This window comes from Megalobrama amblycephala, linkage group LG3 (assembly GCF_018812025.1).
Source record: "Megalobrama amblycephala isolate DHTTF-2021 linkage group LG3, ASM1881202v1, whole genome shotgun sequence".
NCBI classification, from domain to species: Eukaryota; Metazoa; Chordata; class Actinopteri; order Cypriniformes; family Xenocyprididae; genus Megalobrama; species Megalobrama amblycephala.
The window spans coordinates 25,556,523-25,700,701 of record NC_063046.1 but is presented as its reverse complement, the minus strand read 5'-3'; the positions used below and the strand labels follow the sequence as shown (position 1 = coordinate 25,700,701).

The 144,179-nt window shown below is 37.5% G+C and overlaps 1 protein-coding gene across 2 annotated transcripts; it reads right to left on the bottom strand.

Annotated features, from left to right (window-relative positions):
• Nucleotides 1-29,410: 29,410 nt before the first annotated feature.
• On the bottom strand, nucleotides 29,411-137,821 carry cdh8 (cadherin 8). Of its 2 annotated transcripts, XM_048184699.1 has the most exons (12): nucleotides 136,993-137,821; nucleotides 134,968-135,453; nucleotides 93,392-93,686; nucleotides 58,352-58,471; nucleotides 55,162-55,329; nucleotides 54,454-54,641; nucleotides 48,234-48,481; nucleotides 39,006-39,142; nucleotides 37,310-37,431; nucleotides 36,606-36,717; nucleotides 31,894-32,145; nucleotides 29,411-31,740 (listed from the first exon to the last, which is right to left on the bottom strand). In XM_048184699.1, the coding sequence occupies exons 2-12, from the start codon at nucleotides 135,223-135,225 to the stop codon at nucleotides 31,247-31,249; spliced, it is 2,394 nt and encodes a 797-aa protein (XP_048040656.1). In that variant the 5' UTR covers nucleotides 135,226-135,453; nucleotides 136,993-137,821; the 3' UTR covers nucleotides 29,411-31,246. The 2 variants fall into 2 exon arrangements, with proteins under 2 accessions (XP_048040656.1, XP_048040657.1); XM_048184700.1 differs by lacking the exons at nucleotides 58,352-58,471; nucleotides 93,392-93,686; nucleotides 134,968-135,453; nucleotides 136,993-137,821 and adding an exon at nucleotides 54,797-54,880 and having other exon boundaries at nucleotides 55,162-55,176.
• Nucleotides 137,822-144,179: the final 6,358 nt, after the last annotated feature.

Genomic DNA, 144,179 nt, shown 5'->3' with positions numbered 1-144,179 from the left:
CATTTAGTATTTTATTTGATTATTTTGTTTAGTTAAAAGTAGTCCATTTGTAAAACAGTGATGGCAAACAGTGATACAATATTTAATTTCAGTTCATAATTTTAATATTAACAGTTGAAAAGTTGAGTAACAGTAAAAAACATTGAACAATTGCAAACAGCAATAATAAAACAGATGAAATCTATTAATTTGTGATCTTACATCGTGCAGCTAAACTGCATGTGCTACAATAGGATTCTATAGTGCGGGTACATTTGATACACTTTGTCTCAACTGTACCCCGCTGACCACCTCGAACATTTCTCTAGATTGTACGATGACCTTGCATGACACAAAGTCATGCAATATGTCCATTTTTAGAGCACAGATTAAGGTTTACGAAAATGTAAGTTAACTTTAACAGTCATGTAAGGATGAGAAGCTATTCAATGTGGAAGTGAAGTGGTGAAGTGAAAAAATTACCTTAGAAAAGATATCTTCAGATTGCAGATATCTTCAGACTGGAGAAGCGCATGTACTTCAAATTTCCCACAATCGAAGAGGGTGATCAGAGATCAGACTTGTTGCGTACACAAGTTATTTAAGGTGTTGCAACTGTACCCCTGAACCAACTGTACCTGGTCTACCCTAGACGTATTGTGAGTGCTGCTTGGTCATAAATAGAATGAGGCATTTACTTCCTTTGCTTCCTGCATCAGGTGTAGACAGTAGACACAGTGTAAAGACTAGGAATATGTTCACCATATATATTCAGTAGATTCTATTTACATACATACCTACACGTATACATGTACATACATACCTACTGTACCTACACACACATATACTTATGTATGTGGATGTGGATAGATAGATTTTTATTTATTTGTGGTACATATATTTCATCCAATATCATAAAACTATAGCTAAAATTCCTGTTAAATTCTAAAAGCATTTTGTTCAGGAACAGACTCATGAACACTTTACACATACAAACATTTTAGGCCTTTACACATATAAACGGTTTTATTAGGGCCTTTACACATAAACTTTTTTTTTTTTAGGGCCTTTACACATAGAACTTTTTTTAGGCCTTTACACATATAAACGGTTTTATTAGGGCCTTTACACAGAACTTTTTTTAGGCCTTTACACATATAAACTTTTTTAGGGCCTTTTCACATATAAACTTTTTTTTAGGTAAAAAGATAAAAGAAAGACATTTTAAATCTTATGTGCAAAAAATAACCTAAACTAACCAACTAAAATCAACAACCAACTCAAATTATTACAGCACTATTATTGACATACATCAGAAAATTTTTTATGGGATGATTACACTGTATACTTGCTCAGTTTCCCTACGCCCTATGGCATCTTAGCCCCAAACTGTTGTTCAGTTGATGGCTGGATCAAACGCTTTTTTCAGGGCAGGCGGAGTTTCTCCCTCCCTATCCTCCTTTTGGAATTGCGATTAGGAAAAATAAAAACCCTTCAGGAGTTAATGAGGCTAGGCTACCTAAATCTGACTAACCACAATCATTAGTAATTTATTGAGCAGTTTGATTTACATTCCCCTGTCTTTTAAACCTTCAAATTTATCTGCTTATGTATCTGACGTAAAATAGTGCGTCAGATTAGTTAATTGCTACCTGATCCTCCTCTGTCACCTCCTTTTTGTGAACGGCCCTAAGTTGTTTTATCATTGGGGATGTTGTTTTATTATATGCTATTTTTTTATCGCAAATTTGGCATTTAACTTCATTTTTTGTCGAATCTAACGTAAAGTAGAGCCAGACTACTGATGTTGACCTTGGAGGCATTCTTCTTCGCGTGAGTGTGATTGATTGTTGTTGTTGATTGATTTATTCTTCTTGTCCTAAACTACAATAAATAAGATCAAACCCCGCCCAGCAACCGATTCTAAAGATTTCATTGGGTCAGTCATTGCGCTGATTGCCTACACAATACTGAAATAATCATCCTACCCTAAACCATACTCTGTGTCACGACTGGATCCATTTATTTAGTCGGAACTTTATTTCTTTACAAGTGATGTGATTGTGTTGACAAATGAAATCGGCTACAGGCCACGGTTTGTGTTTAAAAAAAAAAAAAAAATCTTAAAGAGAAGTCGATTCCCCTTAATAGAATTGATTCCAACCTTTGGAATCGATTCTCAATTCCCAATGCCTCGGAAAGAATCCAAAAAGAATCCCAGCCCTACTCATATCTCCCAAGACCATGGCAATGTCCGAAATTACCCCCTATAGAGAATGAGAATGTGACATCAGCAACACAATGCATTCTGGGACTTTAGGGCACAGGCACTACATTAGGGACTGAGTAGTAGTGGAGGTAGCATAGACATTAAAACGTATATTAAACAGATAAAAAACAAATTGGAATGCTGAACGCTTGCTGTGTTATGAACAGACATAGCTTCTCTCACCCCCAGCATGGAAAACATATCTCAAATGAAGTGCAAGGTTTCAGTTTACCAGCTATCAACACAATAGTGAAAGTCAAAGTAAAACTCAATGAAAACAAGCTATTTTACCTAATGTGGCTTTATAATTTATATTCATATTATAACAGATATTCATAATTTCTGAACTGAAATTGAATGTGTAAGTGCTCACACTATAAATAATGTATGAAAACACATCTGGAAACGTTACTTGTGGTTGCTAGTTGCGAGCACTCTCTGTGTTCGTACGATCCATTCATCCATTTTCCAAACCAGTGAACAAATGTGGCTACAGAGTAATATCATACAGGTAAATTCATTTTTAATTAATTATTAAATTGTTTAATTAAGATGTATCATATTCATACATTCATATCATACCTTTATCATACCATGGAGCTGCCAGTTTGGTAAGTTTCAAATAATTATTAAACAGCAAGCACAAACTATACAAAAGCGGCAGCCCTTCTGGCACATTCAGTGACCGAATTGACGTAATAATTTTCATGAGTAAAGTTTCATGAGTTTTAATTGATATATTTAGCATAAAAAACAATTCTTGTTCACAGTAACACTTGTCAATTATTAATCAGTTATAAAAAAAACTGATTAAAGTTTAAAGATAAAAAAAAAGATTAAAATAAATGATTGCACAACCACCCAATAGGTGATGATATGCATTAATAATGTAAATCCCCATTAAATAATTTTTTTGAAAAGACAGCTGATTGTGAGCCATTCATTTGCCACAGATAGAACTTGTCTGTCTGCCATTGTATCATAATTAGTTTTATCCATTTTCTGCACTTTGCTATCTTGTAGTTATTTACCTAGGCCTATAGCAGCTAATGAATATGAAGTCTTTCACATTAATAGAAAACAGCTTACTTCTGTTGCAAAATAAGGTGAATAGGCCTGCATAGGATGCTACCCAGATATGATTGAATAAAAATATTTAACAACATGAGAGGACCTGGATGTCACAACTGCATGCCACTCACTTCCATATTGTGTTATTTTCAAACAACAGTCATGTCCACAGACTATATTTTAGGTCAGTGTACTTCCATTGACCTGGGAAAGGTCAATAAAATCAAAAACTTATAACTCCATGTTTGTTTTATTTTATGAATTTACTGTACATTTTATTAGGTAAAATATCTTTATAAATTGTGAGTAAAAATATATATTCTTAAAATCCAGTAAATCACGAATAACTGAAAAAGTTATGGGGCCTTCAAATATTAATGTGGACAATGGTGGGCCTTGGAAAAAAAGTTGAGATCCACTGTTTAAGGTTATAGTATTAGGTTACAAATGACATTTTTAATAACCTCTACCAAGACATTTATATTAGTTAGTGTTTTGTATTATTGCTCATATATCTTTAACTTACATAATTGTTCTTCTAAGGCAGTCGATTACTGGAATGTACACCACTGCATGGCTGTTAATTAAATCAACATCAAAAAGTGAAGTAAGGGCACTGAGATCAGCAGCACTGTGTCATTAGTATTTAGAGCATTGGGTATGTTTCTGGGACACATTGCCAATACATCTAAGTGACTACTTTGCTACACTTTCTCAAGGACAGCATCTATCAACTTGAAATACACTATTGGAATCTTATAAGCTCAGTACAGAATGATTCACCCGATTTACTCTCCGGTCCACTTAGCCCCTTGAGGTATGGAATACATCAATGAAGCACCGCAGCTCTGTGGTGTAAAATATTCAATTTTGATGCATTCCCTTGAGTGGCAGCGTCAATATCTAACATGTGATGAAATCCAGAAGGGATATTTTAATTAAAATTTGTCCAACCATTGTAACCGCATCACAGTTATTTGTCTGAAATCCTTTATTGACGTACTCAAATTAAATTTTCTCACACACTGTTGTTTCTAAAGATTCAAATTGGAGATTAGATGTGGGGATATTCTTATCTTCAGTAATCTTCAATCTCATCTGTTTCGCTGATCACGTAGCATTCATGTCAGCACACCACAAAAAAAAAAAAAAAAAAAAAAAAAAAAAAAAATTGGCTGGGGTTCTGGTGCCACTATGCTGTTTGTAACAATGGAAATTAATTTGAAATATTCTTTTCTTTATATTGACATTTATTTTATTATCTCTTGGAAAATCTACTTGTTCTATGTATTCAAAGCTGCAACATTTACCATGGATTTCTGCATAAATTGCTAAAGTCCTATTCGGACAGGAGCTCAGGTATTTTTTTATTTCCCCCCCCCCCCACAGACATATAAAAAAAAAAAAAAATGGTGCTATATAGTACTAAAAGTGGTTCTTTGGCTCACAATCATAGAGGAACCACTTTAAGTGCTGTATAGCACCAGATCTTGGTGCTTCAGTGGTTCTTCAGTGGTTCTACACCGGTTCTTTGGGATGACTGAGGTGCTATGTAGCACTGCTACCATATACAGAACCTGTATGGTTCTTCAGCAGTTCTTCAGTGGTTCTTTGGGGTGGTTAAGGTGCTATATAGCATCACTGCCATACAAAGAACCTATTAAGCCCCTTTAAAGGTTCTTTACAAGCCAAAGAACCACTGTTGGTGCTGTTTGGCACCATTTTTTGTTGAAGAAATAAAATGCAATATGGCACCTCTTATAGGTGTAGCACCATTTGACCTTTAAAGATATGGTGCTACATAGCACCAAAACTGGTTCCGCTATATATGATTACAAGCCAAGAACCACTTTTAGTGCTATATAGCACTTTTTTTTGTGTGTGTGTGTGTGATACGGTACATTGTAATTTAATCTAATCTGAGTCATACATGCCCCAATAGTGCAGAAGTCACAAGAATAGACAAACGCAGTTCTACTTAAAACAACAAAGCATAACGCACTGATACTTTTTCATATGTACTGACCAGTTTGTGAACCACTGGATTTAATAACAGGTTGACCTTCCTTTGGCAGCAATAACTTTCCCCAAACATTTTCTGTGTTTGTGAATCCAACCAGCACAACAGTCAGGATGAAATTTGCACCATTACTTTAAACAAAACTCTTTCAGTTCAGCAATATTCTTGGGATATCTGGTGTAAATCATTCTCTGTCCACAAAGCATCTCAGTCAAGTCAGGGCCGGTCTGAGCCACTCCAGAAGGTGTATTTTCTTCTTTTGAAACAGTTCTGTTGAATTACTCAGGCGGTTTAGATTGTTTTCATGTTGCATCACCCAAATTGTTGAGCTTCAACTGGCTGCACATTCTCCTGCAAAGTGTCTTGGTAAACTTGAGAATTCAGTTTTCAATCACTGATAACAAGCTGTCTAGGTCCCGAAGCAACAAAACATCTCCAAACCATGATGGCCTGTCCACCATATTTCACAGCTGAGATGTGGTTTTGATGTTGGTATACTGTGCCTTTTTCCCATTGTGTGTGTATGTGTTTTTCCCCCAAAACAACACAACTTTGGTTCAATCTGTCCAAATAATATTTTGTCAGCAGCATCCAGGTGCTCTTTTCTGTTCTTCAGACATGCAATATCTTTGCAGTTGTCTATGCCCAGTCCTAGGAAGAATAACACCAGTGTTGAACTTTCTCCATTTATAGAAATTTTGTCTCACTGTGGACTGATGAACATGAAAACTTTCAGAGATGCTTCTGTGACCCTTTATAGCTTTTTATAGCATCTTGTGAATAGCAAATTTGTGTTTTCTACAGGGCAGAGCATCTTTGACTAACATTCACTGATTGGACTTCAAGCAGTATTTATCATCTGTCTTGGGATTCACATACTTGTCACCCTTCACTGTGAATGCTTACATTGGTTTAATAAAGACAATGTAGTGAAGAAAATGTATTATTATTTTTTGTATTGTTTAAGCAGACAATCAAATTTATGTAGAAATAATTCCTCATACTTTTTCTTGCAGCTGCATTTCGAATGCATTAATATAAATACAAGCTGAGTGACAGTGTAGTGACAAAATATATCACATCTGTCATGTTACACCAATGTTTTGTCCTCCAGTGGCAGATAATATCCAAGCCTCATCGACACACTAGAGGCGATTATTAGTTTGCGCTTCTCATCCACAGCATATGCCAACAACATGGAGTCAAATGATACTTGATAAGGTTTACTCCACTTTGAGGCAAAAACAAACTTATCTTCTGAAACAAGCTGTCAGATAGCAAAGATTGAGATAAATATAGATGGAGTGAAGGCACTGGTGTTACGGGACATTTCAGAGGTTAGAAGTACTTTATATTTCACCAGGATGAAATTATTTTGCCAATGGCAATTTTATGCTTCTGTGATTTTCTAATTCCCTCTGGCTCATGCGAAGTGTTTGAGCTGTAGCATCCATCTCTCTCCTCCTTCATTTTTTTTTTTTTTTTTTTTTTTTACCAACCCCCCATTCACTTAGATGACAATGAGTTGATTATTTCTCCACCTTTCAGTTCTTTCTCCCTCACACACACACACACACACACACACAATTAACAGTCAGCAATCCCTTTCTCAGTCGTCAACATGGATGGGATCCAGGCCGGAGGTGCACATATGTGAGGTACTTAGGAAAAATGCTGACTGTAGAGAAGAACAGAGCCCTGTGGAGCACATCTGTGCTTCCAACATCCAGCAATGTGGAAATGAAACTGTGTACACTGAACATAAAATGGAGCAATTGGACAGTGTGTTGTTGAGAGCAGTTTTGGTCAAAGCCACATCTTTTGTTACCTTGTAAATTGCCTGTTGAAATGTATAGCACAGGTGGAAAAACCTATCAGAGGACAATTACATACAATACTTGCAGAAAAATACCTGCAGGTTGCTGTATGCTATGGACAGTGCCTTTACTAGCTGTATTTAATAATGAAAACCAAATGCAAGGTACAATGATAAATGTCAGAAAATTAAGTAATACACTACAGCTCAAAGGTTTGAGGTTGGTGAAATGTTTTTATGTTTTTGAAAGAAGTCTCTCATGCTAAAAAAAGGCTGCATTTATTTGATCAATCAATCATACAGTAAAAAAAAAAAAAAAAAACAATAATAAACTGACTATTTTCTTTTTTATATATTGTATTCATGAAAGCTGAATATTCAGCTGCTCCATTCTTCGGTGTCACATGATCCTCACAAAACATTTTTATTATTATTATTATCAATATTCAAAACAGTTGTGCTGGCTAATATTTTTGCGAGAACCATGATACATTTTATTCAGGATTTTTTTCATGAATAGAAGATTCAAAATAACAGTATTTATTTGAAACAATTTTTTTTTGTAACATTTTTTAGTCTTTAACATCACTTTTTGAAAAGTTTAGTCCTTGCAGAATGAAGTATTCTTTCTTTCTTTCTTTCTTTCTTTCTTTCTTTCTTTCTTTCTTTCTTTCTTTCTTTCTTTCTTTCCGTAAGTCCTTGTACTGGAAAAATGTTCATTCCTCTGTACAGATACTGATCAATAAGACAAATAGGGACAATTTGATGATAAAGATTGGAAATACCAAAGAACTTCATGAACCTATTTATAACTGCTGCTGTGTCCATTGGAATAATGATTCTTTTGTATTCCTGTAGGGAAATCTAATAGAGAATATCTAATAAAATCTGTTGCCCAGTTTCACAGACAAGGAAGGCTTAAGGATTGTTTCAGACTAAAATGCATGTTGGAGTTGTCTTAACTGAAAATAACTTGTACTGAAGTATCTTAAAATATGTCAGTGCTATTTTTTTTTTTTTTTTTCTCAAGAAGGCCATCAGTTATGTATTTTTATAAGGAATTTTTATAAAAGCTACTTAAATATCCTAATTTAACTAAGGCCCAGTCCTTTCTTAAGCTAAGCCCTTTCTGACCATGTCTTTTAATGTAACATGAGCCAGATTCAGTGAAAAGATGCTGCATCATTTTAATGAGCAGTTTGTTGAATAATCCTTGAATTGATGTTTTTTTTTTTAAATTTCCCTTAAATATATTCATTTGCATCCACTGTACATGTTTTTATGTTATCAAGGATCAGAGCAGTGTACAGTAAATACCACAGTCATTTTAAGTAGTGCTGCAGTATATTATTGCACATTGATATTCCATTCAAAAACTATAACTACGAGAAAAACATTTTAGAGGATTGGTGTTATATAAATATTTGACTTATAGTCGACTTAATTGGTTTTTCAGTGAAGACTAAGCACATAGAAATTTCTAAATTAAATGCACTGTTCCTCTCTTTGTACTCCTATGAGGAACTAAATGCAGAAAATTAAATTATGTTTTGTTGGTTTTGTCTTTATTTCCATAATGTGGGATTTAATGTAATTGCTACAATAAGAGTGGGATTTATATTTACATTTATCATTTGAAATTCAGATGGGTGCCTTTGGAAACTTGCTGACATAAATGAAATCCATGAAACTGCTACACAGGGCTGTTTCACTTCATTTAATTAGAAAGAGAGGATCATGTGTGTAAAAAGAGACATAGTGGCTATTCAATGAGAAAAGTAAATGTCAAACCCAGCCAACCATGTTGCCTTTGCATTTTAAATGGCCAGCTATATGCTTACCTTAGTTACGGTGTTTCTTTTGGGTTAGAGTTAGAAGTGAATTAATGTCACATAATGGAAAATTAAAACTAACAACCCACTGTCACCACATAAAACAATAACAGACTAAATAATATAAATGCCATTTAATAGGACACTGTAAAGTCAATGAACAATTACAGTTCCATTTTAAGGCCTTTTGTAAGGCACTAATATGTTGAAAATAGGGAGTGAGAAACACACAATGTAAGTTTCTTTTGTGAAATAGCTTTTTGATCCCAAATTTTACAAGGGAAAAAAGCACACAGAAAAGCAACAGAAAACTGTTGTCAGAATTTTTTTTTCTTGTAGCTGTGATGACCAAAGATGGTTTTGACCAGAGTTTCAAAAATTCTTTTGGTTTTGAGTATCACTCAAAACTTCAAAGTAACTTTTGGCATATATCCTATACCACAAATCACAGTTATGCCAGTCTACAGTAAATAAAAAGAGAAGCACTACATGCAGTTCAAACAAACATTTCTGCACTGCATTCTTACACAAGTCTCTCATATGTTGAAACCAATTAATGGCACATTGGACGTTCACCAAGGATGCATTTAGATAGTAATGTCTTATTTGCACATATTTGGGGAAAAAATATGAGCATGGTTATTAAAAAAAGCGTCATAGAATAAATGTAAGAATACTGAGCATTTCGATTATTTTGGGGAAAAGTTACTAAATACTGTATTGTAAAAGCAAATGAAATTAGTTTGAAATAAACCTGTATTTACTTCTGAATAGTAAAGAAGCTAGTTGTTATTGCTCATACATCTGAGTCTCTTTCAATTCCCTCTGAAGTTAAATCAGTTGTATTTCTCATCATTTGTGAGCCATTTTCCCAAATGTTGTTTTTTTCCTTAGCAGCAGTGTCATTTAGCAGAATAGGGTTCTTCTTTTATTTACATAAACGCCTCTCAGTGTTGCATCTCAAAGCCATTTGTTGACATTGTTTTCCTCAGAGTTCCTATGCATTGTCACTTCTGTTGTCACATCTCATATTGCTCCAAATCCCAGAGCTAAAATGGGTGGCACATACATTAAAGTGATGCCAACTGCATTCTTAATTATGAACGAACACAGATGTATCAGAGTAACACCATTTCCTAAACAAACCACTATTAGATTAAACAAATTCCACTGAATTTTTTCTGTTTAATTCCTCTTATTTATTTATTTTTCTTGTATTCTTTTTCTTTCAGGTTTTCAGATACCTAGCAACATACTTTTTAATCAAAAGAAACACAAAGGCAGATGTTTTCTAAGAACCTTCACACAGAAGTATAATCTGTAGCAATAATAATCAAGTTATTTTCCCATGAATGCTCAATCATTTTAATGTTTAAACCATAGCTGGCATTTTGAAACCCCTGTGGAAGAAATTTTGAGTTTCTGTATGATTTCCATGATTTTCCTTATGCTTATGGTTACATGATTTTTGTTCTTCTCAGAAGTGTTTGGTTATGCATTCTTTAGGCGAGTTAGGATTTATTTCTGGCTCTCTTCCAGGGCCTGAACAAATAACATATGTGTTCTTCAACTGTATGGGTAATATACAGGAGAGATGTGAGTGTCACGTGACAGGTGGAAGAAGAAAGTGGTAAACATGTTCCTAATATGGTAAAAGGACAGAGGCTTCCGCCTTGGAGGTTAGAGATATAAAAGTGAGCGTTTGTCTCTTATGCAGTAAGAGTCAGTTTTGATTTCCAGTATCTGCCATCACATAGCAAATGGCTATGTGATGGCAGATACTGCACTGTAAGTTCAGTAAGGCCCCAATTTACTCACAGTGAAGTTCTTTTTCGTTCTTCGCTTAGGGGTAAAAAGAAGATCAAAATACTAGCGGTGCACTGTTAGCAAATATCTCACCACCCATGCTGCTGGGAGCTGTGTTTAGGTGAATATGTACTGCACACTTTCCACTTTTTCACAACAAAAATGACAGCGGTGAGAAAATAGCAGTTAAGAAAGCATCTAATCATAGTGACGTGGACATGTTTGCACAAGCTTTGGAATTCTGCACTCCAGTCATGTCACATTTATCTATAAAGCACTTTACAACAAATTGTTTAAAGGCAAGCAGCTTTACACCATGTCTACACGAACGGCGCGACACGACAAAAGCAAATAAAACATTATAATCAGTGATGCTGTCTACACTGGATGCTGCGTGGCGAGACGTGACAGAAAAATTCTGGACGTTAAACTGATGCCCCATTATATTTCTGATGCGCAACACAGTGGGTGAAAATTGGGCCCCATTTATTGATTTCTTTAAAGATTCCAGTGGGTTTCAAACCACCTCTAAATGTCCAAACAAAGAATTCCTAAAATCAGCTGATTTTTAATGCAGACAGTAGCAGGTCTGCAGGGAAAAAAGTTCCTGGGAGAAATTGTTCCAGTAATTTTGGTGAAAATGCAGCTATCTTGATTCATGGGGAAGGTGATACAAGTGCTTTCCTTTTGAGCACATTTTTTTGTAGCTACATATAAATAAAAAGAAAGGATCAAGTCAAGGATCATGGATTATTATTATATATTAAATTATTACACTATCATATAAAACAAATGAAAAAATAATCAATTGGTTGAAAATGTTTTTATACAAATATGACAGTTTTCCATACATAAACAAATAAATAAAAACAAATAAATAAACAAAAAAATACAATAATAAATAAATAAATAAATCAGCCAATCAAGCAATCCTAATATAGTTCAAACGTTGCCCATATTGGAACCTCAATTAAAAAATAATGGGCAACCTAACTGGGGCCCACAACTTGAACCAATCTTGGGCCCACATTCAGCCCATTAAAGTGCCCACTCTGACCCCATGCCCAGATGACACTCATAAAACCTTGATAAAACCCATGTGGGGCCCACATGGACAGATTGGCTAGGCTGTAGACACTCATTGTGTCTGAAATCACATTCTTTAGATGCTACATTTGATTTAAAACTTTGTGACCATTAAAAAAGTATGTTATATATAGTATGAATGTATGAATGAAATTTGCGCCAGAGCATGAGCAGAAATGAACTTCGCTTTGGCCTGATTTTGCTCAAAATTCCATTACACCAGTTAATTTCACTTGAAGTATATCAGGGCCTTTAGACTTGTATTGTAAGAAGAGGTCCTGCATGCATGCTGCAAAATTCCCTCATGACAATCACCATCCCGCATTGAAGCAGCCCAGTGAGGCATTGTACTGTCACATCTCCAAAGCAAAAAAAAAAAACAACAACAAAAAGAAGACGAATACAATTCTTCATGTATTGGCTCATTTATGCCATTTAATAAGTTTACTGTAGATGAGTTTAACCCTTTAAGCCCTGAAGGCACTTTTAGAGTTTTTTTTTTTTTTTTTTTCTCCGTTTTTCCTGACATAGACAAAAAGTAAAGACATATAACTCCAAAACTATAGCAAGGAGAGTCGTTTGATATAAAACTTTTTAAATTTTTAGAAAAAAATTGCAATATCTCGGGAAGGACACAAGGTAGGTGTCACGGAAAGAATGACAGATGCAAGTGCAAGTAAATCTCTTTATTAGAGCTTCACACCAGAGTAGTCATCAAAACGAGAAAAGACAGTAGCAGGAGAGTGGTGACGCAGGGACTTCGATGGGCAGCTGGAATCCTGTGGTGAGGTGAGATGGTGTCGTGAGCCCGTGAGTCCGTGCGTCCGAATCCGTGAGTGCAATCCAAAGTGAGAGTCCGACGGAGAACAGGAACAGGAAACAACGACGAGGTAATCCACTCCGGGGAACAAACAAACACGAGAGAGCACAGGACACAACACCAGGATTCCAAACAACGATCTGACAAACACGAGACGAAAGACAAGGCGTTAAATAGGCAGATATGATTGCACACAGCTGCCGCTGATCAACAATCAGCGGCGACGCCCACACAGAACAATCAACCAGACACACCCACACAAACACACAGACACCAGAATGAGACAGCGGATTGATCAACCGTGACAGTACCCTCCCTCCTAGGAACGCCTCACGGCGCTCCCAGAACCACCTACCTGTCGATTGTAATCATCGATAAGGGAGTGATCCAGGATGTCCCTAGCAGGAACCCAACTTCTCTCCTCCGGACCGTAACCTTCCCAGTCCACCAAGTACTGGAATCCACGTCCCCTCCGCCTTGAGTCCAGAATACGATTGACCGAATAAGTGGGTTCCCCGTCTACGAGTCGCGGCGGTGGGGGAACCGGAGTGGGCGGATTAAGATGTGAATGAAACACAGGTTTAATTTTGGAGACATGAAAGGCGGAATGAATTCTCCTGTACGCAGGAGGAAGTTTGAGTCGGACTGCCACCGGACTAATGATCTTGGTGACAGGGAACGGGCCGATAAATTTGGGAGCTAACTTGTTAGAAACGGAGCGGAGCGGAATATTCTTGGTAGAAAGCCACACTTTTTGACCCACGACGTATACGGGAGGCTTCGACCGGTGGCGATCAGTCTTAGCCTTGGTGCGCGCCCTCACCTGCAGAAGAGTCTCACGGGCTCTACTCCAAGTGCGGTGGCACCTCTGGACAAAGGCGTGAGCGGAGGGGACCGCGACTTCGGACTCCAGACTGGGAAAAACAGGTGGCTGGTAACCTACACTACCTTCAAACGGTGAGAGGCCCGTGGAAGACACTGGTAACGAATTATGTGCGTACTCAATCATAGAGAGTTGTTGGCTCCAGGAGGAAGGATTCTTGGAAGCCAAACATCGCAACATTCTCTCTAAATCTTGGTTGGCTCTCTCGGTTTGACCATTGGTCTGGGGATGGAACCCAGATGAAAGACTGACAGTCGCCCCCAGTAATCTACAAAACTCTCGCCAAAATTTGGACACAAATTGGGGACCCCTGTCGGACACCACATCTACCGGGAGGCCATGTAACCGAAAGATGTGGTCAACGACAGTTACCGCTGTCTCCTTAGCAGAGGGTAATTTGGTTAAGGGAATGAAATGAGTCGCCTTCGAGAACCGGTCCACTACGGTCAAAACGACCGTGTAACCCTGAGAGGGTGGGAGGGCGGTGACAAAATCTAGCGCGATGTGGGACCAGGGTCTCGAAGGGACAGACAGCGGTTGGAGTAACCCATCTGGGGGTCGGTTGGAAGTCTTACCAGTGGCGCAAACCGAGCAAGCCAAAACAAAACTGCGAATGTCACGAGCCATGGCAGGCCACCAGAATCGTTGCTTAACCAAAAACCTGGTACGATTAACCCCTGGATGACAAGCTACGTTGGAACAGTGACCCCATTTGATAACGCAGGACCTCAACTTCTCCGGCACAAATAAACGATTCGGTGGGCAACCGGGCGGAGGCGTTACCCCTTCTAAGGCCACCAAGACCTTCGATTCGACCTCCCATGTAAGAGTGGAGACCACTAATGTCTCAGGAAGAATACACTCGGGGTAGACGGGCGTTCGGAAGGGTCAAAAATGCGAGATAAAGAATCGGGCTTGATGTTCTTGGAGCCCGGGCGGTACGAGAGAGAAAAATCAAATCGTCCGAAAAAAAGTGCCCACCGAGCCTGCCTGGAGTTAAGTCTTTTAGCTGATCGGATATACTCTAAGTTCTTGTGATCCGTCCAAACGATAAAAGGTACCCCAGAACCTTCCAACCAATGTCGCCACTCCTCCAACGCTAATTTGACTGCCAACAACTCTCTGTTACCAATGTCGTAATTGCGTTCGGCGGGAGACAAACGATGAGAAAAATACGCGCAAGGGTGCATCTTATCGTCTGTGGGAGAGCGCTGAGATAACACTGTACCTACTCCCACCTCTGACGCGTCGACCTCCACCACGAACTGACGTGAGGAATCAGGGGCAATGAGAATGGGAGCCGAAACGAAGCGACTCTTCAGTTTGGTAAATGCAGCCTCCGCTGCATCGGACCACCTGAACGTCGTTCTGGGGGAGGTCAAGGCGGTCAGAGGCGTGGCTAGTTGGCTGAAATTGCGAATAAACCGCCGGTAAAAATTGGCGAACCCCAGAAACCTCTGTAGGGCCTTACGGGAATCTGGACTTGGCCAATCCACCACAGCCTTAACCTTGTCAGGATCCATGCGCACTCCCTCAGACGAGACGATGTACCCTAGGAAAGAAACAGACTGTGCATGAAAATCGCATTTCTCCGCCTTGACAAAAAGCCCATTCTCTAACAGACGTTGAAGCACTCGTCTGACGTGTTGCACATGTTCCTGGAGAGATGAAGAAAAAATCAATATGTCATCCAGGTAGACATAAATGAACTGGTCGACCATATCTCTCAACACGTCATTGACGAGTGCCTGGAAGACCGGCGGGGAGTTGGACAGCCCGAAGGGCATGACCAAGTATTCAAAGTGCCCCTAGGGGTGTTAAAAGCGGTCTTTCATTCATCCCCCTTCCTGATGCGAACCAAATGATAAGCGTTTCTTAAGTCCAATTTAGTGAAAACGGATGCTCCTTGCAACCTCTCAAAGGCTGAAGACATCAACGGCAAAGGATAAGTATTCTTTACCGTGATGTTATTCAGCCCTCGGTAATCAATACAAGGTCGCAAGGAACCATCCTTCTTCCCCACAAAAAAGAACCCCGCCCCCGCTGGAGAAGAGGAAGAACGGATGAACCCCGCTGCCAGAGAATCAGAAATATATTTCTCCATGGCCTCCCTCTCGGGAGCGGACAGAGAGTATAATTTGCCTTTAGGCGGAGACTTACCGGGCACTAAATCTATAGCACAGTCGTAGGGACGGTGCGGAGGAAGAGAAGCAGCACGGGACTTACTGAACACTTCCTTCAGATCCAAGTACTCCGTGGGCACGTTTGACAAATCCACCGCCTCTTCCTGTAACACAGAAGCAGACACAGTGGAACAAGCAGACAAAAGACAAGACCTGTGACAATGAGTGCTCCACTCCGTGATGGAGTGCTGCTGCCAGTCGACCTTGGGGTTGTGTTCAGTGAGCCAAGGGTGTCCGAGTACAATGGGTGCCAGTGGGGTGTCCATGAGAAGAAACTTGATGCTTTCGGTGTGGTTGCCAGACGTGACGAGAGTAATGGAATCGGTAGACTGAGAAATGTTGGGGAGCCGTTGTCCGTTGAGTGCGTTGACTGTGATCTGCTGGTTGAGTAGAATGGTGGGTAAGTTGTTGTTGCGTGCAAAGCCGGTGTCCATGAAGTTCCCCTCAGCCCCAGAGTCTAGGAGTGCCTGGCAGGTGAGGTTGTGTGTGGCCCATCTCAGTCTTACCGGAAGGAGAGTGGATGGTGAGGACTTCTCGGCGGAGATCCCACCCGATAGTAGCCTCTTCATTACTACCGGGCTTGGTCCTTTTACTGGACATGACCGTAGGAAGTGGCCCGTTCCGCCGCAGTACAAACATAATCCCTGGGATCTCCGCCTTTCTCTCTCCTCCCGGGAAAGCCGAGCTCTCCCTACCTGCATGGGTTCAGGATCGGATGAAGGGCCGACCGTGTCCGCTGAGCTGGCCGACCGTCCCTCCGCTCCACGGGAAACAGGACTGGGAAGAGCAAGACGCTCCAGCCGCTGGAGGCGAGCATCCACTCGTAAGGCGAGATCGATGAGTCCATTGAGGGTTTGAGGAAGGTCCAACACGTAGATCTCTCTGTGGACACGGTCGGCCAACCCATGCAGGAATACATCCCACTGCGCCTCCTCGTTCCATCGGCACTCCGCCGCCAGGGTGCGGAACTCAATAGAGTATTCGGCGACCGTGCGATTTCCTTGTCTGAGCTCAGTGAGTTGTCGAGCGGCGTCCTTGCCCGCCACCGCACGGTCAAACACCCTCTTCATCTCGGCGGCGAGTGCCTGGAACGAGGCGCAGCACGGGTCCTGGTTCTCCCACACCGCCGTTCCCCACAAAGCAGCCTGACCAGTCAAAAGCGTCAGTACGAACGCCACCTTGGATTCTTCTCTTTCAAATGTGCGTGGCTGCAATGAGAAATGCATGGAACATCTGGTCAAGAAGGCTCTGCAAAAGTTCGGCTCACCAGCGTAGGTCTGCGGAACCGGGAGGCGTGGCTCCGGCTGGTCCATTCGCTCCAGAGGTGTGGGGGGAATCGGCGGCGTGGGCGGCGCAGTGGGAGCGCGAAGTTCTTGAAGTTGCTGGGAGAGCTCGGACACCTGCGTCACCAGCGCTTGAACAGCGCGTCCGGTTGAAGAGATACTCTCCTGTTGTTGATCCATACGAGAAATGCTGTGATTGATGAACTCCGTCAACGCTGCTGAACTTGCTGCATCCATAGTTGGTCAGATCGTTCTGTCACGGAAAGAATGACAGATGCAAGTGCAAGTAAATCTCTTTATTAGAGCTTCACACCAGAGTAGTCATCAAAACGAGAAAAGACAGTAGCAGGAGAGTGGTGACGCAGGGACTTCGATGGGCAGCTGGAATCCTGTGGTGAGGTGAGATGGTGTCGTGAGCCCGTGAGTCCGTGCGTCCGAATCCGTGAGTGCAATCCAAAGTGAGAGTCCGACGGAGAACAGGAACAGGAAACAACGACGAGGTAATCCACTCCGGGGAACAAACAAACACGAGAGAGCACAGGACACAACACCAGGATTCCAAACAACGATCTGACAAACACGAGACGAAAGACAAGGCGTTAAATAGGCAGATATGATTGCACACAGCTGCCGCTGATCAACAATCAGCGGCGACGCCCACACAGAACAATCAACCAGACACACCCACACAAACACACAGACACCAGAATGAGACAGTTTGATTGATCAACCGTGACAGTAGGAGGACAATTCTTTTTTGGCGAAGTTTCCCTGCATTTGAGTTGCATCTGTTTTGTGGTGATCGCATAAAATAATCAAAAGTTACACCATTTGGAACCAAAGTAGCCTTTTTGTGAAGCCCTTGATGCCCCCTAATGAGCATTTTTAAAATTGTCCCTCCATGAGGATTATTCTCATGATCGACGCAAGGGGTAATGTTGATTTTGGACTCATTTCAGTCGGAAGCATCCACTGTGAGTAATGTGATGGAATTTTTTAACTAATTAATAATGAACTAACATTTCTTTTCTTCTACAGGCCTAATAATCTAACTTTGAAATGCTGGCTAGACAGCATTCTCCTAAGGATAAAAAATAGTCTATGAAAAATTGTTTTAACCTATTGAGTAATCAGTGAACTATTAACCCGGTGATATTTTTTGATGATCTTGTGATTCAGTTGTTCTAATCTAAATTTACTCCACCAGTAAGTGGGGCAGAGGAACTGAGATGTTCTTCTTAAATCTGAACCATTCATATTAAGACTGATGATAATGAGTAATAGATCATGCCATACTGACTGTGAGATGTACCTGAAATCCTATAAAATCTGCTGTATTCCTTTGTTCAGAGAGAGATTCTCTAGGATTGATGAGAACTCTTCCGGCAGTGATTTGAAAAGCATTGAAAGACAACAACTGGAGTCTCTGATTATTGAGCAGCGCTGCAGACTAGGCACTAGAGATCTTACTTCTATACTCAAGTGATATTGTTTAGTGGAGGAGCACTAAAGAGCTTAAAACCCGGTGATAGTCCCCCGAAACAGGCTGAGACGTCGGCCGACTCAAACAGGTATTGAAGTACGCTTAGTAGAGTACTTATAATTTATAGATTCATAGGTGTCTGGGACACCCAGTTTAACCTAAGTCAGGTGCGTAGGAAATCTACCACAGTAATGATGTGCTATTTTCTATGATCTATGCATGGTTCATGAAGTTATAAGCGAAAATCCAACGTGAAAGCTACATCTGATTTTGGATAGCGCCTGTGCACCTGTGGGGTTTTATGTGTCGTAACTATGTGATCAATATCTCGTGATCAACAAAGTTGATTTTGGACTCATTTTAATCGTGAGAAATAAGCTGCTGTAAATAATCCTGTGCCATTTTCTACAATCGGAGCATGTTTCCTGAAGTTATGAGCGGGAACTTGACATAAATGCAGCATCCATATTTGCATATGGGTCTTGCAGGACTTCATGTACAAAAACAAGCTCAAATTTAGTCAAAGCCCAAAAATATGCTTGCTGTATTCTACTCCGTGAGACCTTTCAAATGACATATAACACATGACTATCTGAGCTGTATGATGTTTTTGACACATTGCAGCACATAGTACAAAAAGTATTTCAAAAATTATGAAAACTTTTTTTTATTCATCAGCAACTAGTTAGTTAGGAGTTAATCAAATTGGCTACATTCATTGTAAAGTTCAGACTCTAAGCTTTCAAATGACACACTTTGTGTTGATCAAGGCAGTAGTTTTGAAAAATATGATTATTATTATTTTTTTTATTTTTTTTGTAGCTAGGTGGCGCCCGCGGGCGGTACACTCCGGTTTAGAGGGACTACTCAGCGCCCCATGAAGAGTTGATCAAAATGGTTGGATGGATGCATTAAAAAGCTGAGTTTCTAAGCTTTAAAATGATATATATTTCGTGTTTTTTCCTGTCAGTGATTGCTTAGTAATTTTATTATGAATTTTTTTTGCCGGGGGTGGTGTATCGCCGGCGGTACACTTCGGGTCTTGAATTCCAACACTTCATCTAAACCATTTATTTTGATCCATGTTGCTTGTGCTCGTTAAGTTAAAATGAGTCACTTTGAGGTGTCATTTAGATGAATTGTTAAATACTGATTTTAATCACAAATGGAGTCCTGTGGCATTGTGAGGTCTAATCAAGGTTCACCTCTGGAGTAATCATAGGGTGCTCCCTGACACTGAACAAAGGGAAAAATAACATTTGCAGTGGATGAATGAACATAGACTTCAATGCATGCTATTTCAGTCCTGCACATAGCATCATTTGCAGCAGTACACATGAGATGCCTGGGTGGTTAATTGTGCCTGCTTTGCCCTTTGACATGTTCTCCCATGTTTAATTAGTTTAGAGTATACTTTTCAATCAGTCCATGCCCTAAGCTGAGAGTCAGTTAGAAAATAGTTTTCTTTCTGTTTCTTTTACTTTTTCTTTTAAGCTTACAATTTCTGATTAAAGTATTAAAGTCTCTCTGCCTAATTAACAATGCGCTGGTGTGCAGATGTGTTTGGACAGATTTAGCACAGAACTGATCCACTTGTTCTGGTCTCTTCACTATCCTTGAGAGCACAAGCCCAATCAACCAGAGGTCTTTTGTTAACCTCTGCGAATAAACAAATGCAAAAATACCCATATTGTCCAGACATGCAGTTTAATGTGCCCTATTTACATCAAAATAGTGTAATCCACTAGGATTTGAGTTTGTCTTTGATGGCTGAGTTAAAAAGTGAGCCGACTTTCTCTGCAGTAAGCAAATCACTAATTCATCCCTATTTCAGCACAAGATTGTAAACATTTCAGCAGTTATTCGTTTGTTTATTAGCGTCATCATTTTGGTCCAGTGCATTTGTCCATGTCTATACAGTATTTTCTGAGTTAGTGTTTTTTTTTTTTTTTTTTTTTGATAATTAAATAATAAAAATAAATCATAACAAAGCCTAACATGGCAAAGTGCCACTTACAAAGGTTAGAGGTTTAGAGCAGAACCTGATTTCGCCAAGTAAAACATATTCCTGGATCAACATCTTTGTTGATCCTGGAATAACATTCCATTCATCCAATTATAGATTTGAGGGACAAGTTTATGTTTATGTCAAATTTAGGCTTACAATCAGGGTTAGGTGCGTCTACATCAGTGTTATTCATTTACCTCTGATTTTAGGGATAACTTATGGGTAGGGTTAGGTTTAGGGATGGGGATATGGTTAAGATTAAATTTTCAGACAGTAATGTTGTTCCAGGATCAACAGAATATGTTGACCCAGGAATGAGTCTAACTCGTCATCAGGAAATGCCACTTCAGAATAATGGTCCATCATAATGCAGTGCTCAGCATAAATGAGTACACCCCTCTGAAAACTTAGAGAACAAAATTTTCAGTTTTACTCAAATTAGGGTGATGCAAAAATGAGTGCACCCCACTGAAAGTCTTTAGCAAAGCTAAATTTTAGACTATTAATGTCTAATTTAACAAGAATTAACAAGTTATTCATTACACAGGTGTCCAGCAGACAGTTGACTATAAAAGGGTGTTAAAACCCCTTCCCATTTCATGCTGTCGGCAATGGCACCACATGGAAGAGAAATGTTACACCAGAAAGGTGAAGTCTACAAGAAGATCAGCAAAGCTTTACTTATCAGTCAGAATACTGTAACAAAAGTGATACAAAAATTTTTAAAAGATGGAACTGCAACCATCTCACTGAGACATCCAGGTCGTCCATGGAAGTTAACACCTCGAAAAGAGTTTCTTCTGATGAGAAGGGTTGAAGAAAATCGGCATGCAAGTTCACTGCAGTTATCTAAAGAAATAGAAAGCTGGGGTGACTATTTCCCGTAACACAATACGGAGACTCTAGACCAAGATAAATGTTTTTGGAACTGATGGCTTCAAAACTGTATGGTGTATACTAATCACAACATTAAAGGATTAGTTTACTTTTAAAATGAAAATTACTCCATGATTTACTCACCCTCAATCCATCCTTTGTGTATATGACTTTCTTCTTTCAGTCGAATACAATCAGATTTATATTATTAACTTTAATGATGGCAGTGCATGGAAACAACCTGTTTGAAGCTCAAAAAAGTCCATCCATCCATCCATCCATCCATCCATCCATCCATCCATCCAAAGCTTCAAACAGGTGGTTTCCATGCACTGCCATTATAAAAATTGGGAGCATCAGAGTGATTATTAATGTAACTCAGATTGTATTAATCTGAAGACGAAAGTCATATACAACTAGGATGGCTTGAGAGTGAGAAAATCATGAAGTAATTTTAATTTTAAACTGAATTACTCCTTTAAAATATCTGAGATGTCAAGTCAAGTCAAGTCAAGTCACCTTTATTTATATAGCGCTTTTAACAATGCAGGTTGTATCAAAGCGGCTTTACATTGATAACTGGTACATAATTTTTGCTGCACAGCAACTCTTCAAGAATAGTGTCAATGCAGGCAGATCAAAGCACTGTTGAATAAATGTCAAGAATACTGTTGAATATCAAATGTCAAGTCAAATGTCAAGTGTCCCCAACTAAGCAAGCCAAAGGCGACAGTAGCAAGTAACCCAAACTCCAACAGGTGACATCAGGTGGCAAACAGGTGGCAAATAGGTGTTAAAATGGAGAAAAAAAAAAAACCTTGGGAGAAACCAGGCTTAGTCGGGGGGCCAGTTCTCCTCTGGCAAACAGTGCTTTGTTACAAATCAGGTAACACCTAATGATGCATTTTATGACCACGTTCTGACCAAAAAAAAAGCAAAAAAAAAAAGCAAAAAAACAAACAACAATCAAGAACTACTAGATTCCCCATAGTGACCAACAATGGATCATTATTCTAAAGTGTTACCGGTCAGATTTTTAAAAATATTTTTAGGGCTAACCATATTCCAGTCATCTTTTGATTAAGCTGAACTTGATCATAGAGATTTCTTGTTCTACTTTCATGAAAGGTTTCAATCTGTCGTGTAATTTGCTACAATATTTATGCTCTTTTTCATTTCATCTTGTCTGCTCTTCGTGGTGTCCGTCCGCCCTCTCTCAGCTCTCAGGTAGATTAGTATTATACTCATTGGCATTACATTGATCATGAAAAATGGATGGTACTATCAAAGAGAGTGCAAAGAGAGAGAGAGAGAGAGAGAGAGAGAGAGAGAGGACATCTAAACATCACTCCCACCTTAAGTTAATACCTCATTGCGCAATAAACCGCTTAGCTTGCACATTTGGAAATGGATGATAAAACACAGCCTATTATTTATTTATTTATTTATTTATTTTAAGTAAATGAGATTTTCAGTGTCTGTGGCAGACCTCACCTTTCTCTTTGTTGTTAGAAGAAAAAGTTTCTTATGCTCATCAAGGCTACAAATTAAGATAAAAAACAGTAAAAACAGTAATACATTCTACATTCACAGTAAAACATCTGCAAAACAGTAATACTGTGAAATATTACAATTTAAAATAACTGTTTTGCATTTTACCAGTTTAAAATAAAATGTATTTCTACGATTGTGAAGCTGCATTTTCAGCAGCGAATACTCCAATATTCAGTGCTTATTCAGAAATCATTCTAATAAAATTTACATAATAAAATAAATTCAACTGAAATCAATAATTTATGTCAATAGTAAGTAGTCATGCAAAGATGGAATAACATACAGTGAGCTAGGTAGTTGTCTAGAGTTACCAGCTGACTATACATAGATCTTGTTTAGTATGTATAATATAAATAACATAAGATCTGGTAAGTGCTTTGTACTGGAAGTACTGCGGTATAATTCGTACTAATGTCGTTTCATACTACACAGACAAGGATTCTGGTAAAGACTAACTGCGCTCTGGCTCAAAAAGGCATCTAGCACTCAATTCTTGGCATTTGGTCAATAACTAATTTGATCAGATGTGGCTGGTCTCGGGAATGTTGTACTCTCTTTTTTTCTTTGCTTGTCTGTGAGGAGACTTAGTTTACACTAAGCTGACCCAACTTCCACAAAGGCGGACATGTGAAATGGCTTGCAGTTGATTGTGCCCCCTCGTCTTATCATTAACAACGCCCGAGCTCTTGAAATGGGGTAGGTACTGCGGTGAAGAGCCTCTGACCAGAACCCATTGATTTTCTACATACAGCACTTGCAAAAGAGTTTTTGCCTTCTATCTGATTCTCTGCAGGAGCACCAGCCTCAAAGTGCTTTCATATTTCTCTACTGCTGTATAATTCATCAGCTTGACATTTCTCGCCATCCAGAGCTGAGTTGTTGATGTTAATAGCTGTTTAGTAAGAGGACTGACCACAGCTCTGAGCACTTGTATTGTTCTCTAGCAAAGTTTGCAAAGTAACTATATATCTTGCAGTATTTCATTTCAAAAAACTAAAATGTAAGATAAAAAAAAAAAATACATACATACATAAAAGATGATTATTGCATTCTGGTGACATCCCCAAAAGTTGTTTTGTCGTTTATTGCCCACCATCAGTGTCTATCCTCATTTGGTCTTGTCCATCTAATTTTCATCAGGGTTGCTTTAATCAAACCTATCTGCATTTCTGATGAATATGCATGAATATGCCACCAATGCCTTACGGACCAGTAACGTTATTTAGTCACTTTAAATCATCATTCAATTTTGACCTTGATAAATATCCAAGATCCATCAAGAGTTACTGTGAACTTGCTATCACAGATAGAGTGTATAAAAAAACAGCTATTTCATAAATATGTTAAAAATATGAAGAAGATGTTGTTCAAACCAGGACACTTGAAGTGTAGCTGAGTCAAATCCAAGGTCTCCCAAATGAAACCATGTCTGTGGGAGGATGGAGATGAACACAGAGAGAAAGCTGTTTCAGTCCAAGAAAGATGTAGACAGAGAGAGAATTATGGAACTTTTTTTTTTTCCCTATGTCTGGAACTGTTGCTAAACGAAATAGCTGCCAAACACGCAGCCCTTTTTAGAAATGTACCGAATACATCAGAACAAGTAGACAGACTTTAAGTTTTAGTTTGTATTAGATTAGAACTAACTAAACTAAACCTTTAAATTTTTAATTTATTGATTAAATCATAACACTATTATTATTCATTATTCACTTTTAAGTAAAGAGGTAATGCATTCATACTAGAAATATAATAATATATATAATTCCAATTATATAATATTGTTTATCATTATCATAACTTATATTATGAATAAAAAGTAAAGTTGACAAGTTTCGTCTCTGAAACAAATGCTTAACTTCAGCTTCTTTTGTAACACTTTATTTTGTTACACATGCAGTTACTATAGTTATAATAAAACAATAAAGCATAATTACACGCAAATAAACCTAAAGCAAACCCTAAACCTATAGTAAGTATATGTTGTTCATTCATATAACTCAGTACTTAGATGTATAATTACACTTTAAAAAGGACTTAAAAGTATAACTTTTTTGTTGTTCTCACATTTTCTGGTATTACTGGCACTTTTGAAACTTTTGCCATCAAGCAGTAACTTGGATCAGCACATGGCACAAAGACATTTGCTGTAGGATTAGAGAATAAATCCTCTATGGCATATCAAAAGTTTGAAAGTTGTCAACAATATTAATACACGTGTCAGGGTGGTCATATGGTGCCTGTGTATTTCCACTGCTTCAGTGATCTGTGGGAGAGGCAGAGTAATGGTCTGTTCCAACTCGCTTGACTTCTATAAAGATGTCCTTTTAATGGGGACATATGCCATTTTCCAATTTATTACCTAGTCTGCATAGAAAATGCCAAGGATGAATATGCAGAGAGTACATCTGAAGTCATACAGTATTACCCACTTAAATTAAATGATTTTTAATTGACCAGCCTGCTCCTCGTGCATAGAACAGAAAATAGAGCAGAATTAAAACTTGAGTGTGTGGACAGCTTTTACTTGTCTCTAACTTACTTTCTAACCTATATTCTTCATATATATGAAACTCAAACATGGTTTTCCAACAATTAAAGATTTTATTTATTTATGTACTGCATACTCTCTCTCTCTCTCTCTCTCTCTCTCTCTCTCCTTGGTTAATTCTCATTTGGCAGATCCCTTTTTTCTTTTTTTTTTTTTTTTTTTTTTGCTGCCAGTGAAACAGAGAGAGAGAGAGAGAGAACCTGGAACAGCCTGAGGTTCAGTGCCATGCTCAAGGGTACAACAGTTAGCCATTATCCAACATTTTTAATGACTTTTGCACTATTATGCAATTTTTTTTTATATTTGTTTTGAGTTTAAAACTCATGCACCAAAACACTGCTTATATCTTTTCAATATTTCATCAGTGTTGCCTGAACCTACTTGAGGACATTGTACAACCACAACAACATTCTAATATTGATTTTGATGTTATAATTCCAACCCGGTGCATAAAAGTAAAAGAAAAAAAAAAAAAAAAAAAAGAATCATTGCATTTAAATAGGGTACAGATCATTTGAGGTTGTGCACAATAATCTTGTAAGGATGTTTTTTTTTTGCTGTTTTTAGTTTCAGTGTAGCAAATGACAAATCCACTCTAGCACAGTAATTGACAAGATCATGAGCTTTTGTTATTCATGAAAACAATATAATATCTGATAGGTTAGAGGATAAATTCAAATCTTTCAAAGGGAACAGGGGAGCAGATTATAACTCATAAGCCTCCACTTTGTTGGAAAACACTGTTGGGGACAGATAATTAAAATCTATCAGCATCAGCATCTCTCACAAAGGATTTCAGTCTGACAAAAAACTATATATATATATATATATATATATATATATACACACACTGCCCTCCAAAAGTTTGGAAACACCCCTGGCTAAGTGTGGTTTTGGACGATATCAGCATACATCCTTATCATTTTTTGGTGCAAATACATTACAGTAACTTGACATTTTCATTGAAGACCTGCAATAATAATTTTCATTTTGATTACATAATAATGGCGATATATACATGGCAAAGTCAGACATGCCCCTTAGCCAGCTGTGATGCCTGGTTACTGGTTTAAACTTGGCCCAGGTTTGTAAAAGATTTTTGGGTCAGCACACCTTAATAGCTTCAACTATTGATTGCCAATTAAGTTTAGAATGCAATGAACCAATTAGAACCTAGTTTAGGTCAGATAGCTGCTAATGGTGGATATTTTGATAAATCGAAAATTCCAAAGTTTTTTTTCTATGTATAAACTGTTTATATAACAAAATATATTTTCATAGTTTGTGTTGTCCCTTATCAGTGCAAAATTATCACAAATTAAAAAGGATTCATGCCAATATTGTCCAAAACCCCACTTTTCTAGGGCATTTTCAAACTTTTGGAGGGCAGTGTTTGTATTATATATAAATATATATATACACACACACACACACACACACACACACACACACACACACACACACACACACACACACACACACACTAAGGCAATAAATGCACAAATTCTTAGCAAAATATTTCTAACCCTGGTAAAAAGCTTTTACTCATTTGTGTAATTGAGCACTGTCAATATAACATTTTCATTTTTTACAATGTATTATTTATAAAATGGATGTAGCCTGCAGCATGCCTTTCCAAAACACACTTACCAAGAGCAGATAGGACAAAACGAGTGAGAAGCCGGTCACACAGGACGTGCCGTTGCCTTAGAAAACAGCTAAACGGAGTGCACAGGAAAGAAACACCCGGAGAGACCTTAAGTTTTTAACTTGACACAGTCTCTTAAAAAACACGCAGCTCATGGCGTGAGATGCTAAAAATAACCCATCAAGAACGACCAGAGAAGGCCATCTAATGCATGTTTTCAAAGATCAACAATTACACAATAATGCAGATGGAACAGAAAAATATATCCTGGATGGATTTCTAAGTTTACCTTGGACACGACTGACAAACTCGACTGCATAATGGATTACTGCTGGCTGTTGGCCAGTGATGGGATTATGTTCAATAAAATAGAAATCTAACAAACAATATTGACTTCTAAAATCACTTTTTGTGATGTCTATTCAGTGCTGGGTAGTAACTGATTACATGTAATCAAAAATTAAGTACTTGTAATTAGATTATATAACTTTTTAAAATACTCAATAATCAGACTACAGTTACTTTATTATTGTAACGGTGGGTCATTTAATCATGTATTACTGTCTTTGGAAGGCTTTTGTCTTTCAAACACATTAAAATGTTCAAATTCATGACATTTCTTACTTACACGTAATGCATGGATTCCCCAACATTTTTGTCAGCTGAAATTTCTTTGACCTAATATATTTACTTGAAGTACCCCTAGAGATTTTACTTTGGAAGTTAGATTAATAATAAAATTAAGTCAATAATAATAATAATAATAATAATAATAATAATAATAATAATAATTATGTTCATGGTTCTCTTATGACGATTAATGGGCACATGACATGCAGGTAAACAAATATTTTTTTTTAAATCTTTTTTAGTAAATATTTTATTTAATTTTGTAGTAAATTTATTTTATAAATGTTATATCTTTTCACAGAAAAAAAAAAAAAAAAAAAAAAAAGATAGATGCAATTAATGATTCCTTTCATACATATATGTCACTACAGTGGACAGCTATTCAATGATGTCAAAAATTGCACCTCATCCTCTATAGTGGACACTGGTGCATCATTCTATACTCTGCCACAAAATGGCAAGCTGTTGCATGTGGATTTTTCTCAAAACCAAGATGGCTGACAGCCAGTCAGAAATGCCAAGTTGCTCCAGAATATCAATCCATTTCTTCTATCCTGTAGGAGACTCTCGTAGGTATATTTACAAATAAATAAATAAATGTTGTAGCATCAAGTAACATTTAAGGAGTCATATCATTGTTAAATTTTGCAAGTATTGATTTTAGATTGAGAGGAAATTCTGATTAATCATCTGTCCACTAAATTGGACATCATGCATCATGTGCTATATTTCAGCTACAATTCATACTATTACTGTAGCCATCGTTCTTGAAAATACTTTATCTGCAGTAAATTGTTTTGGCTGTAAATAAACATATTTGTGTAATTAGAATGTAATTTCCAGTCACATCAAAATAGTAATGTGATTACATAATGTATGTTACTTTTCATGCATTACTTTAGTCATTACATCAAAAAGTAATCTAATTACATTATGCATTTTACTTGTAATGCGTTACTTCCAACACTGCTCATTTCAGATTAGATTGAAATTGAAAACACCTGATCACTAGTTTTTTTTCTCAGTCTGAAAACATTAATAGATCAGTGTAGATTTCAGTCTGAGGTTTTCTCAAAAAGGAAAGCTACGGTAGAAATTTGTCGATTTTGAACACAAACATAACGATCAGTTAATAAAGGTGAACATACCCCGGTGGGCTGGAGGGAGCATGAGCGTTATCTACATAGTCTGAGTTGGGTTTCCACAGAGTTGTACCTTCACTGGTTGTAGAGATCTTTGACGGAATCATGTCCTTGTGTTCTAATATAAAAAACATGCAAAGTTCAACATGTATGTAGTTACAAACCTAATTGTGTTTGCAATAATTTAAGCTGTATTATATATATTTTTTGTATATATTTTATAGTTTTCACAAGATTTTATATCATTTTATTCATTGATGTGTTAAATTCACACAGTATTGCAGTGCTATTACTGTATTATATTTAATACAGTATCTCTTCAGTTAACCAAAAGTGCACTCAAGTGGACAATATGAAAATATCTTGGACAATCTAAAAATATCTTTGAAAATATTTGAAAAAAAAAAAAAAAAAAAAATCCTGACTGAGGTTATCATAATTTATGCATGAAAGAGTAAATAAGCATCTTGTGTAATCAATTTAGTTTATATTCTTAATCAGCAGACCTAGTTTTATGCCAAATGAGAGAATCATTTTCATTAAAACATAAAAGCAAGAAAGAGATCACATGTACGGGTATGACCTGTGGCTTAAGAAAAGTTACACCCACAAGTATTTATAAAAATATATTTCACAAAGTAGGAAACAATACATGGATATCTTAGATTACAATACAGAGAGTAGCTAATTAAACACAAGTGTATGAGCATTAAAGCACAGTAGAAAATATGATTTGCATGAAAGACTATTTTATATATACTGTCCGTCCAAGAGAATCGCCATATATATCGCATCGATACAAACAGAATATGCACGCAGCTCCAGTGCCAGATCCCCATGTGCAATAGCTAACGTGCATAGACAAAACCCATCACTTCAAAGAAAAGCTAAGAGAATCAGCAATGACTCTATGTACATATTTTTCTTTTTTTCTTTTTTTTTGCTCTAATATCATACAGTGCAGCACATTACGCATGTCTGTTTCTGTATTTCTTTACTCGATGGTTTCTGACTTTTGATTTTAAAAATGGCAGGGGTCAAATATAAACATGAACTAGATGCTTTCAGCTATTGTGCTTAGAATGATCACTGATATCACTGTATATAGTATGTGAATATATATACACACACACACACTGTCAATAAAATATTGACTTATCTTTCCCGGTCAAGAACAAATCCTCTGTGGATTTCACAGTTCAGTGTAGTAACGAATCTCACCATGTGAATTTCAGCAGAGAAATTCAGTTCAACTTTTAAAAAACAGTGACGCAGCAGAATGAAACAAAGCTGAAGAGGAAAAGCTTGAAACTTTAAATGAAAAAGTTAATAAAAATAACAATTTCACTAAAATAAATAAATAAATAAAAAAATAAAAAGTACAAATATACTCAAACCTGCAGCACAAAACAGACGACTGGCGATGAATATTTTTATATTTATATAAAACATACACAATAATGAAGAAACACATCAATGTTCCAAAAAACATTGGAATACGACTGTATTTAATGCTTGCTTTTGTAAAACGAAGGCCTCATTGTTTCCACAATTCTCTTGTTGTCCTCAACTCAGTCTTACACACTCTAATCATCTTTGAGTGTGAATCACACTTAAAGCATATGGATACAAAGGGTTGTATAAAGCAAGCCTCGAGGCTTTTTCAGTTTACTCCAGAAATCTGGCCACGTAGTATCAAAGGGTCGAATCTTATCTCAGCAGGCAGCTCCTAAAGCCAGTGTGATGTATTTTCATTGCGCCCGCATTTGTTAAATCACACATACATTCATAAGTAATGTAGACAATATATTGCTATTTAGTTTACCTTCTTTTTAAATGTTCCTTTATCTGATTGGCTGAATGACGGCAAGAGATCTGTTGTCGCTGGGGAGCGGTGTCATGTTGAGGCCTCTGCAGTCCTGTTTCTCCTGCCCCAGCGGGCTACAAGGTGTCCTCCCAAATGTCCTCTTTCCATCCAGTCTTTTCAAGCGACTACCAAGAATCAAAGTTCTGATGCCTCTGGTGGTCACAGTGAACAACAAACACCCAAAATACTGCTAGACACTCAGTGACGGTAATCTAAACTCACACTCCACAAGAATCATTGACCTCCTACTATAGACACTGTTAAGTTCTGACGTTACAATGCACTCTTATGTGGTAGATGACTAATGCTATTAGGTCTCTCTAAGAAGTTTAAACAAAAAAAAAGGCTTCCCCCCCGTTTTAACAGCAGTGTCTAACATCCCCGTAGCATAATACACAAGTCACGTGGACGAAAGCAAAAGGTCCGTAGTGACTGGAGGTCAAGTCTCTTTGTCGCTCTCGCCCACCGAATAAAGCTCGCCCAGTCTTCTGAAGCGAGGACCCCACTCTCTGAGGTAATCATAGTTCTGGTCCGAGTCCGAGGAGGCCGTTTCGAGGGAACTCAGCGAGCCCGCAATGGAGCCCCTGCCCTCGTAGCCGTAGATTTGAATGGAGTCATATGGTGGAGCCGTAGGGTCGTTGTCTGCCTCGTGCAGCCGTACGTTGATGAATTCATCTACGTCTACTCCGTTCGGACCCGAGTGCTGACCTTGTCTGGGCATGAACTGCAGGTCAGGCTTGATGTCCTTCCTGGGCAGATAGCCGTTGATGCCATCTGGGTTCTGCAGGGTGGCGATGTCAAAGGCCTCCGTGTCCTCCTCCCCGCCTCCCTCGTCATCGTAACGGATGATGTTCTCCCTCACGTCCTCGTCGTCTTTGATGATTAGAGGCTCGTTCTTGTGTCTCCTCAATGTCACAAACAAGACCACGATAACTGAAAAGCACAAGAAAATCCACTTAGTGATCTCTACTTTTGCCTTATGCGGTTCTTAGATTTTGATTCCATTCTTTTACGAAGTGCTTTTTAGATTCAGATTTTACATGCAAATCACAATGTGGACTAAAAGAGGCAGCTGAAGTGACCTACCGAGAAGTAGAATTATACAAGCTAAAATAGCAATCAGAGCTCCCATGCTGAGACCAATGGGTAGAACAAAAGCCTCCACGTTACACGACTGCACAATGCCTTCCCTGCTGCAGCCGCACACCCGGATAGTTAAAGTGTTCGTGCTGCTCATCGGAGGCTCTCCGTCGTCAGTCACGACGATGGGCAGGAGGTACGTCTCTTGTTTCTGACGCCGAAAGGAATCATGCTTGGCAAGAACGCTGATCGAGTTATCTAGGGAGAGATAAAGTTTGGCTGTGATGTATGAAATCAAAGGCAATTCATGCAAGTAAATGGTAGGGAAACGACACACTATTAAATTTACGACAAGACGACATCTATTACAGCGATAAATAAACAGATGGGTATAAATAGCTTCATCTCTGCTGTCAATCTCTTGTAAAGTGTCTCAGGAAGGCAGACAAAGACACCGAGCAAAGTACTGGAGCCTCCGCTGGTGCTTCTTTTCAGAAGTTGTAACTTCATTATCTGCCCCCTCATAGCTCAAAGCATATGTTGAAGCTCTCCAGTGTCTCAAGGAGCTCCTTCACTTGATATGCTGAACAATATCTCCCTAAAAGCCTTCAATTTTTATTTCAAGAAAGAATAGAAAAATCTGTTACTGAGTAAAAGGTATACAGTAGATAACACCTCAGACGGATACGACACAGTAACCATGTTATGGAAAAAGCTTTGGAGCAACCAGGGCAATGTTAATGTATGTATTCATTTATTGCTTCTCATGAGGGTGAACGACTGGAAGTACATCATATAAAACTACAGAATGAAAGGACATCACTGAGCTCATGGAACAAATATCTGTAAACTGAATAGGGTTGGAATTTAATTTCCGCTCATAAACATGCTAATGAAAAATGTAAATATGGCTTTCTTTTTGTTTCCCTGAGATCACAAAGCAATTATCTGCAAATGCTGCAAGATGATTTATCAATGTAATTAAAGTTCCATTTTTTTATATGTGTCATTATGTGTGAAGAACATTGTCCTGAATTAATTTATCTTATTTCACCAAAGAATATTCACTGATATGCATTCCTTATTAGTTGCTATGATTATCTGACCATATTTCAATGTGCCAACGCACAGTTATGGTCAAATTAAATATTCCTAGGTTTGAGTGCATTTGAGCATTTCATACTAGTCACATTTACAGCAAAATGATGACTAATATATTATTCTGACAGTATATGGGAGCTATTATGTTGCGCTTCAGTCTTCAATCTCTTTTTTTCAGGGCACAATACCCCGAAGCACAACTTTTAAGGTCACAGTAGCTGAGGTGGTCCTGGTCGTTCCAGCCTCTCCATGTCACCATCCACTGCAATTACAGTTATCATCACAAACAAACCTCCCCAGCTCAGCTCCAGAGGTCTGCTTCAGACAACCTGCATGTGGGAACCATCATAGACTGCATGTGTGCCTCCGTGATGTGCATTATTCAGATCATTTTTGCACATGATCTTTGAGACGAGACTTTAGGATGGATAATCATGCAATTAACTGCTACTAAAAAAAAAAAAAAACTGCACTCGTAATTGTATGGTGTGTTTCCTGAACATGGGGAAAATATGATTTATAATATTATGACTAGAACAGAATGTGACTTAATCCAAGTGTGTGAAGTCTAGACTTTACCTCTGAAGGTATGTAGTAAGCATAGCCAGAAACAATGCATGTAAATGTACAGTATCTAACAAGCTAATGCATGTATGTATGGCATACATTCAGTGCTGTTTTGGACTTTCATTATATGATCAAATATCTGAAACGTTCAAAAAAAAACAAAAAAGGTTTGGAGTGACATGAGGGTGAGTAAATGATGACAAAATTTCCATTTTTGAGTGAACTATTCTTTTAAGGGACTCAACCAATAGTGCTTTTTAATCATGAATCACAAGTAACAACATATCCTGTGATGAAAAGAAATAGGATATAGCACAAATTTGGAAATGCTGTCAAATTGCTGCACAAGTTTTGATGCCAAGCGCGATCAAACACACATGCACACTCATACACTCACATATGCGCACAGCAGAAGAGATGAGAAAGCGGCCTTAGTGCACCAGACGCCTCAGGCTGTGCATCAAAGCCTGGTGTCCTTACAGAGCTTTCTCCTGTCTCTGTGATGGAGTGGCCATCTTTAACCTGAACTCACTCAGGCTGACTCATAATACATGCTGCCTCTCAAGATATCACTGAGATTGTCACTAATGACATTCCGCCTGTCTGCTTCATCTTACAGTTCTCAAGGTCTGGCTTTGTCTTAGTAGTCCATTGTTCAGTGCTTTTCCTATCAGTGTTGTTTCATCTTTCTTTTTTTCTTTTTTCTTTGAAATATTTTTATTACCGATCTTCTCTGTGGGTTCCTTGTTCATTCGAATAACAGATGTAAAATATAATGAAGACAGCTGAGTCTTTAGCCATTTTCAAGAAACGGCTAAAGACGCATCTTTTTCGTCAACACGTGACCCATTAATACTAACACTTACTATTCTATTCTGTATATCTATTTAATTTTTATAAAAACTTGCTATGTGTACTGTGCTAGACAAACTGGGACTATTCACTGCACATATTGTTTCTTATTGTTGCTTCTATTGTTCTCCTCATTTTGTAAGTCGCTTTGTATAAATGTGTCTGCTAAATGTTTAAATTTAAATGTAAATGTATTTAGTATAATGTATTATAAAAAATATAATTATATTATAATGCAACAATATTTATTATAATGATTAAAACGATACTACAAGCTTTATTTATATTCTAACTCACCATAGAGCATTACCGAAATTACTATTCATAATAATAATAATTATTATTTCTTTATAGCATGAGTCTATTTTGTTAAATTATGTTTTCTATACACATTGTATCACAGCACATAAACACCAGAATAAATATCTAAATATAACCATAAAATAAACTGCTTTGTATATTAATCTACACATTATAAATCACAATTTCTCTAACAAAATTTAAACAGAAAACGAGCCTAGTGCTACTAGTTCTGTGATGTGTTGTTCATAAATTCTGAAATTTCGATTTTATACCTGAAACTACCAAACTACTACTACTACAAAAAATTGTTAAATATTACTTTATACTTTGTCTGTTTACGTTGGTTTTATACAATTGAGACCTACACCAATATATATATATATATATATATATATTTTTTTTTTTTTTTTTTTTTTCTATCACTTCACTTGAAGCGCTTTAAAGAGAGATATTTCTTTCCTTTTCACACTCTTCCTTACTTTCATATTAACTCAAAACACGACTGTCCCTTGGAAGGCAAAGCTCTTTTGATGTAACGTCTGATCCGTCTGGTTCAGAAATATCACGTTTCCTCTTTTTGGTGAGCAGCCAAAACAACAGCTCCTTCAACGGTCAGCCATAAGACCACATGCCAAATGGAACTAGATCAATACAGTTCTCCCTCAAGTCTTCGAAAGCATAGTGCAATACTAGGTTGTGCAGTGAGAACAGCAGGAGCACAGCGTGAAAAGGAAGGTCAGGTAGGTTATACAAAAAAGAAAGAAAAAAAATCAGTGTATTTAGCAAACAAATTTAGAACCATCTGCTGCACAGCCTCAACTTTGAGTAAGTCACCCTACATCGAGTTGCATCGCTAAACCTCGGCTTGGATTCTGTTCATTTGCTTTCTTTCAAAATGCACTGGGGAGTACAAAATAGCTGATGACCAGACAATTGTGCATCTGCTAACTTTTGGGTACACTAATTCCGCCAGATTTCCCCTTCAAACGCACGCCTCCGGACTGCGCTTGACACATAATGTTTGCTCTTGCAGATGCCTCTTTCTCTCTCTCTCTCTCTGTTCATCTCATTATTATTTCCCTGCTCTCTTTCAAGTCAAGTCACCTTTATTTATATAGCACTTTATACAATAAAATTGTTTCAAAGCAGCTTCACAGTAATAAAGAGTAAAATAACAGAATCAATGATACAAACTTCACCAAAAATGAGACACATTTTAATTTTGCTGTAAAGCAGCTCTACAAAAACAATAGTGCCGTTATTCAGCTTAAGTTAGTTCAGTGTTAATTCTAACTAAGGCTCAATGGAAAAATGTGCCAGTGGTGACATTTGTGCAAAATAATACATTGCTTCTTGTCCATTCGCAACACTTTAAAAGTAAAAAAGTCCAATGAGTGGCACTAAAAGCTGTATTGCAAGTGCAATGCTTTACCATGTGAGCTACAAAGCAAGTTTACTATATTAGAAAAGCCAAACATATGGAGCTGGTTAAGTGATACAAACATCAGAATGTTATTATTTTATAAATCATATACTAAAAGTGTTTTGAGTTCACAACATTGTGCAAGGAACCCTGTGAAATATTTTGCCACTGTAATCATAATTTATGTGAAAAGAAATGAATGTTGTTGGTGTTTCAGTTGAAAACTGCAGTGTACTGTATATATAGGTATGGTTTTTTGGCATTTTTCAGAAATATAGGTAGAGGCGTGTTTTTACAATGAGCCTAGGTTGGTTGATTCAGTTCAGTTCAATAACTGTGTAAAGTTTATTAATTAAGAAATGAATTCAATTCAGCTATAAGCAACTCTACAGAAGACAATAGTGCCATTTGTTTAAGTTAGTTCAATGTCAATGTTGCACAATTCATCAATTACAGTCATATGTTGTCTTACCTAAATTGTTTTTGATGGTGAAATTGGGATTGTTAAGCACCTCTAGGCGGTAGTGGAAAGTGTGTCCCTGGGAAGGATTGTCTTTGTCCACAGCGCTGATGGTCTGAATCACCTGTGGACACAGACACGAAGAGAGGGACCGGTCATCCATTACTCCACTTTTGACATCATATGGGGCCAGACACTGACAGCAGACAACACGGGATGAAAAATCGGTCTCATTCACTCATAAAAGTAGAGACCCTAAGCTAAGGGGCGCGGCTTTGGCAGCCCACTTTTCTGTGCCAAGTCCATCTATATATCTGCCATCCCCGTTCAAGACAAGTTCTTTTTCTTCATGATTAACAGCTCCCTGAAAAGCGGGACCCCGCCATCATCATTACGGTCATTCTTTTCCCCACATGGATGGAGAATGTTCTCACGGTGAGTGTGTTAGAGGGCGGAGGATGAAGAAGTACATACTGACACTGTTAGTCGCAGACACTGCGTGTCGGTTAGAGCGATGCAGGCTCTGACTGGGCCTGAATGGATCTGATTGTTTTCATTTTTTGCAAAGGGAGCGGGGGAGAGTAGCTAAAAAGGCCTACTAGGTGTCTCTTACTTCTCTCTCTTAAATCAACAGGCTATAATTTACAGTGGCTGATCGTTACGGAGGAGCTGTGAGAGGGAGATGCTGCTGGCGAGCCTGATTGATGCCCTCTTACCTGTCCAGGTTTTCCATTCTCACAGAGAAAAGCCTCATACTCGGTGGCGAACTCAGGGGCATTGTCATTTATGTCCAGCACTTTGATTGCAACTATGGCTCTGGAAATCTGGCTGTGGTTTCCTAATACAAAAAGAGACAAGCTATTAAAGCACTGAAAACAGAAGTACAGCGGCCAAATATAGAAGGGAGCTATTGCAAATCCCAGGTAAATAAAATGACCCAGTTATTTCTTTTCTCTTTCTGCCTCACACCCATTTCTTTCTCTCTCTCTCCCCCCCCCCCCCCCTATCCTCTGGGTTGATGGAGAGACAGATGAGACACAGCATCCATTTGAGCTTTAGACATTATCAAGTATGCAAAACAGGATTACGGTGGAGAGAGAAAAAAAAAAAAAAAAAACACATTCAAAGTGCTTTTGAAATCCCCTGTACAGGTGCATGTTTTATACATGAAGGTTAAAAAAATGAATATTAATAAAACGGTGGCAGCTGAAGTCTAGAAGACAATAAAGGGCAATTTAATTAGATTAACTTTTCATTGGAATTATTCATTGGCGGTAATTTACAGTCCCTTTTGAGGACCCATGTAAATGATTATATTTAATTAAGGTTGCAACCGCTGACTTTTAAAGCAATTATCTATTCGTTTAGCTTTAGAACATGGCAATTGTAATGTGTGACACTTAGAACAGCAAACAGCATTTGAAATGCATTTGACCTGTCAATTAATTTCCCTCAATGATCGCCCTTATAGGAAAAAAAAAAAAAAAAAAAAAAAATGAGCCTGACCAGACATTTAAACATAATGCAATAGTGCAGACTCATATTCATAGCCATTCTGTACACATCAGGCATCAGCCAAAAAAAAATGCTGATTTTGTTGGTCATTATTGTTCAAAACACTGAAAAACATGAACATTTTGCACACATGCAATGTTGCTACATGAGGAGCCCTTAAATAATTCAGTTTATTCTGCTCTTTGAGCTCTAAGACATCTTATGTTAATTGTATATGACAACATCAGTATTTTTCTCCTCCTCCAGTGAAAACATTTTGGCTCCCATATCCGAATAATGTAGCTGTACATGCCAATCAAAATGAATCTCGAGGTTTATGGATGGCTTGTGCAGTGTTTATTTCTGGTCCACAGCTTGTGTTTAATAAGTTCTTTATCCAGTCAACAGATGTTCTTTTATCTGTTATGTACAGCAAACAGCTCTGGCGTGAGTAGAAATTACTCATTAGATGTCCATGAATTGACTGCTGAGCTGTTTAATTCAGTAAAATCTCAGTGTCTTCAGTTTCTGAGAGGAAACTTTATAAACCTTAAAATCTGTAAATGGTAAATTAATACCTGAGGTGTTACAGTAGATAACTTGTTATTTTACATTGGCTGTTATGGTTCATTTAAAGTTAGAACCCAGGTTTTGACCTTTTTATCTTAGTGCCTTTTGAGATGTTAAATACTGTATATACCCGCATTTGTTTCTCTATTGTAAATCCTATGAGATAATTAAAAAAAAGATGTTAATTGTGATGTAAAACGTTTATTGGTCTGAAGTGCCTCTACACAGATTTTAATGATCTCTTTGCACATTACTGTAATGTTCTCTGATATTGTTATACAATCATTCTGAAACACAAAACAGTTAATGTTTCAATCAAGAAGATGAAGAAAGGGAAATTGTACTTACGAATTTCAGTGGCTGTCACGGTAATATTGTGCCACATATCCGTCTCTCTATCCAGAGGTTTAGCTAATGTGATCTTCCCATCATCAACGTTAATGTTAAACTGCCTCTCTAAATCTGTGTGCCTATCAATAAAATACCTGTAGAAGGAAAACAGAGAGAGAATAAAACAACATCCCTTAGTATATGAGGTAAAATGATCCCATAACATATATATAATCTTTCAGTTGTTCCGTATCTACCATATGTGGATTAATATACACTTTGTTAAAAGCATATCATAGAAAATTAAAGTCAGTGGCAAACATAAACCAATAAAAGTGCACACAAAATATCATTAAAATAACATTTTTAGCATCATGTTTTAAATGTAATGATTATCATAAATCAATTTTGTCATAGGTCAAAAAAAAAAAAAAAAAAAAAAAAAAAAAAACTGAGACTAAAACATAAAATATACTGCATATTTATATACTATAAATATTTACAAATATTTATATTCTACATATGCACCTATAATTTACTAATCTTTGAATTATCAAGGTAAAGTCTGTTTGGGCATTGTCTCAAAAACAAGCTGTGTGTGAGGTATAACTGTCAAAAAGGCCCCAGTGGATGAAGAGTGTAAAATAAATAAATAGAAATAATTCATTGGTCTAGATAGTGAACATGAGGAAAATGTTCAGGCATGGTAAAGATCCTGAGACTGAGGTTGGAAGTCCAGGAGGAGTGCTCTACTGCTGTGCAGGCAGCCAGACAGGATTCCCACCTGGGATCAGTCTCCAGGAGGCTGAGTGGATTTCAGTCAGGCTCTGACAGCTCCACGTACCACCAAGAGACAGACCCTGAAATGTTCTGCTATGTGTCAATCAAACTGACAAAAGTTACAGTGGGGAATGGAGTGGGAGAAAAAAAGAAAATAAACAATACAATTTTTAATTAATTATTCCTTTTCCCCCCTCCCCCTCCTTCTTTTTAGGGTGTAAAGAAAGTAAAAATAAACATTTCTTTAGGTTAAGTATCAGATACTTAGGATACTTAACCTAAGTTAAGGTGAGTTCAATATGAGACAACTCCTCAGATGTAAAAAAGGTTTTACAGTCTTTCGAGTTATTTCTCCACTTAATTAATATACATTAGTATTTTTTTATCAAATAACATTTTTGTATTGAGTAAAATCAGTTACGACATTACTACTTCTTTTTTTGAAAATAATTTTACATGATATGCTTTACACATGTGATTAAAGGCATAATATGTAAGATTTTTATATTAAAATATCCAAAAACCACTTGCACAGTGTTATATATTTCGTTCAGCTGTGTACTTACATTATTCTAAATGTTTCCAAGAATTTGTAAATTCAGAGAAATTCACAATTTTAAATAGTGCCCATCCCTCCCTTGTCGCCTGTCAATGACGTAATACCTGCCTTATCCCTGGTTTCTTTGTACTGCATAGTAACCATGGCAACAGACTCGGAGAGCTGCGGCACGCTGTTGTTGTTTCGTTCAAACATTATGGATCGTGGCAAGCAAACTTTGGGACAAAATGAGTAATAAAACGAGGATCAATATCGGCGTGGCGTTTCCGAGATGGTGAGAGCTTTGCGACAACTTTGACTTGACAGAGACGCCGCTCTTGCACATTATTAGACAAGGTAAACAAATGTAGGCTACATAAGACTAATCAATGTTATATAGATTATAACATGATGAAATGTTAGAATATCATCAGTATGATATTCTAATGTTGATCTAGCTTACTGTTAGTCTCATACAGCCAACAAACTAATACATAGAATAACATTAAAACTTTCAACACACTCTAATAAAGCTAAACCAAGAATGGTACAGGCTTGGCAAAAAGCTGTAAAATCTATTGGTGACCTACTCATTAGGTAGTGAGATGTAGATGTATCTCCTTAGAACTGTGAAGAATCCATATCTAGGGTATAATTATGTAATCTAAAGTATTCATATTCTATGTAAGCAGTGCTGACAGAATTTGTTTCTTATCTCTGTTTTGTTCAGTTTTGATTTTTTATTTACTCATTTTATTTTATATATATATATATATATATATATTTTTTTTTTGTACGTTTTGTGTTCTTTTGAAAATCTAATAAAAAGTAAAAAATCAACACACTCAAATGTAGTTGTACAGGTGCTGGTCATATAATTAGAATATCATCAAAAAGTTGATTTATTTCACTAATTCCATTCAAAAAGTGAAACTTGTATATTATATTCATTTCATTACACACAGACTGATATATTTCAAATGTTTATTTCTTTTAATTTTGATGATTATAACTGACAACTAAGGAAAATCCCAAATTCAGTATCTCAGAAAACTACAATATTGTGAAAAGGTTCAATACTGAAGACACCTGGTGCCACACTCTAATCAGCTAATTAACTCAAAACACCTGCAAAGGCCTTTAAATGGTCTCTCAGTCTAGTTCTGTAGGCTACACAATCATGGGGAAGTCTGCTGACTTGACAGTTGTCAAAAAGACAAACATTGACACCTTGCACAAGGAGGGCAAGACACAAAAGGTCATTGCAAAAGAGGCTGGCTGTTCACAGAGCTCTGTGTCCAAGCACATTAATAGAGAGGCGAAGGGAAGGAAAAGATGTGGTAGAAAAAAGTGTACAAGCAATAGGGATAACCGCACCCTGGAGAGGATTGTGAAACAAAACCCATTCAGAAATGTGGGGGAGATTCACAAAGAGTGGACTGCAGCTGGAGTCAGTGCTTCAAGAACCACTACGCACAGACGTATGCAAGACATGGGTTTCAGCTGTCGCATTCCTTGTGTCAAGCCACTCTTGAACAACAGACAGCGTCAGAAGCATCTAAAGACAAAAAGGACTGGACTGCTGCTGAGTGGTCCAAAGTTATGTTTTCTGATGAAAGTAAATTTTGCATTTCCTTTGGAAATCAGGGTCCCAGAGTCTGGAGGAAGAGAGGAGAGGCACACAATCCACATCGCTTGAGGTCCAGTGTAAAGTTTCCACAGTCAGTGATGGTTTGGGGTGCCATGTCATCTGCTGGTGTTGGTCCACTGTGTTTTCTGAGGTCCAAGGTCAACACAGCCGTATACCAGGAAGTTTTAGAGCACTTCATGCTTCCTGCTACTGACCAACTTTATGGAGATGCAGATTTATTTTTCCAACAGGACTTGGCACCTGCACACAATGTCAAAGCTACCAGTACCTGGTTTAAGGACCATGGTATCCCAGTTCTTAATTGGCCAGCAAACTTGCCTGACCTTAACCCCATAGAAAATCTATGGGGTATTGTGAAGAGGAAGATGTGATATGCCAGACCCAACAATGCAGAAGAGCTGAAGGCCACTATCAGAGCAACCTGGGCTCTCATAACACCTGAGCAGTGCCACAGACTGATCGACTCCATGCCACGCCGCATTGCTGCAGTAATTCAGGCAAAAGGAGCCCCAACTAAGTATTGAGTGCTGTACATGCTCATACTTTTCATGTTCATACTTTTTGAATGGAATTAGTGAAATAAATCAAATTTTTGATGATATTCTAATTATATTACCAGCACCTGAGACCAAGTGAAACAGTGCTGCGTTACCGCACAATTTTAATTCGTCAAATAAATTGACCTGTATTAGTAGTATTTCAGCACATGTGAGTAGTTCGGTAGAATGAAATGTCCTCATTCCTTTATATCCCCTGGGACTCGCGTGTGGCACTGATATCTGTCTCTCATTAGCAAACGCGATTCTCGGCCACACCCTGCTTTATACTACAGTCATGTTAAAAACATTCACTCATCCATAAACATTATTTCACCATTAACATTAGATCCATCGGAATGACGACAAGTTCCATGAGTCCACGCTCATTCACTGCGTCATCATTCTACGCCTTTGTTATTGTTTTGAAGAGTTTAGCGACCCCTAGTGGTGAAAAAAAATACTGTGCCTTTAACAACATAAACATTACCACCTTCTTTTATCACCCTAAGAGCCAAAGCACATATTACAGGTTAATATAAATAATTATGGTAGCAAAAACATCAGTTAATCACAAGTCACTCCACAAAATAATTACATATGAAGTGTATGTTGTTGATTAGTATTACTCAGGAGCCCTACTTGCTTATGTAATTATACTGCAGCTATACTGGGCACTCTAATGTAAAGTGTGACCATTTTATTACATTACGCAAATGAATATGGCGAAGGAAAGAAAGAAAGAAAGAAAGAAAGAAAGAAAGAAAGAAAGAAAGAAAGAAAGAAAGAAAGAAAGAAAGAAAGAAAGAAAGAAAGAAAGAACACTTTCCATTGTGATGTAAGAAAAAAATGTTTGTTATGCCATTAATTTTATATTATACTAATATAAATATATGTATAAACTAATAGACTTTTATATTAAAAACAAAATATCTATTCCTTTTTACCAAAAAGCACACAATAGAACATTTTCTCTAGGCCTTTTAGTTATTATTGTTGTGTAAAAGGGTAATTAAGGGGACTTTCACAGAAGCACAATTTATTCTACTGTACCAAATGTTTTTCAGTAAGCTCACTCTGTAAATGGGCAGTAACCAAATCAAATGACTCTGCTTCCTCTTTATACATAAAGCATACAGTACATCAGTATAACACAATTGCCATCAAGAGCAGTCACACCATGTTTTAGCATATGCTAGATATCAGGTGCCACAGCAAGATCTGGAGCCAGAGGGACTTCTGTCAGAGAAGGTTAAAATATCCCCACTGATTACACCCACACTTCTTTTGACAGATAGACAATATTTCTAACAGGGCTAATTTGAAGTTGGATACAGCTTGGCACCATTTGATGCATGTCAGTTTCACAAAAGCAAGATAAATCCTGCAATGTGTTATAGAGAGAGAGAGAGAGAGGAAGGTAGTGGTGGTCTGAGAGGTCAGACTGATGAGGAACAATGTTTCTGTGAATGAATGTTTCCATGCTGAGTTGTGATTAAAACTGACATTTTCATTTTACCAGAGTCCTTTAAAAGCCACAATTACACTTTTCTTTTTTTTCTTTTTTTTTTTAATTCTTGCTAGTTTCACCTTGATTGCTTCTCCTATTGATGTGATATCCACAGCAATGTGCACAATTAGGTGTATTCAAGCAGAAATTTTGTCATTTGAGGTAAGGTATTAGTTATCATATTTCTCTATGAAATTCAGCATTGGCTATTTGGTCAGTCAGTCATCCTTTTTTTCATCTGATTTTCTATTTACCTTTTAAAATGATTTTAACTCTTCTTTCCACATGGTAAGACATGCAACTTTACCACTTTATGGTTCAAGTCAACAACAAAAATCATTTGATCACACTAGAAAAGACAATTCATCTTTTAATGCTTAAATGGACCATGTCATGTATAGCTTAACACAATCTACTCGATGGCCTCAGGATAGAAGTAATTCATCTTCCAAACAACACAAAGGCATTGATAAAAAAAGCCTGAATGTCAGACCAATGGGTGCACAAATGACAGCAATGGAAATGAATTCCAACCCAGGAAGGCAAATATAAAAAATAAATAAATAAATAAAAAAAAAAAAAGAAAGAAAAAGAAACAACAACACCCCACCTTGGCAACAGCAAATGCAACAGATTTTCTTCCTAATAATGCAGTCTTAAACTCCAATCACTATGCACAGATGTCAGTGCTGGAATGCTTAAATCACACAGCAATTATTATATCTCATATTTTGAAGCAACAGCCAAAGAAAGTGACTATGAAATACAAAGTAAGTACACTACAATATAAAATAAACATTTGTTGTTCAACAGAGAGACATTAACATTTCTTTGAATTAATAAATTGGAGCTGTACATATATATATATATATATATATATATATATATATATATATATATATATATATATATATATATATATATATATATATATCTGGCTGTTCACACAGGTATATGAAATAATAATGATAATAATAATAATAATAATAATAATACAATTCTCCACTCTCACTTGAGTTACCATAAGCTACATTCTCACTGTTTTTGACCCATTCAATATGACTTGGATGGATTTGTGTGGAGCAGCATTTACTGTGAACTGCATGAGTTGCTTGAATGTAAAGGAACACAGTATAAAAGAACACACTTCACTTTAAATCTATTGACTATAAGTAACTTTGAAACTACAGTGCATAGCATAAATGAGCACACCCCCTCTGAACAAATACAAAATATGTATTTTCTTTATGATCACTAATACAATTCATGGAAAGATGGCAAAACTAAAATGTATTAAACATACATAATAAAAACTGAGAAATATATGTCATTAATAGCCATAAAATAAGTAAATTAGCCAATTTTGTTTAAAGGTGCCCTAGAACCAGTTTTCAAGATGTAATATAAGTCTAAAGTGTCCCCTGAATGTGTCTGTGAAGTTTCAGCTCAAAATACCACATAGATTTGTTTTTAATTAATTTTTTTAACTGCCTATTTTGGGGCATCATTAACTACGCACCGATTCAGGCTGTGGCCCCTTTAAATTGCGCGCCCCCTGCCCCCCGAGCTCTCGACTATAATACAGTGCATTTACAAAGTTCACACAGCTACAGTAATATAACCCTCAAATGGATTTTTACAAGATGTTCGTCATGCATACTGCATGCATGTGTCGGATCATGTGAGTATAGTATTTATTTGGATGTTTACATTTTATTCTGAATGAGTTTGAGGCTGTGCTTCATGGCTAAAGCTAACATTACACACTGTTAGACAGATTTATAAAGAATGAAGTTGTGTTTATGCATTATACAGACTGCAAGTGTTTCAAAATTAAAATAACGACGGCTCTCGTCTCCGTAAATACAGTAAGAAACAATGGTAACTTTAACCACATTTAACATTACATTAGCAACATGCTAACAAAACATTTATAAAGACAATTTACAAATATCACTAAAAATATCAAGTAATCATTGATCATGTCAGTTATTATTGCTCCATCTGCCATTTTTCACTATTGTTCTTGCTTGCTTACCTAGTCTGATGATCCAGCTGTGCACAGATCCAGACGTTAATACTGGCTGCCCTTGTCTAATGCCTTGGACATGGGCTGGCATATGCAAATATTGGGGTCATACATATTAATGATCCCGACTGTTACGTAACAGTCGGTGTTATGTTGAGATTCGCCTGTTCTTCTGAGGTCTTTTAAACAAATGAGATTTACACAAGAAGGAGGAAACAATGGTGTTTGAGACTCACTGTATGTCATTTCCATGTACTGAACGTTTGTTATTCAACTATGCCAAGGTAAATTCAATTTTTGATTCTAGGGCACCTTTAAATTAAGGATTGCAAAAATGAGTACACCCTAGATTTAATTCAACAAATGTATAATATTCTAGCACTTAGTATGCCCTCCATAATTTTGAATATACTGCTCTGACCCTTCTTGGCATGGAGAGTACAAGTTCATGACAAATTGTCACATCTGTGCTGTTTAACTCCTGGATGCTGAGCTCCTTAAATGCCCTGATCTTTAATGGGGAGTGTTGCTCAACTCGTCTCTACAGAATCCCACACAGGTGCTCAAGAGTGTTAAGATTGACCAGATTCTGGGAATCTATATTTTGGAAATATGGGCTTTGGAAATGGCTAACTGACTTTATTCTGCTTTGGCTACAGTAGGTAGTTCCAGTGAGAACAACAACCATGCATGTCATTTCTGCAGGCTGCATCTTACTCTGTGAGATAAACAGTCACTCTTTTCATAGCTTTTGTTGGCTCTGAGACACTCGCTTGGTATTTCTCCTGCTCTTTGTCTAGCAAAAAATCCCTCATCACTAAATGAAAGCTTAAAATGAAGGCCTGATTATTTCAGTCCATTGTTTTTGAATTTCTGTGTTACTTTTGCTATATTTTCACACTAAAAACAATGATTTGGTAATCCTCTTGTACCACTGTCCTCTTTTGTGCTAAGAAATAAGTCTCCTGACAGTTCTCTCCCAAGTGGTTCCATTGTTGTCAGCATTAAGTGGGCTATATAACACTTTTAATTGTAAAGAAATTACTTCTCTTTAAATGTTTTGGTTTAACATACTTACCTGTTGATCAAACATTGCCTTAAGCTTACACCAGAACATTTTTATTTCGTTTTATTTAGTAACTTTTAGGAGGGTGTACTCAACACAACATTTTACATTTTAAATTTTGCTACACAACATTTTATCACCTTGATAAGAAAATCTTATTTTGACATGCTTCTTTGGTAATTGATTAAGCAGACTTGCTGGAACATTATATCTCTAAAGAACCCTAACATGTTTTCTAAGTAACTGAGTAATTGCTGACTTTCAGAAGTTTCAGAGGGGGTGTACTCATTTATGCTGTGTACTGTACATATTACTACAACTTATTATACTTACCCGAACTCTAGCACTTAACAATAACCTAACAGTCTACTACAGTCTACTAATACTCTAATAAGTGTTAGTTGACGTTGCAAAGTTACTTATTGTATGTATAAAGCGGACTATTGAAATAAAGTGTTAACTTTAATCGCAGCCTTTGTGACGTAATAATCACATTTCACAATTTTGACTTTATTTCTATATAATGTGAAGCCCTAGATTAAATATATAACACACGAGAGAACATTCACTTGGTGTAAACTCCACTGCACCATTGAAACCCAATCTCTGATTTCTCCCCTGCTCCCAGTTCTCCGTGTAATTACACAACCTGTTGCGTGTTGTCCCGAAACATCGCAAGTCACTGGAGAATTAATGGAATGCTAGGTTGGACTGAGAGAAATTGGCTGTATAACCTATACTGAAGGTGCCCTTGTAATTTTTCAAGAAGGAAGTCACAGAAGTGAAATACATCGGTGGGAGGAAGGGGCGGAATCTTATTGTGTCATTGTCCCATCTCTTACCACCCCCCCCCCCCCCCCCCCCCTCTCTCTTTCCCAGTACAACCAATTCTGTGGAGGTGAGAGCTCCATTTAGTCTGAATGCAAATGCACCTCTACAGGCAATTTCATCAGCAGCATTTAATGGCTGGTAGGATGCAGCGGTGATGGAGTACTTGGATATTAGATTGATGTAGAAGCTTGAGCTTGAGCTTCTCATGGTTTAATGAAGTTTTTGCCCTAATTTCGCCAAGGAGGACAACAGAGCACGAGACTTCTTCTGTCAAGAACGCATTGGCTAGAAATGATTGCCTTTACCTGACTTGGCTGTGTGGGGCATCCTGGTCTGTCGCCACTACCGCTCCTATGACTGTGTTGATTGCAGCGTTTTCGTGCACATCGAAGAGATAAGTGGACTTTGTGAAGACAGGGGGTTCATCTGAATCCTCAACAACGATTTTGATCGTGGCCTGGTCCATGTAGGGCCCACCAGTAATCGAATCGGCACGTATATTGGTCGCAACCACTGTTAGGTTGTAGAAATGTTTTGACTCAAAGTCCAGAGGCTGGAAAACAGAGAAAGAGAAATGTTTATTATTAATGGGCACAAAAACAAAGACAAACGGTTTCCTGGTTTTAGCGGACTCAGTTTGCTGGGCTTGCAGGTCTGTCTGTAATTGCACAGACTTCCTCCCACCTTGCAGTGGCTAAGATTTAAGCTGCTGTGAGCCCAATTGCAGTGTGAACAAAAATAATATTTAGTAGCAATAACCACACTTTCACCTGGAGCGTGGGATCTGTTATTAATTTGTGGCAGAGACAGCATGTGTTTGGGATTTAAATGAGGCTGCAAATAAGGTTAATCTAATGGAAACACAAGGACTGCATTGCAAATTGTTAAGAAATCATAAAAAATACAATTTGCATGTTTGTGTTGTCTGAAAACAAAATTAATCCTTGCCCACAATACCATGATGCTAACATTGTTAATGTATTCTCTGAGGCAATTATCCAATGGTGAGATATTATTGAAGTAGAAGATAAAATACAATTTGGGAATTATTTGTAGGATAAATCCAGGATAAATATTTGTGATTTCAGTGTATGAGGAAAGACCTTGTGTTCACCCCACCTGTGTAAGTACAAGCTACAGTGAAGAGAACACCATTTTCATTCAGTAAAAATGTCACAGATTTTACTCTCCCAATGACTGTACCGTACCGATACCCCAGTATTCTGAATCACATCTCTCTCTATCTCAGTTTAACTTGAATAAAGGGCTTGAATCCCTCCCTTTGCTCTTTTATTGAAAAAAAAAAAAAAAAAAAAAAAAAACTAAACTAGACCTGACCGCTGATGTACACATGAAAAAGAAACAGGTTCTATGAATTAGGAGAAGTGGTAGAATGAAGAATTTGCTTATGTTGTCAAAAAAAGCCTCTGTCCCACAGGGGAGGTCAGGCGGACACTGGAGCCGGGCCGAGAGCAGCCCCAGCTGGGAGAGGAGAGCAGCTGGAGTTCCTCTATCAGCACACTTTGAAGTCAGTGCGGCTGACAGCAGGGCATGTGGAAAAGAACAGCCCATGTACCTCTGTCTCCTGCAGTCCACAAAGCTTTTGGGAGGATTTTATTTCATTTTATTTTCACCCTTCCCTTGCTACTACCATCATGCCAAGATAGATAAGAAAACACAAGAGGCCATTACAGTAAAAACACTAATACCATGAAATATTATTACTGTTTTAAAACGGTTTTCTAGTTTAATATATTTTGAAATGTAATTTATATCTGTGATGGCAAAACTGAATTTTCAGCACCCTTTACTCCAGTCTTCAGTGTCACATGATCATTCAGAAATCAAGTTAATATGCTAATTTGGTGCTCAAGAAATATTTCTTATTATTATCAATGTTGAAACAATTAACATTTTTGTGGAAACCGTGATGCATATTTTTCTTCAATTTTCTTTAATCAATAGAACGTTCAGAAGAACAACATTGTTTACATTTTTCCTTCCCGTATATTACAGTATAATACAGAGCTCTTGGTATGGTTGACTGGTGCACTTTTACTCAACTCTCTACTCTATATCTCCTTCAAAGTTCAAAGTAACCACTCAGTTTTGAGTGATAAGCATTTCAAGACACCATGACCTCTTCCTATTTGTCTCTTCCTCTTCCCAATAGTTTCCAGTGTTTTTCACTGCTATTTATATCTAATAAAAGGTTAAAAGCATCTAAATAAAATAAAGTTTCCAGTGCTGATAAATAAAGAAATAACATAGAACTACATTTCTGTGTAGCATCTGAAAATCTGTAAAATGAGAGAATTGTTTTGGGCTGAGAATAACAGAGCACCTTCCAGAAAGACTTTACAAGCAGAAGTTTCCCTATGATGTAAAATTCAGAACAAGCTGCAGGCTGGCACCTTGCTTGCTTTGGAAAAGGTCAGTGCTGTTCAAGTCTATTGAATTTTGGTGACAGTTCATAGAGTTTTATGTCTTAAATGTAAAAACAAAAAAAACAAAAAAACAAACAAACAAAAAAAAAAACAACTGAAGAGACAACATCTGCAGAGGTACAAAGAAAGAAAGAAAGAAAGAAAGAAAGAAAGAAAGAAAGAAAGAAAGAAACTCCTATCTTTAACCAAGCAACATGCTAGAAATGTTACCAGTTAATTATAGTTGAGGTTTTTTTTGAGGACGTGATTCAAATGCAGCTTTGCATATTGGCAAGACTCAAACAAGCTCCTCTTATCTCAGACACTGCAAATCTGTTCCATCTAAAAATATCATGCCAACACCTCATTCTTTTGATAGTCATGTATGCCATTTTACTCTCTACAGTGGAATTGGCACTTTCGCATCCCTCTGGGTCTCCATTTTGGCACTGATTGTGCAGAAAGGTCTGAATATGACTATGGCTGTCACTTGACCTCCATCGTTTCCAGATGATGCAATTCAGACTTTCATGTGTCCATTGAACACACACTGTACCGCCTGGCTGCGATTGACTTTTACCACGTCCATACATTCCTGTTTTAGAGCACCTAGCTGACTCTCAAAAAACTCCCAGCATGGTTTGAGAGTGTATGTTTACAGGGGCATTTAGAAGCATCAAAGATCAGCAGCAGGAGAAGTACAGCTTCCCTCTCCACCGCCACAAAAGCCTAAGGGGGGCAGAGAGGAGATGAAAGCATGCATCCCTTTACAACAAAGCAGTATCTTGACTTTCTGAGCCTGTGGCATATCACTCAAATCAATATGTTTAACCTTGCTACAAAGGCTCATGCCCATTCAATATTTAGCAGAAGTAAAACCAAATTTTAATTGTTGGTGAGGGCTGCATCGGTTGCAGATGATATTTGGCGCACACTGGCTCAGCCCCAGCGCCTGGGGAAAATGTGTGTCTGCGCACAGTGGCAGGTGCAAAAAAGTGAGGAAAAATAAGGGTTGTGTGCTTTACAAGCTTGTTCTGCTCTCCTGAACTCCAGCACCGTCTGGAGGTATAGAGGTTAGCAGGGAGTGGGCTGTTGATTGCCTGTTTTTCTCATGCAATGCCATCCATCATGCTATTAGTAATGCAGACAACAGATTCCAGGCCAAGTGCTATGGGATGAGAAGACGAGGAAAAACAGGCATGCCATTACACATTCAGCTGTGAGAGACCTGGGACAAACCAAATTACTTTTTTTATTTCTTGCTTTTTCTCCAGGTTTTTTCTTTCTTTTGTTTTATGATTCTAATATTAAAGAGGCCATTAATCTTTCTATATAATTGTATTATTGTTATTATTATTACACCTTATTTAGGTGACATTGTTACAGTGTAATTACACTTTAACAAATAAGTACTGAGTAAAATTAAATAAACACGTACTTAGTATAGGGTTAGTTATTTATGCATAATTTACTTTTAGTACTATAATATGCACATTAGGGGTGTAATGATACACAAAAATTACAGTTCAGTACATACCTCGGTTTTGAAGTCATGGTTCGGGATGGGTTCGGTACAGCAGGGTGGGAAAACAATTTTTTCTCTTTTTGCATTAAACAATGTTTTACTGAACCAACTGTGTCTCTGTCTTTAAATGTATTCAGTTATAATTAAAATTTTCTTAAGGATAAAAAAAAAAATCTCTGCTATCTCTGCTAATGCTGTAAACTATTAGGGAGCCCTTACTTGCACATTACGATAATAAAGGTTACAATTAACAACAGAGCTCAAATTATTAAATTCAGTTGCTATTTATTTTTAGATATAACCATCAACACTCAAATAATAATAAAAAAAATTATGTATTTTAAACATGTAAATTACACATTTTTGCATTAACTTCTGTTTCTCCAATTCTTAGTTGAAATATAATCATTTACACAGTGGCTGTCATAACTTGTTTTCATGACAGATTTATTTAGGCCTTACATTAACTTCATTAACTACATAAACATTAGCTTACATTACTTAACAAAACAGGTTAAGTAAAATATAATCAATATACAGGCTAATATAGTGCATATACTGTATTTAGCAAAATAGTTATTTTCTCTAGCGAGCTAACAACCTATTGACACTGAATGGCTTTTCTGAGGTAAATGTAATACTACGTGACATATTGTTTACAAACTGTATTACTGAAATCTTTCCGCGGCTGTTTTACTTTGAGCGATTACACGAGATATGATATGTTGTACTGTATCTTTCAACGTACCTTCAGATGTTCATTCAATTCTGTAGTATTAAAGAGGAAAGGATGATCGTATTGACTCGTGCTCCGCGCTGCCATTTGAAGTGAGGCGCCTATGTCACGCCACATCAAAAAGCGTCAAAACGTCATTTATTGTTTGAATTTTGTGATAAAATTGACAGAATTTGAAAGATGGCACTTTGTTTCTTATCGAAAGTAACAAAACTTATTGCGATTATTGGTGGTTAATTCTGGTTAAAAGGGGTTAGGCTAAAAAGCATTACTGTGTGCGCCCCCTTCTGGATTGTAGTGTGGATCGCCTGTGACTGACTGTATTTGTCGTCTAACTGCATGAACCGAACCGTGACGTCTGTACCGTGACGGTTCGGGACAAAATACATGTACCGTTACACCCCTAATGCACATGTAACATGTAGCTACATCACCTTAAAATAAAGTGTTACCTTTGGCTTTAAATGTTGCTTCTCAAGGTGCTGTGCAAAATAAAAGACAATCTGATTGCACACAAATTGATTCTGGAGAACTAGAGTTGAGAATGATGTCTCAAGCTGTTGAATAATGCAGATTATTTAAAGCACACATTTCGTTTAACTCTGAAATAATTCTTTGTATTAATAGAGATCATGACCAAGTCCTCCAGACTAATTCCCACATGACATACTCATCATGTTGTTCACAAAATGCAGCTTCAAATATGTAGAGTGAGAAATTTATTCTGTACATTTTCCATATTTTTATCACATTGTTTGTGCAGCATTGTTGCTGCACAGTTGCACTATAGATGTCCCTGTAAGATAAAAGGGCTTCATTGTCCTCTCATCCGCTGTGAAGGGTTCTTATTTGCATACAATGGCCATTCCATATGCAAATATACGCTGCTACAAAAGGGCTGAGAATTGAGCATAGAAAGTCAAGAGGTTCAGAGTTACAGTAGTTCTCAAACCTCAGAACACCTAGACTGCAGTTTTACTACCAGTTTTAGGTGTACACACTCCAGGGACTGTGCCTGCTATCAGCTGCATTAAACTAAAAGTAAGTATCTCTAAGAAAATCTAGTTCCTGTAGCAAAAGAGTACATACAAACCAGCAGGGCTTAGACACCTTAGGCATTTTATGTTAGGTGTGCATTTTGGAAATATTGATATCTCTCGCACCTGCATGCCACTCTAACTATTGCAGTAGTCCTCATCACAGTCACATTGCCTGTATTATTAAGTTATGAGCTGAATGGGAAGTTAAGCACTATTTTCTTTTCTATTTGATCGGATGATAGGCCACAGTTTGTTCTGTTGAATTTGTTGCCTTTTGGTTTCAGAACTTGCTAAAAATAAGAAGTTACTGCTTTTAACGACCAGACATACACAATCCTTCCCATTCTACACACAAACCACAATGACGCCAACTAACAACTATATAATTATAGAAAAGGACTCAACTTATCACAACATGACACATAACTCATAGGGAACAACTAACACAACAACAACACAAGCCAGTGAAAATAATGTTGCAAACCTTAAAAAAAGTACAACACTAATGCAGTAATTTGCATAATTAATTAATTTGCATGATTAATTCTTTCTTTTTGGAGGGTATGGCACAGTGTTTAAAATTACATTTAAAATGGCACGCCGTGTCAAATAGGTTTCCGACTCCTGCGATACACACTGAGAGGTTCTGTCTCTGCAATATTAGCAGTCATTTGTCATCAGTAATGAGCCACTTTTCATATTTTTCACAATATGCAGCTCCGTGACAATTCTGTAACAGACAGTTTACAACTGTTAGAGAGTCCCTATGGTACATTAAGCCTACTTTTCTGGTCTTACCTTCTTGAGTCTGAGGATTCCCTCCTGAGTCTGAGCATCAGTGACAATCTCAAAGACATCCCTCTCGTCTCCACCTATGATGGTGTAAGTTGATTTAGCATTTTCCCCGATGTCTCTGTCATTCGCTTTTACTCTTCCTCCAGGTTTCCCGATGCCAAGATCCTCAGGAATATTGAACTCATAAGAGCCTTAAGAGATGAGGTACAAAAAAGTAGAAGATCTGGTCTGTCAGGTGACAAACAGCACTCAGAGAAACAATAAAACAACTAAAATACTAGACAAAAAGTCTAGAAAAGTCTAAACATTTCTTTTATATATGTATATAGTATACAGTGTATATTACCGTTCATTAGTTTGGGGTCGATAAGGTTTTGAAACTTATGAAGTTCCTCACACTCACAATGACCGCATTTATTTGATCAAAAATCTAGTAAAAACAGTAATGTTTTGAAATATTACAATTTACAATTCAAAAATTATTGTTTTCTATTTTAATATATAAATGTAATTTATTAATGTAATGGCAAAACTCCAAAAAGGTTCCAAGAACAGCATTTATTTGAAACATACATTTTCGGTAATGTGTAAAAGTCTTTAGATTTGATCAATCTACAGAATCCTTGTTGAATAAAAGTATTAAAAATCTTACTGACTGCAAAATTTTGCATGGTAGTGTAGGTGTAGATTATAAAAGATGGTCCCTCTTACCCTTTGTGAACTTTGGTGGGTTATCGTTGATATCGGTAAGAGTGACTGTCACAGTGGTGGTTCCTGACAACCCACCCATGTGACCTCCCATATCTTTTGCTTGAATGACAACAAGATACTCTTCCCTCATCTCACGATCCATCCCTGCCAGAGCCACCCTAATGATTGCTATAACAATCACAATAAATATATGAATTGATATAACTAATTGACATTATAAAAAACAAAATTACAAGCATCAAGAAAATCTCTTAAAGGGATTTCACCCAGTTCATGAAAATGCTGTCATCAATTACTCACCCTCATGTCATTCCAGAAAGCTACTAAAGACATTAAAAAATGTAATATGACTACAGTGATTCAACCTTAATGTTATGAAGCGACGAGAATAATTTTTGTGCGCCAAAAAAACAAAATAACGACTTTATTCAACAATATCTAGTGATAGGCGATTTCAAAACACTGCTTCACGAAGCTTCAAAGCTTTACAAATCTTTAGTTTTTGAATCAGTGGTTCAAAGTGTGTATAAAACTGCAAAAGTCACGTGATTTCAGTAAACGAGGCTTCGTTACGTCATAAGTGAAGCAGTGTTTTGAAATCGCCTATAACTAGATATTGTTGAATAAAGTCGTTATTTTGTTTTGTTTTTTGGCGCACAAAAAGTTTTCTCGTTGCTTCATAACATTAAGGTTGAACCACTGTAGTCACATGAACTGTTTTCAATATGTCTTTGTAATGTAGTAGCTTTCTGGATATCTGAAAGTGTTAATTATCTTGCTGGCAATGGAGGCCTCACTAAGCCATCAAATTTGATCAAAAATATCTTAATTTGTGTTGAACAGTTCTTATGGGTGTGGAATGACATGATGGTGAGTAATTCATTTTTGGGTGAACTAACCCTTCAATTCTTTTAGATATGGAAAAAAAAAAAAAAAAATCCACATCTTCATACTGAACAGGATGAACAGAATGAACAAGTCACTGCACATTCTGAGGTTTGCAGCCTGCCAAATCTGTTAGCTCTTCCCCTGTCCTTGACACCCGGACCAGCTTAGTGTGTGCCATGCATTGCCTGTGCTGCTTTCATTTGGCATTGCAAATTAGCTTGTTTGTTTGCTGAGGACTTGTCCCAGCACCTGGAGTCATTTATATTCTGACTGAATGTGATTTATGCTGTCTGTAACTTATAATCCTTGATATTGTATGCACTATCATTGCCTAAAAAAAATAAAATAATAAAATAAATCCCCAAAACACCAACAGGTAACTTACTCAAACAATAAACCCCACAGTATCATAAAACGAAAGCCCTCTGTATTAAACAAATGTTGTGTACACATTTTCTCAGTATTTATGTTAATAAATCTTAAATCTTCTAGACATATTTTTTCCCTCATTTATTATATTTGTTTTGCCACTCATTCGCATGACTTCATTGGTTGCAGACTGATCTTCCCAACATTTAACACTATCCTTTAATCTTTACAGATGTTTTGCCCCAATTCACACTGTGATCACGATTTTTACCATTGTGGAGGAGACTCCCACAGCAATTTGCGAGTCTTATGATGTTGTGTTGTGTGATGAGCTTAAATCACTATGACTCTGATGAAGTCACTTGGGGAAGTGACAAAACATCTTCAAAAAATAAAAAAATATGCTATGCTAGACATTAAATTTTACACAATCAATCAGAATTTTGTGTAAAGAAAGAGAAATGCTATAATAAGAAGGAACTACATTAAAGAGATTGGCAAATAATAGAAGTAAAGAACTAAGGAAACAAAGGCATTCTACGGGAAGAAAGGTAAGTGGGGTAAGTAGGGACAGCTCCAGTTCCATTACGCATGAATAATTCACAGCACACATGCATTGTCTGCTAGACTTTTCATGCTGCACTTACATGTCTTTGTTTCTTGTTCTGTCATGGAGACCAACAGACCACAATAATTTCAGTGATCTAAGGATGTGCATTTTTAAAAGAGAAGTGCTCTGATTGTCGATAGGAATATGGAAATGCAGACTGCCCTGAGTGCTGGATTCAGCTGTGTATGCGGCGTGTGCGGTGCAACACTGAATGAATCTGATGCTGTTACACACTGCAATACTCATTCAATTGTCATCCTGATTTATCATTATCTATTCAAATGAATTCCTGATGATCACAGAAGCGAGGCAACACAAACATTCATTTCCATAGGTATTTGGAGGTTTACTTTCCTTTCATTTATTTATATCATTTTTTTTTTTTCTCTCTTTTTGCAAGCCATTATTCAAGTAATGCATTGGTGCATGATGTGTACTTATTTATCAAGTGTGTCTCATTTCCTATGAGGTGTTGGAAGTGTCAAATGGTTTCTAATGGTTGTTTTCCCTTTACCTCTTATTTTTCATTAACATTCATTAAAACATCTGGCTCACTTGAATAAGCCATCTGCATGTGTTCAGTAATCACACATTACTGAGCACACGGCACCTCAATTTGGGCTTTTACACCTTCTCTCGACCATTTTCATTCTTAGACAAAGCTGACAGTGAGTGATTGAAATGCATGGGGTTATGAAGCGGACAAGGTGTTCTCATAAGAAGAAAAAAAAAAGTATTGATATTTAAAGTCTGTTCATTTAATATGCACATACAATTTAGACAGATACAGGACTTGTTTATTGTCTGTTGTTTTTCCAAATTACGAGCTGTTCATTTCCATCTCATTGCTTATTAATGTAATTTCACCATTATTTAATCATGTTGCTTACAGACACACTGTTAACAAGTCAGCTGAAAATGCAATTAGGGAAAAAACAAAGTCAAGGTTGAAAAGGAACCAGAATGCAGATGGAATTCAAAGATAGCCCTGTCATTTAAATCAGAAGCTGCAAATTGCTTTGTGCGCTATTACAGAACAAAATCAGCATCTGCATGTGTCCTTCAGGTAAAATGATCTTGTTTATTTAGTCTTTCTCTAATATTTCTTTCCCGTCTCCCATAATGATGATCATAATAACAATGATTATAATAATAATAAATGATCTAACACCTAAAACTCGTCTTGGTAAACAAAGGGACATTCATCTTACAGCTATTTCTAAGCTATTCATAAGCATAATAATAAGGATGTTGAATAATTTGAATGATTCATGACCATCTGGACATTGTGTCGACTTTTTTGATTTAATGTAGCGCGCTTACCAGTGGTTTGGTCGATGGAGAAATAAGGTTGGCCTTCCAGAATGCTGTAGACCAGTTTGGCACTGTTTCCATACACCGGATCATCCGCATCAGTTGCAGTTACTCTCGTTACTGATGTACCTGTGAAGCAAAAGAGAAACCAATCATCTTTAATAAACGAAAATGGCTTGCAATGAACAAATAAATGAATTATTTCCATTTACTGCACTGCTGTGTCCACGCTGTGAACTTGTTTTCTTTGAGAGCAAATATATATATATATATATATATATATATATATATATTTTTTTCTTTTTTTTCTCCCTACAGATGTTTCAATAATACCTCTGGTCATTGTATACGAGCTTCTCTGGAATAAACTCATAAAAGTGTGTTTTGTTTTTCAGATGTGCACAAGCGCTCGCTCATGCTGTGAGACTTCCATGATGAAAAAACATCACAGCTTCAGGCCTTAACAAGATCAAAACGAAGAAAGTCAGACAAACAAACAATCCAAGCTGCTCTCCTAACCTCCTCTTCATTAACCCATGGCTTGGATGAATTGAGAAGAAAGAGGAAAAATAAGAAGCACAAAAAGAAAAAGACACACAAAAGAGAGTGAGAGTGCGAGAGAAACTGAGACGCTAATGCTAAACAGCTCACTGACAGTGCAGATGGTGTGGTAATTGTTTGTAAAGCATGTTCCACAGCACTCTGACAGCTTGGTAAGCGTCTGACCAGCAAGCGTGCCTGTGCTTCAGCTACAGGTATCTGGAGCTGTCGGAAGCAGAAGAAAAAACGTCCACTGTGAGGACTGCGGTGTGCACAGCTTGATTTAGGCCTAAGTGAAGGTGCATCTCCATGTCTCCCTGGAGCAACACAAGTGAAGCCCCTATGTACTGACTCCATGAGGAATATGATGTACTGCAACAGTCATTTTATGTACAAAAAAACAAACAAACAAACAAACAAAAAAACACTAGGGATGAAATGATTAGGGGTGGATCAATAAGGATTTTTTGATGGCAGATGCCGATATCTTAAGAGTGCAGGGTGGCCGATGGTCGATATATCACACCACACTATTTAACTAAAAGACTGTACCAGGTGGTACAATGAGATTTGTATTTATTTCACATAACATTCAATAAAACAGAAGCAACTTTAAAATGAATCAATATGAAAAAAAAAAGGAAAAGAAAAAAAAGATTTGAACTTGATAATAAAATTGTAAAATAGCAATTCCTTGCATCCTATTATAGTTTTTTTTTTTTTTTTTTTTTTTTTTTTCTTTCCCCAAAGATAAAGAAATTGTTAAAAACATACAAAGCCCCTAAAAGGACATGGTGGTGGGAAAAAATATAAAAAAAAAAAAAAAAGAGATGGGAGGAAAAATAATAAGTCAATGCTTTTGGGTTCTCTCGCAAATGTTTTGTGTTCCCCCGAGAAACTTTGTGTTCGCTCTCAAAACCTTTTGAGCTCTTTGTGAGTGAACACATAGTTTCTCGGCAGAACGCAAAAGTTTTGCGAGGGAACGCAAAGTTTCTCGGGGGAACACAAAACATTTGTGAGAGAACGCGGTAGCACTTATTTTACAGTACGTGTACTTTCCTGGTACATATATATAGTAATTATGTTGTACATACAGGTTAAAGAGTGGTAAAACAAGGTATGTATGTACATGGGAACTAATAAGAAACACTGCTGTACTTTCCAATGGTACGTACATGGTAACTACTTTATACCTATAGACAAGTGTTGGGTAATAACAGGCACTTACTTATAGTGTCCGTATATGATAACTAACAGACACATTACTGTACTTACTAATGGTATGTACATGGTAAATATTTTGTACTTATGGACAAGTGTGGGTAATAACAGGCACTTATGTGTGGTAACTAGTAAGACACATTACTGTATAGTGGTTTATACATGGTAACTGTGTTGTACTCACAGACATTTGTAGACACAAATAACGGACACTTACATAACTACTGTGAAACAAATGTGCTTACCAAAATGATACACTGCAGTAACTATACAGCACTTCATAGTGTTAATACTTATCAAGTAGTCCTTTTAAGCAAGGCTTTTGACACATGACAACTGAGTATACCAAGTACAGTAGTGTTACTGATCTGTATGTATGTCATCAAAATACCCCTATTAAGTGAATTATTGTCCTGTAAAGATTGAACCGCAAAAGTATATCATCCAGTACTCAAGAAGTATCTTGTACCATGCTCATACCCCACCCTAAGTAATATGTAAATTACGCATTAACGAACTGCTATATTCACTAGTACGTTCAGATTAAGTACATGGAAATAGGACTGTAAAATAAAGTGCACCTTTGTACATAAACATTACATAGGAATTAACGTGATCTTATGAGAATACCTGTGTATTTTTACATAAAATGTGGTTCTACCACACGTACATTTACTTACGTTTTCATACACACAAAAACGTACAACACTGATGTATTTAGATGACTAAAACGTAACAATACTTATGTATTAATAGCAATAAAAACGTAAATCATGTAACGTAAAGTTTAAATGTAAATGAATTCCCCTGTAATAAAATCATGGGATTAATGTTTTAAATCTGTTTTATGTATTCAATTGTCATATCAATACATGTTTTTAGTCGCATTTTTTGAATACAGTTTACTCATCTACTTAATATGAAATAACATTTCTGTTCGTGACTTGTAATATTTAGTTTGTTTGCTGTGAGACACAGAAGATGTTTTCTCCTATGCAGCGACTGACAATACAACCATAAGATACATCAAAACACAACATATATTCACAAATCACACCCATTTTATTTGTTTGCTGTACTCCATATCTTTAGAATCCATATGTTTGTAAGGAACAGATCCAAATTCAGCCCTTTATCCATCAATCTTCATCTTCATTCTCAGCAGCAGCGACCGTCACAGTCAAAGCTCGCGCTCATTATAATTTAAATTTTAAAGTAGCGCCAACCTCGAGAAGCGTTACGACATGGTTACGGCACTGATATCGAACGCTTATTGGCTCTCACCTGCTTCGTCACAGATTGCGACATGCCATGTTTCAGTGGATTGACATTTGAATGAGTGCGCGCCTTCACGCAGAGAAGCCGGATTCATCATATTCTGCTCTGTAAAAAACTATTATTTACCGCCAGAGAGGACTGCGACTGCAATTCATCATCATTTGAACTACTTTTGGTACGACATTTTCGCAATAAATTAATTGTTGTGATTACGCTTGTTCGTCTGTCATTTTATTTATTTTTTTAAGGTAGGTGTAGGATTAGCGGATCAAAAAATCGTTTTAATGTTATATTTTTACTAAAATTGTCATTTTCCTACACATTTCTGTCCATTATGTATAAAATGAGTATGTTTTGGTTCAGGATGGGGTTTAGGGAGGGATCTTACATTTATCTACAAAACGATAAAAGGGAAATTAACATATCTTTATGACATGAACGATTCGTAAAAATTGTAATTTTTTCGCTCTAAAAACGTAAGTATTTTTATGTTTTAGTGCTATAAATATGTCAATATTGCACATTTTAGCACCTTTCTAAACGTACAAAAATGTACGTTTTGTGTCTTGGAAAGTTATGCTCTTACCAGGTGTAACTTACACATTAAATAACTGGTATATTCACTAGTACGTTCAGAGTAAGTACATGGAAATAGGACTGTAAAATAAAGTGCATCCTTGTACATAAACATTACATAGGAATTACCAGCTTTTACTAGGTGTAACTTACACATTAAATAACTGGTATATTCACTAGTATGTTCATAGTAAGTACATGGAAATAGGACTGTAAAATAAAGTGCATCCTAGTACATAAACATTACATAGGAATTACCAGCTCTTTAACCTTTGTAATAATAAGCTTAAGCATTTTAAACAATTAGTAAGTACAGTAATGTGTCTTACAAGTTACAATAAATAAGTGCCTGTTATTACCCACACTTGTCCATAAGTACAAAATATTTACCATGTACATACCATTAGTAAGTACAGTAATGTGTCTCTTAGTTATCATATACGGACACTATAAGTAAGTGCCTGTTATTACCCAACACTTGTCTATAGGTACAAAGTAGTTACCATGTATGTACCATTGGAACATACAGCAGTGTTTCTTATTAGTTTCCATGTACATACAGTACATGTCAGGTAAGTACCTTGTGTTACCACTCTTTTACCTGTATGTACAACATAATTACTATACATGTACCAAGAAAGTACACGTACTGTAAAATAAAGTGCTACCGAGAAGGCAAAAGCATTGACAAATAATTTTTCATCCTTCACCATGTCCCTTTAAGGGCTCTGTAAAAACATGAAAAAAAGAAAATAAACACTCTACAGTAATCTGGTAAGTTCATGTGCACTGGGAATCACATTTTCTCAAATAAAGACACTAATTTTACATTCAATCCACAGATAATATGACATGAATATGTCATAATGGCAAACTAGCTCAGCATAGTTTGAAATCAAGGACAACTGGATTTGCCGAGGTTTGTGGAATTTTTATTATTGCTTTTTTTCTTTTTCTTTTTTTTTAATTGTCAAAGACTTGTTTAAATTATATAAATGTGCATTTGCTGAATGTCAATGGTATATGAGAGTGCTGCAGTGATGATGTATTTTTTTAGGCCAACCAAGAAGTTATCATCACCCCGGTTCCCTCGATAAAACCCAATAGGATTTTTCCATTGGCTTTTGGATTACTGCAGAAAATAAGGTCTGTGGATAACAACAGCTTATGAGTCTACACATTTTGTTCACCATGACAATCTTCACAAATGGACACAACTTTTATGAATTTTGAAGCATAAATACAATCACAGTAGTCAAAAACTAAATGTAGGCTATAAACGAACTACACCATGATCACATGACTTCAATGTCACCATGCTTCATCAACTTCTTTCAGTCATTGTTTCAAAACATTTTACCAGAAAAGTTTGAGTTAAAACAGTTTGCAAGAGTGTAATTATAAACACAACAAGGCTGTGAAAGAGGACTAGTGAGTTTATTAACTTACCTGGTTGGATTATGATGTTTAATATCCCAAACTATATACACAGATTCCACATACACTGTGTGCAGAATTATTAGGCAAGCTGACTTTCTGATCATATTTTTTTTCCAAGCACATTTTACCAATTTCAATCCACATCAATCTTAATAACTACTATTAATAATGTTTTTAATCATTTATAAGTGATATATAATTGTTCATGAAGGCTGGAAATGAAAAACGCTTTATATTCAGGTGTGCAGAATTATTAGGCAGGTTTGCTTTTACAGGCAAAATGAGCCAAAAAAGAGATTTAACTCAAATTTCAAAATTAAAAATTATTAAATACTCACAAGAAGGACGCAATACTAATACAGTACTAGAAATTGCAAAGTTAAAGCATGACCAATGGACAGCAAAATGCTCATTGGGTCAGCGGGGTCATACAAAAACAGGTGGAAAAGAAAAGACACATGTTAACTGCAAAAGAGTTAAGAATTAAGGTGAAGAATTAAGTGTGAAACCATCAGGAACCCTTTAGTCTCCAGCGCCACCATTTTCCAGAACTGCAACCTACCTGGAGTCTCCAGAAGTGCAAGGTGTCAAGATCTCAGAGACTTAGGTTAGCTAAAGAATCCTAAAAAATGACCCGCTTTTAATAAGAATCACAAGCGGAAGTGTTATAAAATACATGAAGACTGGGTTTTTATAGGCCTTATAGACAGACAGATTGAGAGTGACTCCTGAAGGACCAGCACCACATCCTCTTTTACCACTGTTTGAAGAATTTATCTTCCAGAATCTGGTAGTAAGTTTTGGAAGATCATTTTTAGTCCATCTCTGCAAGACGGATATTTCAGGATTAGAGAGGGACTAAAAGTGAACTCCCACACTTTACTGCCAGATTCTGGAAGATAAATTCTTCAAACAGTGGTACAAGAGGATGTGGTGCTGGTCCTTCAGGAGTCACTCTCAAGCTGTCTGTCTATAAAGCCTATAAAAACCCAGTCTTCATGTATTTCACAACACTTCAGCTTGTGATTCTTATTAAGTGTGGGTCATTTTTTAGGATTATTTAGCTAACCTAAGTCTCTGAGATCCTGGCACCTTGCACTTCTGAAGACTCCAGGTAGGTTGCAGTTCTGGAAAATGGTGGCGGTGGAGACTAAAGGGTTCCTGATGGTTTCACACTTAATTCTTCACCTTAATTCTTAACTCTTTTGCAGTTAAGATGTGTCTTTTCTTTTCCACCTGATTTTGTATGACCCCGCTGACCCAATGAGCATTTTGCTTTCCCTTGGTCATGCTTTAACTTTGCAATTTCTAGTATTGCATTAGTATTGCGTCCTTCTCATGAGTATTTAATAATTTTTGACTTTTCAGTCTGAGTTAAATCTCTTTTTTGGCTCAATTTTCCTGTAAAAGCAAACCTGCCTAATAATTCTGCACACCTGAATGTAAGGCATTTTTCATTTCCAGCCTTCATGAACAATTATATATCACTTATAAATGATTAAAAACAATATTAATAGTAGTTATTACGATTGATGTGGATTGGAATTGGTAAAATGTGCTTAGAAAAAAAATATGATCAGAAAATCAACTTGCCTAATAATTCTGCACACAGTGTATAACCAATCCAGACACATCGATGCATCCACCATCTTGGAATGGTTAACATGATGCTGTTCATCACTCACTAACAAATTAATGAATTTTCATCGAAAATGGCACAGCATTGTGCAGCCTATGGCTATAAAAACCATGAGCTATAAATTCTGGACAAAATGGAATATCCTTTCAGAGGTGAGTATGCTCTGTTTTGTGTTTTTATAACTTAATATGCATATGCAGAATTATTACATTAACGATAAAATAAATGCTGTGAAAATGATCTAGTAATGTGTATTGCAAATATAGTTTTACAAAGTTACTAGCCACTCAGCACTTTCCCTGGCCACAATTTTGCTGTTGGGAAATTACATTTTATATGATTAAAGCTGACTTTGACATGCTAAAATTACTTGATTTTGAGTCATTTTACTAAATTAGCTAGATTTAAAACCATTTTATACTTTCAAATGCAGATTGACCACTGAAATCAAGACAAGGGCTACTTGGTATATCAGCAGTTATGTATTTTTTTTTGCTCATTAAATTATCATTCTATAACATCTTGAAAGATCTCTGAAAATATCTTGGCAAAATTTGTCTGTTCAGTGCAGATGTATAGTGGCAAGCCTGTTTTTTTCTCTAACGTTACTGTTTGAGAACACACCCAGTGGAGGTAAAAAAAAACCCAAACAAACAACAACAACAACAAGAAAACGGCTTTAGCTTTCCCCTCTTAACACTACAAAGACAGTTCACCTATCAAAATAAATCACATAACATGTAGAATGAAGGTGTATTAATGCAAATTTCCCACCAGTCCTGTATAAACTATGGCACGCAAAGATTTTATTACTTCTAATACAACGTTATCGTGAGAAGGCGGAGCACAAGAGAACAACGGAGCTATAATGAACACACATGTTCTAATTATGTGTTTATTAGAGGTCGAGTTCAAATCAAATACTGCCCAACTGCCCATATGTCACGTACAGAAGGGGACGGAGACACAGGTAAGGTTAAGATACAGTTTATTGAACAACCAGAGATCGTGAACTGAGTGCAGGTGAGTTGAAGCAGTTTAAGTTTGTGACTGATGATGATACTGGAACTGATACTTGTCTTTGTCTTTCCCAGGGATCGTGGAAGCAGGCAGGCATGGAGCAGACGGGACACAATGACACTCACAAGAGACGAGGAGACATGAGGAGTCACATGTAACGCTGTATACAGGGAAGTAGAAGTTAGCAGAGTCCTTGAGGTAAGCATAACAAGTAGGTATGCGTTAACGAAACCGGACAGTGACTGAATGTTCTTGGGTGTCTTTTATGGTGCTGTGGTGATGAGTGTTGATGCGTGTCAGGTGTGGCTGCTTAGTACTCAGGAGAGGGAGTGCGTTGTGTTTGGGTGAGTGAAGAGCCTGGCGTGTTTGTGACATTACACCCCCCCCCCCCCGACGTCGTGGTGGTCGACCCCTGCCACGTGGAGCTGGTCGGTTAGGATGTCTGGCATGGAAATCATCGAGGAGACTTGGATCGAGAACATCATTCCTAGGAACCCATGACCACTCTTTGGGGCCGTATCCCTCCCAGTCGACTAGGTACTCCAGGTGACCACCACAGCGCCGGGAGTCCAAGATGTCTTTCACGATATAGGCCGCTCCGTCTTCCACGAGTAGTGGAAGGGGGGGTTCTTTGGCTTCGTCAGGCTCTGTGGAGGGAAGAACAGAGGGATAGTGAGGTTTTAATAGGGAAACGTGGAAAACTGGATGTATCTTGTACTCAGGAAGGAGTTGCAGGTGATAGGTGACGGGATTTATCTGTCGGGTGATGGTGAAGGGGCCAATGAATCTGGGACTCAGCTTCCTACAGGGCAGGCGCATCCTGATGTCCCAGGTCGACAGCCAAACCTTCTCGCCTGGCTGGAAGTTGGGTGCTTGGGAGCACCGAAGGTCAGCTGTCGTCCTGCGCCCTGCGTAGGGCTCACTGGAGATGCAGATAAGCTGAGTCCCAGACCCTCTCGCTCTCCCGGAACCAGTAATCCACTGCAGGGACGTCCGATGGTTCCCCATCCCAGGGGAACAGTGGGGGTTGGTAGCCGAGTACGTTTTGGAAGGGAGTGAGACCGGTGGTGGACTGACGGAGAGAGTTCTGGGCGTACTCGGCCCAACCCAGAAACTGGTTCCAGGAGTCCTGGTGGCCGTGACAGAAGGTACGTAAGAAGTTACAAAGTTACATTCCTGGCACCCCCGTATGTACCTCCTGACGTCGGATGCCATGTTGGGCCACCAGAAGTGCTGTTTCAACAGCGAGAGGGTCTCATTGACCCCTGGGTGGCCAGTGCCCAGTGAAGAGAGTGAGGAATGAATTAATGGAGTGCGCCGTGTCCGTGGAACATACTGCAAACCTTGGGGGCAACCCGGCGGACCAGGTAATGGGACTGACAAACAGTTTCTCAGGGATGATGGGCTCTGGATCTTTGGTGCTTTCTTCAGGACTATGAATGCGGGACAGAGCATCGGCCTTTACGTTCTTTGACCCAGGACGATTGGAGATGGTGAAATGGAATCTGGTGAAGAACAGAGCCCATCTAGCTTGGCGTGGATTCAGTCGTTTCGCGTCCCGTAAATACTCCAGATCTGTGAACAGGTGTTTGGCTCCCTCGAGCCAATGCCTCCACTCTTCCAGGGTGAGCTTGATGGCCAACAGCTCCCGGTTCCCGATGTCATAGTTTACCTCCGCCGGGTTGAGTTTGTGGGAGAAGAAGGCACATGGGTGGGGTTTACAGGGATTCCCCTGCTGCTGGGATAATACCGCTCCCACTCCTGTGGTTGACGTGTTGACCTCGACGACGAAAGAGAGCTCTGGGTCTGGATGGGCCAGGAGGGGAGCGGTCATAAACGCGGTTTTCAGGGCATTAAAAGCTTGTGTGGTGGCTGGATTCCAGGACAGAGACTTGGACTTGTTTCTGAGAAGGCTTGTAAGTGGTCTGGTGATGGAGCTGTAACCTTGGATGAATCTGCGGTAGAAATTCGCAAAACCCAGGAACCTTTGTAACTCCTTTAAGGATGTGGGAATGGGCCAGTCATGAACTGCGGTGACCTTCCTCTCGTCCATGCAGACGCCACTGTGGTCGATGTTATAACCCAGAAACTGCACTGAGGGCTGATGGAAACTGCATTTCTTGGCCTTGAGGTAGAGTCGGAAGTCCCTCAGGCGTTGGAGGACTTCCGCAACATGGCGGCGATGGTCGGCCATGCTCCGGGAGTAAATATCAAAATATCGTCTATGTAGACCAGGACTGATTTGTGCAGAAACTCCCAGAGCATCTCATGCATGAAATCCTGGAATACGGAGGGGGCGTTGACAAGTCCATACGGCATCACCAAGTACTCATAGTTGCCGGTAGGGGTCACGAAGGCTTGGTGAACACAGTGGCGCCGCGTAGATGTTCCAGCGCAGTTGGGATGAGAGGAAGTGGGTAACGGAACTTGATGATGATTTTGTTTCAAGCTCTGTAGTCGATGCAGGGCCGCAAGCCTCCATCCTTTTTCACCACGAAGAAAAAGCTTGAAGCAGCAGGGGAAGTAGACGGGCGTATGTAGCCTTGTGACAGAGCTTCATTTATGTACTCCATGGCCTTCTCCTCCAGGAGGGAAAGGAAATAGATTTCCCTCTGGGCACTGGCTTACCGGGGATGAGGTCGACTGCACAGTCCCATGGCCGGTGGGGAGGCAGCTTGGAGGCTTCTTTTGGACAAAAGACATCGCTGAAGTGGGAGTAACATGCAGGGATTTCCGTGGAGCATTTCTCGAGAGGGCTTTCCACAGAAGTAACGTAGACTTGGATCTTCTCAGAGCTTAGAAGACTAGACAAACTCGGAAGCAGAGACTTGGGTTTCCTTGGAACTTGTCTGTGACACCATACTACTTCTGAATAGGATGTCTACTTTATAAAAAAATATGGAAAATATATGGTTCAGATTACTCAAATAAATGGAGGTGCCCTTAAATGGTCAGATATGGAGATTGGGTGTCATCTAGTGAAAAAGTTTGGTACTGCGCCCAAACAAAATCTTACCGAAAGCTCATTTTTGAAATATTACAACCTAAAATTTGGAATGTTGACATTTTTGGCTTTTATTTTCTTAGCAGTTGTCAAGAGTACAACATGTTTCGTAATATATTATTATAAAATATTATATAAATATTATAACAATTATATTTTTACATTTTCATAAACTTCTATAACTTTTTTTTTATTTCACTTTCTTAATTTATTTCTACAATAATCTGACAAATGTCTTATTTAAAACAAGACCAAACTTAGGTCTATATTCCAAAGCATTCTTGAATTACAACCATTTAAGTTTGGATAGTGCATTTTCATGTCTATGTGAAAAAAGGGTCTGACAGTTATTTCAACCTGTTTTTCTCAAAATTCCATTCCTGAAAATCAGAGCGATCAGCCGAATTCAGATAACCATCACTTTTGTGACAGACAAGCTATGAAAGAAGTAAAAACAGATTTGGAAAGGGCTCGTCTACCAGCTTTCATATGGTATGTGATAGGTAAAATTTCACCATGTTATGGGTTTTCGCAGATCACATACTGTAAGAGAGAGAGAGAGAGAGAGAGAGAGACTGCTGTATTTATGTCTTTGAATAAAATGTGAAAATATCTTGAGCACAGACATTTTTTCGGGCATTTAACCAAAAGCCCATTCAAAAAAAAACATTGACTTCAAGACGATGGATTCAGAAGTGCTAAAATGCTAACTCATTTCTGGGTTTTGGCCTAGAAAAATATGTAATCAGCATTGCAACTCTCTATAATATAAATATTTTCATGTTATGGAAGAAAAACTGAAATCATCACTAAAATAAAAATAAATACTTGTTTGCTACACGTGACAAGTGCTGCATCGTGTGTCAGAAAGTTGTGTAAGACACATTAAGCATTTCTGAGCATTTCTCAATAACTGATGACTGTTAGTTCACATCCCTGAGTTGCGTATATGTATGCGAATGATACGGTACAGGTGAAACATGATCAGGGAAATATGAGTGATTCAACACACAGGATATCTGTTACTTGTCATGCACTACTTCCTTTCACTTAGTAGGATCATGATATACTGCACTGTTATCAAATGCTTTAATTACATTTCCCACGAATATCAGTGTTTGTGTTCTCAGAATGCATGTGTATGTTGATGGCACAATAGTCTCCTTATCTCAGTCTCAAACACTGCTAACAGTATATGATCTTTTTCTCCGCTTGGCCCTGGGGAGGTACTCTATGACTCCCTTTGCGTAAGACAGCTGATTCATGTTTAGATAAAAGCAATCCCTTTATCTTTAACCAGGACTGGAATATTTCTCTTTATTTACTTCATGTTTCCTCTCAAAGCTGCCTTAGAGGCAGAGAGATTAATAAAGACTTTACTGTTGACTTGTGGAGTGCTGAAAGCTCCAGTTGTCTCTTCCTCTTGCTACTGTGTAGCGGACAGCTGTTGAAAAACTCAAAGTAGAAACATCAAGCGCACCATCCAAACAGGTACATAACATAACTTTAATCGCTTTTCCAACTGCGGAGCACCGGGCCGGCCCACACTCTGTTTTGCTACGAGTGGGAGGCCAGCTGAAAACAATGTAATGGGATTTTGTAATGAATGTCTTTACTTTGCAATGCATATAAAAGGATGAATGCTGCATTAATAAGTTTAACGGCTTCCTTTTTCTAGGAAAGAGCAACGGTGTTAACATAGGACAACTAAGGGCCAATGTGCTAATTGGCCAAGGTGTCTTTCCAGTATCTCCCCACCCCTAAAAAGAAAAAAGTACACATACAGCAAGTTTTCCAGAATGCCGCTATGCAGCATGAAAAATAAGGCCTAAAAAAAGAGAAGACAACCATTCTAAAAAAACAGTGGAGTCAGTGAGGCATGAAATAGCTCCTTTCCCCCTCTTGTGCAGAAGTGAAATTTGCCTCTCCTCCTCTGATAAAAAGAATGAGGGATTAGAGGAGCCTTCCACTGGCTGAGCTCCAAATCAGTACAGATTAACCTGTCCTTGCAATGTATTGCACCGCAAAGTCCAAGACTCCTGGGTATGGGTCAGTGACACCCTTAGGTGGTGGACAATTGCAGAAACTTGATTTCAAGACATTATCTGCATTTTCTAAAAAAAAGACAAGTGAAAATTTGCGTTTTTTTTTTTCATTTTTTTTTTTTTTTTAGAACAATATGGGTCACTTATATGGGTCACTGACAAATCTTACAAAGATTTGTGATCACACTGACCCAGTCGGAGATGATACTTAGCTTGCTTGATGCAATTCTGCGGCACATTAATCTAAATATTATGACATTTCTTCCATCACATTTGGGAAATCAAGGGTGCTTCATTGCTTTTCCAGCCATCGAAGCTGTTTGGGGATCTCAAACAGAACAGCCATAAAAATCGTATTTGTGTCTGGAGAAATGTCAACTGCATGCTTGAAACACTGCATCGGGGCATTGGGCCTAATGAAAAAATAAAGGGAAACTGCTCTTTGTACTTACTGCATACATGGATGCCGTGAAAGAAAATCAATACCAAACCTCCTTATGAACTGGGCTTTGGGTGGGCGGTGGATAAACACTGATGTGCAGTATTGTCAGCTGTACTATGGCAGAGATTTGGGAGAGCAGAATCTTCTCTGTTAGATAGATGTCCATGCATCATGAACTTCCCTCCCCTGCATGACTGGGGTTTCATGTATATTCATGAAGCCACTGAGGAATATGGGGGAAGCATCACCCTGAGCAGGCCACCGCATGTCCTCGGGCCAGGCCACTTCTAAGCTGTTTACATCTCAGTGCTTTTGCTCCTATAGCCCTAGGCCATGCTATGCTTCTCTGTGGTTCTGTCTGCGGTGGCATCATTATCCGCTGGCATATCCACAGTAGTTTTAGCACGATCACACTCTGTGCCAGTTACCGAATGGTGTGAATCAATTCGAAGAAGGAAAATTATATTATACTTGTCAGGTCATTTCATTCTATTGAGTGAAGGTCTTTAAATGTTGTGGTCTCTACATGATATAGCTCAAAGCACAGATATATCACTTTCTGGGCTTTAGCTGTGACTGAATGATCTGAATATTAAATGATAAGAGATATACATGCACTGCTGTAGTTGTATTGCTCATGCTAAATAATATTCACTATTTTTCAGGTGTTTGTATGACAAAATCAGCATATGGAAATTATTCAAACTGTTTCGACTGTTATTCACTGGTTATTGGAATTGTTCACCCAAAAAAGAAAATTCTGTCATTATTTACTCACCTTTATGTCGTTCCAAACCAATATGACTTTCTTTATTCTGTGGAACTCAGAAGAGGATATTTTGAACAATGTTTGGATTGTGAAAAAACAAGCAAACATTGGAGACTACATGAATCACTACATTACATTTTTTCATAAACAAGGGGGTAACATTGCTGTTTTTGAAGTAATTAAACTCACCACTTCATTGTTAGCTTGACAAACAGGTAGTTCTTTGCCTTCACATTGTGCATTAAAATCATTTTAATTGTGCACAGAAAGAAAAAACATACAGGTTTGGAACAAAATGAGGGTGAGTAAATTATGACAATTTTCATTTTTGGGTGAACTATTCCTTTAAGAAACTGGGGTCTAATCCAGACTTTCAGTAATATTCAAAATCATCTCAACATATACAGTATATATATATAAAAATCATGATATCAATTACTGACAAAGAATAACAAAGCAAAAATAATAAATAAATTAAATAAATTAAATTTCAATAAAATGTGTATGATGATACAACTCATGTTAATGTATTCATATAAAAATAGCTATAAAACAATATTCATAAACAAAATAATTACAATTTGAGTTGGTTTTGTATTAATAACTAACAATACAATGCAAAAGAGCATGAACCATCAGTGCAGCCTTGCTTTCCTAAAAAATGTCCACTTGAGGTGCAGTCATATTTACAATACTCAGAGAAATGAGCTACAGTCATTTTAGTAGGAATCCGTGCGTTCTGGAGATTCGTGTCAGAAAACAAAGCAGAAAAATACCAGTCTACTCATCTAGTTAACTAAATACTTTCAAAGATCTACTGGCATCTGACAAAATTTGGCAGATCAAGTGATAACTTCAAACACTTGTGTCAATTTGGTACCTTGTAAACATGGTGGGGGAAGGAAGAAGGAAAACAACAACAACAAAAACACCTGCTTGTCTTTACTCCAGGAAATACAGAAAAGTCAGCCAATCAGATTAGAGCTTGCCAGTTTTGTGTGCATCAGACAGTCATTTAAAGTACTGTTGGAGGTCCTAGTCAGGCTGTCTGAGGCTGATATTATCAGTGCAGTAACTGAATGTGATGAAGCTGGCAAGAGCCCACGTTGGTCTTAACGGTTTCTAGTCTTTGACTTAAGCACTCAGAATGCGGTCACACGCCAACATAGGGACCTCTGGTCAATATCTAGATTCCGATCAATAAACAGTCATAAATAAACCTTTAAAAATTTCAAAGGCATGTTTCATGTTGCACTTCCCATTTACACAGAAATTCTTCACAGTTTCTATCATTTCAAAGCAATGTCAGGCAGAGAGATCTGGGATAATGAGTGGTTCTATGGCTTAAATGGGCTTGTTTTGGGTGTGCAGCTGAGCTAGTCAGGATCCATGGCTGGAAAAATGGGTATCCCATCATGGTACCACTCAGCTTCCTGCTGAAAGCTATTTACTCATGTCATCTGCCGAATCCGTGGCATCTGGAATGGGATCACAATTGGAACTTTCAGAACAAAAATGGCTTCAGAATTCGGCACCAAAGGGACTTGTATATCATTACATACTATATAACAATGTTGAAAACAAAAAACAACAAAAACAAAAAAACAATGTGTTGAACTGGCCAAAAATGATACTATATCATATCACAGAATATAGCACAGCTGGAATGCAGCACTGACCAATCAGCATCCATGTACTAATATATAATAATAAAATATGCATTTCTGTGAGTACAAAATATGCAATATTATTTTTAATTGCATTTGCAAAACAATAACAATGCGACTGTTATTACTGGTTTCCTATCATTTTTCATTTTAATGGCCCCCCTGCTGGTGCCACCATCTGTAGAACATGGGGGACCAGTGTTAATCTGGAGCCCTGTTAATTATTATTCAATAATTTTGATTTTAATATACAATTTTAACATGACATAATTCTGGGAATAGATTATAAAGAGCCAAAGAGTCAGTTTGACAAGCAATACAATTTGAGGATCAATTTAACAGATCCATGCTAGCAGAATGATTGGAGTCAAGTTGACCCTCGTGATTGAAATGCATTGGTCAACATGTATTACCAGTCTTGAAGGCTCTCATCAAGCCATCATTCTTCTCAAATTGCGACCTAAACCAACCGGCAAGGATAATAGCCCTGGCTTGCTCGGGAACTGTGAATTACAGTAAAGGAGGTGAGTCAAAATGTCCACTAGAGTCCGCTGAAACATGCTGGACTGAGGCCAATTTACGCTCATAACAGGAATGCTTGTCTTGTTGTCGATACAGGTGGACATTTACGACAAATGCTAAAAGCTATCAGCAGGAGAAGGATATCAAGGTGTGTGCTCCCCCGCCTGTCATATGGAAGGGTGTAATTTTCAGGCCGCCACTCATTCCTGCATGATTTACAGCTGGAGGTGTAATTGAAAAGGGTGTTTCCTCTGTGTTGTTTATCAAGGGACATTAATGTTGCTGAGAGGCTTAGTGAGGGAGACTATAAATAATAAAATAGTCTCATCTAGCACTCTGTCCACCTGATCTGTTCTCATAATGGCTGTTCATTCACATTCACGCTCAAAACATTGGATTTTGTAAAGGGGATTGGCACATCTGATTTAACCAAATATTGTGTTCTGTTTATTGTATGACAGGCATTGCCAGCTAAAGGAATGGCTAGTTGCTTAAACAGCCAGCAAAGAAGACTTGAGAGACTCTACTTACGGTTGTCAATGTTTTGAAATCTGCTTCCCTCATGGAAAAGAGGCCTCAGGCTCATGTAGTGTAAGTGACCATCGCTTTGATGCCACAATTAATGGCCTTTGATGAGACAACAAGACAACCGACACTTAACACAACATGCTACCAGCCTGGGGTGAGTTAATGTGGCAGCAGGGCAGCAAGGGTTGTAAAATATGTGTTTGTGAAAGGCATTTGAGGCAGAGTAGAAAAAAAAAAAAAAAGACTTGTGTAACATGGATGCTTGAGTGCAGTCCTTGACAAGCTGTTTACAAGAACCACAGGAACAAAACAATTAAGAGTGTCCTTTGCTTGCTGCTGATGGCTTTGACATATGCCGCCATTTTGAAGTGGCACGTCATTGATTCATTTTAATTAGTTCTTAGGAAATATGTGCAGGATTTTTGGAGGATGCTGTCAAGTAATTTCTAGACAAATTGCTACACTTCACATATTTAATTGTCCCCTAGATAGTCAGAACAAAATGAATCAAGACAAGAGTAAGTTATAAGTTACATAGAGAGGGACAATAATTCAAGAGGACATGATGAAGGTGGATATTTTTCTCACATTCCAAGTGTGTTTGTAATAAACAAGTCAAATAAAAATAAAGTTGATCTAGTTGCATTGAAAATATATAACAAGTGAGACATGAGGCCTGTCAGAATGGTGGCATGTGCTGTCAAACCAGAAAAATACCACCAGAGATGATCTGCCTGGAGTTCTGCACTCTTCTGTTTCATTCTGACTTAGAAAAAAGCAAATGACAGAAAGGCAAGTAAACAATTCACATGATTTCTGAAGGATCATGTGGCACTGAAGACTGGAGTAATGGTTGCTTGCTATATAAGCTTTGCAATAAAAATATTAAATTACATTTTATAATGTATTAACAAAGAAAACATAAAATTGTAATAATATTTCACAATATTGCAGTTTTGCTGTATGTTTGATCAAATAAACACAGCCTTGGTGAGCATAAGAGACTTTCAAAAACATTTAAAAAATCTTACAGACCCCAAACTTTTTATGCTATTTACACTAAGTTTAAATAGCAATATATTCTATGGACACTAAGTGACAAGCGCAGCATTTTCTTAGCAATATTATATTTATACAAAGTGAAAATATCAATATATTCTATATAAATAGTTGTTAGATGCTAAATAGTGGCAGATACTATTTACACTTTAGTATTGTTGTACATTAACAGGATGCAATAATAACATAGTGTAAACGATTATATTTATTAAAATTGGTTAATTAAATGGATGCCACCTTATTGGGGCAATAAAGCCTTCCCTACACATACCTCTAAGCCTACTCAATAAATACTTCATTATTAAACACTTGTTAAGCACTTTATTTCCACTTTTCAAATATTTTCTTCATTTTTAATGAAAATAAATGATTTTGCAATCTGATATGTTATGGGAAAAGGAAGAAGAGTGAGTTTGGCCAAAGGCGGATTCGAACTCGGGTAAAACGCTACAAATGCTACTTCCACGTCTCCCTACGGCCTACGTCACTGAAGACATTGAGTGGCACGTGTGTCTTTTATAAAGTTGTGTGGCCCAACCAGACATAGGTGGGCGGAGTTAGCGTAAATAGCCTTTGCCAACAAGTTACACTTAGTGTATATTCATTTTATTTTATTTACTTTTTGTGGCAATGTCATAAACCATGCCATTAATGTGGTCAAAGGGAATATTTCTGGCCCACCAGTTGGCTTGACAAGATAGATGTATTCCAGCTCAGTTTTTGGCTGTATCTAGACTGAGATAAGTATTGAAACACTCAGGAGAATAAATGACACATTGAAGTGATTGTGATTATCACAAAGCATGCCGGCCAAGTCTGCTCCCCCTCACCAGAAAAAGTGAAAAGAGGAAAGGATAGGTGATAAATGGCAGCACTGAGCAGGTGGAAGTGTATATGTGTCTGTGTGTGTGATGTAAAGGTGAAACAATGAGCTAATGCTGTGCCTGACTTCCTGTAAGCATGATGGGACCATCAAAGTTGACATATAACTATCACTTGTGTGCACAGAGCAGTCAGACATCGATGAAAAGCATCACGGTCAAAGGAGTTGGGAGGACGTGGGAGTGGACTGAGGCATTGATCTCCCTGCCACAGTAACGGCACCACCTCTGACATGACAATTGCACACGATATGGAAGCAGTGATGGCTTCGGCTACACCTTGACTGGTAGTATGAGGGAAAAGGGAATCACACAAACCAAACCTTTGGCCTCAGACAAAATGGTCTGGGTGAGAAGGGTTAACACATTTGCTGAGAGCTTCTCAAAGGTAAGACCAAACCCAGCGAACGTGACTGGTGAGTAAATGTTTCAGTCAGCCATAGGAAGTGCTCCTGGTGGCTTCTGACAAGCAATCCATCAAAAGGAACACACATACTCTCATATACACCAGTATACACACCTGCACACGCATATACCTACAGGGATTTGTTCAAATAAATGATGGATAAAAAGCAAGGAAAAACAGAAAGAAAATAAATGGGCTTTCTTAAGTATCTGATCAAGTGTGGCATTTAAAAAAAAAAGTTTCTCTTCACCAAAGGTGCTTCCAATTAGCCAGAGGACCTGATTTGACACTGCAGCTCTTGTAAGAGACAAACATAAGTGATGTCAAAGATGCTTGGATTGCAATAAACCCTGAAAAAAATCAGAATTCTTCAACAAAACTGAATGACGCAACAGGTTTAACCACCAAAACTTGTTTTTAAATGTTTGAGTGTAGCTATTTGGGACAGGAGGGGGGGGATGATACAATTTCTCATACGTGGAGGGGATGTTCAGTGGAGCACAGGCGTGCTTTAATGGGCTAGTCCCCTGTGAGAACCACAAAGACTTCATGCAGCAGAGATTTACCGTTTGATCTCTCCATCTTATCTGTTTCTTTTTCAAATGACCTTGCGGTGCAGACTTTTATGCCCAGCCTTTTATTCTGAGCCATGATTGGATGCTCCTCTAAGCTTAGATCTGTGCTGTGTGATGAATGCATTTCCCTCACATTTAAGTCCCCCCAACCCAGACAGCCACCAATGAATCATCTGTGGTGCGACCCCTGCAAGAAGACCTTTCATGAAGACCTTTCCTCAAACACCTTTTTTCCCGCACACATCATCTCGGTTAGCCCAAGCAACACAAAGGCGTTTGAGCTCTGGGTGTCCTTCGCTTGAAAAGCCTATGTGTTATGGCACAAGGAGAGAACTTGATCACATGCTTCTCTGTGGTTGTGCATTTACTCTGAATACTGCCGCTCATCAGAATATAGACTAATAAAAGGACTATAAAGAGCAAATAAAAACACATTGCCCACAGGATGTAATCAGCACTTTTAATTTGGGAGGGCAACGCTGAATGCCAATGGGGAGTACATACTGCCGCTATGCCATTGCTTAATAACGTTCATAAAGAGAAAGAGAGAGAGAGAGAGACTGTGGATTCATCGCTGTACTAGGAAGATGATGGAAATTAAGAGCAAAACACAGAGAAAAGTAGAAATAGGAGCACAATGAAATAAGGTCCTAGGGTGAGAAGTGAAAGAGAAAGCCTTGACGCAACATTAAATATCCACACTGTGTCTCTTGCATAATTAATAGATGAAGGAGATTTTGAACAGAGGGCCGTCTGTGAGAAAGCGGCCAGGCGTCATATCAGATATAAATAAGCAGTGCCAACGGCAAGAGTGTAGATTAGAACACTCAAGCATTCACCAAAATCTCAGCTGTCCTCTACCGAATGCTGCTCGTGTAAGGCAGTCTGATCTAAAAAGGTACATAAAATCCACAGACAAATTATACAAATTTTAAATTGTTTAAATATATGAACAGCGTGATGTAAAATATATAAATCTTATAAAATAATATTATAATATAATTTAACATAGATATTATATTGTAATATAATTTAACACAGATAATTCAAATACAATGGCAACACTTTACAATAAGGTTCATTAGTTAACATTAGTTAACTACATTAGTGAACTAATAATGAACTGCACTTCTACAGCATTTATTTATCTTTGTTAATGTTATTTTCAACCTTTACTAATACATTATTAAAATCAAGAGTTGTATTTAACATTAGTCTATCTCCCTATCTATCTATCGATATTCAACTCTGCATTAAAATGCTGAGCTATTTCTTCCTGATCTGACAGAGAGTTCTTCAGTGTAACCTGATGTAGTTATCTCAGTCATATTAAATGTATAAGCATATTAAATGCTTGTGTTCAAGGAAACACATAAACACACATTACATATACATATAGAGATAATTTCAGAATGGAAGTAGCAGTAGCAAACCGTGACTCTTAAACCATGGCCCTATCACCCCCTTCTTTCATCAGGAAAAAAGAAAGCTGAGCCTTAAATCAGCCTAGCATACTATGTCCTGTTCTTTAGTACTGCATAAGTTACTTTTGGCAAGAAATGCAACAAGCAATCAGCACAGTGAGAGCTGAGATTTATCACCAAAATAAATAAAGAAATAAATCCTCATTCTCCTCAAATCCTCAATTGGTGTACATTTCAGCAGAATATGGTGACAACTTGCCAGGTTGCAAAACGTATGACACACAAAACCAACAAGCTGACACATCATGCAGCGCTTAGACCAAAGCAAATTAGCGACAGATACTTCTCCATCTTAGACAGTCAATAGCAATAATTTTCACAGTAGCCGATTAAATGAATGTAACATACTGTAATATAATTATGGTTTATTTGGGAAAAATGAAACTATTATGCAGAATTACAGAAAATGTGCATAATGGTCGCTATGTTGGTAAATTTACAGATTTTAATGTTTTTAAAAGAAGTTTCGTCTGCTCACCAAGGCTACATTTATTTAATTAAAAATACAGTAAAAAACAGTAATATTGTGAAATATTATTACAATTTAAAATAACTGTGTACTATTTAAATATATTTGACAAAGTAATTTATTCCTGTGATGCAAAGCTGAATTTTCAGCATCGTTACTCCAGTCTTCAGTGTCCCATGATCCTTCAGAAATCATTCTAATATGCTGATTTGCTGCTCAATAAACATTTATGATTATTTTCAATGTTGAAAACAGTTGTGTACTTTTTTTTTTTCAGGATTCCTTGATGAATAGAAAGTTCAAAAGAACAGCATTTATCTGAAATACAAAGCTTCTGTAGCATTATACACTACCGTTCAAAAGTTTGGGGTCAGTAAGAATTTTTATTTTTATTTTTTTGAAAAGAAATTAAAGAAATGAATACTTTTTTTCAGCAAGGATGCATTAAATCAATCAAAAGTGGCAGTAAAGACATTTATAATGTTACAAAAGATTAGATTTCATTAGATTTAAACCCTGTTCTTTTGAACTTTCTATTCATCAAATAATCCTGAAAAAAAATATTGTACACAAATATTTTGTACAATTGTACACATTAAATGTTTCTTGAGCAGCAGATCAGCATATTAGAATGATTTCTGAAGGATCATGTGACACTGAAGACTGGAGTAATGATGCTGAAAATTCAGCTTTGCCATCACAGGAATAAATTACTTTGTGAAATATATTCAAATAGAAAACAGTTATTTTAAATAGTAAATTATATTTCACAATATTACTGTTTTTACTGTATTTTTAATTAAATAAATGTAGCCTTGGTGAGCAGACGAAACTTCTTTTAAAAACATTAAAAATCTTAGTGGTTCCAAACTTTTGGACTGTACTGTATATATGTGTGTGTGTGTGTGTGTGTGTGTGTGTGTGTGTGTGTGTGTGTGTGTGTGTGTGTGTGTGTGTGTGTGTGTGTGTGTGTGTGTGTAGCTGTGATGGTTCCCCTCTGGGAAGTAGTAAACTTTACTGCTGACCACTGCCTCCAAATACAATCTTTTTTAAATAAAATTTAAAAATGTAAAAAATGCAAAACATAGTTGGGGCTCACAAATTTGGATCTCACATATTTCTTAAGACATGCCATGAATGTGTTTGCACTACTCAGTCAAATATTTAATTGTATAGTCCAAGCAATTCAACAACTGAATAGAAACTACTGCAAATATGTTAAGCTTCAACAGTTTTTGAAGGTTCTTGGCTGCATTTCATGCTTTTGTTCCGAGATAATTTCCAATCTGCAGTAAATCAGGTCAATTAGGCCTACTGAAACTGCAATGACTACTCCATCTCACATTGGAACATTGAATAATGGCATGTATCTATCATTCAGCTCACGTTTAGGATGAGGGAGATAGGTCTGAGTGATGTGAGGTTAGCTTCACCTCCATGCTTTTCCTTATCATGAGAGACAGATAATGTCAGTGTCCACCTCAGCGCTGATTACCCTGTCATATGGCATCAGTGTCACTCTCTAAGCCAACACAATACCCCCCTGGGCCCATTAGTGCTGGCCTGGGCTATTTATGGGCTCTCTTCATCACCCAACTGCAAAAACATTCTCTCTTCTCTCTTTCATCGCATGTTGTCTATTTCCACCTCTACTCCTTTTTTTCTTGTTTGAAAAACATACTGTATTATAAAAATATATTATTCTCTGACATAATCATTACATTTGCTTTCATGCTGAACACAATGAGTGGCATCATTTCCTGTGCATGAGAGAGTTTTTGAAAATACATTCTGGTGTATTATGTTGAGCTCTAGTACAGGAATACTGCACTGGTTTTAGTCAATCCTTGAGCTAATAGCTCAATTCACTTTAAATCTTAATAAAGACGTATATCATTAGGTCTTAGTGTTAAAATAATAATACAAATGTAAATGATAGCAGAAATTACAGTGAATTATAATATGTATGGTTAAAAATGGAAAGACATAGATGAAGTTAGCTTTTCACCTAGACCTGATATTCATCAAAAAAAAAAAAAAAAAAAAAAAAAAAATGGAGAGAGAAAAAAAATATGGAAATGGATTAAACTGTCTATTGTACTTTCATCTCTTTTCATGAGCAGTTGAACATGACTGCAGTAGGATAAGGGGCAGAGTCAGTGGAGTGGAGTAGGATCATTTTGTAAGCTCTTTCTTTGTGATTCACATTTTATGTATGGCACTGATGTCCATGCAGAGGGAGAAGTGGTTTCAAAGAAAACGTGCTGAAACCAGTACTACAGTAGCACATTTATAGCACAAATTGCTTACATCTTATTCACCAAGGCCATTTCAACTGAAAATCCATTTCACTCACACCTGTTGGATTTATAAATCAGTAATATAAATTTAATAGTAACTGTGGAAGACATATAAATATATATATATATATATATATATATATATATATATATATATATATATATATATATATATATATATATATATATATATATATATTTTTTTTTTTTAAATGTTCAGAGAATAATTAAAAGGAACATTCCATTTAAGAATGTTCCCTTAATATTCACATAACCCAAATATATTTAAAAAAAAAAAAAAAACTGGATGTTTTGAACGTTCAGAGAACATTCAGAAATAACATTCACATAGCTTAATGGGAACGCTAGCAAAACATTGTTAGAACATTTTTTTGCGTGTGTGTGATCTGGGATATATCTATGGTAGTTTCCGAAGGTTTACTGTTTCAAACTTGAGCATGTAATCTGGTTTGTGGCGGTGGCAGATGGAAGAGGAAGTAGGGGGTGCTGGGCCTTTAACATGGTGTGCAGCTGGGCCACTGCGGAAGCACATCTGCTGGTCAGACTCCACGCTGTGGTTTGCCCGTGGCCTCAGCTGGGTTTGAGGGTCAGTGAGTTAACCTACTGCAGCCAAACCACGTCCAGCGATCTTCAGAAAAGACCAGGAGGTAGTGGTCAGCAGAAATGAAAAATGTGTACTACTTCTACTCTGAAACTGTGTGTGTGTGTGTGTGTGTGTGTGTGTGTGTGTGTGTGTGTGTGTGTGTGTGTGTGTGTGTGTGTGTGTGTGTGTGTGTGTGATTTATATTACATTGTGGGGACCAAATATATATATGTGTGTGTGTATATATATATATATATATATATATATATATCGTTCTGGGGTGCGTTTCCCGAACAACGATGTATCTCGCTGCTGAACTACCATAGTACGATACATCGTTGAACAAATCAACTAGCTAGTCACGACTGTTTCCCGAAACCGTATTGTCGCAAACTTGTCGTTCAACCACGTTGGTGAATGATGTCACGCAGGTGGTGGAGTAATAACTTCTTTAAATGAATCCGTTTGAGATGGAATTAATGTTAGAATTTCTGCTATAAATTACGGACATGGCATTAGATGACTAATTCTCATTTTCCTCAGTTATTTTGCTTTATTTCCAGATTGAATCAAATGCTTGTTCTGATGTACTAGAGCACGTACGCACAGGCGCACTCTTCAAAAACGGTGCTTTAGCTCTCTTGACAAACTAAAATATATAAATGACATTTGTATATATTCGAAATAAAAGATATACATTGTACTTAATGTCACCTTGCTTATTTTGCTCAAGATAACAATTTATTAAGTCCCCATGTCATAAAAACAAGAAACTATGCTTCTAACCACAGCTCGAGAGCTGTCGTCCCAACCACACAAGTTTGCAATGCAGTTTGCGAATGATCGATTGAACTATGCTTTCAGGAAACACCAAATCATTGAACTATGTAAGTAACGATGGAACTTGCGATGTTAGTTGGCTAACAATGCTTTTGGGAAACGCACCCCTGTGCGATGAATCAATTTACAACAGTAGCACGCATAAGATTGTTTTGCATGTGAGACAGAGCATCTTGTTTCTGTGAAGGGAAAGTTTGTTTTGTGCTTGTTAGTGTGTGAGGTTTATCTAGGGCTGCACGATTAACAGAAATTAAACTGAAATCGCAATTTGGCTTAGGGTGATTATGAAATTGCAAAGGCTGCGATTTTTTTTATATGAATAAATATATGCACAGCGTCTTTCATGGTGAAGCACAGCACTGTGATCAGAGTGGATCAATGTAAATGCTACTCTCTGTAAGCACTGTGAGTCTCTTATAATGGGCATTTGAACAAGCAACAGGTGATAAACATTTTTCGAAACTTATAATGTGAAGCGTTTACAATCCAACAAGAGAGAACATTTAACTGAGTGTTTGAAATAACTTCCTTTTGTGATCTGACATGGCTTCACATCACAGACTGAGGCAGAATGATATTATCTTATAGTATTCTATACAGTGATAAAGGCTATGTTGATTAGCATTGCATTATAAATATACTTTATTCTAATGAAAATACACAAGCTGTCTAGAAGAACAATGATAAACCATATATTGTTGCAATTATAAGTTTATTGTCTTAATGTTTCATCTGTCAAAACGTGTTTATCTTTTAATATGCTACAGTGATAGCTAGATGCTTTCACTGTAGATTTGTAGATCTGCCTTTACACTACATGCTAAAATGAGCCTAGCAAGAAATATAGGCTATCATGGCTTATTCAACAGAGAAAAAACATATATATTAGCCAAACAATCATGTATTTTCATGGTCTTGACAGGAATGAAGTCATTAGAGATACTGACAACAAAATAGAATTATTAAGAAGCTGATACTTATGTACTGCCTATGGCTCTGACAATTTCATGTAAAAGCAGTCTCTAATATAAGACATGATACTGAATGTAAACACGTACCTCAGTGTAATTAGATCACAACTCAAAATGCCCAAGAGTGTTAAAGAGAGGCTACAAAAGGGGATGGGTATCTGCATATCTGTAGAATGTTTAAACTATCAAAGCAGGGTAAACTTGGATGCAGTTTTAATAAAGTATGCCCCTGACAGGTTGCCCTGTACATACCTTTTTTTTTTTTTTTCTTCTTCTTTTGTTTGTTTGTTCAACTGTATGTGAGCACACACTTTATGGCCAATTCACATCATGGCTCAACTAATGCTACAGCTATATTTCTTGGAGAGATTTAAGCATATCTGTAAACATTTAAGCCAGACATAATGTCTGCTTGCTCCTGGGTTGGCAGCTGAAGATGTCTGCTCTGAAGGCACTAATTTGTCAGAAGCAGGGGTGAACGTAATTCAAAATGTATATGTTTAAATCATGAGCTTCATCCATTAAAATATGTACTTCCAAGTACTGAACAAGAGTTAAGTATTAAATGAATATTACAGGTTTAATACAAGTTAGGCTTTCATTCACAGCACTTACCACAAAAATGAAAAAGCAAAAAACTGTTACAGTGAGGCACTTATAATGGAGGTGAATGAGGCCAGTCTGTAATCATTAAAATATATGTGGTCCCTATCAGTCAGTCATGTTCGGCATTATGTCAGAATGCTTGATAAACTGGGATTTCGCCTGAGAGCCTAATCACCTTCAAGTGTAAACAAAACAAGCCAACGGACATTGGTGAGCGAGATTTACATTGCGAACCGCAGCCCGCGAAGTAGGTATATAAAGAAGCTCGCTGCTGGTTCAGTTAAGTTTTACACTGATGAGCAGCAATTGTGGTGCCAGGTGCCAATAACACTGGGAAAGCATGCCTATTCCAAGCGGAAAGGAATGCTACGGAGGCCACGTCCTGCCCGTAGGGAGGTAACGTGGAGTTTACACATATAGACTGATCATTAGGGCAGTGCTAGATATGGAAGCTATCTGTGGTAGACCCAGTGTTGCTAGGGTGGAGTCAATACTGGCAGAGACGGCAGAGTGGGCTCAAGTGCCAAGGGGTTAGACACAGGCTCGCCAACAAGGAAGCCATACCATAAAAGAATACACATGTGGGATCACCTGAATGAGAATCACAACACATGGGCACCTAGTCTAGCACAGAAGCTGACCTTCTGGGCATACACACGAGTGCTAGACCTAGCATCTGATGCCTCCGCCACGTCTGACTGCTAAGGGTGCTGGAGGAACTCCACGCACAGTTCGTCAGGTGGGGCACTCACCTGTGGAGCAGATAAGTGCCTGTATCCCATCCTAGGAGGGGAACGGCACTGCAAGCGAGTCACCTAGCTGGTCCTTGTGCTTACTGGCTACTTGCAGTTGCCATGCCAATCTCAGGACTCAGTCATGTAGCCAGCTTGTCTCATATGAAGCAACCCGAGCGGCATGACTGTGGCTGCTGATACCGTATGCCCCAGGATGCTCTGAAACAGTTGCAGGGTTGATTGTTGGGAATGCCTCTGCGTGATTGTGTCATGAAGCACTCGTGTATCTAACCAATAACGTGATGAGACGTCAGAAGCGGGTGACATCACGAATTAGGAAACTATAAAGCATACCCAGAACAAAGAACGCTAGCTTCTGGATTATGGCTGAAGCAAGATGCTCACAGGTATGCAGGGGTACGGCAAAGCGACGCAGCGTCTTGTTCCCTATTCAGGGAACCAGGGTTACATAAGTAACCTGAGACGTTCCCTTTCATGGAAACTGTCGACGCTGAGTCATTACGCATTGGGAACGCTGTCCCAACTACGCCATAGTACCAAGTACCTGTCTGTTATCTTTGAGACAGAACTGATGACCCCGGAGTGGAGCCGACATCCAGGTTGTAAAACCTAATAAATGTGTGCTGGGATGACCATCCAGCTGCATCACATACATCATTAATGGATACTCCTGACATTAGAGCCTTTGAGGCCGCCATACCCCTGGTAGAGTGGGCATGGACAGATAATGGAGATGGCTGTCTGGCCGCCTTGTAAGCAAGTGAGATCGACCACTCACTTGCTCATCCTCTGCTTAGATTTTGGGCTTCCTTTCTTAGGAGACCTGTAACACACGAACAGTTGGTCTGTTTTACGCCACAGGGCAGCTCTGTGGATGTATGTATCTAAAACCCTCACTGGGCAAAGTAGATTGAGTTTCTCCTGATCCGGAATTGTAAATGGAGGAGGACAGAAGGCCTGAAGTACAATGGGACCCGGGACATTGGTGGGGACCTTGGGCACATAGCCCGGTCTATTGTGCAGGAAAGCTTTGAGCATTCCAGGCGCAAATTCCAAACACAAAGGAGCAACTGAAAGTGCTTGAAGATCTCCTATTCTTTTAAGAGATGAAATAGCCAATAGAAATATGGTTTTTAAAGTGAGGAATTTTTACATCACCCGCTTCTGACATCTCGTCACGTTATTGGTTAGATACATGAGTGCTTCACAACGCAATCATGCAGAGGCGTTCCCAATGCGTAATGACGCAGCGTCGACAGTTCCCATGAAAGGGAATTCCCATTTCCATTATCAGGGCAATATTTAAGAGGTTTCAATCACTAAAGTTGTTACAAAACTGCCTGGAAGAGGATGTGTGTCTAAATCGTTCTAATGCATGGTGAGGAGGAAAGTTTGAGTGGACAAAAACTCTCCAAGGATCACAGCTGGAGAACTGCAGAGATTAGTTGAGTCTTGAGTCTCAGAAAGTCTAAAAAAAATTATCAAACAGCTCCTACATCCCCACAAGTTGTTTGGGAGGGTTTCAAGAAAAATCTTCTGCTCTCATCCTGAAACAAGCATATTCAGTTGTCAGACAAGACTGGAACTTCAAACAGGACCTCCTTCTATGGTCAGATGAAACTAAAAAAAAAGAGCTTTTTTTGCAGCAAACCCACCAGATGGGTTTGGTGCACACATGGATAAAAAGTACCCCATGCCCACGGTTAAATATACTGCTGGATCTTTGATGTTGTGGGCATATTTTTCTGCTGGAGGTCCTGGACATCTTGTTCAGATACATGGTATCATGGATTCTAGCAAATACCAACACATAAAAAATCTAAACCTGACCGCTTCTGCTAGAAATCCAATAATGGGCCATGGTTGGATCTTCCATCAGGACAATGATCCAAAACAAACATCAAAACTAACACAAAAATGTGTCACTGAGCACAAAATAAAGCTTCTGCCATGGTCATCCCAGTTCCCTGACCTGAACCCTAAAGAAAATGAGTGAAGTGAGCTGAAGAGAAGAAGCACCAACATAGAGCTGGGAATCTGAAGGATCTGGAGAGATTCTGCATGAAGGAATGGTCTCTGATATCTTGTCAGGTGTTCTCCAAACTCATCAGGCATTATAGGTGAAGACTCAGAGCTGTTCTCTTGAGAAAAGGACATTGCAATAATTGGGTGCCAATCATTGTAGCCAACGTAAACTAGAGAAAAACATTTATTTCAGAATGAGCTTTTTCCCCCACTTTCAATTCTTTTACTTAAATGAAAGGTTAGAATGTTGTGAATTTTTTGAATGAAAGATCAAAAACAATGCAGATTCATTTTCACAGCTGCCTCTGCTCATATATATATATATATATATATATATATATATATATATATATATATATATATACACACAGTATATATATATATATATATATATATATATATATATTGGACTTTTGACAAACATGCACAGGAATACATAAATGTAAAATAGACCCATTTCAAATTATTGCAATAAGTTTTAGCATATTTAAGGCAATGTGCAGATTGTAAATGTACATGGGCTGATAGCTTAAAATGTGTGAGCAGTATGCTGGATATGTGTTATCTATTTCCATAAATATGTCTCAGAAAATAGCTTCCAAATCATTGTCAAAAATCCCCCTGACAAGACCTTATTTATTTTTTACCTGCCAGGAATATGGCGTGCATAATCAGAAATGTTATTAGAAGAACAGACCCCTCTCCTGTTAGCCCTGTTACCGGAGCTCGTAATAACTCTGAAAATGCAAATGAACTCTGGGTAATCTATTAACGTCACTTCAATTTTATATCAGCACTCCAATTTAGCAGATCCTGACACATTCCTGCGCACTGTGTCTCCGTACACGGGTTCATTTTGCCAGGAGAGAGCGGGCACACAGCAAGCAGGGCGGAGGAGCCATGTGCCATCTGTCTATTCCCGACTTTATTACCCGACTCCATAATGAAGCCCCCGTCGCCGAGGCCTCACACACACTCGACTTTCAGATGACAAAAACAACTTTTCCGGCTTTATTTTTCCTTGTAGCAATTATTGTCATTCACACCTTCTTCTGTGGAAAGGAGGCAGTATGGACGACTCAATGTTAATTACCCAAATAGTCACTTCAAGTAGACTTGCTAATTTCAACAATGTAACAATCCACTTGTCAGCAGCAGAAGGCAGGGAGCTTTGTAATGCCAGCATATGGTTTGAAGACCTGATGGGGGAATTCGCTTTCTTGTACTGGCCTTAGAGTCAAAGACCCCATTAGTGAAAAAACAGACTCTGTAATCCAATGAGATTTGTCCAATCCATGCAAATTAGTTCTCACTGTCCATTATGGACAGACCGACATCAGCAAGTAATAGTCTTAGATTATTCAAAGTTAAATTGAAAAATGAGATAATCTCATGAATATACATACAATATTCTAGAGGGAAAAGTAGCATCCATGAGCTTTCATGAAATGTTTAAAGTTGACAAGGTGAAGGATTTGTCTTGCCTCACTACCCCATTTATTCTTTGGTCTCTTGTGGCTTTGATGATCTAAGGATCTTAGAGATTGCTGATAACATTGCACAAAGTCCAGTGGTATCTGAGAATGGTTTGTATTATATGTATTATATTGTATTATATTGCATTATTTTATATATACATATACTACCCAACTACTCATAGTTAACCATTATGTTACCATTGGTTTCTTTTTCTCTTCAAGTGGGTTTATTTTTCATTATAAAACACTATTATAAACTAGTGTTGTCTGGATTTTTTTTTTCAACTTTAACACATTACCTTGAAAAAAGATAAATATCCAATACTATTATATAGTATTATATAGTAATATATTCAATACCCCATACCACAGTAAGTTAATTTACTTTTGACCACACTCAAATATTTTTCTTATCTCCTGAAACTGTCAGAGAAAGCACAGCTGGTAACAGAGTATCGATACAGTGGAAAATAAGCAGTGTTGGGGGTAATGCATTACAAGTAACACAAATTACATAATCAGATTACTTTTATAATTTAACTAGTAAAATAACACTTTAGTTTTAAATTTAAAAACAAAATATCTGAGTTACTTAAGTAACTCAAAATAATAAGTATCGCAAGTTACTTTGTTTTCCCTTTTATTGACTGACACCTGTCCACATGTTGAGAGAAATCGAGGCTAAGTGCCGAGGCAATAGGCATGTGCACTGTGTAAACATGATGGTTATTGCACTAGACTAAATGTGAGCATGCATTTACTCATAACTTGCACAAAAACAGATTCAGTATTCCTCAAAATAAATAAAAACAGTGAAATGCAAACTCTGAATATTATGCAAACATGCAATAATTAAATATGTTAAATTACACAAATATACTTTGTGTAATGTGTATTTGATCTCACTTTATTAACCACTGTCATTTTGTTGCTGACCTTTGATGATCCATTTCAACCACACCAACAAGTGATTTTTATTTTTATTTTTATTTTACAGCTGAAATAAGAGTGTTGAACTTGCTCCTCCTGCGTCCTATTCTTCTGCTGTCCAGAGTGGCAGCACAGTTGAAAGGATTGTTTGAGCTGCGCCCTCTACTGTACAGACGTGAATTTGCTCTCCCTTCAGCCTGAGGCTTATTCCTTTCGCTTTTGGTGTTAAATGGCCTTTACATTTGCTAAAAATAGAACTTTTGTGTTTTTGTTATTGAAAACTAACAAGCAAGACCAGCCCAAGAGAGAAAAAAGAAATACAAAAGTAATGTAACATTACTTTCCATAAAAAAGTAACACAATTAGTTACTTTTTTAGGGAGTAACGCAATATTGTATGCATTACTTTTAAAAGTACATTTCCCCAACACTGAAAATGAGTATTGCATATTGAAGCCAAATATTCAGAACTGATATGTATCAAAAATCAACATTTTGACAACACTATAACATACACATCATTATAGCCAAATACTATGAGTTAGAACACAAATAAATGAACTCAATTTGGTTTGGGTTCCTCAACTGAACTTCAGGAACCCAAACGAACTTCAGAACTTCTTCAAAAAACTTATTGTCAGACCTTTATTAGAAAACAAAACATGCGACATCAGCGTGAGAGGTAAACTTCTGTGATTTGTGTACATGAGACAGGAAATAAAAGAGGCTTCCTTATTTGTCTGTTTGTTGTTTTTCTCTCCCAGCCAAAGAGCTTTTGATTTTCTGTATGAGTGTCTCCCACAACATAAATACTTTATAAGACCAAAACAAGTCATTGAGAATGCCTTTCAAGCAAACAAGAGAACATCAGCTAATGTTTAATTGATCAGCTGTGACAAAAGGAAAGAACAATCGTGAAAGAATTCAACTTCAGGCATCTTTTGCTGTATTCCCCTTCCTGCCCTCCTCCACCACTGTGATTTTTACCCTCACCGTCTGCTGTATCCCACACTTCACTGTCAAATCCCTCAGAAAACTACAATGAGGATTTCAATTGGGTGCATTAGTCTGAAAGCAGAACAGAGAGAAAGACTCTCACCTATAGCTCCAATTCTGTATGCTCTAAGTGCTCAGAAAATATTACAAAGAACAAACGCAGAGAAGAAAATGCCCATATGAAGAAGTCAAGGTTTTAAAGGAAACAAGGAAGCTCTCTGTTACACATGACTGGGTTATAATGTACCTGAAGAAGAGCAATATTCCCCCAAATGCATTCTACACTTTAAAAGTAAGCCTGTGGTCAGGAGTTGAAAACACTTGAAGCACAGGGCAGATTTAGTTCTGTTTTCCTGGACAAATTGGCATAATGGCATTTCCTGTAACTCCAAGTTCTCTCATCTACGATCTATTAATGATTATAGTTATCCTCTCTGCATTACATTACTTCATGTTGTGTATAAACCATCACCCGCAAAAACAAAACAAATCATGAGTTTAGATGGTTTAAACAGCCATTCCTTTGCACCAGAGTTGAAAAACACACAACAGCCTTCTGTATACTTTCCTGAAAAAAAGATTTCACAGTGTAACACAACATGCAGTGCACATTGCAGCATCACGCGGCTTTCGAAATGTCATGGGGGTTATAACGAATCCCTAAAGTGTCACTATTATGCGATTCCCTTCACCGCCTTACTCATATTCAAGATACATCTCAAGATCAGGCTTGGGATAGTATGGAGAAATCTCACACATGCTTTGTCAACTGAACATGAGCTCTATTTAAAGCAAGTCTTAAGGGTTAGTTCACCCAAAAATGAAAATAATGTAATTTATTACTTACCCTCATGCCGTTCCACACCCATAAGACCTTTGTTAATCTTCAGAATGAAAATTAAGATATTTTTGTTGAAATCTGATGGCTCAGTGAGGCCTGCATAACCAGCGATGACATTTCCTCTCTCAAGATCCATACTAAAAACATGTTTAAATCAGTTCATGTGAGTACAGTGGTTCAATAGTAATATTATAAAGCGACGAGAATATTTTTGGTGCGCCAAAAAAAACAAAATAACGACTTATATAGTGATCGCCGATTTCAAAACATTGCTTTATTAAGCTTCGGAGCGTTATAAATCTTTTGTGCCGAATCATGATCCGGATCACGTGTAAAACCGCAAAACTGCTGAAATCATGTGACTTTGGCACTCCGAACCGCTGATTCGACCCAAAAGATTTGTAACACTCCGAAGCTTAATGAAGCAATGTTTTGAAATCGGCCATCACTATATAAGTCATTTTGTTTTTTTGATGCACAAAAATATATTCTTGTTGCTTTATAATATTAATATTGAACCACTGTACTCACATGAACTGATTTAAATATGTTTTTAGTACATTTATGGATCTTTAGAGAGGAAGTGTCATTGCTGGCTTTGCAGGCCTCACTGAGCCATCGGATTTCAACAAAAATATCTTAATTTGTGTTCCAAAGATGAATGAAGGTCTTACGGGTGTGGAACGGCATGAGGGGGAGGAATAAATGACATTATTTTCATTTTTGGGTGAACTAACCCTTTAAGGAAGCATTCATTAGAATGCATGGCTACAAATGCCTGAGAACTTATGAATACATTACAGTATGTAACTGTAAAAAAACAAAAAAATGATACAATCTCAGTGGTGGACCCCAACATGCTTCAATGTTGAACTATGTTCACTTGTTTGTGAGGTTACAATATGACTATGGACACCAGCATACACATCATATATTGTTGTATCATTCTCCAGACACAATAATGAGAAATTCCTGTCATCTCATATTTCTTTTTGTCTATACTTAGATCATGACATCTCTATTTCTGTTACTTGTATATTTTGTCAGAGCTTTTGTCTGCCTCATTTCATTGTGAGATAAAGGGCCTCATGTCATTGTTCAGCTGAGACAACTGGAGACGATGAAAGGAGATCACTCACCCACTTGGGACATCTCTGGCACTGAACCTTTGTAAGGCCCCTCAATGAACTGTGGGGGGTTGTCATTGATGTCTTGCACTTTGATGATGAACTCTGACGGTGGTTCCAGAGGTTGGTCGGAGTCTCTGTCGATGACCTGCGCCGTGAGCGTGTACTCGGCCTTCTCCTCTCGGTCTAGCCTTTTCATGGCGTGAATATCTCCCGTCCTCTCGTTGATGGCAAAGATGGTGCCCGCCCCTTCCCCTGCCAGCACATACTTGATGTTCTTATTCCCCACGTCCAAATCTGTATGGAGCTAAAAAGAGAAACAGAGGAGGAGGTTTGAGGCTACTTCCAGACGTAGCTAATACCACTCGAGCAGGAGCAGATCAATGCCTGTAATCAATCACGTAAAAGAATTAAAGCCCATCGCCAAGTGCAGAGCTGCATAGTCTCTTCGAAATTCTAGTGTTTTACTGTGATGGCTGAATTGTTCATCTCACAGTCAAAAAAAAAAAAAAAAGTCCTGGAGGAGGCTAAGTCCTGGATTTCCAGGTAATACTTGGATTGTGTATCCCATCTATCTGTCATTCACTTCTTCATACATCGCTAGTAGAGGGTGGAGGTCAAAGCGTTCTGCTCACACCTGCCTCAGGGCCCTGTTACCAACTTGAAACCAGTCATCAGGTCACAGTTCCAGAACGAGAAGGCAATTGGGTTGTGGGAAAAAAAAAAAAAAAAAAAAAAAAAAAAAAAGGATCTGTGTGTATCTGCCAAGCAAAAAGGAGAGAAGCTTTAAAAAAACAAATTAAACTTTTTTTTTTTAGCTCACTTTTTTAAAAGATTTTATTTTTAGCATTTTTTTTAATTTTATTTTTATTCTGTAGTATTTTTCCCATACAATGCATTCATTGAGCATTTATATATATATAATATATATATTGCATTGCATCAAGTATGAAACTGTTATGTTGAAAATACGTGTGAAAATAAATAAATACGTGAAAATAAGTGTGAAACATATAAGATTCACTACTATTCAAAACTATTTTTTTAAAGAATGAATTTAATAATTTTATTCAGCAAGGATGCCTAAAATTGATCAAAAGTTACAGACATTTATAATGTTACACAAGATTTCTATTTCAAACAGGGAGAAAAATGCATGTTTGAGCTAGTTTAACCAAAAGCAACTTGCACTGACAAATCTTTCAGCACACTTATCATCTGAAGCATGTAAGTACTAGCAACTTTACATGGCCGGTCGCTTTAACGTTAACCTGGAAAAATGTGGGCTATTGAAGTGTTTGTGCAGAGCGTGAATTAAAGCTGAATAGTATTGCACTGACTGTACTAACATGGAGCTAACATGGAGGCGCCGGTGCGATCACTTGCACTTAAAATAATCCATCATGTTTGGTAATTGAGTTATCTGAGCAAATAATTTTATATTAATCAATGTTTTGACAGTTCCCAGAATGCACTGCAGCTCGAAAAAAATATGTGGTAACTATTATTAAAAAATGATCATTGCTTTGCACTTACTGTCATTTTATGCTGCTGTTGTTGTGATCACTGTTATTTAGCTGTCATATGTTTTGTTGATCATCAATGTTTCAGATTTGTGTGTTAAAGTATATGTGCATCTCATTGCAACTTTTAATATATTTGTCAATCAGGGTAAAATGTTTGCCTTTAGTTTTAAGAGGCAAATAATGTTTATATCATGTAGTTAGTTTTTTAAATCAAACATGGAGATGAAAGAACAAGGATTGTAGCCCCTTGCATTGCTAAATGCAAAACAATCTACAGTTTCCTTGACAATTTTTAAATTCAAATGACTGCCTGTTACTCATTAGTGGAACAAAAGTATTTAAGCTGACTTTAATTGGAGTGAATTAGTTGAGTTAACTTAACAAGTTGACTGTGATTGGTTGCCTTATTTTTTTCAAGTTAGATCAACTTTTCTGTCATTAATTACTCACCCTCATGTAGTTCCACACCTGTAAGACCTCCTTTCATCTTTGAAACACAAATTAAGATATTTTGATGAAATCCGAGTTTTTTTTTTTTTTTTTTTTATCCTTCATTGAAAGCTACAAAATTACCACATTAAATATCCAGAAAAGTAGTAAAAACATTGTTAAATCAGTCGACGTGTTGGCACCGATGGCCTCATGGGCAGCGCGTCGACATGTAGAGCCAGTGCACTTCGGGCGACCCGAGTTCGAAACCCAGCTTGTGGTCCTTTCCCGATCTTCCTGTCTAGTAACTGTCCTATCATAATAAAGGCAAAAACGGCAAAAATAAATCTTAAAAAAAAAAAAAAAACAGTTGACATGACTACAAGTGTTTCAACCTTAATGTTATGAAGCAATGAGAATATTTTTTGTGCGCAAAAACAAAACAACAATTTTTTCTCTTTTGTGGCAGTCTGTTACACAGCTGGAGCTGTGCTGCATTTCCGTGTTTACATCTGAATGCTGGCTCATTGTTGGCCGGCTCCTGCATCAGCAACAAGCGCATGCCTCGTGCTGCTCACGTGAACAGGCATCGGCCAATACTGAGTTGCCATTCGGAACGTAGAACCTGGAAGCACTGCAATGAAAATAACATAGCAGAATGACAAGGGAGAGACAAATGTGTTTAATAAAGTCATTATTTTTGTTTTGTTTTTACACACAAAAAAAACATTGTCGCTTCATAACATTAAGGTTGAACCACTGCAGTCACATCCACTGCTTTAATGATGTTTTTTCTACTTTTCTAGACATTACATGTGGTAATTTGCTTTCAATGGAGGATTAAAAAACCTCTCGGATTTCATACAAATATGTTCATTTGTAAGATTGTTAATTTCCGAAGATGAAAGAAGATCTTATGAGTGTGGAATGACATGAGGGTAATTAACGACAGAAATTTCATTTTTGGGTGAACTAACTCTTTAATAATATTTCACAATATTGTTGTTTTACTGTGTTTTTGATCCAGTAACTGCAACCCTGGTGAGCTAAGAGACTTCTTTCAAAATAAATAAATAAATAAAAAATCTTAGCCAAACTTTTGAATAGTCTTTAAATGATCTTCTTTTGTATTCCACAAATAATAATTAAAGTCCCCCTGTGATGAAAATCAAGTTTTTAATGTTGTTTATATGTCTATGTGATGATTTTAATATGCTTTAACACAAACCATGTGCAAATTCATAAGTCAACACCATTGCTGAGTGTTTTCTCTTTAAAACTGCAGTGATCTTTGTTTCTGACAAATTGTTTCTGACTTCACAAACTACCTTGCAACCAATCACATCAACGTGATGGCGGGCTTTAGCATATCATTAACTATGACCACTCTGAAGTAGGGGAGTCTCAAGAGAAGCCAGGTTATCCTGGTATATTTTTCTGTTGATATGAAAATCAGGTATATTTAGCAATATAGTGGGTATATGATGCATATTACAATGAATATGATGTATATGTGTATATGATGTATATGATGAACTGTATGCTTTTCTCCACTGATGCTCTAAGTTGTTCAAAACGTTTCTAAGAATGCTGATTTTTAGATGGCAGACTGAGATGGCGAATGGGAACATGGTTTGTGTAACATTAGCAACACATTATTAGCTGTTTGATAATGTAGTCTAGCAAAAGGCTAATCATATTAACTACTGTTATGTGTCCGACCAACATGTAAAAAGCAATACCATTGTGCAGCGTTTCAATCGGTCAGTTTACTGAGGTAATCTCTGAGCTCATGCGAGTGGGTGGAGGCGGGGCTAATTAGCATATTCATAGATCCACCTATACTAAATGAAGCAAGGGTGTAGAGTTGCATTTAAGCTATTTTAAGGCATGAAGAAATATTTTTCACAGGAAAAAAATGTTTAAAGGCGCTCTAAGCGATTCTGAGCGGAGTAACTTCCTGTTGACGTTTGAAGTGTTGTCAAACAAAACAGAGGCTAGCTAGACCCTCCCTCCTACTTCTCCTGGCCCTCCCCTCCGTGCTTCCTGAAACAGTCATGAACGCGCATTTAAAATGTAAGTAGCTTGCGTAATGACGCTGCTTTTCGGTTATTGGCTGGAGCATGTTTATTATGTTTAGTGGTCCAGGCTGCACCAGTTTGTTTTTATTGCAGTTTTCGGAGCTTGTGGCGACTACAGAGACCGCGTTTTTTTACAGTGTGTTCAGGGGACAGGCAGCTAGTGCATAGTGAGGAGATGTTTGCGGTATGTGACAAAAAAAAAAAAAATTGGGCCTAAAAACGCGTCAAATCGCTTAGAGCGCCTTTAAATATGTCATTTTGGTGATCAAAGATGAGTTTTAAGGGATAACATTATTGACTTCAAGGGGATTTTAAAATATATGGGTTCAGAATGACATAAATGAGATAATAATGTAAATAATGAGAGAATTTTCATTTTGGGTGAACCATGGCCTTAACATTTTTTTTCTCCCAAAACTTACATCAGTACTGTAGTCACATACGACAACTTTAGTTCCATTTCTTGAGGCGGTAATATATACAGCCTGGTGTGAGGTGGAAGTACATTTGATACTGCAGTAACAAGGACAGCATGAGATTTGAAATGCACAGTTCATGAAAAAAAAAAAAAAAAAGGCAATTGCTTAATAACTATGGTTTTATGCATATGTTGTCTCAGCGGTGCTGTTTCCAGACACTGACAAAGCACACACACTTAAATTGTCACACCTTGCACTTTTGTTCTCCTAATTGTCCTATCATTCCACATGAAATATCTATCTCATTAACACATCAGCTTCATAACAGTCTTCACTCTACGAAAACCCCTAAATGAGCCCAAATTTTAATGATGTGCTTTTTCTGAAGGGAAACTTTTTTTTTTCCTTCCAATGATTCTCACTTTATGCATTTGATAAAATGAATGATAATATATATTATTATGGATTTCCACAATGAACAAAATGTCACAGCTGCAAACTATACATCCTCCATTTGTTCACCCCTATGCCCTATGTATACAGACAACATTTCAAGCATGTGCTCACACCAGTCCCATTCTGACGAGTGATCACGTAATCTCAATGTGCAAACAATCGACTGAAAGTACGGTTGCAAAGGGGAAGCAGTCAGTCCTTATCAGGGTTGCCAGGGCAACTCCAGTGCTCTAACATCTGATGGCATCCATATTATTTGCCCAAATCTTTTAAAACACATACAGTATAATGTAAAGGGTTCTGGTAATGTTTTTGTGCATAGCTTTGTTTAAATACTCCCATTTACACGAAGAAAAAGTTCCTGATCAAGCTAAAAAGGTCAAAGAAAACAACAAAATATTACGTTGAACTCAAAAGAGATTTGACTGAAAACTTTGAATATGACTCTGAAAAATATGTAGCTAAAGAATAACGGCAACAGTGGAATATGTAAAATCCTGGGCAGTCTTAAACCTGGCAGCAAACTTGTCTGGATTAGCATTCAGAGCTGCCCGACTGGAGCCGAAGAGAAACAACTGTACTGTAGGTTTGACACCCATCTCTCTCTGTACTCCACTGCCGTGGAGTACAGCTTTTATTGTCAGTTCAGGAGAAAATATGTCAATGGCTGCTGGAGATGAACCTTTAAAGTAGCCTGAGGAACAATCAGCGGCTCCGTAATGACGACACCTCAATCCCCTTACGCCTACCGGCTGCACACTAAAGTACAGCGTTAAGCCGGACAGTGCAAATTAATGATTGTGTCTCCTGTCAGGGCAAGTGGCAGAGAGGACGTGAGTGGAGAAGAGAAGATTCACATCACCTACAGAGATATCACTCTGCTTCAAAAATGTCAGCGGAGCCCCAACCCAAGGACCATCTCAACAGTCAATTAGGCATGGTTTAAATGTAGGGCTCTGCTTAGCACAAAGTGAACTGTGAATCTGACCATGTGCACCACAGTTTGTGCATAGTGCCTACTAAAAGGGTTCGTGTAGATCATGCATGTTGCAAGAGCAAATTCGCGTAATGGATTTCAGAAGCGATGCCATCTATATTTTAACAGCCACTAATGACATTGACTTACTTCTCCTTATTATCAGCATTACTATAATTCATGTCAATGCTATATAGGCAATATGTAGTACAACATGACTTCCCTACTATAATATCTTTCAATTTTGCCTGTCTAGATTAAGTTTCAGCCCATGTGTTTGGCACGTGGTGCTCATGTGGGAGATGTAGGTTCAAATCTAGTCATGTGTCGCGTCCAATACTCATTTCCCTCCTCCCCTATTATTTCTCAACTCTCTACTTTTACCATCTGCTATGTAATTTCACAAACTAAAACTACTAATAACTGCAAGAATATAATATGATTCAACAACACTATTCTTTATTTATTAATTATGTTTTATTATTATTATTATTGCTATTATTATTATTATTGAAGTATATTACATGTAATGAGTCATTCCAAACCTGTTAATATATCTGTTTATTTATCATTATTTATGCGTAAGATAGAATATAAGATTTGCTTCTCCTTCTCATACTTAATTTATTCTGTTTCAGTCATTGAAAATGGGCATTATGGAAAAAGCTAAGTGTAGATATTCACATAATGAATGAATAATACCTAAATCTAAATACTGTCCTTAAGAAAAAGCTTGCATGCTGCCTGATAAGTCTATTCTTAATTTTTTTTTTTTTTTTTTTTTTTTTTTTTTTTGCAGTACCCACTGAGAATTGTTTGATCAAAAGAGATGTCACCTTCACTCTTCAACCAATAACTACTGTTTCACATTTAAGAGATTCCACCAAACACAATGTGCAAGAGAAAATGTTATATGTACAATCAATTGAGTGTATATAAAGTAATGTCTGCTATTTTTATGTTTGATACTGGATGCATTCAATAAAACAATATTCCTACCTTCAGAGAAAATTAAACATGCCCTGATGCAAAACAATGAGAGTAAGCACGCATGCTTGACTAATGAATACCACACAGTGCCTTGAATGGAGTGGCTTTCTCCGTAACCTTCCCAGGTACATGATTAGCCTTCCTGTGCTCCTGATTTATTCCTACTGTGCTGAGAAGGAACCAAACAGAGCAATTGTTATTGCTACACAAAGCAAATGTAATCAAATCAAAAGATTTGCATGAAGAAGATCCAGCTACAGATCAAAAAACAAGACTTTGTTATGAAGGAGCTTTATCTGTGTCCGGATAATAGAGATTGAGATTCTAATTTCATATTTCAGTATAGCCTGTTCTTTCCCCCTGCTTCATTTACTGAGTGACTGGATGGACTGTGGACTGCTACAGGATGTGATTACCAATTCTCCTGTTAAAACATGCATTGATTTCACACAAGTAACACCATCACAAGCAACACGTCAGGTCTGGCCCAGGACGGCTCCTGTTTAAGACTGGCTGTGACTCTGAACTTCTGGTGTGCTAAAAACTAATCTGATATCCAAAGATCTGCCAACTAGAAACCACTAACATTAGCACAACTAATAATAATAATAATAATAATAATAAAAGTGTATGTTTTAACAGGATAATTGGTGGTACTGTACATCTTGTAGAGATCCACAGTTCAAAATGAGACCAAGTAAATTATTTAAAGGTGCAATAGGTGATTCTCTACAGAAACATTTCTTTGTTATACTGGTTGAAAGTTTCCTCATATCCTGATAACAATCACCATGTTAAATGGTCTAAATGTTTTTTATAAATATATACTTTATGTGGAAGGTGTAGGACCCTAAAATGTTTATCCAATCATTATATTCAGTCCGAATGAAATAATACGATGTCCTACCTGCCTGTCAATGCACCCTATTTGCGCAGGCATCATACGTTATTAGCGTGTTTCATGCTATGCAGAGTTTATACAGACAAACCTCAGTAATGGAGCACAGCAAACAAACAGCACCCACTGTTTACAGTTCCTCCAAAACAACGAGACTATGCTGCATTCACGCCATAACTACTCTAATCAAGAGATGGCAACTCGTGGCGTTCTACCCGGAGCTGTTCACGTCCTCAGACTCGGAATAGAGGGTATGCATCGACGTCACTCCCTCAACGCGCTCCCTCAGCTGGACTGAGTGGCAAAAGAACCTGCTGCATGACTGGATTTAATAGGGAAAACTGCGAAAACGGGAGTAAAACAAACGATTACACTAAAGGTTGGACTCTAAAGTGTTCCTTACAACTTGTCAAATAAACCTAATCCATGGATATTGACATGCAGCCAGGAGTCGTGTTTCCTGACATTTATATGTGCCTGATTTCGACGCCGGGGAAATACATAAAGCAAATCTGCCTGTGAATATTTTATATAACTACAATATAGGTAGGTCTAAATCAGAGTGATCACTTATATCAATGTTACATATTGTCCAGCCCTTAAAACTTGTTTTTGTCAGTGTTTATTTAAAAACACCCTATTATGCAGAATATAAGATAGTACAGTAAATATTTAATTGATGAGTTGTCAACACAATATATAACAATATATACGGTATGATTTTACCTCAAAATCCAACAATTTGACACAAAATGATAACTGCAGATTCATGTTTCTCTGCCTGGAGTCCAGTTGTTTCTGTGAATTGCAGTGATCCATTTGCTTCTTTTTTCTGTAGCTTTTGGCAGTCTTTAAATATATACCTCAGGTTTTGTAACAAAGCTATTTGTACAGTCAATCACAAAGCTCTTTCCCGTTTTGGAAGTGTTTTGTGTGTTTTTTCGCGGAATTCACACTGAAAACCAATGCTGCCACTCAGTCTTTGTGCCACACAGTGGGGGTAACCGCAGTCATAACGGTCGACGGTGACGTCACGTGCATACCCACGTGCATATGTGTTTCCATGTCAATAGTATCAACACCGAAATGAATCTGCAGCAGTCAGGTACAAGTTCTCTAAGTTGTTATGTGCTTTGAGACATGAGGTAACGCCGTCTCTTGTGATGCTTTGCCGAGAACAGCTCTGTGTGTGCATGTTCATGTGTTTTGGGGGAGGTGTGGCTTTGGAGACGCTCTAAAGGGAGGATGGGATGTTATGATTTGAAAGCTAGCTCGCTATTGCTAGCCTCTCCGAAAATGTCTTATTGCACCTTTAAGGAAAATATAGACTATAGTGAAATATGAAATTAGAATGTCAACCTAATTACGACTACTTTAGTAGTACTGGCATGTCATTTTCAGACGGGTGTGATGAAGATTAACAGCAGAGATGCTGTTTCAGTTTGCAATAGCCCTATACTGTGCTGTAACATGTGGTACAGCCGGGCTGCAACGCTGGTAAAATTATGCTACCTTCTTGTTCACTGATCTGCTACTCTCTGTTCACATGTTCTGACAATAATAACTTTCTAGGACTATGCTATTATTTAGATAATTGGTTAAAAATAAATATGTTAAATCTGATTCTGTTGCATAGAACTAAACGAAGAATAATTTATTGATATTTAATATTAATATAGTTTCCATCCAATTTCAGTGTGTTACTTTCAATAAAAGTTGGTTATTGTATTAAAAAAAAAGTCTTTAATATACAATTATACATAAAAAAAAAAAAAAAAAAAAAAAAAGAATTTAAAATAAATAATTATTAAAAAAGTAATTTTCGGTTTCGGTTTTTGGCCAAATGCATCCAAAATGTTATTTTTTAACAAGGACACATTAATTTGACATCAAAAGTAACAGTGAAGACAAAAGTTTTCTATTTCACATAAAATCTGTTCTTTTGAACTTTCTATTCATTCTGAGGGAAAAAAAGGAAATTTACAGCATGCCAGTTTCCACTATATTAAGCAGCACAACTGATTTCAACATCGCTAATAATAAGAAATGTTTCTTGAACAGCAAATCAGCATAATACAGTAGAATGATTTCTGAAGGATCATGTGACACTGAAGACTGGATGATGTTGAAAACTCAGCTTTGCCATCACAGAAATAAATTACATTTTAAAATATATTAAAATAGAAAACAATAATTTTAAATACTAATATTTGTATCAAATTGTATTTGTGATTAAATAAATGCAGCCTTGGTAAGAATCACACTGACCTGAAAAATGACATGCCACTATGTCATGTTCATTTTTATTTTTATGTTCCCTAAGGCCATGAAGTTACTACAGTGCCATTAGACATGCAAATAACTCATCCATCTCTCCTTGGCAGAGACCAATGGACTGATAGGAGCTGCAATTATCATGTTCTTTTCCTTGAAGTCTCTATTGGCTGTCCCTGCAAAAGGCTTCAGGGACAGAGGGGGGTTCAGTGCTCAGGCAGTACTATCTATGCTCGCTGTCTGTTCTAATGTAGAATTACAGAGAACTCTGTTTTAACATGTCACATCATGGCAGAGTAGATGTGGCAACAAGCAGTTCCTTTGTCTCACAGACTGAAGACTGCATGCAAACCGAATGTGTGTGTGTGTGCGTGCACACATGCTTATGTGCGACTATGCGGCTCCGAAGTCTTGAGTTTAGAAACCAGCAGGCAAGAGGCAAGGGGTAGTGTTTCATACACAAGAATACAAAGGGTGAGCATCCTTTCTTGTTTTCCCCTTAAGGTGTACTGTACATTTCATGAAAGCCATACTGAGTGATGAAAGCATTTTACAAATTTCACAGGTCCCAAAACATCATTGTTTTGCTGCACTGTTTTAGCACCTGTATTTCTAGCATTTCTTTTTTTGGTATGTGCCGAGGGCAAAACGAGCAGTTTACCCAGCAAATAAATTCCCACAGCAGATATTTATTTTACTTTCATCTTCTCTCTTTGGGAAGACAAATATAGAGGTCATCTCTATCTTTTGAATTACTTTTGAACCCATCATTATTTTTCTGTTTTTAAGGTGAAAAAAAAAAAAAAAAAAAACACTGAGAAAATCTGTAGAATTTACTAAACCCAAGCAGAAATTATGAGATTGTTTAACTTAGGAATTCTCTATTTTCACAATTGATGTAGTGTAAATAATTCACTTCAGCTGGACCTCTTGACAAAATAGTGAAAAAAAAAAAACCTTAAAAATGGACCCTTCAAAACATGGTCAAATTATGCATCAATCTGAAATGCCCATCGGTAGTGTCAACAGCGATTTCACGCTGCACTGCAGGCACATCAGCCGACAGCAGCTTTCCCCCTTACCTGCAATTTACATCAGAGCGCATGCATAGTGAGATCTGGGGTACTGGTGAGTGGGCTGGTCTGACTGAACACCCTAACAATGTGACATCCACTCACTACTGTGAGTAATCTGCCTTCCTGCTTTTAGGCACAGAACCACGAAGAGAAGTCAGGCTGACCATTTAAAAGCCCCAGATTCTATGAAAAATCAGTGGGGTGGATTCGAGTCTTTGTTGTTTGTAAGCTATTTAGAGAAAGCTTTTTGTAAGCTATTAAAAAAAAAAAAAAAATACTGTTTTGAATTTCTCTGTAAACAGTTCAGCATTCAAAATTGAATAAAGAATGTCTTTTCAATTCCAATTAGATTTCCAAATTTGAAAAGATTTTAATGGAGGTAGCAAACAGGACGAATAATAACTTCCTTACATTGAAATTTGAATTAAATCAAATTTCAAAGTAACTGAGTAGAAATAAATTAAATTCAAATTTATATAACTGTTATGTTTAACTAGAAAAGCAAAGTTAACCGAGACTAAATTTGAATGTTGGCTTGACAAAGCTTTGTAAAGCTTTTTTTTTGTAAAGCTTTTTTGGCCTCCAGATGGTTGAAGGTCAAAATTACAGTTTCAGTGCAGCTTCAAAGGGCTTTAAACGATACCAGACGAGGAATAAGGGTCTTATCTAGTGAAACGATCGGTCATTTTCAGAAAAAATACAACTGTATATGCTTTATAAACACATATTATCGCCTTGCACGTGCTTCCGCTTTCCGCATTCTTCAAAAAGCTTACGCCGTATGTCCTACGCCTTCCCTATTCTACTTACGGAAAAAAAAAAAAAAAAAAACTGCCGTTCGTTCCGTAAGTTGAATAGGGAAGGCGTAGGACATACAGTGTAAGCATTTTGAAGAATGCGGAGAGTGGAAGCATGTGCAAGGGGATAATATGTGTTTATAAGACCCTTATTTCTCGTCTGGTATCGTTTAAAGCCCTTTGAAGCTGCACTGAAACTGTAATTTTGACCTTCAACTGTCTGGAGGCCATTGAAGTCCACTATAAGGAGAATAATCCTAGAATGTTTTCATCAAAAACCTTCATTTCTTTTCGACCCAAGAAAGAAAGTATGGACATCTTGGATGAAATGGGGGTGAGTAAATTATCAGGAAAATTATATTTAAAAGTGGACTAATCCTTTAACATTAGTTAATGTATTAGCTAACATGAACTAACAATGAGCAATACATTTGTTACAATATTTATTAATCTTTGTTAATGTTAGTTAATTAAAAACCCAGCCGTTCATTGTTTGTTCATGTTAGTTCATGGTGCATTAAAGGGATAGTTCACTCAAAAATGAAAATTCTGTCATCATTTACTCAGTTTTTCTTTCTTTTTTTTTTTTTTTTTTTCTCTGTTGAACACAAAGAAAGATATTTGGAAGAATGTCAGTAGCCAGGCAGATCTCGCCCCCCATTGACTTCCATAGTATTTATTTTTCCTACTGTGGTAGTCAATAGGGGGCGAGATCTGCTTGGCTTCCTTTGTGTTCAGCAGAACAACTTGAGGGTGAGTAAATGATGAGAAAATTTTCATTTTTGGGTGAACTATCCCTGTAACTAATGGTAACAAATACAACATTTGATTTGAATAACGTATTGAATGTTGAAATTAGCATTAACTAATGCTGTAGAAGTATTGTTCATTCTTAGTTCATGTTAACTAAATTGTTAACTAATGATACCATATTGTAAAGTGTTACCACTTTTTTCAAAACATTCAAGCAAGTTTGAAGGTTTATAAGCTTTAGTTACACACAGACATAATGACAGAACAAAACAATGATAGATAGAACAACAGAATAATGCAATGATAGAATAACAGACAGACAGACAGACAGATAGATAGATAGATAGATAGATAGATAGAGAGAGAGAGAGAGAGAGAAACCGACAGACATATCTATTACAGGCAAGTGTGTTAGGGCAGGCTGCAGCTAGACTTTGCAGGACATTGGCCCTCCAGGAGCAGGATTGGAAACCCCTGCTCTTATCAAAGGGACTAACAGTGAAGGCCACTCAAACACATGGGGCCCTTCCTGCCATTGCAGGCCAACTGGAAGGAAAGCGGTTGGGGGTGTCCCTGTATGCACGGCCCCTTCATGTTGCCCCTGACTGGGAGATTGATGCCGGCTGTCACACTCGCCTGCCTTTGTTCTTGCCAGATGCGAAGGGGTCTCGAGGAAAGTGCCCAAACACTCATCAATCTCACTTTTGCCCTGTACTCTTGCCTTTGCTTTTACAGGTCCCAATAACAATTTAGTCACAACATGAGGAAAAATGCTTCCATCCACATAACCAGGGCACTAATCCATTGACCTGAGTAACACGGAGGAGCAAATAGGAAAGTGAGAATGAGAGAGTAATATCCAAGAAAAAGAAATTGCAAACAACTTTTGTTGTTTGTATTACACATTCCATGGTACTGATCTACTAACAGGCTATGAAAAGAAATATCATGAGATGTATTTTCTCGCTCTCCATCCTTCATAATTTGTCCTCTCTCTCACTAAGAAAAATAATGTACCCAAGGGATGATGCAGATCTGTTTTTACATTTTTTTCCTCTCTTTTTTCTCTTTTCGTCTCTGTTCTCTGCCAGAATGGAAAATCATATCATGTATTTTCCCACACATATTTAATTACAGAAAAACAGGTTGTCAGCAAATTCCCCTCTGTACGCGTTTACTTTGATTCTGTCACTCACACTGTGATGCTTTTGATTAGTGTCACTGTAACCCAGCACACTTACATCTACAGTCACCAAGCCTTATTAAAATAGCTTAGAAAAGCTTTGATAGCAACCCCCCATCTTGAAAAGTGGGTCACTAAATAGACCTCAAACCACCTCGCCATTGGAGTAGACTCAAACATATAATCTTCTTCTAACAACGCAACGCAACGCAACGCAAGGAAAGAAAAAAATTGTATTCAAGCAAAATGGCTGTCTTGGAATATCTGACTGAAAAATGAGGACAATCCAAAAAGAAAGAAAAAGTATCTTCACATGGACTGTCATCTTGCAGTAAGATTAGTATTAATGGACTTCACCATACATTTGATTTGTACTTTTGTGAAGCGTGTTCAGGCATTTAATATCATTAAACGCATCATTATCTGAATGAAATTTCACATTTCTTTGCTTGAATGGAAATTATGGAAAATAGTGAGCAAAATTACAAGGGCAAATGTTAAAACACATTATACTTTCAGAGAAGCATTGGGGATAATCTTGGACATCTATGAAGTACAAAACCGGTCACTTGGAATGACATGTACAGCAGTTCAAATGTGCTTTGCTTGAGGACCGGTGCATCTGCCTAGACCACACACACATAAACGCCCAGTAAAATATGTAAGTGCCAATTATCTACAAGCATCTCCTCATAGCACTTAAAACAGAACTCTCAACGAGGCTAAAACACAAAATGTTGTAAGCACCCCTAGGAGAACAGCAAGTTTATCCATTTACTTAAGTTCCAGAATTTATTTCTCCACCCATATGCAGTCATGATCTACTACTCTGACCTTTAGCATACAAATTCAATCTCATGGAGTTAGTCATTTAGTGGGGGCCAGACCGGGCAGGCAGTAAATGTGGTGATCCCAGATGGCCCGCCCCCACCACACGTAAATCAGCGAGGGAGCCGTGAAGGGAAGTCACAGTCAGAGTCTGTCTTCACTGTCTAAAAAGATTGGGAAGACACTCCGTAGCAAGTCATCCGTCTGTTGTGACACTGATGCTGTAAAATTTGTCCTCAGGCAAGGATTTGGAATGCACAACCAGCTTTTTTTTCCATTTTTTTTTTGAGGAGGGGGTTAACTTTTCCCTTATTCTCGCCATCCCACAATCCTCCACATGCTTAGTGATGCACAGACAGTGTAAAATCTATGGAGTGGAAGGTGTCGACTCTGAGCTGTCAGTCAAGTCATTCATGCCATGTCATGCAAAGAAAAAAATACAGGGAATGAGTGCAAGGCTCTGTTGGATGGGAGCTCGTATTGGGTATCAAATTACCAGTTTATACTGTATATATATATATATATATATATATATATATATATATATATATATATATATATATATATATATATATATTAAAGATTACAAGTGCACACAAAAGTAAAACATAAAAATAATGATATGCATGGATATTTTGATTTCATGGTGACTTTAAAATGAACAGTGTTGTGGTTTAGTAAAACACACACACACACACACACACACACACACACACACACACACACACACACACACACACACACACACAAAGGCCTAATGAAAAAAGTAGGTGAAAGGACGGTCTGTTAATGAATAAGCCTGATGCCAAACCATTGAGATACATCAGTCCGAGAGCTCATAGAAAAAGGACTCGAGTCCATTCAAAATGCACTCTAACAAATTGCATTTTGAAGTTGCGAGCCAGTTTGTGAGAGAAATTAGGTGAAGGAGCAAAAATCTCAATACTGTATGCTATTAATAATGCAAAAGATCAATAATGCATTTAAGATTGCTGCCCAAAATAGATTGATAAGCATATCACAAGTGTTTCTGCTCACTAGAAGCTTTGAAACACACACAAAAAAGACCATATGCAACTCAAAATATTCTGTAAATAATTATATATATATATATATTTTTTTTTTTGTCTTGCCTGGAGAATTCCAGATTTCACAAAAGGCATCAAATCAAAGTTTTCCACCATTTCCATCTTGTGCAGACATCTGATATCTCTCCCTTTGAGCCTGGTACTTAAAAAAAAAAAAAAAAACACCTTGAAATTAAGCTGGCGATAAGACACATCTCTATTGTATGGAAATGAAGATATTCCTCCTTTGTTAGGATGAGGAAAAAAAAAAAAAAAAAACACCACCATTTATAAGCAGTCATATATTATACTGTTTACAAATCACTTTAATGCTTACGGTGAAATCTCAGTGCTCCCATAAATTTTTTAAGTCCATCTCTCTGCCTCGCAGTCGTAGACCAGCCAATACTTTTCAATTTGAGAAAAAAGAAGCACTGAGGTAAAAAGCCACTGCTCAAGACAATTACATCTATTCTACCTCATTACTTGCCTTTTGGGAGACAGGGGAGGGCAGAGAGGCAGGCTGCTATCTGTTTACATTTACTGTACAAGACTATCGGAATTATAATTGTGTTCTTCTTTCAGCGCGTGGCTCTCTTTAAAGGTCCTGTGGTCCCAGGGAGATGAAGAAAAATGAAATCCCTTCAAGGGATTCCACCGCACAGGCAAAAATGCTGCAACACAACTTTTATTTCTTTTTCATCTTTTTCTTCCTCTCTTGTTTTCTTTCTACATTTGGGGGATTCTCCAACTCAAGAAGATTTAAAAAAAAAAAAAAAAAAAAAAAAAGAGAGAGAGAGACAATTCTGAGGAAATATATATATATAATTTTTTTCACTTGAGACTGTTTCAAAAGAAATATCATATAATAAGGGATTAAAATGAGATCAGTGAGGGCCATTTGAAAGGGGTAGAGTCTACAGGACAGAGTCATGGAATCAAGTTAAAGTAACAGTTCCCCCATAATGAAAGTTCTGGCATCATTTACTTACCTTGATGTATGACTTCCTTTCTTTCATGAAATACAAGAGGAGTTATTCATAGCAGAATCTGCTCTTTTTCCGATGCTTGGAAGGGTATGAGGTTGAGTACATGCTGACATTACTTTCATTTTGGGTGAACAATCCCATTCATCCCATTCAAAGCAAGGGGTTATGCCAACACTCATTTTGTGTTTCCTTTCTTTGTTGCTGTCCGATTATGATTTGGGCATGATGATACACATGGTTTCCTAGTCCAGAAGGGGTAAAGAATGTCATATTATGCACAGTAGTGGCCAAAAAATAATGTCCGGCCTAGGAGAATGGACATCCTCACCCTTTATTTAAATATTATTAAAAATTTGTTAAAGATTTTGTACACATATAGTTGTGCTTGAGGAATCCAATAAAATATAAATAAACTGATTATGTTGTAGTCAATGTATGCTTTTTTTTTTTTTTTTTTTTTTTTTTGCATAGGGAAATAAAACCTGTAGCAGTAATAATTTTTGTCAGATAAATACCTTAATCAATTTAGTGGTTGTTTTTTCTTTGCATTTGAAATATTTCAAAAATCTAAAACATTTTCCTCATATTTTGAGTGTTTAATCAAATATATAGGGTCATAAAATAAATCCCCTCCAGACATCATTTTTGGCCACTACTGTACAGGGAGGATGAAGGATCACTGTGCTAACTCATAACTCAAGACACCGTCTGTATTACTTCATAATAATGAGGCTGTATTCCGAAGACTAATTCCAAATAGCACTCCCAATATATCTGAAGTACTACAGAGGCATTCATTTTAACATTTTCTGGCATGTTTGTATCCAACGCATGGTTGAGAGCACAGACATAAAGATGTAGCGCAATAAACCGCCTGCTGTCTTTTCATTCAGTACAAGGCTACATATTTACAATACATCTGCTGGTTTATTATTCGCACATGTACAGCAGGAGATGCTTCATCATATGGGTCTGCTTCAATTTGTCTTTTCCATGAGTAATTATGGGGTTTGTGTATATCTATAAGCCAATCTGAGACATTTGTTTAACAAGGACTCTCAGCTAATATACAATGTTTGTTCAACAGGATATATCATCTTGGTTTATATGGCAATCACTATGAAACTGATTATTGCGTTCTGTCTTTTTAACAATATAATAATTCAAAAATAATAATTGATGAGTACAAATATTGGATAATCAATAAATGTCTGATAAATTATCTGCCGTGCATGTGGCGCTCAAGATTATTCATCATTCACCCACTTTCATCTCTCAATCGCCTTCATTCCGCTCGGCCTGAAATTGAATGTGAGTTTACCCAGTAAACATGATTATATGGTTTATGCTAAACCTATGCCATTAGCATACCAGAGGCGAGAGAACATGTCCAGGCATGTATGACATGGTCTTATCCCGCCCTTGTCCAATTATGGATTAATCTGAACACATCAAACGCGGCCTTGTGTGTACCTCATGTGATCATTTCGGTGATACTGCTCGTCAACAACTAATTGCTTTGGCTGTAATTTCCTTTGCAAGAGGCCATGTCCAAGAAGAAAGATCCATATATATATATAATTTGCATATGCAAATAAGCAGGGCTAGTGGAAAAGCAACACCAGCAGCATTATGAGGAAAGAAGGGGTGTTCGACTCCAGGTTTTTTGGAGTCGACTCCGACTCCCGACTCCCACTGTAGGAGTTGATGGAATCGACTCCTCGACTCCATGTACTGTACATCAAAACAGGGTCATAAATAAGCCAAGATGGCAGTCCTTACACACTTAATTTATTTTTCCCCGACGCAAAGCCTTAAAATCCCCTCATTAAAACAACACACATTTAGCGAGACTGTCCAAATTAGTCCAATTTAGAGATGATTGATGAGTACCCTATCAATGTTGCTAATTGCCGATACCTAATTTTACCGAGAGAAAAGTCATGAAAAACATCTGTGGTCGATTATTATGTCAGAATTAAATAAACGAGAAAGCAAGGATCTCATCATAATGGGGGGATGGTGCTAAACGCACATGATGATTGTCTTAAAAGTGCTTGGACACGAGAGTTAAAGATACTAAAATTAATACAATACATAAAAAATGCATACATGTACACTTATTAATGTGTTTATTGCTGATGTGAGTTTTTTTAATTATTTTTATGTATGGTTAGTTTAATGAACACGGTTAACTATGGAAAATCAAATCTATATTTATTGCAATAATATAAGCTACCATCAATACTAAAGCTGACACGAAGGTATGTATAATTACAAACTAAAGTCACTATGACTGTTATCAATTTCTAAAGTAAGCTACATAAATGTGACAAAGTTTCTGCAACAGCTCTCTGACGCGATTCGTCAGTGTCCGAATTCCTCGCTTCATTTCGTTCACTCCTTGCTTAGTGCACTTAACCATAGACTTAACTGCCATGCATTTTGTAGGCTATTATTTTGAGAATCAGTAAACAAGTGAGCGATTCCGGACACAGCAACAGAGTCGACACAGAGAGTCGATTCCTGTGCTGGAGTCGACCCAGACTTTTGGGCTATTCAGAGTCAAGGAATCGACTCTTTTGGAGTCAACTCCCCATCACTGGAGGAAAGTGGTGTGTGGTGGATCCGAGGATGTGTGGCGTTTGGGGTGGTTCAATTTTTGATATTATTATCTGATTTCTGTAAGTGGTTCCGTATATGCGGGCTCACATTAGCTCAGGATGAACTCTGCGCTGCTCCATTAGTCTTCCCCAGATAATGCTACACTTCTCAGTCCCGTTTACTTAACATGCTGGATCCGGCCTCCTCGATTTGCACTAATCAACTGATAAGGCGAAAGCCCTTTCACCAATCCCTGGAGGGTGAAAACTGAACTCCTAATGGTCATTAGTAGTAATTATGTTTCCTAACAGACACATCCAGCCCAGCCCCTCAAACTCGTAAGTAGTTAGTTCCCATCGCCATCCAGGTCTAGGTTTTACTCCTGCACACAGGCCCTTATCACCAAGCACTGCTGTCACTCACACATATAATAAAATAAAAGTTAGCTTTCCATTATAAAGCACAGCAATATAATATATTGAGAGGAGCAGTAAAGCAACATGACTATATTTCTAAGACTCTCTCGCTCTCTCTCTGCTTTCCCTCCCTCAGTTCATTCAGATCAAACCACAGTGACCTATTCCCCAGAGTCTGACCTATAGAGTGTGATCTGTATTGACAAGGACAAAACTCCTGGCAAGGGATCCCAAAACATTCAATAACATGTGTACAGGCCCTTCCAACAGCCTTAGCATGACTATTGTAATCTCCTTTTCTTCCTTGTCATTTCTCCATCATATTCACCTGATAGGCTCATTACACATTCAAGCCTATAGGCAAGGACAGAGCAGATAGAGTGATGATGCAGGGATGTCCGATAAAGAGACAAAGGGCAAAAGGGAAGCAACAAAATGTTTCTAAAAAAATGTCTTTCCTTTTTCTAAACAACATACTTTAACATTTTGCTGTTTCCGAATGAAAAGTATATTAATAAGCCTGCACATTCAGAGCTAACTGTAGTTATGTCAATGGAATGCCCCATAAAAAAACATAAATACTTAAAACATCTTACCGATCCTAAACTTTTGAACTGTAGTAAACATTTAAAAACTGAAGTAAGTTAATCTACATCTTACTGCAGAATAATATAAATTATCTACATTATATTTGTATAAAAATATATTAAAATGTAAAATATATTAAAATGTGTTTATTATGTTTTACTACCTGTGGACACAAAATTTACTATGGAGCCCCGCACATGACATGCAAGAAAAAAAATAAAAAATTGTGCAACGGATTTACTAATTCGTTCCCTTGATTTACTAAATCGTGCGCATAATTTACTATTTTGTTCCCTCGATTTATAAATTGTGCGCATGGTTTATAAATCTAGGGAAGTAAATAGTAAATTGTGCACACGATTTAGTAAATCAAGGGAACGAATGAGTAAATCGTGCGCACGATTTAGTCAACCATTGTTTTTTCCTGGATGTCATGTCTGGGACTCCGTAATTTACAAACAATTGTGCAAGGAAAAAAAATTACATGTGCACCTTTTGAATCCATCCATCTAAAACTTTTTTTTATTATTTTTTATTTTTTATCTGAAAACATAAGAATATATGTAATTAATATTGAATGATTTTTATACTGTACAAATTGTATATTCTATCCACTATCCCTAAACCTACCCATCACTTTCTGCATTTATTATGATTTGTAAGTTGTTTTCCTCATGGGGACCAAACAAAAATGTCCCAGGCACAAGGATTTTAGATATTGCTATCTTTGTGGGGATTTGCACAAAAATACACGTGTGTATTATATAAGTGTATGAGACCCAATGTCTGTAGTGCTTAAAAGGATGATTTTTTAAACTAAGCGCTGAGAGTGATATTTTAAATCATGTGTTTTTAGCTTTATTACCAATATTCAGATGTCAGTGGGGCATCAGCGATCATCTGATTCATTTCAGGTCACAAAGATGAGGCAGCAGAGAGTGAGTTTTCTTGGCCCTGCAGCGGTGTAGCTGACGAGACAGCCCATTGTCAGGAAACTAATAAAGAGGCCGAATGTGCAGGAGCGCAGTAATTATCAAGCCTGCAATATCAGCACGGTATTTATGAAAACACTACGCGTTAACAAAAGAAAAAGGTCACACGCACAGGCGGGCCGTCTCCGAGATAGATTTCTGGCAGCCGACGCTGCACATGTCCACACCCGACTGATAAGCAAAACTTGTATTCCCATTTCACTGCAGTCCATAGTTAAGGTTTGGAGGAAAAACAACACACACTGACACCGGAATGCCTTCTTGAACTGGAGAAACATGCCCTGGAACGTATAAAAGTATCTTGGAGACACAGACAAATGGGCTGAAACATGGCAATGTGAGATTGCATCGATCCGCAGGAGCGCAATTGGCTAGCCTGGTCATCCCCTTTGACTAAGTGTTTTTTGTTTCAGGATTTGTGAAAATATTGAGCCATAAAGCTAGCCGAGCACGAGAAAGACTACATGACATGTTTTCAGCTTCTTCCACACAGATAAAAATACACAGCAGCAGCATGACAGTGACCTTGCATTTGTAATGTGTGCACCTGTAATGTTTGGCATGACATCACAGATGTGTTATTGGCCAAGAATTTCCGGCGCACAGTCTGTCTCCACTTATGTGTTCATGTTCCTGTGTGATTGCACGTCAGGCTTTACGTATGTGTTTGCCTGAGAGCATGCTATAATAAAAAAATAAAGGCAGCCATAGAACATTAGAATTTAAACAGTTGCACTCTAAACACACATGAATTTCCTGTAGCAAGGACATACAACAGATACCCGATATCAGTTTTGAAAATGCCGATAGCTCTCTAACACTGAGGAAATCATACACCATCTGGAGAAATTGTCTCAACACTGTGTGTGTGTGTGCTTGTGTGTTCCTTCAGAAAACCGGTTTTGTTACATGTTGTAACCAATCAATTTGGCAACTCGGTAGAAAATGTGATTCTTGGAAAGTCCTAAATAATAGTAATTATAGATACTAATGATTTTGACATCTCTCTTTTTTGACACATTAGTGTAGGAGGTGAGAGAGAGAGAGAGAGAGAGAGAGAGAGAGAGAACACACTTCATTTATACATCTTTTCACACCATCATACACATCCACTCCAGCAGCACAAGCTAATGAACTTTAAGACAAGAACCAATACATGTGGAGAAGTGTGTCTCCAACCCTTTTCTCTGTCTCTTTTTCCATCATCTCTGTACCATGCAGGTGTAAGCTCACGTCTGCATGAGAGGCACTACAGAGGCCCTTGTTCTGTTCCTTACACTAAAATACTCCTCACCCACACCCACACTATATATATATATATATATATATATATATACTTGCACTTGTGTAAAAATGCTGTAAAGAGAGGATGCTTTCAAAAATAATGTCATAAATGGATTTTATTTATCAATTAACATCTATTAACTAAATCAAATCAATATTTGGTGTCATCACCCTTTGCGTTTAAAACAGCTTTTGTCCAGGTACACTTGCACATTGTTTTTCAGGTAGCTTTGGAGGCAGGTTTCTTAAAATGTTTATTCATGTAATCCCAGATGGATTCAATGATGGTGAGATCAGATCTCTGTGTGGTGCAAAGACTGCTGTTGCCAGACAAACAAAAATATCACTGGATTGTTACAATTAATAGCAAAATGAATGTTTTGAAATATAAAATGATATACTGACATACTACAGCCAAAAGACTTTATCTATCTATCTATCTATCTATCTATCTATATATATATATGTAACCCCTCACCCAGGTCATCACCGCCTCTGCACAGGCCTCAAACCTGGGTCTCCGGCATGGGAGTTGGACGCTCTAACAAGGAGGCTATAGCCTGCAACCCCTAGCTAGTTGCTAGAGCATCTCTTGAGATCAGAGGAGTGAGGTTTACTGGCACAGCGACTACTAGCTGGCCTCCGTTACATATATATACACACACACATACAAAGACACAAGAAACTGACCCAGTACAAAGAAAGTCATCATTCTTTGAGTGTAATTCCAGAGGCCAGCCTATACAGGCCTGATAGCCATTAAGGATTCATGATTCATCTGGATCTCATATTATAACGGCTTGAATTTTTCATGCAACCCCTCAATGCCAAGAAGAGGAGAAGAGGAATTGAAATTAGATGAAATGTTGTCTGAAAAACTCACCCAGCACATTAGCATGTTAAAACCTTGTACTATTACAACAAGACCTGTGACAAGATTTGCTTCATTTTGTTGGATGTAATCAGTATTTTTTAGGATAGCTGGACTAGAATAGATCATGTTTGGACATTGTCAGGATGGAGATGTGAGAAAAGTCATTTGCGACTGATATGTGTGTGAGCGAGTGCGTGTATGTGTGCATAATGGCATATGGCCTGATTATATGCAGCGTTACGAGACTATTTTATGGTAAAAGGGATGGCCCACCCAAAAAATGAAAATATTGAATTATTTACGGATCCTTTTCATACAAACCTGCATGCATTTTTTTCTTTTCTTTTGCGGAACACAAAAGAAGATATTTTGATGAATGCTAAACCATTTCGGTAGAATATACGTCAGTGGTTCTCAAACTTTACGAGTCCAAGAACATCCATTGCCCAACACAATATTCAATGGGTCCCTAGCCCAAGTTTTGATTTCAAAACAAATTAATTAATGGGCCTAGTTTCTGTAAATAAATAAAATAATTACATTTATTTAAGAGCTGCATGTTCTTCAGGGTTCCCACTCTTCTTAACCAATTAATTTACATGACTCTTTCAGTCACTCATGATTTAGTAGATACAGATTAACAATTAGGATTTTTAAAAATGTTTTTACTTGTGTTTTGTTCTCAACTGATTTTGTTCATTGAAGCTTACTGCATTATGTAGAAGAGTATTGTGAGAGAGATATCGAGTGACCGAGTGTATTACCTGCATTCAGATTTAGCATTTTCCTTCAGGTCAGTCCTATGTTCATAATAAAAATCTGATTGAATGTCCGCTGCAATCTTGTCCTTTTAACATTTAATGGGTTTTCCCATGCCCTGCTGACACTGACAGCGCTAGTCAAAGCATTTGTCAGTTTCATCTTGTTCTGTGTTCACAAGTTTCAATATAAAAGTCTTTGCGGCTGAGTGACTCGCTCATAAAGACAACCTTTGCCGCCATCTAATGGTTTAATAAATGTAACTTCTGTTGCTGTTTACGGTCAAGGACTATTTTTTCCAGCGGAAATAATGATTTTACTTCATGAAAGTTGCATTGATACATATTTTTTGGCTTTAATATTTGTATGGTGTGGTAACCATTTTACAAAAGCAATAAGACCCGTGAAGCCGTGGTTTACAGTGAATTTGTAACAGCTAAGGTTGCCTAACAACGCCCCTTAGCCGTTATAAATGTACTGTCAACCAAGGCTTCTTGGGCCTTATTGCTTTAATAGAGCTTTGCATAAGCAGTAAAATGTGTATTAATGATAAAAATGAACATGACATTTTATGATTTTATTAAGTAAGCATTATCTTATTTGAAATCATTTCATCATTTCAAGTCATCTTGAGGTGCACTTGGAAATTTGCTAAGGTCCCCTAGTGGGCCCCAGACCCCTGGTTGGGAAGCGCTGATGTACATACTGTACAATCTGCATTAAATCTGAAAAATATACTGTGTGCTTATAGAGACTTTTAAATGCTGCACAAAGGTGGCCTAATTTACACAGAATCACAATGGCGTGAAACAATATATCACATGCTAGAATGTTGATTATTGATTCATGTGCACAAGCATGTCACACAAGGTCTTTGCTAACTCTCTGGGTTATTTTCTAGCTCTCTCAAGCAGTATAATTAAACAAAAATAGTTAATTTGCAATAAAGGTCAGTGCCACACTTCGCTGGCTCTCGCAGGTGTGTCACTGAGACAACCGGGGACAATCAATTCTCCATGGTTACTTTTTGTTCTTCTCAAAATGGCTGGCAAGCAGTAACTGACACCAACAACAGGAGGTCAGACAACGGCAGAATGCACCGGAAGAAGGGGTTTACTTCCTCTTTTGTTGTTATTTTGGAGCTCGGGCAGGCAGCAGTGAATGGTGGCTGTTTTTAAAGATCTCGAAATAGGCCTCTCCTCCCACCCGCTCCCATTGTCTACACCTCGCCTACCCACGTTTGCTCCCAGTTAACCATGCAGCCAACTACACATCAAAAAGCACAATAGCGACATCCATTCTCAACAAGATTACTCTATCTTCCTAGTTTGGCTCCTAGGCTTTCATGGGCTGAGGGAGCCTGGGATAAGCCCTTCTGCCTGCAGTTCCCCTGATGCAGGGTGCCGTCTGCAGAAGCGAGCTGCTTAGTCCTGCCAAGCATCCACTGACTCACTGGATGATGACTTAGCAGCCCACAATGACTATACCAGTAAGCAATTAGAAGGTTTAAATAATTATAATCAAGTGTTTAAGTAATCACGATTGAATAATTGCAATCCAAAATGATGAAGAAATTAGCTTAGCTGCCAGAGCTTAAACTAAACCACATGATTTTTCTTGAGGTCTCTCAGCAAGAGTGCAGTAAGTGCAGTTCGGATTTGTTCTGGTCAGATATAATCCACCAGAACTGAAAGAAAAAAAAAGAAAAAAGAAAAAAGAAAAAAAAAAACTATATATATGATGAAGCATTTTGTGACATTCTCATTGAATTATAGCAGAGCTATAACTAGTGTTTTTTTTTTTTTTTTTTTTCCTTTCATTTCCCTCTGTCTTAATGAAAAAGCCTCTTAAAATGTAGTCATTATTTCTTCAAGTGTTATTCGTTAATTATAGTCAATTTTATTCTGACAGATATTACATATAATTTGTCTATGAACATAACATTTTAGCAGGCAATAATGTCCTGTAACAGATCAAAGGATTTTTTTTTTTAAATGTATAGACATTTAAATTATATATAAAATATACTAAAGATATATCAACATAAAATGCAGCCTATAAGTGTTGCTGAAATTAAAACATATTAAGTGTAAAATGACGTCCAATGGATACTTTTATTCAGCAATGATGCATTAATCAAAAGTGACAAACATGTATAATGTTACAAAAGATGTCTATTCAAATAAATGCTGTTCTATTGAACTTTCTATTCATCAAAGAATCCTGAACAAAAACAGATCAGTTTCTACAAAAATATCAAGTAGCAGCATTGAACATTAATAACATAAATAACAATTTTCAATATTGAAAACGTCTTCGGGTTACTTGTGTAACCCTGGTTCCCTGAATAAGGGAACGAGACGCTACGTCATATGATGTTATGGGACAGTTCCCATGAAAGGGAGCATTTATTTATTGAGCAGCAAATCATATTACAATGATTTCTGAAGGATCACGTGACACTTAAAGGTTAAGTTCACCCAAAAATTTAAATTCTGTCATTAATTACTCACCCTCATGTCGTTCTATACCCGTAAGACCTTCGTTCATCTTCAGAACACAAATTAAGATATTTTTGATAAAATCCGATGGCTCAGTGAGGCCTGCATCGCCAGCAAGATAATTAACACTTTAAGATTCCTAGAAAGCTACTAAAGATGTATTTAAAACAGTTCATGTGAGTACAGTGGTTCAACCTTAATGTTATGAAGTGACGAGAATACTCTTTGTGTGCCAAATTAAGCATGTGCGCTTATTAAGTTGATAACCGGATAACATCAACTTTCGGTTCCAAAAACGGAGGTAACTTTCAATATATGTAAGTAGCCATAGCAACTTACTCTCTGAACATAATCTGCTCCGGAGTGTTTTTATAACATTTGATATTCTATAATTTCTATAATAAAATACATATGTGATATCTTATTAAATAATTAGCATCGAAAAACAATATAATTCTTATTCTCAGTAAATAAAGATTACTTATTAAATGAAAAGCTTGAAAAAAAATGATTGCACAACCACCAAATAGGTGGTGATGTGCACTAAGTAGGTTATGTAAATCACCATTAAACAAAAGAAGAAGAAGAAGAAGAAGAAGAAGGAAGTAGAATGGCATGCTTTTTCTTGGCGTCTGTTTCCATGGTGAATCATTGATTCTTTGCTCTGTTGAGAATGTGTTAAAGGATTAGTTCACATTCAAATGAAAATTAGCCCAAGCTTTACTCACCCTCAAGCCATCCTAGTGTATATGACTTTCTTGTTCTGATGAACAAAATCGAAGAAATATAAATAAATATCCTGATGCATCCGGGCTTTATAATGGCAGTGATAGGGTTGAATGAGTATGAGCTAAAGAAAAAGCTTCAATCCACATCCATCCATCATATGTGCTCCACACGGCTCCGGAGGGTTAATAAAGGCCTTCTGAAGTGAAGCGATGCATTTGTGTAAAAAAAATATCCATAATTTAAACAAGTTATGAAGTCAAGTATCGAGCTTCTGCCAGACCACCTTCCGTATTCAACGTACAAAAGTGTAAAACTCTAGCAGTTCACAAAGCTTACGCTACGTCATGCGCCTTCCATATTAAACTTACAGAAAAAGTGTAATTGACACGACACCAGTTTACACTTTTTTCGTAACCTGTATACGGAAGGCGGTCTGGCGGTAGCTCAATATATGACTTCATAACTTGTTAAATATGGATATTTTTTTTTACACAAACACATTGTTTCAGTTCAGAAGCCCTTCATTAACCCTCCGGAGCTGTGTGGAGTACATATTAATGATGGAAGCATGTGGATGGAAGCACATTCTTCAGCTCATACTCAGTGAACCCTATCACTGCCATTATAAAGCTTGGATGCGTCAGGATATTTATTAATATTTCTGCAATTATGTTCATCAGAAAGAAGAAAGTCATATATGCCTAGGATGGCTTGAGGGTGAGTAAAGCTTGGGCTAATTTTAATTTCAAAGTGAACTAATCCTTTATCCGGGAACATACTCTGAGTTGGCTGAACTTACTCCAGGATGCGTTTCTGGAACCAGCATACCTCGAGTAAGCAAGGTTTGGGATAATCAACCGACAGTTCAGGGTATATGTGACGGTAAGTTAACCTTGCTTTCTGGAATACCCCCCAGATTAACATTGACCCCAGTTCCTGTGTGTCACTACTGCTGACCAAAACGCTGCTATGCCATTAGGCATGTGACGGTATCAAATTTTCATGTTGTGATTAATTGCTTAAGCTTTTATCACGATATTGAAATAAGTTGCAAAAAAAAAGTGTCATAGTATAACAGGTTTAAGAACTTTTTGTAATAAAAATAACTCTGAATGTTTAAATACAATACACAAAAAAATATAAAGTCAAATTTTCAAACAGATTAAAGTGCAAAAGAATTAGGCTATAAAGAACAACAGGTAACACTTCACAATAAGGTCTCATTATTTAATGCATTAACTAAGATTGAGCATTAGCTACACAGAGAAAGTATTATTTTCTGTTAATGTTAGTTAAGAAACACAACTGATCATTGTTAGATTTATCTTAGGTCCATTAAATAAGTTCTTTTGATTTTAGTAATGTAAACAGTAAAAAGAAATTAACACTAACTAAGAATAATTAATGCTTTAGAAGTATTTTTCATTGTCAGTTTGGTAATAATGAATTAACATGCAAACTAATGAAGCCGTATGTCTTTAAGTTTTACTGAACAATAACAAATAATAAGAACATTTCTAATCATTAGGGCATGTTGTAGTCCAGATTAAAATATAGGCTATGTTTGAGGCATTTTAAAAACTTCACCAGCGCAGTTGCTTTGTTTATGGGGTTTCCGGGGTAACCGTTGCACTCTGCTGTTCCATCAGCGCCCTCTGCTGTCAGAGAGTGAACGCGCACTTTCATTCAGCGCGTCTCCTTCACTCGTTCCGCCATGTGCTTCTCATGCACGTTGGGATTGTTTACATCTGAGCGCATGTCCCTTTGACGCAGAATACAGCGGTGTTGTGCATTTTATACGGTTGGTGGGGAAAGTATTCTTAAATGCATTATAAAAATTGTAATAATTGGTAATAAATTATTATTTACGGTATTTTGAAATGCCCACGATAACAATATCGTGCATATTCATTATCGCGATATATCACATTACCGAATATCGGCACAAGTCTATATGCCATAGTTCAAAATATGCCATAAAAAAATTCACACATTCAAAATGCTCATTCCAGCAATGTGTTCTCACTGTACATAGATAAATAAATAAATAAGAAGAACAAAGTAAATAAATAATCACTCATGTTACCTTCGGTCATGGTTTGTATAGTGAGTTGACTACAGTAAACACAGTATGATGCAGAGGTTCTCACAGCACTAAGTGAAAGGGCCGTACAGCACGCTTTAGCAGTGAAAGATTGAGCCCAGGCGACACAGTAAAGGTTAACTACTTAATTCCAGTGATTAGTCCACACAGAGTTCAAGGCTTTCTGCCAAAAGCCTTCATTTAGCAGCTACATGCACCACCTCCACAAGTTCTTTCAACAGCCAAAACCTAGAGACTGCTGGCAAACAAAGGTAACATCAGGTATGTGAAGTACCGAGGTGGGTATAGGCCGTCTCCACCATCCTGTTTAAAGCCAGATCACAATCAGTGTCTAATATATCCTCTAAAGAAGGCTATACTTGACCTAAGATGTTTTGTTCATTTAATCAGCAGAAATGAGATAGAATCCACCATAGCCTCTGAGGTTAAAGCAAAGCATGAAAAAGTATGTGACAATCTAGCCCACAGAGAAAGACGGTTATAAAAGGTTCGTCGATGTATGGATTTTCTTCCTCGCCTGTAAGAACCAAGGAGGGCGGCCTTTGTACAGATGATATCTTTTCACTTAATGAACAGAGATGAGCAGAAAAGATGGCTGTGGATATTCAGTACTACGCGCTGCCATTACCTGACAGCGTGAATGAAATTGTCTTCATGTACAGTTGGCTGCATCTGGCTTTTTTCCACCCGTGTAATCTCACTCTTCCTCACCGGCGTGACTACAGGATCGTGCTTGCTCCTGCCTCTTCCACGCTGCATGAAAAAACGTTTACACAGCGTTCATTGTGGATTCCCACAACGTTCCGAGGAGGACAGATGAGGACGGCATGCAGATTCCTCATCCCAAGCCCCGGCGTCACTTCGGCAGAGGATTCAGAGCAGAGGGACAAAGTGTGCCTATGTTTGTTTGTGTTCTTGTTACCACCGAGGGATGTGGGATTTACACCTCAAACAACTCTCACCGCGACCAGACCCTATAAGTCACTGCAAAGGTGCTCTGCTGTTGTCACACCTCTGCCATACTGGCTCATTACACCTCCTGGAGCTGTATATCATGTGGGGTGTGTGTGTGTGTGTGTGTGTGTGAGAGAGAGAGAGAGAGAGAGAGAGAGAGAGAGAGAGAGAATATTCCAGTTTGCATAGATCCGCGGACACAACAAATTTTTCTGTATTATGCGGACCAGACAAGTAATTTCACTTAAAAAAAAAAAAAAAAAGACCAAGCTTCTGTGCACATACACTCTAACAAACCTCTAGACTAAACATGTAAATGAACGGCAAGGATGCATTAAAGGTATTCGGTTTTTCACTAGGAAAGGTGTCATTTAAGTAACAATTTCTACAACGGAAGTGATTCAGTCAAAAACCAACTTTTGTTCGATAATAATATTCCTATTGTCACTGTGAAATTGCTATGAAACAATACGTATTGTGAAAAGCGCTATATAAATGAAGATGACTTGACTTGAGAATGAGAATGAAAGCAGAGATGCTGCGAGGGGTATTAAGACATGGCAATCGGAGAGAGAAATAAAATGCCAGCAGTTATTTATTTAAATGCTGAGCAGTATACATATTTAATGATTCAAGAGCACCTGATAAAAGGCCTTTTGTCTGTAATTGCGGCTATACAGTGACCTCTGTGTTGTAATGGAAATATGCTCAGCTCAAGAAATGCTCTTCTGTCAAGTTAAGACACTTCATACACATGTAGCGATCACATGCACACACACACACACACACACACATATACAAGCAGACCTTGTTAATGGGGACGAAGACAACAACACAGAGCTATAGACAAGCTGTCGGGCTGGTCCGAGAGGTGTTAATGTGATCCCAGAGCTCAGCTGGACGCTGTGCAGGGTCCTGGTGTTTTATTACAGCACTGTGCGGAGGGAGAGAGAGAGAGACACTGGGACAGACCGAGAGACAACAGACTGTGCTTACCTAGCAATGATATAATGGCTTTAAAGGCCTGCAGGACCCACAGCTCTTGGGTGAAATAACACATTGAATAGGAGGCATGAAATAGAAAGAATAGAACAAAAGGTGCTGAATTTAATGGTGAAGCAATGAGAATGAGAGGAGCACTGAATTGTGCCTTAGGGTTCTTGGATGTTTATTGATAATCTTGCAGTGATATCTAAACCACTTCAAGATATTAATTTTAATAACAGTAAAACAGAGCAGGAGTTGAAGCCATGGGTCAGTGGTTAAAGGGGTGGTTCAATGCGATTTCACTTTTTTTAAGTTTAGTTAGTGTGTAATGTTGCTGCTTGAGCATAAACAGTATCTGCAAAGTTACAGCGCTGAAAGTTCAATGCAAATGGAGATATTGTCTTTTAAAGTTATAGCAGTTTAATGCCTACAAAAACGACCAGTTTGGACTACAACAAGCTTCTTCCCGGGTTGGTGACATCATAAAAACACGCCCCAGGGAACACGCAATAAAGTGGGCGAGGTCATGTGGTGCAGCATAATGGAAGCGGAAGAGTTGTGTACACCGGATGCGAGCGGCGCGGCGCGACGTGTCAAAAGATAATAGAACCCACTATAATCTGTGATATTTTCTACACTGGATGCGCCGCTGAAGACAGCTTTCAGAATCTACACGAGTTCAATGCTGCATTTGCACAAAGGCTTTTACTGAAACATGGAGCAGTTCCCACTTTAAAAGCAGAAGCTGCTGTTTATTGCCTTCAAGCTGTAAGTAAGTTTTATTGTTTGTACATGTCTTTTAAACCTATAGTTCTGTTGCTATTTTTGGTTGCATCAAGGACATATACAAAGAGCAACTCGTTTTTGCTTCGCTAGCCAGTTAGCTAAATTCTAGTGCATACTTCTCCAACAAATGCCAACAAACACCAACAAACTTCTATGTTCATAGACAAACAGTTGTTCATGCTATAAATTAAACGCTACCTTTAGAAAAATGCAACTACTCAGTCATGTATTCGGCTACAGTAAAGCTTTAATCAGGATAAAACTGTATATTGAAAGCTAACAAACCGCAGTGACAACATCTTAACACTTTGACACAAATTGAAAAAGAAAAAAAAATTAAATACCATTCATAAACGTCCTTTAAAAGCCGCGATTGCAGCTTGACCCTCTTCATCTGGGTCTAATTCGGTCTCAATTTGATACAGCAATATAAATGCCATTATTTACATTTCCACTGAAGCAAATGTAACGGCTCTGGTAATGGTAAGGGGCGTAGCGTTTCCGGACGCTTCAGCGAATCACGATACACTGGGCGATCTACCAACCTGCTAACCAATCTGAACACATTGTGTAATTCGGAGGGAGTGGCTTCATAGAAGCAGGAAGTCAAACGAGCCGTTCATATGACATTGGAAACAGAGGTGTAGAATAAAAGTAAAATATATGAAAATACAGCGTTTTCAAAAAAACGAAGCATTAAGACATGTTAAACTGTGCCCCAAAAAAACAATCAAACCTTAGGAAAAAAACACTTAACCACCCCTTTAAGCTCACGCACAGGCTTTCATTCATTTATTCGTGTCTAGGCTTTAATTTCATCATTGTCCAATCCTGCTGCCCTCATTATTTCAAGCTTGATCTGATTATTTTTTATTTTTTTGTATTTGTACACATTATTTACACAAGTTTATACATTTGGGTATACACTGAAATACTGGACATATTGACCGCATCTATGAGTATTTATGTATAAAAATATTTTATTTCACACTACCGTTTGAAAGTTTCGGGTCAGTACATTTTTTTAAATAATTTTACAATAGATTTCTAGTTCAAAATAAATGCTGTTTTTTGTACTACTTTTTCCACTCAAAAAAGTTACACAACTGTTTTCAACATTGATAATAAGAATAAAAGTTTCTTGAGCACCAAATCAGCATATTGAAAGTGACGTGACATGTAGCCAAGTATGGCGTTCCATACTCGGAATTTGTGCTCCGCATTTTACCCGTCCAAGTGCACACACACAGCAGTGAGTACTGAACACACACACACACACCCGGAGAAGTGGGCAGCCATTTTTTGCACCCGGGGAGTGATTGGGGGTTAGCTACCTTGCTCAAGGGCACCTCAGTTGTGGGTAAAGAGTGGAAGAGAGCTGTTCATTTACTCCCCACCTACATTTCCTGCTAGTACTGAGACTCGAACCCATGTCCGTCTCTAACCATTAAGACACAACTGCCAATATTAGAAATGATTTCTGAAGGATCATGTGACACTGAAGACTGGAGTAATAGCTGCTAAAAAAAAATCAGGTTTGCCATCACAAGAATAAATATTCTAATATATTAAAATAGATAACAGTTATGCTAAATTGTAATAATATTTCATTATATTAAAGTTTTAGTTTGTGTATTATGATCATACAATATAATAATGAACATATTAATTCTATAAATTCAATATTCTATGAACCTAAAATTATTTGTAAAAATGAATACTTTTAAAGTTAATTATGAATAAAATGTTAACATTTTCTTTCTGTCAAAATGCTATTATTTACATTTCAGTGTCTATGCAAACATGCCTGTGATTACTGAGATCGCATTGTCATTACCTGGAGCTATTCATAAAAGTGGCACAAAGTTCAAAAAAGAATGAAGTTCATTCATCTCTCCTTCAGCATCACGAATGAAACAATTCCAATCACAGATCAGATCAGAAGCAGATGGATGCAGTGACCACTGGTGATGATCAGCATCTCATTACTTCGGTTACTGATCAGTCCACTAATACCCTCGTTAGTGCCCACTCGCCGGCCCTTCAATCACACGCAGCTGCTCGATATCTATTAGAAGAACCTGCACTGCCTCCTTCCTAACCTGAGCAAATGCAGATTAATGCACAAGACCACCTCAGATCAGAATGTGCGTTGGCAGGGGGAAATCGTGAGGGGATCAGGAGGTGGACCTCTGATCTGCTAAAAAGCCCCTTGTCTGATAGCAGCAAGGAATAATTTGTGTGATGCACCATAAGCATGTGATGGAATTGAAGGACCGTTGAAGGATCATACAGTACGTCACAGCAGTATCCTGGACCCGCTGGTTATAATCTTGTAACCAGTTCTTAATTTGAGCCGGATCCTGCTGGATCCTATTCCGGAAAATGTCAGATTTTAGATATTTGCATTTGAACGATCCGGAAATAACAAGTGCATTACATGGTGACAGTGCCTGCATGTAATGCAGATGTATTTGGAGGTTATGTTTTGATATTGGCCCTCAGCATATATTTTCCATATACCACACAGCATATAAGTTCAGAATCACTTCCATTGGTTGGTGCTTAGTGCTTACTGCTTATTGTTTTGTGCACAGTAAAGCGTAAAGTTTAGAGAGAAAATTATTGAAATACAAATAAGTTCATATCGCCAAAATGTCAAAAAGGCAGTCAAGCATATTTTTATTTTCTATATCCTCAAGTAAAGCTGATGGTGTTTCTGATCAAAATAGATCCCGAAGATGGAACTGCTAATACTAATCAGGATAGAGGGAGACACGAGCAATGGGAGTTAGATCAGTCAGAATCAGAAATCGATTTAATGGAAGAGGCAAAGACTTCAAAGGTGGGAGAGAATATCACTGATCAACTAAATAATATTTGGTTTCAACATAGCTATATACATGTAGTTAGGGTTGTTCAGAAACCTATGAATAATGTTCTTATAGTTGTGCCAGCACCATTTAATGACTTCACTGTATGTTCCGGAAAAGCTGAAGTTGTATGGTATCAGTTTCGGTCAAAGCATCTTTTAATTGCTGCTTTTGATCCGACAATTATTCACTGCTTGTAACACACATAATCACTTGAATCAGACATTAAAGAGAGAAGCTAAAGACCTATTTCAGGTCAACACTGATGCATCACATCTTAAAGGGAAAGTTAAAACGGTGTCATAATTTACTCACCCTCATGTCGTTCCAAACCTGTATGACTTTCTTTTCTTTTCTGTGGAACATAAAAGAACACAATTTTGAAAAATGTCTCAGTGTTTGTTTTGTTTTTTTGCTGTTGTTTTTGTCCATACAATGGAAGTCAATGGTAACCAAAACTATTCTTCATTTTTTCAAAATATCTTCAGTGTTCCACAGAAAATAGAAAGTCATACAGGTTTAAAACCACATGAAGATGAGAAAATGATGACAGTTTTCATCTTTGAGGGAACAATCCCTTCAATAATAATAATAAATATAAAAAAAAGTACCACAAAGAGCCAAAAAGGAGTAAACAGACATCTAACATCTATAATCGACTAGACTAGCATGTACAAAATTTGAGTATACTGAAAATTACTAGACTATATACTTATACTACATCTGAAAACTAACCAGAATATATATAGTTTCATTTCTGGATATCTATTTTAATTGCCTCGCACAAAACACAAAACAAGCAAATCCATGATTATTTCATCTTCAAAAGCACTCACTATATTTGTATGCATTTGTTTCCAAAAGAACTGATTAAAACACACTGCACGCACACACAAATCTCTGTGACCTTACTCTCACAAGTGTAAAATCATCCAATCGGGTTAGAAATTAATAGATTGATAAAGTGCTTTCCAGGTTTGCAATATGCATCAGACAGAAAATGCACAGTATGTGGGCGGTTCGTAGGCAAGCAGTCTGAGGCTAGGCGACTGGTAAACAGGTTTAGTTACCTAAAAGTGAGAAACTGTAGCATTTTTCAGAGCACCAGAAACATGGAGCAAAACAGCTGAGAGTTAGAGCTGTAACTCTCCAGAGTGGATCAGTGGGAGGAATATAGATAATTCATGAGGTGTCAAGAAGGTTGAACAGGGCAAGTACTGCTTTGTGGTCTAACTTGCACCACTCAGTACAGACTGTGACCAGGAGCGACTGAACCACAGAACTGCTGCATGTGTGCATATATTACGGTTGTAGCAGTATAATAAAGGTCATACTTTTTCCGATCAACCGTAGCTTCATCTAGAAATCTTCTGAAACAATCATTGAGATATAGTTTTCCACAGAGATACTCTCTTCTCGAAAAATAAGGAGTTTTTGCTTTCTCGGTATAACAGTTGGGACAGTTTCAGTGGATTCTCTGCAATGTGTCACGGTAGCAAAGAAACAAAGTGGCAGTTAACAGCAAATCCCATCACAGCCAGCACAGAGAACATGAATCGATTGTCCGTTTCAGGGATTCACTGCTCCTTACATTCAAACTGTCACAATAATTTTCTTTTCCCCTTAGCTATAGGGCACACTTCCAAATGCCACTAAATTTTTTTTTTAGAAACCAGCATTTCTACGACATCCCTCGACTGTAAAACGGCTATTTTATTTTGGAATTGGAGAAGTGTAGCGTTAACGTGGGCTGGCATTAGATTTATATCCCTTCTCAGCTCCAGTCATTGTGCTCAGTGAAACTAATCCACTCTGGCTTTCATTACAAAATGACAGAGCGCTACTAATTAATATTTGATAGCGAAGTTATTCATATTTAATATTGTAATGTAATTAATAATAACATAATGAATATTTCAAGGTTAAGTTGTAGGCCCGCATTTAATGAAGCATTGGTTAATAATACTGAGCTCACACACTTATTTACATGGATGCATTATTAGTTAATTAGTGTTGAATGGAAGAAAAAAGAAAAAAAAAAAAAGGAGAGAGATAATGATATGGGTTTAAACCCAAAATGGAGTCATGCCTGTATGTAGGCCAAATCTGTGCTGGTAAATGTCCCTTTAATTTCCTCCCCTCCCCCTTAAATAAATATGTTCCAAAAGCATAGAATGAGCAGTTATTCTGGCTTTAATGCTGAAATCAGCTTCACAGTACACTGGACATCAGCATAAAGAAGACATATGTCAAATCAACTGGTGTTTGCTTGAGCAAAACACAATTTCTTATACATAAACTGTTTCAATAATAAAAGAAAAAGGGAAATGTCCACAGTCTGGCTAATGCACACTATCTATCTAGTGTTGTCATGCCCCCTGTAAAGCAAACAAATGTCCACAGACACATATCCATTTTCTTTTGTGAATAAATAATCAATGCCATTATCTTGTATTCATTCCCAGTAATCTTGTTCTTTAGCTCAGATTGCTAAATACGAATCGCATATTATCTATTCTCTTTATGCTACAAACACACATAATCCCATCACAGATAAGAGCACATTATGGTAAGAAAAGACATCACACAACAGTGCTATTAATTTGTGTAGAGTACATCTGCACTCCAAAGAAAAATATGATGTCCATTGTGATTAGCCATCAAAACACGCTCCAGTCAAAAGAGGGGAAACAAAGCCTTGTGTTAGACAGCATCTAACTGACATATGCTGTAATAAAACTGACAATACTTAAAGTAAACACATCCACATCGCTTTTTGCTGGGCAAAGAGTGCAATTAATTCTGTTCTGCCCATCACTGCTATGAGTGTTTATATATAAAAATGTCAAACATTTAAATAATATAGCAGTTATTTTGTTTCAAGTCTGAAATCATTTATTTACGGTAAAAACTAAAAGTCATAGCAAAAATATTTGTGAGTACATATGCAGGAGACCGGCGCTAGTTGGTACACTCGGTTGCAGTGTTATTTCTCATTAAAGTTTTGACTGAATAGTCCAAAATAGATACACAAAATAGATAACAGACCATTTTTGCAAATTTATCCTACAAACCAAATTTCATACAAATAAATGTGTTTTAAATGTTACAAATTTTGGAAATTATTTTTGATTTCAAATACATTATGTTTTACATTTGTTATTACATTTAACTGTTTATTGTTGCTGAAAAGTCTATAATAGGCTATTTAATGGCAGGTTGTGAAAACTAACCATTTGTAGTGTACTAATGTGTACTACACGGTGTATACCAAATTTAGGCCACATCCACATGAAGCCAGAGCTTTCCCGATCTGATCCTTTTTTTCCTCGTCTCAAGAAATATCTGCACACACGAAACCACGGAAACCGACTCAAAACAATGTATACAAAAGTATACATGCCAGATCAGTATGTGGCACTGTAATTCTGCCACAGAGATACACTAAAAACTGAGAATAAGACTTGGAGCATGCGCGTAATCTTTTAGTAAAGTTTCGAAATAAAGTTTTACTTTAGTAAAGCTAATAGGCTCGGTAGCTTTTGTGGCATGAACACGAGCATGTAGTCCTGCTATTGTTGTTGTTGCTGTTACGTGACGTAGCGGTTTCTGACTAGGGTCGAGACGTGGGGTGATGACATCATCATTTCACAAAATATACGAATTGGCTGCACACACGAAAATGTAAAGGTGTCATTTTCAGATTTATCTACTCTGGGACCCGGTTTCAAAAATTATGGTTTTAGGCTCCCAAAAAGCCAGATCCGTCTGGACGAAATGCCTATACGATACAACATTTTTGCGTATACAGCTAAATGCATCTCCGTGTGGATGGGCACTTACACTACAATAGGTACAGTTTGGGGTCAGGACATTTCTTTTTTTATTTTGGAAAGAACATTTATTGAACAAGGAGTGAGCTGCCTTGTCAGCCAGTGAGTCAGACCACTGCGACCACCGAGACCATGAGGCCGCGTGAAACACTGAGAAGCATGCTGTCATGTACCGTAGCTAACTCTTCCTCTCCCTTCCTCGGTCGCTCTGCTGTCTCTCTTAGCCCTGCCATGCCCACTTCTACACGTATGCTAATCGTCTCCTCCGACTGGCAGCTGGTGCTCAAGGGGAGTTCGGGCACTGACAAGACAGGAGCCGGGTGTATAATTAAACATCAGACCAGCACGTAATAAAAGCTAAAAGATGAAATGAGTGTAATCTCGGCCTGAGGTTCCTCGATAATCAGCCCACAACCACATGCCTGGCAGAGATGGCAGGAAAAGGGAAGAGAAGAAAAAAAAAAAAACATGCTGATTTGAATGACCCATTTGAATCACACACCTCCCACTCTTTATTTGATTCATTTTTTAATTAGAGAGACAGAGTGAGGGAGGACTGCAGATCTTAGGTGATGGAGTGAGGCGGTGAAAGAGAGAGGAGTGGTGTTCAATCTCTTCCAACAGCATGGCTTCCTATCTCGCTGCAACATGGAACTTATCTGAGCTCTGCAAGCCATTCTCATGAGCACTTAACCTTGCGCTTTGTTAAAAAAAACTGCACTTAAAATGAGGCTCAATCAATACTGGCCCAACCAAGGGAGCCTAGTACAGTCTGAACTCCTTATGTCCAACCATTCACCACCATTCTTCATGCACTGTCCTCCTACAGACAATCATTCAATACAGCACAACACATTAGGGAAGAGCAGAACGGCACGTCATCGTCATCGCTCCCAGCTGTCTCCATCACACACAGAAAGCCCTACAGCATTGTGGATGTCTCAGCCTTGAAAGCGTCATATTCATTTGCCCTTATACCTTGGAGATCATCACAGGAAGCCTATTTGCTGTGTTTGTTTATGCATTTCTGATCAAAAGCTACAGCAGAATCCAACAAAGGATGTTTAATTGCAGCTCTTGAAAAATTGATGCTCCTCTTAAGGACTTTTTTGTGTCATGCCAATATTGGGAAAACACAGGTGTAAAGGCCACATGAGAGCGCATGTTTTATTCACATGTCTGATTGACAGGAGGGGGCAAGCAGAAACAGCAGAGAATTCAAGTGAGAGGCCGTAATTAGCTGAGGTCCTGCCAAATTTTGGACACACAAAGGATGGCATTTTCCACCTCACTGATGGTGGGGATGGTGTTTAATTGGTGCAGTGAAGCTAATGCAACCTTACAGAAAACTTTTTTTAGTTACTGTTTTTTTAGTTAGAAAAAAAAAAAAAAAAAAAAACCAAATATATATTATATACAACAAATACAGTCAAACCAAGTTTTATTCAGACACCTTGAACATTTCATTCATTAATACAGTTTATTCACTAAAGTTTAAAAAAACTGTAATAAAATATGACAAGATCTCAGAGTTAAACTATGTCAGAAAAAAAAAAAAAAATCTTAATAATGACAGATAACACTTAAGCAAAACATGGTCAGGTCAAAGTGTCTGAATGATTTTTGGTTCCACATTTTTTTATCAATTTTACTGGTAGTCCACTGTATGAAGAATTTTTGGGTATAATATGTCAAAGTTTACTTTATTTTGCTATCCTCACTTACATAAATGAACTATAGTGTCCTGCAGCCACTAGTAAAAATATATCAAAAATATCCAAAATGTCTGAATAATTTTTGGTTTGACTGTATATACTATTGAACTTAGTTGTATGTAATTTAAAAAGCATGATATATGTCTTAAGAGATTTTTCTATTAACAGCTAATTACTAAGAAAGTTCAGATCAACCTTACAAAAAAGTGTTGTTCAGAAAAGGTTGTAATATACTATATACCGACAAAAAAAAAAAAAATGAAAGATTCATGTTGGTTGAAGAAAAAAATATAGATATTTTGAGGAACGAGCATTGTCTTGTTGGCTGTGGTAAAGTGCTAGTGGTTGGACAAGCATAGTGCCAGGTTGGGCTCCCGAGGTTCACGCTTGCAGTGATCTGTGAACAAGCTGCTTTGGCCTGCTCATACTATAGTCCTCTCAGGACCTAGAGCTCTCTGCACATGTCCGGTGCCAGGTCACTCTCTTCTCCCGTAATTATCTCCATGCCACCTCACCTGTCTGCATTCACACATACGCATTCAGCGCATTGCACATTACACCTGTAAAATTCTATTTGGGGCTCCCTTCATACAATATGCGTTGCAGAACTTTCTGTGAAATACAACACCATGCATAAATTAGCATCCAGAGCCGGATTTTTCCTTGGCCTAATTGAACTGTTAAAGATTGAAACTGTGCGAGAGTCAGCGATGCCAACCTTGCCCTCTTCTTCACGACAATTATTGCTCCTTCACTAAATGTCAAACGAAAAGGCATTGAGGCAGCAGAATTAATGTTTCCACATGATAAGTAAGCTTAATATTCAGCCGACAATTAGACTACTCACCCTGCCAACCAGAATTGGATCGGGTCCAGAGAACTCCTCCAACACAAACATTTGATTCCAAACCCATCCTCTCTTGGCACGACTGAGGATTCTTTGTCCTTCGCTTGGCCGGTTTCGCGGGATCATGGCTGATACCGTTTGTAAACTTTGTGACTGATTGTTTAACGGAGCCATGGAAGAGCACGGCACACAAGTAATCCAGACTAGCAGAAGAGAAGTCCATAGATCTCGCTGCATCTCCTCTCCTCGTTTTAGCATTTTTGTAATATTTTCTCTTTGCCTTTTTTTTTGCTTCCCCTCCAAAAGTCAGGGGTTGACCAGCTGACAGACAGCTGAATGGTTACTCTTTTGTTCTACGTATCCCCCAGCTTGAGTTCATGTTGTGAGGATGGTCACGGATGCACTCTGATCTGTCTCCAGAACGCAGAGAAGGAAGGCGCGCTGCAAAATGTGACATCCATTAGTTGGTTCATCAATGTAAGAGATCTAGAGGGGAGAGACAAATGCAGACTTACAGGAAGTGCATGTAATAAAACTGACAAGCTTGAGGAGTGAAGCCTCAAGGTCAGTTTGATATGATGTCAGAAAGCCAAATAAACAAGTCAGAGCCTCAGAAATGTTTAGGGACATTAAAACCAAACTAATTAACCTTTCAGATCGCAATGCGTGTTGTGCCCACATGCCTTGCAAATGCCAGTATTTATGAACACCAATATACATTTTAACATTTAATTATATATTAAAATAATAATAATAATATAAAAAATAGAAGACAGTCATCCTACAGCAATTTTGAGGCACGAAAGTAGAAGTTAAAAAATGGCGTACGACTGCAGCATAAAGTATAACTGCAGTAAACTTGAAAATCACAAAGTAGAGAAGAAAAGCAGTATCTACTCACGCTCATGAGCTGCGTTCATTTCCCTGAACCAATTTCTTTCAATGCCCTTGACATATTACCACATTACAGTATAATTTAGTTTGCAGAATTATTATAAAATAGGATTTATATATCTGAAAATACAACAGACATAATATAACTGTTTTATTTTCTTATAAGAGAGCCTGTAGTTTTTTTTTTTTTTTTTTTTTTTTTTTTTCCAAGCACTTGATTCCAATTCAAATACAAACAGCAAGCCTTTTTTTTTTTTTTTTTTTTTCCTCGTTGACCATACACAAATCATAATCTGCATTTCACTAAACCGGATTATTTATCTGAATGGTTTCAAGCAGCACCCTCTGGAGAACTCTGTTATCTATTATTTCATATGTTCCCAGGCATCAATAGGCAGCAGTAAGGAGGTTAAGAGAAATTCAGTCTTTTAATGCAGTACACAACAGACAAGTATGTTTTTCTGCAAGAGTTGTGCACACAATTAATTTAAATAATTACTCTGTTAGCTAGTAAGCAAGCCACACATTTGAAACATTCACCGCTTAGTCTTCCGTCCACAGTGCAACTTCAGCGAGCACTAAAGCTTTATTGCACTCTAACATCATGTAGAGACTCGGCGAGCAAAGGCGATGCTTAAACCACTGGCAAATTTCAGCACCACCATGAGTGGACAGCTCCTCAAAAAAATAAAAAAAAATAAAAAAAAGTGGCTTATGATTTATGGTCCATTTCTGGCTCTTTCGAATGAGTAAGAAAAGCAGAATTTCGATAGTGGAAATCAGAAAAGGATACTCTAGAAGCAGTAGAGCACTGCAAAACATACATGGCACGGCGAGTTGACCAAGTTGATAAACCAAGACGTTCACAGACCACGTTCTTCTGTAAAGTGAACAATTAATTCGATGTACGACATTCCTGAACGATGCAAAACAAATGATGGACAACGGGTATTTATGGTCTGGTCTGCAGGCTGTCAATCTGTCTCGCTCTCGGATCAATCACTGTAGCGCAAACAGCATCAAACGAAACATCCAGTATTTCAGTCGAGCAAAAATGCACGCGCATCCCGCCAAACGACACATATTGCGTGAAACCTCTCCTGCGCATGTTAATAAGTCTTTAATACTTACTGTTTATCATCCGGACGTCCGTTCCATGTCATTCACAGAAGATAGAAAATATCAGAGAAGACGTGACTTGTTTCGCAATAATGCTGTCACTTGTCAATTTTCTGTCAACTGAATATGGACAAGAAAAAATAAATAAATAAGGAGAATAAGTTGACAGATGCGGTTGGGAACAATTAGGATCCGTAGCCTACAGTTTAGTGGCTTGGCGTTGACAGGGTGTCGGTGAGCTCCGGCAAGCCCGCTCGCTGAGTGGAGGAGTGAGGAGAGATGGACGAGAGGTGTTTGGTGGGAAGAGCCTCCCCTTTGTCGCGCTCATTGGGCTGATAAAGAGGCAGGTCCTCAGCCCTGGCAATGAATGCACGTGCCCTACCTTGGGAATACTGAACTTTTATGTCAGTGCGTTGTTTTTCCCTACGTTTATCAAACGCATTCTGCTAACGAAGCATCTTGACACTTGTGCGACGGTCCTCAGGTTTTCCGTCTCATTCCGGCTCGTGCATGGAATGTAATGCGATTTTACATGACTAGGACGCCAAGTCTAGGCTATAAGGTTGCTTAAGCATCTCAGCGTCACACTTAATTTTGGTCAGGTAAGCGAATTGAACAATTTCCACTTTAAAGTCGCACTGTACAATAATTTTAAGTAAATTTCATATTATTAAATGTAGATTTAAATGTAGACTAATTACTTGATTGCACATTTGTATGTGATGCAAATATTACGCAACGCTAACATTGTAATAAGGCAACACTACAGTCAATTAGGCCTATACGACGTCTTTAAAACACTAAAAAACTTTTTTGGCTATAAATGTGGGATGTAAATCCGTAATAAATGTATAATGTCACGCCCGATTGACGTCCCACCAGAAAGTGATCATAACAAAGCACGTAAGCGCTGTTGTTATGGTAACCGCAAGCGAATTCGACTTCGAACTTTAGCTAATAACTTGTTTTTGTTTTTTTGTCCCCCCCCCCCCATAACTTTAATGCTGAAACGTTTGAAAACGTGATTAAAACCTATATATATGTCTATTTGTATTAAAAGTAGCCTATACATTCATTCATGCTTTAAGTCAGAACAGTTGTTTTTCAAAAGTCTTGACTGAGCTGTTCTATCATTTAGAATTTGAGACTTTGAGAGACTCACTGTGGCGACGAGGGATGAAATTCAAAACTTTTTGGCACAGAGTATGTTTTAGAGTCTATCGAATTGATCTCTAAAAGTCTAAAAAATGACTAATCTAAAACAAAAGACTCCAGGATTTTGGCATTAGGCACCCAATCTGACGATATCATGTTTAAACCTACAGCTGTACAGATAAATGTTCTGACCACATTGGATAAATAAACAATAATCTGTTGTTCGTGTCTTCACATGAGACCCTGCACTGATGCTGTGAGGAGCTGCACTGTTCAATATCACTTCCTTATAAACTGAATGCATCATTTGCAAACATTCAGTCCATATACTCTACTTTCAAAAGAGAAAATTCATTGAAATAAACCCACCATCTGCTCAGCATTCATTAGAGCACACGTTATTTATCTTGACACGTTTCTTGTCCACATGAATTCAAGACTCTTCAGGTAGAGATACAGACAAAGCTCCGATTCAACTGGCTCCCTCTAGCGGCCAAACATCAAGCAGGCATTAGGAGTTTTCTGGACTGTGGTCAGTTAAACCTTGGAGATTAAATCTTGCAGATACAGAAGTCCAATAAAATCTTAGCCTCACTGCAAGATACTGAGACCTATGTATTAAAAATAATATTAATAATAAATAAATAAAAATAGCAGCATCCATCATACAACACCTGCTAGTCACATCAGCCTTCACATAGTTAAAACAAGATATTGTTCGTATTAATTCGATGATGATGGCGAGGATAATGCTTGACAACCAAACATATTATCTTGATATTACTCAAATATGTAACTAAAATTTCTCAACCATCACAATTTAATGCTTGAAAAGGGCTGCTTTGCTACAACATTTTAGTCTTTATGTACATTTATCCTCACCTTTACATGAATGACAGTCACAATGAGCACCATAATATCACCATTATCAAGTCACAATCCTAACAATGTCATTTATAGCTCTGATTTTGCTTTAATAATATTATAGTTTACTCGTGGTTGTCATTTCACAAAACGATCATGGGTATAAAACTGCTCACATTTTGCATCCTGCCCAACATCCTCTTTAACTCTATTTCAGTTCTGGTGCACAGTTTGTCAAGCCGCTCTCCAGTGGTTCTTTCTCTCTGTCATTGATTAATTCCACTGACACAGCCTTTACCGGTGATCAAAATATCAGACGTCTTCTGAAAAAGGCAAAGTAAGTGAAGGGGAAACGGTCTTTACAGCCCAAGCTTCCTCAATCGATCATTGGTTACTACATTGTCAGTGGAATTAATCACAGGCCTGGTGCGCCGTGAACTGCTGGCACCCTTCTCCACACACCTCAGCCCTGTCATTTGCAAATGGCGACAACAGCCTAGGCAAACAAACAGGAAACAAGCTGTGATTTATTCATTTGTCTCTGCATTTACATCAAATCATTTAGAGAGGCAATTACTTGGGGATTTTCCCAGCTGTTTCACATAGATGTGAGGCTATGTCTAAAACAATTGTCTTTCTCAATGAAGACTTGTGCCTGCCATGCATTCTAATCTCTTGTGATTCATAAATCAAAGTGTTGGCATGCCTCAATATTGTGTACCCTCATACTTCTTCCAATATGGCATATAGTCCTGCAATTTATAGTAGGCCTACTCTTCAAAGATGCTAAAAAAAATGATTGTCCAGCATTTAATGACAGCATCAGTATGTGCATTTGTGCAACTCAACTTTCCACAGCTCTGGTGGTGAAAGAGCGTCACCATTGGACTCTCTATTTAAAACACAATCCTACAAGACAAGAAGATAATGGACTGTGTTTATCGATTTCACCTCAACCAAAGCAAGAAAGAGACACAATTCTTTAAAGAGCAGTCTCAACTGTATAATAATGGTTTCAGTTGAATGACTCTCCATCCCTGCAAAGTGAGTGTTCATTCAGCGTAATAGAATCTCTGTCACACAAATAACAAATAAAGTTATGCCGTCTGACACTAGAATATGGTGGCCGAGAGAGCTCAACGCACTGCAAATGAAGGAAACACATGCAAATAGAAAAAGCACCAGCAAATAAAGAAAACATCTTCACCGTTTTTGACAACACATGCACTGCAAAAGTCCACAACACATACAAATAGACAAACACGCTGCAAATAGCACATGCAGGCCCAGCGATCTCAAGCCCTTCTGCGATGATCTGAACGATGATGATGATGATGATTAGGCTACTTTTAGAATTAAATTAATAATTGAATTTGCCCCACAATAATTTATAGTGCATCACACATAACCGATGCACTGTAATAAGATTAGCTAAGTCCTCATTTAAAAAAAACAACAACTTGTAACACCTAAACACCTACATCTCTTTTTTTTTTTTTTTTTTTTTTTTCAATACGTATGGGCCACAAGAGAAATATTAAGAAATAAATTAAGAATAAATAGTGTTATCAGAACATGTTGAATTAGAGCTCTCATCGCTGAGTTTTTTAGTTTCACTTTCTGCAGTGAACAATTGACTGGGATTTGAGACATAAAATCAAGTAAATTATTTAAAAAAAAAAATATATATATATATATATCTATATATATATATATATATATATATATATATATATATATATATATATATATATATATATATATATATATATATATATATATATATATATATATATATATATATATATATATATATATATATATATATATATATATATATATATGAAGAGTTTGGTTCCAAAACGCAATAGCTCCATTTTGATTATTTTGAGTAAAAAGGTGTTTTCTTTACCAAAACATTGGCAAGATGAAAACCACTATTTTCTGTTTCAAACTTTCACATAGCATCTTTTGGATATAAAAACATAAAAAAATTCAAATCTACATTTTGATTTTAAAAAGTTTATTATAAAAACGTATTATTTTTTCCCCAAAATGCAATAAATCAATGACACTTTTTTTTCAAAATGCAATTAATCCATCAATATAAAAGTTATTTTTCAAATTGAAAATACACAACAAAGTAAGTTGATTCACATGTTTGACAGAGTCTAAACTTTGCCAATATTTATCTTATATTCAGCCAGTTTACTAAAAATACATTCAGCCGTCGCTCCAATGGTCATCTTGTTAATGTTATGAATTATTTGTCATTACCAATTAAAGAGTATCTGGCGCCACCGCACAGTTAAATAAACACATTTGCCAAGTACATTGGTAATAAAAACGGCTTTTAAAAAAGCCTTTAATGTTTACAGTGTGTGGAATGGTGCGCTTTGATTGGTGGAGAGTGGATATATCGCGTTCTGCAGAAAAAGGAGACTGGCGTTTGTCGCGTTTTGGGAAGAAATGGAGAAAACATGACAGAATAACACGATGGATATCGCATTTTGCGCAAAATTAATAAATGACTTTTCAATACCGACCAGATACAATACTGATTTTGGCGGAAACTCAATTTTTTGAAAATGGCGTTTATCGCGTTTTGGAACCAAACTCTTCATATATATAATTTATTAATAATATTTCTAACGCAAAATAATACCCCCCAAATTGTTTGTCCTGGCACCGGGACTGGCACAGACCACAACGAAACACATTGACGTACCTGTCTGGGACTGCTGGCTTGTTTTGTTCAATGTTTACTCGTGGTGTGGACCTGAAAGGTGAGTTTTTTGTTTATACTTTTGTTTGTTAACATTCTGATCGTATGTGCATTATGAGCAGGCCTATTTGCAGTGTGTTTCTCTATTTGCATGTGTTGTGGACTTTTGCAGCACGTTTGTCTATTTGTAAGTGTTGTGGACTTTTGCAGCGCGTTTGTCTATTTGTAAGTGTTGTGGACTTTTGCAGCGCGTTTGTCTGTTTGCATGTGTTGTGGACTTTTGCAGCGCGTTTGTCTATTTGCATGTGTTGTGGACTTTTGCAGCGCGTTTGTTGTGGACTTTTGCAGCGCGTTTGTCTATTTGCATGTGTTGTGGACTTTTGCAGCGCGTTTGTCTATTTGCATGTGTTGTGGACTTTTGCAGCGTGTTTGTCTATTTGTATGTCTTGTGGACTTTTGCAGAGCATGTGTTGTCAAACTGATGAAGATGTTTTCTTTATTTGCTGCGTTTTTTTTTTTTCTATTTGCATGTGCTTTCTTCATTTTTCAGTGTGTTGAGCTCTCTCAGCCACCATACTAGAAAGAACCTACAGCAACTTCTTCCAATCTCCATCCCAACTTCTGTAAGGGGATAAGTAAAACTAGATTTCAGTTTCTTGAAAGAAATGCAAGAGCTTGCAAAGCAGCAAAAGATTAGTGTTCAAGTTTTAGGTAAGATTAGATTTCATTGGCTTTGGCTCTGTGTAAACGATTTTATGTAAATGAAATGCCACATCAGAGCTTGTTTTTTCGTTGTCATGGCACTAAGCAAATGTCTTGTTTTCAGTCAGCTGTGCACAATAATCTACTCAGTAACTGTGCCTCGTAATGGCAGGTTTAAATAGTTAACCATAAGCATGTGCAAATTTTACAGTGATGTCATCACTGTCATCGAAGGTACAGTCTAATTAGGCTTAAGAACATGCAAAATTTGCAAATTTGTAGGTCAGTTCACACCAAACAGAACTTCTTCATATGTGCTTATGTTTATGTTTTGTTCAAATCAATGGAGGGGAAAAAGTCAAGTATGACCTAGTCTCAGCCTCAGACATCACACCCACAGACTGTTGGCTGATTGTCTGATGCATTTGGAAACAATTGGAAACACTTCAGGAGTTTCTAAGTCGTCATCTGATTGGTTGAATTCTACAGGATTTTCAAGAGTGTCTCGTTCTTTAATGGTCCACCTAGAAACAAAGATATCATGATGCCAAACCCCCTCATGGAAGAAGAAAGTCATTAGCTGGGTTTACATGGACCCTCATAATCTGATTGTAATCGGACTAGTAGCACAATCGGAATAAAAATGTCACATGTAACCACTATGTGGTAATAAGTCATGGCTGAGGGCTTGCAGGTTGACTTATTCATGAGACAGCACAGCCTCTCGTACCTTATTGCTTACGTAACCTGATCGTCAGGACATGCAAACACTTGATCGGACTGAAAACCAAAACTGGAGAGTACTGCGCATGTGCAATGACGTAGAAATAGCGTAATGATGTATGACATGTGGAACGATCTGTTCTTCATGTTGAATAAAGTGTCATAAATGAGTGTCCTGTCATTCTGAAACTCTTTTTCCACTCATCATCTGTGAAGGGGAGCAGGACAATGTCCCACCAGTCCTTGTTTCATACTCTCATCCACAGACGACTGGTTTTGGGCTTGGGAAGGGGCGTTTTTACTGCTTGATAAATACAAGCAGCACAACTCAATGGTTCATTTGCTCGTCGTTGCCTAATTAGGACCCGAAATAGATAAATATTAAGTCTGCTTTTTAAAACAAAGAAAAGGAGGAAAAGATTAAATCCGAGCAGAAGCTTGTGATATACAAATGCGCACATCAACCCGATCACTTTATTTAGTGTTCACGTAAACACTACAATCGGATTCATCAATCGGAATAAATTCATTCAGATTGACGCAAAAAGTGTCCATGTAAACATAGCTATTGTGTTTACAACTGTGACAATGAACACATATCAGGATCAACTAAACACTGGGTTTTCAAAATATATGTGAAGTTCGCAGTATAGACTCTTTGTGGTAGTCTGTTTATACGTACATTGATGTTACATGTTCATGCCCCTAAACATGACGCTGAACAAACCAAACTGTGATTGGTTGCTTTACATGTCAGTCAGACAGTCTCTGGGTGGTCCTTAGCCAATGAAAGCTACTCTGTGGCCAGTTGCATAAACATAGCCAATATGTTAAAGGAACACTCCACTTTTTTTTTTTTTTTTTTGAAAATAGACTCATTTTCCAACTCCCCTAGAGTTAAACAGTTGAGTTTTACCGTTTTCGAATCCATTCAGCTGATCTCCGGGATAAAGAATGAGAGTATAGTTCCTAGCCATATCGGCCTAGAAAATCGCAACTTTTCATTTTCCGTCGGTCTTAGTACACAATG

Bases quoted from the DNA above. Each gene is read 5' to 3' on its own strand.
- cdh8 (XM_048184699.1), bottom strand. From the start codon at position 135,225: ATGCTAAAACGAGGAGAGGAGATGCAGCGAGATCTATGGACTTCTCTT. The intron at 58,472-93,391 runs GTGAGTGATCTC...TTTGCTTCACAG, and splicing joins GCCAGAGATGTCCCAAGTGG to GTACATCAGTAACGAGAGTA. The intron at 32,146-36,605 runs GTAAGACAACAT...ATCTCTCCCTAG, and splicing joins CACCATCAAAAACAATTTAG to ATAACTCGATCAGCGTTCTT.